The following is a 144,179-nucleotide window of genomic DNA, read 5'->3' as shown; positions in this document are numbered from 1 at the left end:
GTTGGGCTGACCCATGTGACTGATGTGTAGATCAATGTTTGGATCCCACGCCATACAAGGATATGCAACTGGGCGGCAGTTTGGAAGGTAAGTGAACAGATGGACTTAATGGGCCTAAAGCCCAATTCGAACTCACTTAATGAGATTAATTAAAAGGGGTTAGTTCTGGGATTTAGATCAGCAGATAGGATAAGGGATTGTCCCTATCCACTCAGAGAGTCCAGATCCAAATAAAAATTTGGATGAGGAAACTCCTAATTAGATTAGGAGGGTTGATCTTTATTTGTAGATAAGATAAGGGATTATCCTTATCTCTTAAAGAGAGTCTAGATCCAAATATAAGATTTAGATTAGGAAACTCCTAATGGGATTAGGAGATGCTCTTTTTAAAGGCTATAAACAGAGGAGTAGGGAGAACCTCCAACACACAATTCTCAGTTTAGAGATTAAAAGGAGAGAAGAACCTGCAGTTTGACTGCTTCTGTCTTCTGCTCTTTCCTACTCTTGCCACCATACTAGTTCGATCTCGATTTGTGGGAGCGATCAAGAAGTGTTCTTGATATTACCTTTTGGTAGAAAAGGTAATCAAAATTCATGCTCACTAACCCTCCCTCAGAGTCTTGCTGAAGAATCAGGTTTTTGCTGAAGAGCCATCCTGCTGATTCTACTTCATCCTGCATCATGTTATATTCGGTGGAAGCAGTCTTTGGATCCTTACTTGGGTGTGAACACCTTCATTGGAGGTTATTATTACTTCGTATCAGGTATAACCCTCCACTCCCTTTTGGTTTCAGATCTGGTCTGGTTTAGGTTCAAGATTGATCCTTGAAAATGCAGTTTTCTAAAATAGGGAATGTGATTCCCACGTGGAAGAGAAATTTTTTGAAATTTCGCCCAACCTTCCTATAGGATTCGACCATCCATATGATGGATCTCTCATTCCTTCACTAGTATCAGAGCCATGTTCAAATCTTGAACCAAAATTAACCAGATCTGGAACTGCGCAAATGGGCAGAAGGCGTTCTACCCGATTTGCACAGACTATCGATTTTCTAGGAAATCGGTTCCCAGATTTTGAGCAATTGGTCTGAAATTAAATATTTATAAATCTAAATTATATTTAGAATTTTTGTGCATATTTTTCTTGATTTTTTGGGTTGTTCGTACGGTGGAGATCGAAATCTTTAAATGGCGCAAGAAATCTGCGTTTCTGTTGTTCTTTTACATTCTTGGTCTGTAAATAATTTTTTATTTTTAGACAGAATGTATAAGAATTCAATTTTAATGTAATATTAATAGAAATTTGGTTTTCTATTTTATTTCGTTAGAAATTGAAGCAGAAAACGCAAGGAGGAGATTTTCGCAGATTAGGGTTCAGCCATCTGCGATTTGTGGTTTTGGGAACTGCATGCTGCGATCTAATTTTTGTTTTGCAGGGTAGCAGTCCTACAAACAGCCCACCTATTGATTCTTGAATGTCTTGTATCAGTCATTTAATTTCAGATCATGTTCTTGAATTAAATCTTGAATTAAAATTCAAACCCTAGACCCATTTCGAACCAGATTGAACCAAACTGGTTAAACCAAATCTTTGGTTCGATGGGGGTTGTTCTCAGCCCTAATTTTTCACTCATGGGTCCAGGAGTTGATGGTTAATTGCAAAATGCAATTCAGCCCATACCTGTAAAACACAATTTTAATGTGTTAAAAATGCATTAGCCCAATTTCAGCATAAAAGCTATATGGGTCGAATTGCTCTTTGCAATTCAGCCCATATACTTAGATAATATTAATCAGTAATATTATGAATCCTTATGGGCTTTAATTATGGGATTTACAGTTATTAATTGATTGGATCAATTTAAATGTTCCTGCATGTGATGTATGGATGTGTGATGTGCAACGCTCATGGGCCATAAGTGTTTGGCCCATGCTGAAGCTATAGTGGCTCTTACGCACACCATGGCTGAATGCACATCATTGCCATGATGTCCTTAAGATCATTGGATGATCTCCCTTCGTGGTGGGCTCCACACCAGCTTCCTCCCCAAGAGGAACCGTGCGGAACCCTAGCTGTTTAGGGCCCATTGAAATCTAACTTTATGAAAGTCCGTGGGATCTACTATGGTTTGACCTAAATTAAACTAAGGCGTAATATTTCGTTCCCTTCACTAAAATATGAGTACATGTGATAGGGAGATTCATATGATGAACTCTCTAAAGGCCTTCCATCATTAACATGAAGATGGATCATTCAGTAATGAGGAAACATGCCATAAAATTGGGCTATCCATTTGATGTTGGATTGTTTCATAAGATGATAGGGGCATCATAAACCAATGTGAGAGGGGCCTATCCTAAAATGGAACTTTCTCACGGTACCTTGGCGTTCACGAATATGATGGGTAAGCACTCACTGAACAAAAAGGTTTAACCTAAAATGGCAATGGACCTTGTCTAACAGAAGCCAAAGGGAAAGCTTATAAGATGAGTGGATATGATCCTTCACAGAAAGGTGGTGGGGTTATGCAATTAAAACAGTTGGCTCCATGCACCCTATGTGATTTCCCACATTTCCAGAGACAATTCGCAGTCTCCATCACTGAGATAGGAGGGAAATCTTAGAGATGAATAAATGGAAATAGAACATAGATTAAAAACCATATCTATATAGATAACATGAATCAAATAAGGTTGTGGACTAATATTTGCTTTTATTAGAAATGACAAATGGACAATTCGCTAAATTGTTGGATGACAACAAACTTAAGGGCTCAAACTATGTTGACTGGTATCGTAACCTTATGTTGGTCTTGATGTCCGAAAAATTGGACAAAGTAGCTAAAAACCCTGCTCCGGATCGTCTAGGTGATAGGGCTTCTGAGGCCCGTAGGAGGGACTATTAAGAATGGGAAGAGAAATTCCCATGCCCGCTACTACATAATAACATCCTTAGACAATCTGATACAGCGATAGTTTGATCAGATCGATTTGTCCAAGGATATCTTGAATAGTCTAAGGACGATGTATGAGGAGCATAATCATTCTACTCATCAGAAGGTCTTAAAACAGTTCATGACCGCGCATATGTCCAAGAACTAGCAAGTTCATGACCATTGTTTTAAGATGATAGGATACATCAATGAACTTGAGGCTCTTGGATCCGGGCTTGATCATGTCACCAAGGTTGACGCCATCCTAAATTTTTTGCCTTTCTTTTAATCAGTTCATCATGAACTATAACATGAATAAGCTAAATGTTAGCATCTAAGAACTCAGCAATATGTTGCAGAGGGCCGAAGAACTGATATAGAATGATAAGCCCATTGCCATGCTTATTGAAACTAGCAAATCGGGCAAGAAGAAGAGGAAGGCAAAGAAAAAGTCTCAGAATAAGGCTATCAAGTCCAAAAGGCAGAAGAAGGACATAGCATCAGATGCTTGTCACTTCTACAAGCCAGCCAGCCACTGGAAGAGGAATTGTCCTTAGTACCTGAAGTCCAAGAAGCAAGGTAATTTCGAATCCTTTGTCATAGAAACCAATTTGTTGGTAACTTCTTATTCCTGGTGTATGAACTCCGGGGCTACAACTCGTGCGTGTAACTCATTGCAGGGGTTCAGGACAAGCAGAAGACTGTGTGACGGAAATGTGATTCTTTACTTGAGGATTTCTGCAAGTGTTGCAACTACAACTATATGAACTGTAGAGTTAATTTTCAGAGAATGAATTATTGTACTGAAAGATTGTCTTTATGTACCACTTTGAGAAGAAATTTGATTTCTGTTTCAAAACTGTGCGGATGGATATTCTGTTCTCTTTAGTAATATGATTACTATCAAAAGAAATAACAAATTCCTCGCATACGGAGAATTTGAAAATAGTCAATATTCTTCATTCTTCTTTGGAAACTAACATAGCTGAAACTACGTTGAATGATATCCCCAAGAAAAGAACCCATGATACAGTTAATTCCACGTGCCTGTGGCATTATCGACTTGGCCACATCAACATAGATCGTATCACAAAGGTTGGTAAATGATGGATTTAAGCATTCTGTCTAAAAATTAAAGAAAAATAATTACAGACAATAATGAATGGAACATGTGCGCAATTTTCTTACGCCAATCAAGACTTCAGTCTCCATCGTACGAATAGCCCAAAAATCAAGATAAATACAAAGAACAATTCTTAATATAAATCAGAATTAAAAAGATTTAATTTCAGATCAATCGCCCTTAATCTGGTAACCGATTTCCCAGTTAATCGATAATCTGCGCAAATCGGGTAGAACGCCTTCTTCTCATTTGCGCAGTTCTAGATCTGGCCGATTTTGGTTCAAGATTTGAATCTAGCTCTGATACCACTGAAGGTATGAGAGATCAATCATATGGATGGCCGAACCCTACAGGTAGGTTAGACGAAATTTCAAAAATCTCTCCCATGTAGGAATCATATTCCCTATTTTAGAAAACTGCATTTTCAATGATCAATCTTGAACCCAAACCGAATCAGATCTGAAACCAAAAGGTAGGAGAGGAATATACCTGATACAGAGTAGTAGTAACCCCCAACGAAAGTGTTCATGCCCAAGGAGAATACCAAAGACTGCTCCCAAAAGATAACACAACGTAGGGTGGAGCAGAATCAACAGGATGGTTCTTCAACAAGAACCGAATTCTTCAGCAAGAACTCGAGGAAGGGCAAGTGAGCACGACTTCTGATTATCTTGTCTCCCAAAAGATAATATCAAGAACTCTTCTTGATCGCTCCTACAGGTGGAGATCGAACTAGCAGATGCAGCAAGAACAGGAAATGGTAGAAATCTGAAGTAGTCGAACTACAATATTTCTTTCTTGTGATATGCGAACCAGAAGATTTCTCTTCTTTTATAGTCTTGCTGCTCTATTTATAGCCTTTAAAGAGAGGTTCTCCTAATCCCATTAAGAGTTTCCTAATCCAAATCTTGTATTTGGATCTGGATTCTCTTTAAGAGATAAGGATAATCCCTTATCTTATCTGCAGATAAAGATTAGCCCTCGTAATCTAATTAGGAATTTCTTGATCCAAATTTTTATTTGGATCTGGACTCTTTGAGTGGATAAGGATAACCCCTTATCCTATCTGTTGATATGAATCCCAAAATCGCCCTCTTTTAATTAATCACATTAAGCTAGTCCGATTTGGGCTTTAGGCCCATTAAGTCCATTTGCTCACTTACCCTCCTATTTGCTGCCCAGTTATATAGCCTTGTGTGGCATGGAACCCAAATATTGATCTACACATCAGCCACATGGGTTCAGCCCAACCTCTGTTACAAGGCTTGGCCGAATTCAGTGAATGAGTTAGTGAACCCCTGAGTTCATCACCATGGGCTCTTAATGGGCCCAACATTTACACAAAATGGTCCCTGTGTCAAGCCACCTTATAAAAACCCAATGACTGTGGGCAGATGCAAGATTAGCCCATCAGGTATTACCCTCAATGGTTTTACATTTAACCTCTCAGCCCATAATGATCAAACCCTACCCAACAAGAAATGACCTCTCCTTCGGCTACAAGGTACAGTGCTGCACTCTCTACTCACATGGATCCCGAGAATTAAAATATTTTGCAAACATTTTGAAACCATAATATATATATGTATATCTCTATATAAATATATTTTGTAAAACAAATTTCAATGGTTGAAATCAATTGCCGGCAGTTTTGGTTTCCATCAGAGAGAGTGTATCCCCGATCATTCACTTTGTCCGACAAAGGGGTTGATCCCGTCACTATGATCACCCACTCGGATGAATTGTTAGACTATCCCAACATACCCAGGTTTTGACCCCCTCTGAGGATCTCACTGATTGGCATATCAAAGACAGCCCAATCCGACACGTAGTGCAGTATCATAATCGAGTCTAGGGGTCATGTGTAACATTCCAGTTTTGCCCATTTACCTCTAAGGTCCAGGGCAATACAGGAATTCTAGTCCGGTTCAGAGTTTCAAGAAAACCCACACTGCACGTACCTTAAGTCTTACCTTAGCAGTTGAGACAAGCCACCCCAACCAACTTGGCGGCACATCAGTGTCAGCCTTGATAGGATAAATCTCCCCAGATCTATCCAACGACTGTGAAGATTCTAAATTAACACGAGTCTCATATGTGTCCAGTTTAAGGGTATTACATAGAAACACACCATAATAACATGAATCAAATATGTACTTTATTCATTTACATTAAATGTCATAATGTACATTCTGATTGGAGCTAAGGGTATACACTGTCTAACAAATCCGTAGGAAGTATTTAAATTCACCAATGTGAGATTGGAGTTGTTCATAATCCTATGTCTCTTTACTATGACAACAAGGCTACAATAAACATCGCCAGCAACCCGGTCCTACATGAGAGGACTAAGCATATTGAGGTGGATAAGCACTTCATAAGAGAGAAACTGGAAAAAAGGGAAATTTGTATTCCTTATGTCAACTCCAAGGAACAACTTGTTGATGTCCTCACAAAAGGACTTCCGTATTCGCGGCGCAATGAGCTATGTGACAAGTTGGGCATGATAGACATCTTCAACCCAACTTGAGGGGGAGTGTTGTAAGGCTTGAGTGTTCCTTGTAACTGATGTTAGTGGGACAGTTTCAACTACTAGTCATTTCTTTCTTTCTTTTCTTATTGTTCTTATCCTAGGATATGTCGCCAGGGGCATACTTGTAATTTTTCCTTTTTTATAAAGATTAATATAAATAGAAGACTAGCGGCTGCTAGTACTGAGTTTGCTTTTATTTCTATCATCCGTACCTCGCTCTCTCTCTCTCTCTCTCAATCATCACAAGCAACAACAGAGACTATCAACTAGGCTTATGGGTCTTGTTAGAGAATATCAACCTATTCAAGGACCTCACCTAACAACCTAAGCTTTAGGTTGAATGGTTCTCAGAGATGGTCTCAGAGCCACTTTGACCAAGTGGTCTAACGTTAGATTCTTGTCACCCCCATTATAATCAATTAAGTTTCAGAACAAGGTATGGGTGGACCTGTGCTATCCACGCTTCAAGCCCAATGGGCTTTCATATGAGGGGGCATGTTAGAGAATATCAACCTATGCAAGGACCTCACCTAACAGCTTAAGCTTTTAAGTTGAATGGTTCTCTGGTTAGCTGTTGAGATAAGGAATCCATGGAAGAAAACTGAGAGCTAGCTCATTGGTGTGTTAACTGGTTTGTTCCAGGCCACCAGCATTGATGTGGAATCGAATCCCGCAATCAGCACTATGGGGAAAAAGTGGTCAAGGGGGAAGTTATTAATGCACTGAATACCAAATAAAGGTCGCGCTTAGATTAATTTACTTATGACTAAAAATATTAACATTTTTCCCCCTCACATGAAAGCCCATTGGGCTTGTATGAACAAGCACATGCCCAACTTAATTAATTATAATGGGGGTAATGAGGATCGAACACTAGACCACTTGGTCAACTTGGCTCTGATACCATCTCAAAGAAGCATTCAACTTGAAAGTTTAAGCTATTAGGTGAGGTCCTTGAATGGTTTGATATTCTCTAACAGGTCTAAAATCCATGAGTACTTTAGCTACATTTTTCTTGGGGATTAAAGCAATAAAAGTTGAATTTCCTCCTTGAGAGATTTCCCCTTCATGAAAAATCTTTCATTAGGTCATCTTTTATGATTTCCTAACATTCTTGATAAAAAGCCATGGAGAATCCATTTGGTGTCGAGGCTTTAGATTTTTCCATCGAAAACACTACCTCCTTAATCTCCCCAAGTGCTAACATACTTTCCAGGTATGCAAAGAGGTCCTCTAGCACTCTATCCCAAGCCTAGTCTAGGAGGTTTGAGCTTCGCACCCTTGAGGTGGCAAATAAAGCCTTAAAATGGTCCACCAAAACTTTGATTACCTTCTCCTCCCTTGTTACCCCTTGACCATCCACTTCAGTGCTAGCTATTAGATTCTTCTCCTTCCATTAGCTAGAGAATAAAAGAAAATTTTGTGTTACTATCTCCCTCCTCCAGCCATTTACATCTAGATTTTTGCCTCCAGGAAATTTCTTCTTGTCTCAACTTTTCCTGTTCAAACTTTAAATTTTGTCTTTCATCTCTTTCCTCCCCACTGATTTCTCTAACAGCCTCTTTACCATCCAACTCCACTATCCTTGAAGAGATTCTCTTCTTTGTTTCCTTCACCCTCCTAAATTGTTCTTTGTTCCAAGCCTTAATTTTCTTTTAACTTTTTCAAGCAACTAGAGAACCTTAACCCCTTCTTTGTACCACTACCCTTAACTTCTCCCTACCAACTCTTACCTTCTCCACAAAGGTGGGGTCCTCCAATCACAGGTTTTCGAATTTGAAGGGTGAGGGACCTTCGTAGGAAAAATTCTGAGCTAGGCTAACAGGGAGGCTACTCTAGACATGGCTCGAGAGGTTAAACTTTCTCAAATCTTTCCCAATCTACTTAAGAAAGGAACCTATCCAATTTAGAGCAAGTCGGGGACTCCTAAAATTTTGAGCAGGTGTACTAAACTCAAAGATATCCACGAAAGCATTTAACTTTCTCGTGCTTGTAGTTATTCTTTCGCTAGGTTTGTTGGTTCCTGATGTAAATCTTATGACATTAAAATCACCACCCAAATACCAAGGTCCCTCCCATAAACCTCTAATTGCCCCCAACTCTTCCCCAAAAAATCCCCATCTCTATAGGAATTTGAACCATGAACATTTGTCAAAGCCCACTCTCTGCCATCATTGGATCTCCTAATTTTTATTGAAATGGAAAATTGCCCCACCAGTTCTTCCAAGCATTCCAGTTGTCATGTACCATGGAGTAAGAGATTCTTTGAAAGCTGAATTAATAGTGTTACTGCAAGGCCTAAGAATTGCAAAGCAATTGGGCTTCCAACAATTGGAAGTGAAAGGGAACTCAAAGTTGGTCATATCTTGGACAAAGTGCAGCTGTCATGTACCTTGGACATTCAGGCATTCTTTCAAGGAAGTTGAAAGCCTGTCAATGCACTTAAATGCTAATTTCAAATGGGTGAGAAAAATAGGAAATGGGATGGCTCATGCTCTAGCAAAACAGGGGGCCATGAGACGGTAATTGTTTTGGGCATCTTTGTAAGCCTCTAATGAATTTTTGTGTTGTTGGATATTCCAGCATATTTTACTAAATTTAAATTTAAATTAATAAAATCTACTTTACTGATCAAAAAAATAAAATAAAATAAAGTTTTAAAGTAGATGAAAACATATCCTCCCACTATGATAAATAGTTATCAGAGGATCCATTCAATGTGAGTTAGCTGCTATTCAAATATCAATGCAGAAAAAGGCCTAAACAAAGGAAATTTCAGTAACTACCTTTCCCCTCTGTTTATATCCAAAGATAAGATCTATCCAATTATGCAGATTTTCTGAAACATAATCTGATTCCAAAGCTTCCCGGTGCTTCCTGATGAACTCTCTGGCACTGCCTTTGGCCCATGGTGGCAACAGAACATCACCAACCTGAGCAAATACCAAATTGCAATTTTCAGTGAAATGAAACAAGTCAAAATTTTGCAACCAATGGTACCCTTCAACAGTACAGTTCTCAGAAATATCTGTGAAAAGTCAAAATTAACTAAAGATTAGAAAGTGAAATTAACCTTCTCTCCTGATTGTTTCTCCCCTAAATCAAGATTAAACCGGTTTTCCAGGAACTCGGGCATGTAAAAGAATTCTGGAATGAGCTCTTTCACATCTGATGTATTACCCTTCCCTGCTGCACTTAACCATGTATCTCTTACATTATTGAAAAGGCGATCGGCATGGTCAAATTGGCCTCCTTGCAGCTTCTGATTCTCTGTACTGAATGGGGGAAGGCGTAAAAGATAAAATAATACAATTCCCCCACTAGAAGAATGTGAACCATAGTGAAACTTCGAAACATCTGGCTCATCCCCGCTTTCATATCTGATATAACAAGAGAAGACAAAAAATAAAATAAAATAAGAACATCAGGGTGGTTGCGTAGATCTCTTTGAAGGGAAGATGATATTAGCACCATGCCAGTGAAGCAAGTAGCAGATGATCAACTTATTTAACCATATAGAAAATTTGGTCACAGATGAGAAATAAAAGATAAAATCACCAAAAAAGAAAAAAAATGGTAACATGATAGCAATGTTTTAAAACGCGGAGGCGTGATGTGAGGCATTCCACTACTTAGAGGCGTGAGGCGTAGTTCAGAACGCAAGAGGCGTAAGCCTCCTTAAGAGGAGGGGGGTTATGAGGAGGGGGAGGAGGATGAAGAGGAATGGAGGATCTCATTTTTTCTTTATTTTTAATAAAAATCTTTTATATTAAGAAGAATAAAGATGCCATCCCCCCAACTGTGCGGATGCTATCATCAATCACGCATTGCCTACAAATGTAAATATCCCCATGAAGATGACCAACGCATGGTATACTTGAAAATAACAAAACAAGGAACTTTAATAAAAAACTAAGCACATTTTCCTGGAAGAAAAAAAAGCAAATTGCAAAAAAGTTTGTTGCCAAAGTTGAGGTCTAATAGCATACCCCCAATAGGAGAAGCAGCAGCTGACAATGGATCAACTAAACTGAGAATAGAAAGAGTCCCAGTGGCTCGAAAAGCTTCTGAGGATGTTCCATCGAATGCAAATATAAGCTTCTTTCCAGAAATCTGTAATGAAAGGTTTCCAAGTCTCTCTAAGTCCCAAACAATCCCACTACCATCAAACTTAGGGTTCCCTTGTTTAGCACCATTGTCAAGCTTTTGAATGTTCGATACCATAGGTAACTCAGCATCCAATGAATCCAAGATAGCCATGCTACCCCCACCACAAGCATGGTTAGGAACAAATTGTAAAAGATCTGTATCTTGGAAGAGCCCTCTATTCCTCTACCAAGAACATACATTAAGCAAATACTACCTGATGTCAGAACCTCATCAAAAAGATAACAGCAGCGGAGTCTCCATGACAATTCACTAACTTTTGCACAAGTAACTGGTGTCCCAATTGTTACCTGCAAGGATTTCCCCGCTGGGGATGGTGAATACCCTAATTTTCCTGTATGTCTCAGTTTTCCGTTGATATACACATATGCTACACTAGTTTGGAAAAATCCAGCTAAAGCTTTAGGTTTACTATGGACAACAGCAAGGTGATGCCACCTGCCTTCCCTCCAATTCCAATCCAAAAAAGACAAGGAACGGGAGCTGCTGGTTGGAAGAGTTAAAACACCATCATCCTGAAGATAAAATTCTGTATAGAATGTGTTGCTATCATCCACTGCACCAACAGAAAAGATCCAGAGAATATGACATCCCAGTTGCTGACCATTAGAGGTACTTCGCTTTTTAGAAGAACCAGTTTGCAAAGGATTTTCTGGGTCCTTTGTCTGTAATTTGAAGAAATTTCGATACTGAAACCAACAGACAAATGAATAACCAGCCGCAGGAGGCCATGTTCTTTCTCCCAAAGATACTTGAACAGAAGCATGGGGGAGGTAAACTCTCTTAACTCCCCCCAAAAAATATACAACATTACAATGTAGCCCAAAGTAACTGATCTCTTCCCACCCCTTGTTTAGCAAGTGCATTTGCAAATGAATGACCTTGCTTACTCAATAGTCAATACAAATCTCAACTTGCTAGAGAGAGATTAAACAATTCCACATTAAATAACTAGTATCAGGCCTTGCTTAATATAAATCTGAACTTGCTAGAGAGAGAGGGAGAGAAAGAGAGAGAGAGAGAGAGAGAGAGAGAGAGAGAGAGAGAGAGAATAAACAATTTCATATTAAACAACTAATATCAGGCCTTCAATAAAAATCTGAATTTGTGTGTGTGTGAGAGAGATAGAGAAAGGATAATCCATGAAATGTTCTTCTGTTTCATTGAGCTTAGACTTAACAATAACTTAATTCATCCTAGCATGGCTAAACCTACTTAATATCAATTCAGGTTATTTGACATTTTGTTGAGATGCTCTTTGTAGTTTGTATTGCCTTTTAGATAATATTTTAGAAAAATATGCAATAGTCTATGTTATGGAATATATCAGAAAGTCTACTTGAGCAAGAAGGTGAAACACAGATCTAATGACTAATAATGAACCATCTACTACTTGCAAATGGCAAGTCTACTTGTAGAATTAAATACACAAATAACCCTCTTAATGAAACATATCAGAAAGGTTGTCATATGGAACATAGAAGCAATCAAATAAAAAGATGACCATAATTGAGAGGGTTCTACATGCCTCTTATTGTATATAAGATGCAACCAAAACTTATTTACCAAGTGCAGGGAAGTAGCTCAGATATATAACACCTAATGAACAGTTGCTATATATATATATATATATATATATAGAGAGAGAGAGAGAGAGAGAGAGAGAGAGAGGGAGAGAGATGATGATGATGAGTGTGAGCACCTCATTTAATGGAACACCTTTCACAGACTAAATGGACTTAAACCAGAGATCTAGATCCCCACACATAATTCAACATTTGAAAATGTTAGTTATAGGAATTATAAATAATAAATGGAAGAAAAACAATTTTTTTTTTGGAAATTCACTTCTTTCAAATTAAAAAATTAATATAACACACAAATATTATCCTTATTTCACTTCCAACCAAACCACCACTTTTTATTGCAATGACATTTCATTATATCTCAGATTTGATAATGTTGTGAGAAGGTCAATGAGAAAAATCATAATGTTGCCCTTTTGTTTTAAAATATCAAAAATATAAAATGGAATTACTATTACCAATAAACCGCCACTTCTTATATAACCAACAAGTCACCATCCTTCTATGTAAACAGAGGCACTAACAGGTGCAGTTAGGTCTGCAACACATGACAGAGCTTCAATTCTATTGCTCTTTATCTTATGCAAGAACAATTACCAAAAAAACCAATGCAACAACAACAAACAACAATTACCAAAAAATCAAAACTGAAACACAAGGTGCCAACCAGCGGGTTGGTAAGGTCTCCTGCTGGCCGTAGCGGAGACTTGAGATTGAATCCCACCTCCACCTACACCTGGGTTGGGGGGGAAGGGGGGTATGGGTTGGGGGATGGGCTACCCCCTGTTGTGCAGCCCCTTCAAAAGAAATCAAAAAAGTCAAAACTGAAACCAGTAAACAGAAAGCAAAAACCTCAAATAGGAGAACCAAAACAGCGATCCCTGCAAAACAAACCAGTACAACAATCCAAAAAGTAACCAATAGCTAGCCAGAACATAACATCAATGAAAATGAACACGGAGGAAAAATTGAACCAACAAATGGCTACCCTGGTACAACCGAACCTACTGATCACCAAACAAAACAACAAATTCATACAAAAGCATCGTATCCCTACTGCTCTCCACCTAACAAGGTTTAGATGGGAAAAGGGCAAGACCGCACACAGATAAAGAGGAAGCTGAAGATCACCGAAGCCAAAGCAAACCTTTAGAGAGACAGAGAGGAGAGAAAGGATACATGACAAAGAGGTGAAAATCCACCTTATCTTCTCCTAAGTAAACCTTTACAGAGAAAGAGAGGGCAGAAAGAAAGGATACATGACAAAGAGGGAAAATCCACCATGTCATATCCCTTCTCTTTGGATTTAATAAACCTGAAAAATAGAGAGAGAAATATCTGAATAACTACATAGTCCATATGAACATCCATCTAACCGCCATATAAATTATTAATAGACTAAACTGTTGTTCAAAAATCAAGATCTTAACTTAATATACATGATCAAAGCCGCCATGATATAAAATTGAAAAGGTTAATCATGAAGTACAAAAATGAAAATAACACAAAAACCAAAATAAATTATTACAGAGACAACAAGTGGTGCTTTCTAGAAGAAATGATGATAAACTATTAACAAAAGAGATGGATGGTGTAGCAAACTTGAGAGAGGTGAGCGTCATGGAGAGAGTAAGAAATGTTGGGACTCAAAGAACCTCCTCCCACCTGCAAAAAAATTAATATTAACTCTTGCTTTTTGAGAGTGAAGTGTCCAAAGTGGACATGAGAGGTGGAAACCCTCTACACAAACCCTAGAGGGACACCAATACAACAGAGAATCCAAGAAAGAAAGCCTAACAGTGAGACCATGGTAGGTTCTTCTATTTGTGAAACCCTAACAGAAACCCTACAAAAATGAACAAATAAACCCTTGATGAACCCTTTGTTTTCCTTTCGTGAAGAAACTCTATCCAATGATGCTAACGACAGCAAAAACATAGATTCCCAAAGCCATAGACAAAGCACAGAGGTCACAAAGTAGAGAGAGAGAAAGAAAGAGAGAAAGGGAAGGCCAAGGGAGAGTGGAGGGAAAGGTTCTAGTTGAAAAACAGTCATCTTGATGTATGGAACTGCTTGAGATTAGATGCAAACCAGAAAATAAACAAACAAGAGATGATTAAGAGGAAGAAGAGAGAGAGAGAGCTGGCGGCAATGAGAGTTAGAGAGTGAGAGGTTCGAACTAAACCTCCCTCTAACACTCTAAACATTTTATTAAGTTAATCTTTGAAATATTACAAAGAGGCCCTTGAGTGGGCAAGAAATTACAAAAACAGAACATTACAGAGTATGGGCCCAGAATAAGGCCCATTACAGAGGGAAACATAACATAACATGAAATGACAGTCTATGGGCCATTCGGCCCATCTCCTCTACACTCCCCCTCAAGCTGAGCATAGATGTTAATCATGCCCAACTTGCTAGTGTCATGTTGAAGCCTTCACCGGAAGAGACTCTTTCTCGAATAAAGTGTCTATCAACCTCAATATGTTTGGTTCTATCATGTTGTACCGGGTTGTGAGAAATGTTGATGGCAACTTGATTATCACAATACAACATCATGGGTTTGTCATGATCAATCCCAAGTTCTTCCATTCAGGACCTTAGCCACAACAATTCCGAGACTCCATGTGTCATGGCTCTATACTCGGCTTCTGCGGAGGATCGGGCCACAACTAACTGTTTCTTACTCCTCCAAGAGACAACATTACCAGCCACCAGACTGCAATACCCTAAAGTATATCTTCTATCATCAATATTTCCAGCCCAATCAGCATCAGTATAGGCTTCAAGTTTCAGATGACCATGCTTGGTAAATAGAATTCCTTTTCCTGGAGAGCCTTTCAGATAGCACAAAATCCGTTCTGCTGCTGCCATATGAGTATCTCTAGGAGCATGCATGAACTGGCTAATACAACTGACAACATACGCAATATCAGGCCTAGTCATGCACAGGTACAAAAGCTTCCCAAGAAGTCTCTGAAAGACCCCTTTGTCTTCCAACAAAGTTCCATCCGAAGCTGAAAGTTTGTGACTCATATCAATGGGAGTTGTAGCTGGTCTTGCACCCATTTTCCCAGTTTCAGACAACAAATCAAGGACATATTTCCTCTGGGAAATAAGAATCCCATCCTTGGATCTAGCAACTTCTATGCCAAGGAAGTATCTCAACTCCCATAGATCCTTAATCTCAAATTCTGTATGGAGGAAAGACTTAAGGGCCAAAATGCCTAAGACATCATCACCAGTCACTATAATGTCATCAACATACACAATGAGATACACTGCTAGAGATCCACTTTTCTTCACAAAAAGAGTATGATCTGACTGTGTCTGAACATAGCCGAATTTAACAAGTGCAGCTCTAAATCTCTCAAACCAGGCTCTAGGAGATTGTTTGAGGCCATAAAGTGATTTTTTCAATTTACATACCTTTCCCTGCATATCTTTCCCATACATTCCTAGAGGGAGACACATGTAGACCTCCTCATGTAAGTCACCATTCAGAAATGCATTCTTTACATCTAACTGATAAAGAGGCCAATCAAAGTGAGCTGCCAGAGATAAAAGAACCCTCACAGATGTCATCTTGGCAACAGGGGCAAAAGTCTCCAGGTAGTCAATCCCATATGTTTGTGTGTAGCCTTTTGCAACAAGTCTAGCCTTGTACCTCTCAATAGTCCCATCAGCCCTGTATTTAATGGTAAAAACCCACTTGCACCCAACTGGATCCTTCCCTTCAGGCAAATCCACCACCTCCCAAGTACCATTTTTGTGTAGAGCATCCATTTTAAACTTCATGGCATCTCTCCATTCTAGAATCCCAAGAGCTTCTGATACAGACCTAGGAATGGGGTTAGAAGCAACTGAAGAGAAGTAGGCAAAGTATGAAGGAGAAAGTAGGTCATACGAAAGGTGTTTGGAAATGCAGTGTGCAGTGCACTTTCGCATTCCTTTCCTAACAGCAATGAGGACATCAAGATCTGGGAATGATGATTCCAAGGGGGCTGAAACAGTACCTGTTATCTCATCTGTGATTGGGAATGTATGAGCCTCATCTGTTGTAAGGGAAACTACTTGCTCATTCCTGGATCGTTGCCTTTGATACACTTTGGGATTATGGGTAGGACGAGGAGGTAAAGAAATAGGGGCACTAGGACAAGAGGAATGAAGTGGCTAATCCTCCTTTGAGACTTAACTGGGACAGGAAGAGGAAGAGCAAAAACTTGTGACAGACTCTCCCCCTGTTGACAATGTCCTTCCTAAGAGGAACCATAAAACGGAGAAAGTTCATCAAAGGTAACATTCATAGAGACATGTCGGGTGCCAGTTTTTGGATCAAAACAACAATAACCCTTTTGTGTGGGGGAGTAACCAAGGAAGATGCATTTGTGGGCTTTTGGTTCAAACTTATGTCTCTGTACACTTGGAATGTGAACATAACAAGTACAGCCAAACACACAAAGAGGAATTGGAAAGAGATCCTTGTCTAGATGAAGAAGATTGAAGGGGGATTTAAACCCTAAAACCCTGGATGGCATACGGTTTATGAGATAAGTAGCACTAAATACAACATCACCCGAAAATCTTGTGGGAACATGTGAGGCAAATAAAAGGCTCCTTGCAACTTCAACAATATGTCTATTTTTCCTCTCAGCAACTCCATTTTGTTCAAGGGTTCTAACAAAGGAGCTTTGGTAAATAACCCCCATGTTAGAGAGATACAAGGATAAACTCTTCTCAAAATACTCTTTTGCATTGTCAGATCTGAAAACCTTAATTCTGGTATCAAATTGAGTTAAAACAAGCTCATGAAATTGTCTCACAAGTCTTGGGACTTCATCCCGGGATTCCATTAAGTATATCCAAGTGAATCTAGAAAAGTCATCAATAAACAGGATAAAATATCTGTAGCCCCCCATAAAGGATAAGTGGTAAGGCCCCCACACATCAGAGTGCACAATATGAAAAGGAAAAGAAGATCTTTTATTGCTCACAGGGTAATTGTTTCTACAATGCTTTGACAACTGACATGACTCACAATTGAGACTAGACACACTGACTCCCTTAAACAGTTTGGGAAGTAAATGACTTAAAGCAGAAAAAGGTAAATGACCCAACCGACAATGACTCAACATAATTTGACTGACAAACTCTGAAGAAGTAGAACCAAAAGCAACATTCTTGGGATGATCAAAGCATTGGCCAGGGGTGTCGAGCAAGTATATTCCATTCGCTTCATGACCACTCCCAATCACCTTCCGAGACTTCAGGTCCTAAAACACACAGTGAGAAGGGAAAAAGGTTACACAACAATTCAATGACTTGGTCAAGCTACTTATAGATAATAAGTTGGTATTTAATTTAGGTACATGAAGAGTGGAAGATAAGAGTAAGGAGTCTGTAGGCTTGACAGTTCCCTTGCCAGAAATAGGGGCAAGAGAACCATCAACTAAGGTGATTTTGTCATGACCAGGAAGCAAATCATATGAAACAAATAAAGTGGAAAGGTTGGTCATGTGATCAGAAGCACCCGAGTCTATGATCCAAGGGTCTTGGGATTACCTGAGGTGGATGCATAGTTAGTAGAAGCCCTTATACCTGAGTGAGCAAATGCGGTGGTGGCTGGACTTATAGAAGAGTTGGATGATGAAGTTACACCTTTAAGCTGGCTGATCATCTTTCCAAACTTCTCATATTCAGCTTTCATGGCTGCCAATTGTGCACTGGCAGACTCAACCTCTGTATCTGTACTTGTGGCTGCATGTGAACTTCCTATCTTTCTACTATCATTCTTCTTCTGAAATTGGATAGGGACAAGACTGGGATGCAATTTCCAGCACTTGTCCTTGGTGTGTTTCGCCTTCTTGCAATATTCACATACCACCTCCTTCTTTTCTGTGCCACTGGGAGCTCCTATAACCCCTTTGGGTTTAATTCCCATATTTGCAAAACGATCATTGATACTAACTCCTTGAACCTGCACTTGCCTCCTACTCTCTTCACTGCTAACCAAAGCATATGCTTGAGACAATGAAACATCTTCCTTGGACAAAATATTTTGCTTTGTTATGTCATATTCAGAATTCAGCCCTGTCAAGAACTCAAAGACCCTGTTCCTTTCAACTAATTTCCTGTATGTTTCAACATCATTAGGGGTATCCCATGTCACAGCCTCTATCAAATCAATCTCTTGCCATAGAGATTTCAGGGTTGAGAAGTATGTTGCAAGTGACTTCTCCCCCTGCCTTAGATTCTTCACATCACTTCTCAGTTTGTAGGCTCTGGCAACATTCAACTTCTGGGAGTAAGTTTCTGCAACACTATCCCAGATTTCCTTAGCCGAGTTCATCCAAAGATGATGCTGACTAATCTGTGGCTGCATTGAATTCACAAACCACCCAATCACTGCGTAGTTTTCTTGCATCCATCTCTCATAAGATGGATCATCCTCTGGAGGAGCTTTCTTGCTCCCAAAAATAAAACCCCATTTTCCTCTACTACAAATATGGATTTTCACTGATTGTGACCAAGCCAAGTAGTTGGTCCCATCAAGTTTAACTGTAATTACAGCCAACATAGAATCGGCTGGGGTTCCCAAAGTCTGTCCATATTTAGCAGCATTCTTGTTTTCAAGGTTTGAGAAATCCATCATGCAAAGGCTCCAATTAGGATTTTAATAAGTTTTCCAAGGTACTGGGGTTCTTGATGAGCTTAGTTTGAGCTGAATAGGCAACAACAACCAGCTCACAGAATCAGTTCAATCTTGATAACTATGACAATCCAGCTCGGTGGTAGCTCTTTCTATATTGTTTCAGCCTTCAAGGGACAACCAGCAAACCCCCAATCACAAAGTATTTCAGGTCCCCAACAACCGTTGTCCCAAAGAGAAGGAAAAAAAAGTCCATAGTCCTTAAGAAACCTTTTGTCAAACACTCAGTGTGCAGTAGTTAACAGCCTACTATTAACTAGAAGAAACCACTTCAATAGTGTTCTGTATAGGTCCAAGAAGAGGCTGGGCTGAAAATGAGACTAGTACCACTTAGTCCAAATCAGTTTCAGTAGCTTGGCAGTCCAACAACAGCCGAACTGCTCTTCCAAAATAACCCAGAAATTTCTGAGTTGAATCAGTCCAGCAACAGTAGGGCAGAATGGAGGAGGGGCTTGAATGCTTTAACAGGTCCTCCCAAGCAACAAAAAATAACCCAGCAAAAAACTGAGAAAACTTACAGTAAGAGAATCTCTGATTTGAACTTCAAACCAGGCCAAACACCTTGCTCTCTGAGATAACTTCGAAATCCTTTTCTCTCAGATTTCAAATCAGGTCGAACACCTTGCTCTCTGATTCTTCCTGGTCACCGAACCCTTCTCCAAGTGTGTAGAGACTTGGGCACCCTCCAATGACCTCCAAGAACCAAGCGAATGACTGTAAACTTTCAGCCCTAGAACCTCCTCATGCAGTTGGTTGAACTAGAATCACATGAGGGTCACACCAAGCAATGGCCCGCTCTGATACCAAGTTGAAAAACAGTCCTCTTGATGTACGGAACTGCTTGAGATTAGATGCAAACTATAAAATAAACAAACAAGAGATGATTAAGAGGAAGAAGAGAGAGAGAGAGAGCTGGCGGCAATGAGAGTTAGAGAGTGAGAGGTTCGAACTAAACCTCCCTCTAACACTCTAAACATTTTATTAAGTTAATCTTTGAAATATTACAGAGAGGCCCTTGAGTGGGCAAGAAATTACAAAAAACAGAACATTACAGAGTATGAGCCCAGAATAAGGCCCATTACAGAGGGAAACATAACATAACATGAAATGACAGTCTATGGACCATTCGGCCCATCTCCTCTACAGTTCTGGAGGCATCGAACACGATGGAGGAGTTGAACATGAGTGGGAGCGGGAGGCGGAGGCAGCGACAAATGACAGTGAAAACATAGGATGTCCGAAGCCATAGACAAAGCACAGGGGTCACAGACAAGTGGTAGCGGCCAGTGGCAAACATTGAAAAGCCACAAATAGAGAGGTGAAGGAGGCAAAGGCAAGGCAATATCAAGAGAGAGAGAGAGAGGTTTATAACAAAGAGAGAAAGCAAGGAAAAGGTAGTCTAAAGTGAAATCAACACTTTAGACTAGCAGAAGAGAAGGCCTTCCATGTGTTTGTCTCCTAACCAGTGTGTACTTTGCAGGGCTAATGGTGAGGATTGCTCCCACTTACTTTTAACCTGTTCTTTTTCTGCTGCTATTTGGGGTTGGATCTTTGCCTTGTTTGGGTGCAGGTGGATTTTGACTACAGCCGTAGATCAGCTCTTTGACCCCTCCTTTGTGTGGCCCACAAAAACTGGTAAAACAATGTGGAGGTGCATTAGAGCTGCTGCTTTGTGGACAATGAAGAAAGAAATGTGAGGCTATTCCAAGAGAAGGAGAGAAATATTCAGACTGTAAAGGATTGTGTTTTGGCTAGGACAATCCACTGGCTGAGATCTTTGGACTCCTTTCACATATTCTCTTTTGATGACATTTGGAGGAATTGGATAGTTGTGGCTAGTAGCAGTACCAGGAAGAACAGGGTACCAGCTGTGTGGGTGCCTCCTTCCGAAGGTTGGACAAAGTTGAATTTTGATGGTAGCAGCCAAGGCAACCAGGTCCTTCAGGGATAGGAGGGGTGCAGAGAGATAAAGACAGCAATATTTTAGCCTTATTCTCAGGCCCCGTGGGTATAGGAGATTCTATTAGAGATGAGCTTCTAGCAGCAGTACAAGGTCAGATTGCAGACCAGTTAGGAGTTCAGAATCTGCTTATTGAAGGAGATTCCAAAGTTGTTGTGGGTTGGTTAAAAAATCTAGATTCAGTTATTTGGTGCTACAGGGGCCTTCTGGGGAAAGTTAATTGGTTTTCAAGGAACATGACTGTTACTTCTTAGTGGGTGGGTAGAACAGCTAATACCTTAGCGGATGGGTTAACTAAGCAAGGGGCATCAAGGGAACATTTATTCTGGGCAGCTCTGTAAATTTCTGTTTCCTAGTCTGATGTAATACAATGTTGTTGTTTAGGAGAGGTACCAGCTCATGTCTCTCCTTGGGCAGTCTGTATTATATTATCATATTGATCTTTTTTGAATAAAAAATCACTCATTTATCAAAAAAAAAAGAGGGTTTCAATTCTCATCATTCGAATATGGCATGTGCAGACCCACTTTTCAATTCTCACCATCCAATCCAAGGGATTGTAAATATGAAGGTCCTTTGAGGGCAAAACGGCAAACAACAACACAAGTTACTGTTAGATTCCAAATGCCAAATTCTCAGCAATTTGGCCCAACCCCTTTCGTTTTAGTATAGATACATAGATGATACGTTAAAAATGTTATATATATGGGTACACGTGTTAGAAAATAATATGTTAAAAATTGGAACCTACGTATTTAATTGATTGCCATGTAATGGACCCTACATATTTAGTATCTGAAGACCCATACATTAGGAAAACTACAAAGACAAAATAGAAGATAAAATAAGCACATATTCACCAAGGCTGAAAAACATTGGTTAGACATTACATTGTTCATAGAAAACATTTGAACAGTAGCGGAGCTAATAAAACATGTAGCATAACTTCATAAATGCAACAGATGCATATCTGACAAAAGAAGCATTGCATAAAATAGTGAATGGTCATGGCACACTGGCATCAATTCAAGCAACACCGTCTCGTACCATTTCAAAAAGCCTTTCAAAAAATATGTTCTATTTCAGCATAGAAAAAATATTCTCATTGCCACACTCTGGGTATCATTTCAATCAACCTCATATGAGGCTATAACATGGTAAGCAAGACAATAGATAACTTTTTTCAGCTAAACCACACTAGCACCATTTTAAGAAAACCCTAGGTCATTACCAATATAGAGGCATCCTCATCTCCAAGAACTACCCAAGCAAGGCAGCACCAAGTCACCAACCTTGCATCATTCAGAAAGAGAGAAATAAAAGTGAAACTTCCCTCTAACAAGACTCCAAATAAGTGCTTTTCATGTAACCACAAAGGAAAGTAACCAGTGTTAAATATTTATTTCTCCTTTCCGTGTCAGAAAAAACCCAAAAACACCCTAAGAGAAAGAAAGACAGTTTTGATGTAGGCTGTCACATCTGGCACACTGCATTAAACACTGTTCACAGTACATAATAAAAATGGAGCTTAAAACGGCCATAACAGGAAGAGTAGTCCTTTTTTTTGTTGGGTTTAGAGTAACCCAAAGCAACATAAACTTATAGAAGTATAATATCAGCATCCATATATGTGCAAGCCAAGGTTATGAAATGCTGTTATCCAATGACCCCTGCCTAGATACCCAAATATCAAAATCACTGTTTATCATGACATTTAAGATTACCCACATATTTAATCATGCCATTTCATGTCTAGTTTTCATGATGGTCCAATCCATAAATCCCATTTCCTATAAGCAAGTTAAAATTCATCCCATTTCCTATAAACCAAGAGAACCAATTTTTAAACTGGGAAAGATGGTCAAGAACATATAAACATATAAAAAATCTGAACCTAGCAATAACAAATGCTAAATGGGAGAATAGTAGGAGAGGCACTGAACCATCCCCTCTACCATAGTCAGCCACAGGTTCAGATTGCCGGCCTACCGGATATATTATAAACCCCAAGCCTCTTTCTATGCTTCTTCAACCCCCCTCTTCCCATGCCAAAAGATCAATATACTTCCCCATTATTCTCTTATTCCAATCTCTTTCTTAATGCGTTTAAAACTACTAAAATCTCTTTCACATCTACCTATTTTACATCAATCATCAGGTGTTCCTAAAATCACCCTCCTTCAACAGAGGGTTGATTAAAAGAAGATGAGGGAAGGGTATAACTCCCAACAATCTCTCTTACTAAAACGATAATTCTAAATCACACTAGCTTCTTGTACCAGTAACTTTACAAGCAAATAAAAGGTTGCCATAGGCACATGTCAAACTATAATACATATGAATTAACATAACCAAAAAGACCACATTTTTTATAATTCACCTGTATAATCCCTTGCAAATTCACAACAAAGAATAATTCATCAATTTTTTAACTTTTTTTTGAATCAGGTGAAGTATAGATACCGGAAGTTGTTTAATATTTTGCCTGATTATAAATGAATGCATTACACATCTATTAAAGGCATTATTTGTGTAATAGTTTAAGACATTTCTGGGAAAGTCTATAGAAATGCATGTGACTACTGGAAGAAAATGGATTAAAGGTATTATTTGTTTTAACTAGTAACAACACAGGGCACTACACTGTATCCGTGAAATCACACTAGTGTCTAAGAAATCATTTTATCTGATCACTTTTAACTGTAATGTTCAACCATTATCTCTGTTCAATAATCTTTGTTATCTTGATTAGAGCAATAAATGGTGTGAATCTGTATCACATCTTTGGGCTTTTAGATCATGAGTCTGAAGGAGAAGCTGAAAGAACAGAAAAGTATAGAACAAACAAAGAAAATTAATTCCTATACAAAATGCTGATACTGAAACCCAAGATTGTAAAAGAGAAACATGAGTACACGTGAATAAATGTGGAGAAAGCAACAGATCTCTAAATGATTGTTCAACATCCAGTAGATAGATCCCTATTCTAAATCACCCCCCCCCCCTTCCAAAAATAGAATAAAAATATCTGACAAAGAAGCAAAAACTGAACAGATTCATGCCTGAAAGGTTCCCCAGTAAACCTCCCTACTTACTTTTTGCCCTTATTCCCAATCCCTACTGGTGTGGCAGACAGGTTGGAAAAGTTAGAGAGGGATTTTCTCTGAAGTGGAAGAGACAGGGAGCACAAGATGCACCAAGTTCAGTTGGAGGTGTGTAGGTTGCTGGCCATGGGAGGGAGGACTAGGGGTGCGAAGTCCAAGTCAAATGAATACAGCTCTACTAGGCAGATGGTTCTGGTTATTTAACACAGCCCCAAAATCTGTGGTGGAAGTTAATAGTGGAGAAATATGGTTTCAGCAATGATGTTTGCTACCTGGGCAGCTCAAGTGCTTCTGATGGCTGCTCCATCTGAAAAGGAATAGAAAAGGCACACTCGAGTTTCTTGCATGAGGTGAAATTGAAAGTAGGTGATGGAAGGGTTCATTTTTGGCAAGACAACTGGTGTGGTAACAGGGCATTGATGGAGGAGTACCTATCCCTATATTTAATAACAGAGGAGAGGGGTGCACGAGTGGCTGATCAATGGGACTATGTTGGGAGGAAACGAATCTGCTGCCCCACTTTCAGGAGGCACCTGAATGAATGAGAAATTTCAGACCTGTCCAGATTGCTGCAGCAGTTACAGGAGCACAAATTGTTCCTGCATCAGCCTGATGAGAGAAATTGGAAGTGGACCAAGGATGGAAGATCTTCAGTCAAATCTTTCCACAAAAACCTAGCTGAGAACAGGGGGCTGACTTCCTTTTTTGGTAGTAAATAAAAAATAATTTTTTATTGGAGAAGGAAAAACAACAAGATTATAGCAGCTTACAAAATAAAATATAAAAAGGTGATGAGAGATTGCCAACACAGAAATAAAACAGATCTCTTCATTTTTTCATCATGACAATACACTCTAACCAGAGAACCTGCCCCCATTTAATTGCTTCTCAAAAGTTTGCCTCAAAGTTGGATTATTAAACTAAATTATTCAGTTTAGGTTAAAATACTAATTTCTTTTTCTCAAAGAACCATTGAACCTAAAAGCTTAAGCTGTTAAGTGAGGTCCTTGAATAGGTTTTATTCTCTAACATGCCCCCTCACATGAAAGCCCATTGGGCTTGAAGCGTGGACAGCACAGGCCCACCCATACCTTGTGCTGAAACTTACTTAATTATAATGGGGGTTACGAGAATTGAACACTAGACCACTTGGTCAAAGTGGCTCTGATACCATCTCAAAGAACCATTGAACCTAAAAGCTTAAGTTGTTAAGTGAGGTCCTTGAATAGGTTTTATCCTCGAACACTTTTTATTGCTTTTCTCATTTGTTAGGGTTCAATGAACATGTATGCTGCCTTGAACCCTTGAAGATTTAAAACTTTAATTGAGAAGCATGGAAGAACTCTAAAAAAAAAAACCCATCACCTAGCCTTGCCTTGACGCCTTGAAAACTATGCCTGTAGGGTCCATTGCCTTACTTTGACAATCAAGAAATACAAGGATAGCTTAAGATGTGGAGCAATGAGTTTGCATGGTCACAACACTTTCTTTTGATCCTCTAATAAAACATGACATACTATCAACCAAATCACCCAACAATTGCTTGCCTAGGTGATTTGGTTTTGATGTGTTCACATGGTCACAACACGACACTTACTTGGGACCCTCTAATAAAACACAGGCATGCTATTAATTAAACAAAAAAAAAAAAACAAATTATCCGATGGGTGCATCCTGTTGTTGCTTCCCCAAGTCACCAAGACATAAGTGCATCCTGCTAATTCCTCCAAGGATAAAATTCTGGATGCCCTTACAGGGCTCAAGATTGCTAGAGATTTGAGCATCTCCTCTTTATCCATTGAAGGTGACTCAGCAAACACAATCATGTGGTTAAGAAAGATTGAGGGTGGCCCCTGGAGGCTGGCTCACTACTTGGATGATGAGGCCAGAGATATCCTTGCTCCAATTAATGTAAGTCTTATTTTGACCCCTAGAGAATTAAATATGTTGGCAAATCAGCTAGCTAAATCTGGTGTGTTAAGGGAATCTCTATATAGTGACAGACCTTGTGATAGAACACATTCAACAGCACAAAAAAAAAAAAACCCAGTTTATATGCAATTTCTGTGTATAGTGAAACCCATTCTTAACAGTGAGACTGCACAGACAAATTTTTTCCTTTATCAGTAACAAGGCACAGATTAGCTGAACACCATACAAGAAACAAAATCTAAAAGTTGTCATAGTTTAATCAAAACCCTATTGATGGTAAAAAATCTTGTGTACTAGAAGCATACCAGAACTTTCTGGATAATGCTTGGCTATTCAACTTGTTCTCTTACTGAAAATGAAAACAAAAAAAAACAGGATAATAAAGCTCCGATTGATATTTCGCTAATAATTTAAACTCAAAGATCCAAATATCCCCTACAATCAAAAAACAGAAAATAAAAAGACAGTAACCCTAAAAACTAGAAAAAGAAAACCCAGAATTGAAAAAAAAAACGTTGCCATGACTTATTTAGCCCATAATAATTCTTAAAGCAGAACCCAACCATCCAACTTGCTCTCAGTTTTCTCAGGTTAGGAAAAGTACATGGAACTCAATGTGCAATTGCAGAAAGTTTCTTCCCCTTCTTTCCCTTCTGGATGCTTTTCTCTCCCATGATCATCCTTGAGAGAACATCTGCCTGCTTTGTATTTCCCTCTGCATTTAGGCTCCTGATCAAATCCTCACAACTACTTCTATCAGAGATCCCACCTTTCTGCATAATCTTACACATTATTGCATATGCATTGAGGCTCTTTCCTGCTGCTAAAAGTGCACCCAATACCTTATCATAGGTTGAAAAGCTAATGTTACAATCTCTATCCAGACCAAAATCTAACAATTTGAAAGCAGCAATTGTCTTTCCTTTTTCACAGAGAACTGACAGAAGACTATCAAAATCAGGAATGCAGTCATTAATCATCAATAGTTCAATTCGACCCAGGGCTTCCTCAACATGACCCCTCATGAGAAGGGCCTCCAAAATTTTAGGAACCAAGTCAATATTCTCCTTCACCCCTTTCTCTATCATGCTTTTCATCACCCGACTAGCAGTTTGAACCCTTCCATCATCAAATAGACTTTCCATAACTGACCTAAACAGTGATGGGTCAGGAAGATGCCCACTTTCAATCATACCATCCAAAGCAGTCTTTGCATCAGCTGGCTCACCTTTCCTCAAGAAACCCTCAACAAGCAACCTGTAGGCATCAGCAACTGATGGTACTGCACGTCTGTTCATGATTTTAAGGATCTCAAGAGCAGATTCCGGATTCCCCTCCTTTGAATGACCACAAATCAAGTTATTGAATGCAACCGGATCCTGAACACCCCTTTTCATCAGGTGTCGGAAAAAAGTTTCTGCCTTCCCTGTCTGCCCATTATTGCATAGATACTCAATAATTGGATTGTAAGCACTTGGCTCCATCTCTGATGAACTAGATGGGTTCAATAGAATCTCCTTCTCAATCACCTTATCCAGTAACTTAACAGCTCTGTCAAACGCCCCTGCCTTGCAAAAGTTTTCAATCAAAACACCATAATGTGCTGCTTCTGTTGGAATATGCAATCGAATCATCGCTTTAAGCACATCATCACCCCACTCCAAATTACCTGATTCGCACTGGGAAGATATCAACCTTAGGAAAACTGAATTGTCCTTTGGGGCAAGGTGTCTTTCCATCATCTCCTTCACAAGGTTTCGGGCTTCAGTCATTTTCTCTGCATCACAGAGTCCCGGCAACAGTGTTGAGTAAGTATTACTATTTGGCTTAATTCCGAAGGAACCCATCTCATCAAACAATCTCAAAGCATCATCAACGCGGCCCATAGAGACATAACCTTTGATCATAGTCGTATAACTAATCACATTTGGAATTAAATTCCTAGCCTTCATTTCCATGAAGAGCTTCTCAGCCTCTTCCAGCATCTTAACCCGGAAATACCCATTAATCATAGTGTTGTATGTGATCACATCAGGATCAATCCCCCGGTTCTTCATGTCATCGAAGAACCTATTTGCAGTTTCCACCCTCAACGACAGGAAGAAACCCCACAGCATAATATTGTATGTATGGCGCGTAGGCGTCACCCCTTCTCTGAGCATTGCATTGAAAACCCGTTTCGCCATCATATATCGTCCCCGGCGCATGATCACCTTGAACAAGGCATCATAAGATTTGATCGTCCGTTCAACACCCAGTTCGTTCATCTTCTGAAAAATCTTTACCGACTCCTGGACAATTCCAGCTTGCCCGTAACTATTGATAAGAACAACAAAAAAGTCTTCATCCCATTCGATGCCCTTCTTAGGCATGTCGAATAGGATGCACCGGGCATGATTGAGCTTCGAATGTCGGCCCAGGATCTCCATCATCTTCAAGGTGGTCGAACGGTCATGGCGGTAGCCAGTCTTTACAACCCACCTGAAGAATTGCAGAGCGTGTTCCCAGTTCCGGGCGCCATGCAAAACATTCCAAACAAGCGAGTGATCGAATTGAGGGACCAAATTTCTGATCGAATTCTGTAGTCTAGTCGTCCACTCTCGATTCGCCATCATTCGGCAGATTATATCTTCTAACTTTTCTGGGTTTCGAAGCTTAGCTCTAGGGGTTCTTTTAGGGATCGTTCCTTCTCCGGTCGCCGCCGTATCTAGTTCAGCCCCCACCGGCGGCGGCTCTGAAACTGCATTTGCTTCATTCAAACTTGGGCTTCCTTCGCTGGCAGAGATGGGTTCGCTTGGAGGAGGCTCCGTGAAGGAAATTGTACAAAACCCATGAAGCAAGTTGAATGATGATAAACTGAGAACTTTAGAGGCCCTAGACGAAATGGAATAACTCCATGGAGATATCATGGTAGCAGATGAGGAGGATCTGTAAGCCATTATCTTCGGGTCCTTGCAGGATCTACAAAGTGAGTTCTTAGGGATGGAAACTGAAACAGCTTTGCATCATTTGATATTTGCTGGGAGGCTACTTCTTCAGTTCTCCCAGTGTTCTAGCCTACCAGGGTTTAAGCTGATGCAGGGGAGGGGAGAGCCGGAGAGCGGAAGAGGGTTTACAATTTGCCGGGCTGGGCTCGTCATAATTGTGAAGTGTGCTGGGCTGGACCAGAATGAACTACAATGGCCTGGCTCCAAGGCCAAGATGAGTCTAGATATGGTCAATGGGCCTCCAACAGCTGGGCTGTACATCTACTGACTACATGTTACAACTTACAACGCGGGCTGCACTTATTTTATTTTTTCAACTGACTACATGTTACAACTTCAACAACGCAAGTAGATGGTTTAAGTGGCGTACAAAAAAGAAGTAAAGACGGGAGTGTCTTCCATTACTTATTTTATTTTTTCAACTTAAAAAATAGAAAAGCTTTTAAGTTTATTCATAGTTTTTGAACCGTTGTTGAATTGCACGGTATTTAGACAACCAGTTTCGTTGTACTTTAAACCCGGTTTTTGGTCTAAAATCTTTGAACGATTTTGTTTACCTGGGTGGTCAAATCATCGATCCGTTTAATGATTTTTTTGCTATTTTTTATTTTACTTAATTTTTAAAACTTTTAAGTCAAAATAAGGGCCAATCGTTTGAATCGGACGATTGAACTGTTGACTCGAAAACTGGTGGCCAGAACAGACCAAACCGGACAACCGTCCATTTTTATCCTAGAACCGTTATTTTGCCAAAATTTGTTGATTTGGTCAGCAAACCGTTGACTCGAACTTTTGAACCGTCCAATGATTTTTTCCATTTTTTATTTTTTTATTTTATTTTTGTCAAAATGGGTCATCTGTTGGAAACCTACTTGGAGACCCATTTTGACAAAAAAAATAAAAAAATAAAAATCTGGCAAAACCATTGGATGGTTCGAACGCCTGAGTTAGCGGTTTGCTGACCAAATCAGTAGTTTTTGGCAAAATAACAGTTATGGGGTAAAATTGATGATTTTTCCAGTCTAACAGTTCAGTCCGATCCATTCTAGCCACCAGTTTAACTGTCCAATTCAAATGAATGGCCCCCGTTTTGACATAAAAAATTAAAATAAAAAATGGCCATAAATCGTTTGAGTGAGTCAAGAGTTCGACTACCCAGATCAACAAGTCATTGATCGATTTAAAAGTTTTTGGCCAAGAACTGGGTTTGAGGTAAAACAAAACCCGTTGTGTAGACGGTTCTCAGGCCGAATAGTCTGACTGTCCAATTCAACAGCGGTTCAAAAATTATGAATAAACAAACTTAAAGATTTTCTTTTATTTTTTATGTTGAAAAAATGTAAAAAAAAAAAGTAACGAAAATTAACACTCCTGTCTTTACTTTTTTTGTACGTCACTTAAACTACGCAAGTGTTATAACGCGGAGTAACATGTAGATGGGTAGCCCAGCCGAACCCCAACAACCAAAGTTTTTCCCTCAAAGACTGCTTCTTGGGCCATTAACAATTATTTATTAAATTAATGGAATATTTCTATACGCATTAATTTGTATTTTAAGGTGATTTTCTTAACATGTATTCATTTTTTAATTAATGATCTAAATCAAGTTAAGAGTCTTCATTTTTCTCTTTGGAACTAAAATCCTGTTTTATAAATAATAGTAATAATAATAATAATAATAATAATTCTTTATTACTCTCTCCGGCCTTTGCTCCCTAAATGTGTAAAAGAATCCTAATTTTACATGACAAAATAATTTGTGGAAGTGTTTTAAATAACCGGTGGATGGCCTTAGGGAAAATGAGTTCAAACCATCTCATTGTTATTATGGCTCAGTTTGGAAGGAGTATAAATGCAAATATATAGACTGCAAAACCTTACATTTTGTATGTATTTATATTGTATATATTTGTACTTGTACTCCTTCCAAACTGAGCCTATGAAGTAGTAAAGAAAGAGAGAGAAGGATATAAATAAGTAGTTAATTGAATAAGTACTTATTTTAATTATGTATTCAAATAAGTGATTATTAGTGTTTGGGAGGTTCTCTCTCTCTATATATATATATTATTATTATTATTTTTAGTACTTATTCATTTTGTGATGTTTGGCGAGCTATTTATCACATAAGTACTTCTATTTGGGGAATAACAATTATACCCCTAATTTAACATAGGCATATATTTCATATGTATGTATTATATTGACACACTTTGATGAAAAAAAAACAAAGCAAAACAATACACGGTACCAGCTAGGGGTCGATTGGTCTAGATCTAAAAAACCAATGATATATATATATATATATATATATATATATATAAACTACCTCAAAGCCCAAAAACTAATTTATTTATAATAAACTACCTCAAAGCCCAAAAATATTAAAAGATCTCATCATGGATTGAGAAAAGAGAAGAAGAACAAAGAAAAGAATATAAAATATATTTTTATTTATATAAAATATTATTGGGTCGGGCTTTTTTGAGAAAATCTGATCCCAGACCAAAAAAAAGTTGGGTTTAGTCTTTTAGGCCCAAGCCTGAGCCTGAGCCCATAGACCTAAAACATGTCCATGCCTAGGAAATAATAGGTCGAACCAGCCAAGCCCGTTGGGTTACCCAACCCATGAATAAGTATATTTCTAGGTTACCTCAAATTTTATGCTGTGAGCTGAATTTTCATTCTAATGTTACTCATTTTTATCCATTATTGCCTATAAATGGAAAAAATGAAGCCTCAAATGTTGTGCAAACTATGGTCCCAACAGGTACACATGATACCTCAAATGTTGTGCAGACTATGTAAAAGGCTTGACCTACTGATAATGGACTACAAAAAAAATTCCTAGCTGCCAAATTAACATCAATAGCTTAGAGCAAACACTGCCCTCCATCCATGTGGTTGCCAGCATGGATCCCCAACACGGACGTGAATGGATCAAGCAGCAAACCCTTGGCAATTAAGTTTGAACTTTTTGGATGGTGTACACATCAATACTGACCCAAAAAACAAGTTTGAATCACTACCAATTCATTCCAGGCACAGATGATTAGGTACTTCGCACCCTTAACATCGATAGCTTTTATTTCCATTACACTTGTGCATGAGAAATTACAGACAATCCAACCCAATGCTATCCCGACACATGAAAAGCTTTGTACACTCTTTCATGCTATCCGGTTTGGATTTTGTAGGGCCCACTTTTACATGGATAAATGGTCAATAGGGAAGTACCAAACTAGTTGGATCTATTCCCAGAAGCCATGGTTTAACATGCACCTACCCATTATCTCCTCAGATCATCATGCACCAATAAAGCTTACAACTAATTGTCAAACTTCAACAAGAAGACCCCAATTTCACTTCCTCCCTATATGGAGCGAAAACCCAGAATGCCAGCAACTCATAACCCAAGTATGGAAATTGAAATATTTCTAGTTCATCAGCCTTTCAATTCAGCACCAATAAGCTCAAATTGTGTAAGCATTCTCTAAAAGAATGGAACAAGGAAACTTTTGGAATCATCCCAAACCACCTCACCAGATTACAAGCTCAAACAACCAAGATACAAATGGAACCCGCCACTAAAGGCGGAGCAAAAGAGATAAGCTCCTTACAAAGTCAGTATCACTAATGGCTGAGGAAAAAATAACAAATCTCTAGAGAACTATGGCTCAGGGATGGTGATAAAAACATAAAATTTTTTCACCAGACAACTAACAGGAAAAATAGAAAAAAAAATGGAATAGAATTGATAAAAAATGCTGATGGAATTGAAAATGGGTAACTGGCTGGCCAAAGGTAGCTGAAATACTTTAGAACCACACGGGCAGTGGAGAGAGTTAGTGAAGACTTTGACCCAACACAGCTACCTGCCCTCCTCTCCACAAATTAAATGAAGAACAAAGACAATCACTCTCACAACCACTCTCTCTTGAGGAAATTACAAGGGTGGTTAAACAAAGCACCCCCTCCACAAGGCACCGGGTCCCAACAGATTCACAACCTTCTTCTATCAACAATACTAGGATACACTCAGCAGTGATGTTTTTAATGTGGCACATCACTTCTTCGCCATTGAACACCTCCCAAAGGAAATAAGCAACACAAATCTAGTGTTTACCCAAAGCTAGTCATCCAATAAATGCAATTAGCTATAGTCCAATAAGCCTATGCAATATAAGTTACAAGATCATATCAAAGTGGCTGGTCATGAGAATGCAACCCATTATACATGATATCATCTCTCCCTTTCAAACAGGCTTTCTCAAGGACATACAGATCGCAAATAACATATTTCTTATCAAAGAAATTACTCAACAAGGTTCAAAAAATTGATATGGGCATATCGTATCATATCTTTTGGGTCCTGAAACACCTTAACCCAACCCTTTTTTAATAAAAAAAATCCATTTTTACCTCTCCAAAAACCAAATTTTGAAAAAAAAAACTAAAAGAAAAAGTATTTCTGTGTGTTTCTAAGTACCGATACACAAAGGTGTATCGATACTTTGAACCATGCACTCACATGATGAAGTGCTACACAGAACAAGCTTCTCCACTAAATGGTGTAAGCTCATTCACTAGTGAATTAACACACCCACTTTATCCATCAAATTGGGAGGTGATGCACATGGATATTTCGACCTGAAAAGATGATTTAGACAAGGTGACCCTCTCTCACCATACCTCTTTATTCTTGGAATGGAGGTTCTCACATAGATGCTAAATCAAACAATAACAAATGGAATTATAGAGGGAGTTAGACTATGTAGAGGTGGCACCCCCATTACTCATCTGATGTTTGCTGATGATTGCATTCTCTTTTGTAAAGCATACATTTCTCAAGTCAAAGATCTTAGCAAAATTCTTAAGGATTTTGAAGAGCTATTAGGCCAACAAATTAACCATGAAAAATTAAGCCTACTCCACAGTAGGAATGTCCCTAGACAACACTAAAAGTTCCTTTCAAGGATACTTAAAGTTAAAAGATCTTTATAAGATACAAAATACTTTGGATATTGAATCAAATTAAACACTAGAAACCAAGCAACAACAACATAAAACTTGTTCCGAGTCCAAAGCCGAATAAATTCATGGAACTCAAAAAATGTCCATGATCAAATGGATAAATTAAACTAGCAAGGAATTTCTGGTGGCAAGCTGAATCTCATAACATGAGGCACACCATAGCTTGGAATAAATTTTGCTTAGCAAAACTCCAAGGGAGACTAGGGTTCAGGCAGAGTAAAATGATGAATAAGGCAACGTTTAACAAGCAAATCTAGAGAATGATGTCAAAAGAAAACAGTCTATGGTGCAAAATAATCAAAGAGAAGTATTTCTCAAAGACTAGTCTTCTAAATGCAAAAGGACAACAGTTCCAAATGGTGGAAACAAGTTTTTAATCTGCTTCCCCATTTCAAACCAAACATCCTATGGTCAATAAAAGAGGGAACCTCCATCTCAGCCCTAGAAGACCCCTGGATTCACACTCTAACTGGCGGAATTCCACCATTGAACATGATAAGCCACATAAGCAAATAAATCCACAATCAGATCTTGAAAAAGATAAAATCATATGAAAGAAAACAAACTCGGGCTTGTTTTTAGTCAAGCCATCATATAAACAATGTCAAGCTACTACGCTCTCGTCCTCAGACTAACACTTCAGGTGGGAGCCTTTATGGAATCTACAAATCCCATACAGATGCCAAGTATTTATTTGGAAAGCTTTATGGGAAGGCATCTTAACAAAGGATAAATGTGCCAAATGGCTTCAATGGGAGGAACTACTTTGTAGCTTTTGTGGATAGGAAACAAAATCCATACAGTGCCTACTTTTCACATGCCCATATGCTCGAGAATATGGTGTGAAGCGTAGATTGGAATTACTCCTTTAGACTCAGTTTGGAAGGAGTACAAGTATAAATATGTACAATGCAAATACTTACAAAATAATAAAAAATACAAGACTTTGCACTCTACACTCCTTCCAAACTGAGCCTTAGTGATGGAGCAAAAGTCAATCAACTTAATCAGCTGAGCAAATAGGAAGTTTCCTGCTACTTTAGTAAAGTTTGTGTAATAGTATATTTAATTTGGAGAGCAAGGAATAAAAAGGTGTTTGAAAATCAGACTCTCCAACCATCAGAAATCATTAATAAATACAACCACATGCAAAACAAAATGATACATGCCTTTTATTGCAAAGCATATCCTTAATTATTCATATTGATGGGTCACTCAATCTTGATACAGGTTCCGCAAGATTTTCTTTTGTCATCCAACACCCCAGGGATGACTCCACACAAGCTAAAGGTCGGCCATGTTGGGTCATCAAGTGTTATGATGCTGAACTGAGAGCTCTAGCAACTAGACTTGAAGCAGCTTCACAACTTTCTGCTAGTACTATAGTAATCTACTTAGACTGTCTACAGCTAGTTCAACTTTTTATTTCCATCAGTAAGCCCACAATATGGATTGAAAAGCTCCACTGGAAAAACATCAGCAACTAACTCTGGTTATTTAGAAGTTATCATTTTGAACATGTAAATAGACAACATAACAAGTTAGCGCACCTTTTTGCTTATTTTGCATGTAAAGGTCAACTCACTATCTCATATAACTCAACCTCTCAAAAGCTGTATCCATTTGTTATGATCAATGAAGCTGCTTCTTCACTTTGAAAAAATACCCTTGTTGTATTTACACTGTACATATTTGTATTTATACTCTTCCCAAATTGAGCCTAAACAGAGAATTAAAACAAAACTTATCACTGATATTGGATGTCCTCATTAAGATTTCACTGATAAAAAGAGAAAGAAGGAAATCAGATATTCAGAGCAGTGTTTTAAAAACCGACCTAGAGGCCGAACCGTTTTGCCTCTAAGTCGTGGGTCATCGGTTCGACTAGTCGGTTCGAACGGTTCACGTGCCACATCAGCATATATATATTAAATATACATACATACATACATACATACATACATACATACATACATACATACATACATACATACATACATACATACATACATACATACATACATACATACATACATACATACATACATACATACATACATACATACATACATACATACATACATACATACATACATGCATGCATGCATGCATACATATATGTGTATATATGTATATTTTATCAATAAATAATGTATAATTATGTTTCAGATATAATATATGTATTATTTTATATTTCATTTATATTTTTTAATTCAGTTTTTAATTTTTTATTTGTAAAAAATATTAAAGATTACAATTTGAAACCAAACAAGTTTTTTTTTTCAAAAATAGCGAGGAAAGGTGCCTATGGAACCTTGGGACACATAGATCTTAAAAAGTTACTCAAAAAAAAATCACCTCAATCGGGACATCGGAGTGCAAAGTTATGGTCTTTCGAAGTTTACATACATAGTTAGTATGCAACCCACAACCCGATCACCGGGTTGACTAGATCAACAATCCAATCGTTTGGGTCAAACAATTTTTGACAAAGTCAACAGTTTTTAGCATTTCTCCGAGTGATGATTTGAACGGTTCAACTAACCTAATCAATGGTAGGTTGAAAACACTGATTCAAAGAGAGGATTCTTGTGAAGTTTTACGGGCTACTATGAGTATTTTTGTCACCCTAATGGGCCACTTGATGATAGCTGAAGTTGCTGAACTCAAAGACTTATTGTTAGTGCTTAGTCTTTTAGTGTATAAAATAATAAATAATAAAACAATAATCGTTTTTTTTATTTTTCTTAAATTTTTTATTTTTTCGTCAGAACAGGTTGTTTGTTTGGTTTGAATGGTTGGACCATTTGACCCAAGAACTGGACCCCTGACTGGTTTGTTGTCTAATTCGGTTTTAAAAACCTTGGCTGTTACTAAAGGAGTTGCTCTTGTTACTTTATCTAAATGCCTTCGTTTTGGCATTTCTTGACTTTGTGCCATTTGCAGAGATTTTCTTAAATTTCACACTCGGTTCTCGTGGTTACTACTTTGCATAGCAAGTTTAATTTGTCTTACAATGTTGTTTTCGTTTCCTCTTCTTGCTGTTTGTTCTCCTTGTAATTGTAATATGAGCATTTTATGAACGAAACTTTGCCTTTTTGGCTTCAAAAAAAAGTAAACTACCTCGCGGAGAGCGAAGCTTAAAAGCCTCTTCCTTTGGAAAATTCATGTGAGAATTTTGAAAGGAACAAAACCCTTTAAATCTTACAGAGTAACCTAGTGCGATTATCTCCTTTAATGGCTACTTCCTTTAACTTGCGTTTTTTGAATTTTGTATAAATAACACAATACTATATGAACACTTCAAAAAATTTGGAATTTGATCTGTTCCGATATGATTAAATGGATATATAAATCTGTTTGCACAGTAGAGAAAAATTAAAAGGTAGGAGTGATGTGTCCTACAGCTTAAATATATTTCACTAATGTAGAGTATAAGGGCTCATTTGGTTTACAGGAATAGGGGACTGGATTTCAATTGTTTGGTTGGGTGAAATCAGAATTTCGTTCCCATTCCTAGTGGAACGGCATTCCCTCATTTAAGGGAATGCCAGTCCCTCCCCCTTCTTTGGGAATGAAATCCTATTCCAGCTGATTCCAATTCCCATTTAGATTTCTGTCTAACCAAAAAGGCCCCCTTGAACTTTAGTTGTTAGACAAAGACCCCTCCTTTGTTAGTATTCTGTCAATTAACTTTGAAAAAGATTCTTATCTGGCGGTTTAAAAGTTTTGTAAATGCCCAAACTACCATTTTCTAATGATGTTTGACTCGATTGCAAGGAATGGGATTAGAAGAGGAACAGAGGAAAGGAAGGAAGAAGAGAGTGAGAGGTAGAGAAAAATGAGAGAGAGAGAGAGAGAGAGAGAGACCCTTGTTTATTGGTAAAAGAGTAACTCACATTTCATTTAAAAAAAAAAAGGGGTAGGGAGGATGTATAAGATGTACAGCAATGCCAAATATGGTCAATAGCCAAAAAACATAAAAAACCCTCTGGAATTTATAAAGGCATGGAAAAGTCACTATGCAAAAAAGAAGAAAAATTTTCCCACCCCTAAATTGGGCAAACCCATCTGTTACGCAATTCAATTATGGGAATCCATCTAAAATGACAGATTGGGTGTTTGGAAAAGTCACTATCGAAACCCTCTATGAACATGATGAAGGGGATGAGAGATCCATCCTATGGATGCCCAAAGATTGCGGAATAAGGGGCGAATTTCAAAAAATTTATCTCTCCCTTCAACTGGGAATCGTATTCCCTATTTAGAAAATCATATTTTCAATGATCAATCTTGAACCATAAACTGAACCAGATCTAAACCAAAAGGAGTGGGAGAGGATTATACCTGATACGGAGAAATACTATCCCCCAATGGAGGTGTTCACGCCCAAGGAATGATCCAAAATCTGCTCCCACTAAAGATGGCGCAGTGAAGGATGGAGCAGAATCAACAATGTTCTTCAAAAGAACTTGACCCTTCGCAAGAATCAACAGGACGGCTTGTGAGTACAACTCCAACCAATCTTTTCCCAAAAGATTGAGATCAAGATCAAATCTTGATTGCTCCCAAGAACTGGAGATCGAACTGAAGGAATGGCAATGGCAGGAAGGTGGCGGCAAGAGAGAATTCGCAGTATGCAGGAAATCTCTCAATCTCTCTTTCTTCAAAGAGAAGAATGTTGTTGATCATATAAAAGGCTGCCGCCCCCTTCCCCTTTTATAATCTCAAAGGGATCAGCTCCTAATCAGATTAGGAGTTGCTAATCCAAATCATATTTGGGTTAGAAGTCCCTTAGTGATAAGGGATAATCCTTATCTTATCTGCAGATCAGATCAGCTATCTCCTATCTCCTAATATAATTAGGAGATTTCCAGATCTAAATCTCATTTAGATCTTGGACTCTCTGAGTGGATAGGGTCTAAGCCCAATCCTTTTAGCTGACCCACTTCAGAATTCGCCCCCTTTAAGTGACTGATCAAATCAGCCTAGTTCGAAATGGGCTTAAGGCCCATTTAAGGTTATGTACTCAAAAAGCCTTCCAAACTACTGCCCAGTTGGGCTTCCTTGTATGGCGTGGGACCCAAGCATTGATCTACACATCAGTCACATGGGTTCAGCCCAGCCTTTGTTACAAGGCCTGGCCGAATGCACTGCTGAAGACAGTGTACCCCTTGAAACCCATCAAATGGGCTCTATGGGCCCAACACTTACACTAAGTGGTCCCTGGGCCAAGCCACCTTGTAACACCCAGGGACTGTGGGCAGATGCAAGATTAGCCCATCAGGTGTTATCCTCAATGGTCTTACACTTAACCTCTCAGCCCATAATGATCATACACTGCCCGACAAGAGAGGACCTCTCCCTCGACTGCAAGGAACAATGTTGCACTCTCCACTCATATGGATCCCGGGAATTAAAACATTCTTGCAAACATTTTAGAAACCATAATTTATATACTTTTATATCTTATATAAAATATATTTTGCAAAACAAATCTCAACGGTTGAAATCGGCTGCCGACAGTCTTGGTTTCCATCAGTGAGAGTGCATCCCCGATCATTACCTATGTCCGACAAAGGGGCTGATCCTGTCACTATGATCACCCACTCAGATGAATTCTCGGACTGTCCCAACATACCCAGGTTTTGATCCCCGCTAAGGATCTCACTGATTGGTACATCAAAGATAGCCCAATCCGACACCTAGTGCAGTATCATAATCGAGTCTAGGGGTCGGGTGTAACTTTCCAGTTTTGCCCATCAATCTCTAAGGTCCAGGGCAATACTGGAAATCTGGTCCAGTTCAAAGATTCAATTAATCCTACACTGTATGTGCCTAGGGTCTCACCCTGGCAGCTGAGACAGGCCACCCCAACCGACTTGGTAGCACCATAGTGTCAGCCTTATCAGGATAGATCTCCCCAGACCGACCCACTGGCTGTGAACATTCTAAACTAACACGAGTCTCATTTAGTGTCCAGTTTAAGGGTATTACACAGAAACATACCAATGGAACATGAATCAAATATGTATCTTTATTCATTTACAATAAACTCATAAAGTACATCATTCTGATTGAAGCTAAGGGCATACAAAACTGTCTAACACATGAAGATGCAAAATCCTCAAAATCTGAAGCTTATCTAGACAATCTCTTTCATCATAAACCCAAGCAAGTAAAAATGGACTCTGGGTCTCCTGCCCACAATACACTATCCCCCGTGCATAATACTTTGTAGGAGGATGAAATGTTCTCCATGTGTGACTGCGATGATATGTGGGTAGATGCGATCAGAGTTATCGTGGGCAAGAGATCCGGACTCATAAAAATGGAGGGAAAATATAAAGATGGATGTAAAAGAGATAGAAAGTCTTTATCATCCATTGCAAAATGCCACGTCATGTGGAGATATTCGAAGTGGTGGATCCAATGCTCACGTACGTGGCAAAAAAGTCAAAATTATAGGCAGAAAACCCAAAAACAAAGACGTGGAGAGATCTTTTGAAATTAGTCAAGGCTGTCCCCCTCCTTCTTCCCTCTCTTCTTTGCCTCTTTCCCAACGAAATGGAAGTTTTGTTTTGCTAGCAAACTATATATGAACCCCCGCCCCATGACTTACTATAGTTTCTATTTTGACATATTTTATTTGGAACTCAATATCTATATAATTTTCTATTTGATTTAAGAGATTTTTTTTATGATTAAAGGCAATACAACCTCTAAAAATAAACAGCAAAAAAGTGAAAAATACAACTTTGAAAACATACTAAACTTGTTAAGATAAAAGCATGTAACCGAGAGCACCTGGAGAAAAACAATTCGGGAAATCTTTGCAAACGGCATAAGCTCAAGAAATGCGAAATATGCCTCCAATAGAGATGAATTCAGCAAGTGTGTTGCCCACTCGTCCTACCATGTGAAACTAGACCAACAGCATATGACCACAACTCCACAAGAGGGATATAGAGAACGCAGGTGCCATGGCATCCCCCAACCCATGGAAAAACTAAATGTGAATGTAGAAGAGGGCCCAAGATGTTCTCCTGCAAATCGAACTTGCTTGAAAGAAAAGCATGACTAATCTAATAAAGGAATGAGTCCCCCCAATAAAAAAGAGTTTGAATCTGCTGGCCACAACACACTGCTAGCCATGCTCATTCAGACGCACCTTGAACAGCCTTGCATTGGGAACATCTCCATACTTCTATGCTTTATTTCATGGGAAGATATTCCCAATGCAAGGCTATAAAGACTGTTCGAATGGGACTTACACTGACTGATCCAACATCTTAAGCGTTCAAAGGTAAATTAAACAAATAGAGTCTCACGACAAACCCCAAAAGCATGTCTCACACAAAATTGACCAAGACCCAACAGACATATGTAAACGAGCAGAGTTGGAACAAATAGTGAGTATTAGAACGAGTGATATGTTGTTTTCTCCATTTGGGCCTGGATCAAAACCGACGTCATCCAAAACTTTCACAGCAACCTCTCCAACAAATACCGGTAGCAATAGAAAATTAGAAACAGAAAGAAACTCACATCCGTGGATTAATTTAAGACAAAATTCAATTACATATTTTAGTCATTGTTAATATGGGTCTCATATCATTTTATTTGAGATTCATCATTTATCTTATTATAAATTTAATCAGCTTTAATTTGTCACAAGAATTTTATTTGAATTATTAAATTATATTGGAAAAATTAAAAAAGTGAGAACTTTTTTTATATACTATTTGGGACCCGTGCGATGCATGGGATTTGTCAAGAGAAAGTGAAACAATAGAAATTGATAACTAAGGAAGGAATGTATTGTTGTTTAAAATAATTAATCTTTATTTTAGTAATCTGTTACAAAAAATAATTTAGTAATTTGGATTAATTATAATAATAATCTTTAACAAAAAAATTATTATTAATTACTTAATAAAATAATTATTTTTCCATATTATATTTTAGTGTTTTATTTTATTTTATTTTTTAATAATTCATTCTATAATTTGTTTTGTAAATATTAGTAAATATATAAAATTGGGTTGTAGTCAGAATTATAAATTAATCTAGCCAGAGCTCGAGGTTTAAGCCTTTGGGTTAGGCTTGGGTTGATCTTCAACCTGACCCAACCCACCCAAGTTACATCCTAATAACAATGTGACATTCATAATTGGACCGAGCCAAATTGAACTCAAAATATGCATGCATTATTTTTGTGTTACTGTTTTTAGATAGCATTGGAGCCAAAGAAGCTATGGGGATTGGCTACCCCCGTTACATAGCCCAATGAACCAAAAAGGTAAAAGATCTCATGCTAAATTTTGATAGTGTATTAACAGTTTTTAAGGTTGCTTGGTTCAATCCAACCCATACTACAAGTGTAATAAGATTTTTCTAGGCCTAAGACAGCGACAAACTTGTTCGTGTTAATTATAAAACTATGATTTTTTTACAAGTTAAAATTTGCATATAATTTTAATCTACTATAAAATTTTCTGTCTATATATTGATATAAGATTTGTTATCTAAATATTATATAATAATATTTACTACATATGTATATAACTTCCAGGCCAAGCTTAGGGGTTGCTTAGCTTGGGTCTGTCCATTAGGACTGTCAGTGGATTTCGAAAGACTCATATCCAATTAGACTCTATATCTGATTATCCCAAATTTGGATGTTAGAACTTTCATCCGATTAATAATTTGATTGTATGTGTTTTTAACCCCATCCGATCTTATTAAAATTTTAGCCTAATAAAAAATTATTATTTCATGTATATATGTAGTATAATTATGTATATATGTAGTATAATTATGTATATATATAGATACTTATAATTATATAAAGTTTATAATAGATAAATTTAATACTTTATATTTATATACATTTATTATACATATATACTTTAAAATAATTAGTTTTTTTTTAACTTTTTTGGTCATTTTAAACACAATAAGATGGTTGTGGATTAAATTCAAAATTCAACATAATAATGAAATGTGGATGCATGCAAATCTAGAGATTTCATAATCAGATACAGAGGATGCAGTTGAATCCAATAATAGCCTTGCTACCCGCATTATGTGTGTGTTTAGTGCAGATCCAATTTATCCCTACCTCAGAAGAAAATAGTTGCTTGAGGCCATAAATTAATATGCCTACCCGGATTAGACTAAGTTATAAATGATCATCCCTAAGTAGAAGGGGGTCTTATGACATTTCTTATTAGGTCATTATTAGTTTTATTATTAGTTATTAGGTTTCAAGTTATAATTTTCTGACAATTAACCGATTGGATCGTGGTCATAATTAAATTCATCTTTAGATTCCTATTGAAAATGGGATTATTTAAAACTCCATCTAGAGGCTTACGACAAGGAGATCCCTTCTCCCCTTACCTCTTTTTCCTTTGTAATGAAGCCCTCTCAAGTCATCTGGGGGCTTAATTCTCAAGGAGAGGACCAAGAGAGAAAGACAAAAATAGGGTTTAAAATCTCAAGGAGAGGAACAAGGGTTCCAATTCTCTAATTTGCATATGATTGTCTAATCTTTGCATCAGCTAACCTAAAAGCTTGCCAATTGGTCAATAACATTTTAAGCGACTTTGCCAAAGTATCGGGGTAGAAACCAAACTACAACAAATCAATAAACATGCTCTCAAGAAATGTACCAAATAGATTTCAAAGAATTCTAGCAAGAATGTCTAGGAGTCCAAGATTGAACAGAGAGGTAAAATACCTAGGTGCCCCCCTAATCACTGAGAGAGTGAAAAAAAAACCACCTTTATGGATCTAGAAGAGAAAGTTCAAACCAGACTAGTAGGCTAGAAGAGCAAAACTCTCTCTAGGAGGAAACGTAACTCTCCTAAAATCCATCATTGGAAATCTAGCTCAATACCAAATAAACAAGTTTGGTTTACCTAGCGTCTATACGAAACTATTGATGTTGCTCCAGAAAACAGTGCCACATCAGCGCCATGTAGGAAAAAATGGTGCTCTAGGAAACAACCTTTTGTTTGGAACCATTTTTCCATAGAAAATGGTGCTCCAAGACACACCTTAGAAATCGGGAAGGCATGGCTTGGAGTAACTATTAGACAGTGTATGCCTTTAGCTCCAATCAGATTGATGTACATTAAACATTTATTGTAAATGAATAAAAGTACATAATTGATTCATGTTATACTAGGTATATTTCTGTGTAAATATAAAACTGAACACTTATGAGACTCATGTTAGTTTATAATGTTCTCAGCCATTGGATAGACTTAGGGAAGTTTAACAGTGCATTTGGTCAAGCCTTGTAACAGAGGCTAAGCTGAACCCATATGGCTTTTATGAGGTCAATGTTAGGGTCCCATACCATACAAAGAGAGCCAAGTTAGACAGCAATTAAAAGGGGAAATGAGCATGCTAGCTTAATGGGCCAAAGGCTCATAATTAACTAGATTAATTAAGAAGTCAAATGACAACTTAAGCAGTCATGTGACTTGGGAGAATTTGGGTATGGATATGGGCTTAGATCAGCAATAGAATAAGAGGATAATTTTTATCAACTTAAAGAGTCTAGATCCAAATAAAGATTTGGATTATGAAGCTCCTAACTAGATTAGGAGAACCTGATCTTTAAGGCTTATAAATAGAGGGGGCGAACTGCTTCAGTCTTCACCTTTTCTACTCTCAGTTCTCTCCTTCTGTTCTTATCGCCCAAACCCTAATTCGATCTCTAGTTTCTTGGACTGATAGAGATCAGTTCCTACCTCTGATTTTGCAAGAAAATCATATCAGATTTCGTGCTTACACTCCCTTGGTTGATCCAAGCCATTGGATTGCAGTTCTTGCTGAAGGACTGCATTGCTGAACCTGCTTCATCTCAAGTTGCGCCTTCTTCAGTGGAAGTGGGTTTTGGTACCCACTTTGGGTGTGAACACCTACATTGGAAGCTACACGTGTGAATTCCATATTAGGTATTGCTCTCCCTCTCTTTTGGTTTCAGATCTGGTTTGGTTTGTTTCAAGAACGATCCTTGAAAAATGCAATTTTTCTAAAACTGGGAATACGATTCCCAAATGGAAGAAAAGAAATTTTTGAAATTTCGCCCAGCCACCTTGCATGGTTCGGTCATCCATATGATGGGTCTTCCTTCCCTTCAATGGTACCAGAGCCCAGGTTCAAGTCTTGAATCAAATTTAGATCAGATCTAAAGCAGGCCAAATCGGCAGAACTATTCTACCCGACTTGTGCAAATTAGTAGTTTTTTTGAGAATTCGATTCTCAGATTTGGGCGCTTGATCTGAAATTAATTATTTATTATTATACAATAATTTTGGAATGGTTCTATGATTATTTCTTGAACTTTTGGGCTGTTTGTGTGGTGGAGATTGAATTCTTTTATGGTGCCAAGAATTGCGCACCCTGTAATTTCATTCTATTCAATTTTAGTCTACAAATAATTTTTTTTACTTTTAGAAAAAAATGTATAGGATTCAATCTGATGTAATTAATAGAAAATTAGGTTTTTCTATTTTTTTACATTGGAAGATTTGTTGGAGCATGCAAAGGAGAAGAAGATTTTGCAGAAAAGAAATTTGCAATCTACGATTAACCCTTTTCTTGCAGGTTTGCAATTTGTCCGGATCAGATTCGGACCATCACGCTTGTAGCCCTAGTTCTTGTGTTTCTTGCTGTGGTTGAATGTCAATAATCAATTGTAATTAATTTCATATCATAATCTTGCAAAATTGCAACATGTTTTGGACACCAAACCCTAAGCTGAATTGACCTAGTTCGGTCCAAACTAGTTGGACCGAATTCATGGTTCGATGGGGTCTATTCTCAGCCCCATGGGTCTCATTTTAGGTGACCCAAATTTGGTAATGGGCCAAGAGTTTGATGGCCCATCACATGGTGCAATTCAGCCCACACCCATAAAACCCTGTTTTGCTAAGTTAAAGCAGCATCAACCCATTTTCAGCATAACAACTATATGGGCCGAACTGCTTTTTGTAGTTTAGCCCATATACCTAGATGATATAATTTGATGATACATGGGCCTTAATGGGCTGATAATGTGTTAACTTTAATTAATTAGGGTTTATAGATTATTTAATTGATTGGATCAATTTATGGATATGATTGTTTGTGATGTGCTGAATGTGATTTGCACATGGGCCATAAGCACTTGGCCCATGTTTAATCGTATGTGGCTCTCTATGTATATCATGGCTGAATGTAGATCACTGCCATGATGCCCATAAGATCATTGGATGATCTCCCTTCTCAATGGGCCCCAGATCAGCTTCCTCCCCAAGAGGAACCGTGCGGAACCGTAGCCCGTTTTGGGGCCATTTGAATCTAACTTTATGAAAGTCAGTGGGAGCCACTTTGGTTTGACCTAAATCAGAACTAGGGATATTTTAATTTGTTCCCCCCATTTAATATAAGTGCAAGTGATAGGGAATTTCATATGATGAATTCTCTAAAAGCCTTCCATCATTAGCATGAAGATGGGATGTGTTGGCAATGAGGAGATGCACCATAAAATTAGGCTATCCATTTACTGGTCCAGTTTGTTGGATTGCTTCATAAGATGATAGGGGCGTCATAGACTGATGTGAGAGGGGCCTATCCTAAAATGGAAATCTCTCTCACAGTACCTTGGGGTCCACGATATGATGGGTCAACACTTACTGGGCAAAAAGGTTTAACCTAAAATGACAATGAACATTGCCTAACAGAGGCCAAAGGGAAAGCTCATTTGATGAGTGGATAAGATCCTTCACAGAAAGTGGTGGGGTTTTGCAGTTGAAACATTTGGCTCCATGCACCTATGTGATTTTCCACATTTCCAGAGACATAATCGCATCTCTGTCACTGAGATAGGAGAGAAATCTCAAAGATAAAGAAATGAAAATGGAACATAGATAAAAGACCTTTCTATGTAGTTAACATGAATCAATTTTAGGTCGTAGACTAATTTATGTTGCCTTTTATCAGAAATGGTAAACAGACAATTCACCAAGTTGTTGGATGACAATAAGCTTAAGGGACCTAATTATGCTGATTGGTTTCATAACCTTATGTTGGTTTTGACATCCGAGAAATTGGACAAGGTTGTCAAAAATCCTACACTAAAATGTCTAGGTAATAGGGCTTTCAAGGCCCATAAGAAAGAGTACCAGGAATGGGAGGAGAACTCTCTTGCCCGGTGTTACATCATAGCATCCTTAGACAATCCGATACAAAGACAATTCGATAAGATTGAATTGTCCAAGGATATCATGGATAGTCTAAGAATAATGTACGAGGAGCAGAATTGTTCTACCCGACAGAAGGTCCTCAAACTATTGATGACCACATAGATGACTGAGATCCAACATGTCCATGATCATTGTTTAAAAATGATGGGCAACATTAATAAACTAGAGACTCTTGGTTCTAGGCTAAATGACGACACTGAAACTGATGCAATCTTAAACTCTTTGCCTCCCTCCTTCAATCAGTTTATCATGAACCATAACATGAATAAGCTAAAAGTTTGCCTTCAGGAACTCAACAATATGTTGCAAAGGGCCAAAGAACTGATAAAGAAGGATAAGGCAATAGCCATGCTTATTGAAGGTGGCAAGTCAGGCAAAAAAAAGAGGAAGGATAAGAAGAAACCTCAGAAGAAAATAAGTAAGCCTAAAAAGCAGAAAAGGGCAAGGCATTACATGCATGCCACTTCTGTAAGCAGATCGAACACTAGAAGAGGAAATGCCCTCAGTATCTGGAGACCAAGAAGAAAGAAGGTAATTTTGAATCTCTTGTCATAGAGACCAATATGTTGATCACTTCTACATCCTGGTGTATTGACTCTGGGCTTCTACTCATGCATGTAATACATTGCAGGGGTTCAAAATAAGCAAAAGACTGAGTGACGATAAAGTAACACTTTACTTGGGGACTTCTACGATAGTTACAACTACAACTATAGGAACTGTAGATTTAATTTTCAGAGGAGTTGTTAGGCTTAAAGATTGTCTTTATGTACCTACTTTGAGAAGAAATCTAATTTCTATTTCAAAATTGTGCAATGATGGTTATTCTATTTTGTTTAGTAATACGATTACTATTAAACTAAATAACAAGTTCCTCCCTTACGAAGAACTTGAGAATGGTCTCTTTGTCCTCTGTCCTTCTTTAGAAACAAATATAACCGAAACTATGTCGGAAATTGTCCCTAAAAAATGAACACGTGATACGGTTAATTCCACGTACCTGTGCCATTACCGACTTGGCCACATTAATATAGATCATATCACAAGGTTGGTAAAGGATGACCCTTTGGATTTTCTAACTGTAAAAGATCTTCAAATTTGTGAACCTTGCCTTCAAGGCAAGATGATGAAATGGCCATTTATGGGAAAGTTTGAAAGATCTATGGGCACACTTAACCTGATACATACTGATGTATGTGGGATCATGAATGTTAGGACATGTAACCAACATGTTTATTTTATAACCTTTACCGACAATTTCTCTCGATATGGTTATGTGAACCTAATGAGACACAAGTCTGAATCCTTTGAAAAGTTCAAGGAGTTCAGACAAGAGGTCGAGAAACAGTTGGGGAGACTGATTAAGGCCTTTCGATCAGATTAAAGAGGCAATTATCTCTCTGACAAATTCAATGACTACTTAAAAGGACAACATGATTGTATCACAGTTAGCTCCTCCTACGAAACCATAATTAAACGGTGTATCGGAGAGGAGAAATTGAACTCTATTAGATATGGTCTGTTCACTTCTCGTCCACTCAGAACTACCTATACCTTTTGGGGATATGCATTGGAGATTACGACATACGTGTTGAACCGAGTTCCAACCAAATCCGTTCCTAAGACTCCTTATGAGCTTTGGACCAATAAGGGTGTAAGACACTTGAAGATTTAGGGTTGTTCGGCACATGTTACAAGAACAAGTGCTGACAAATTGGAATCCAAGATCAGTTGTTACCTATTTGTAGGCTACCCCAAAAGCTCTGTAGGATACTTATTCTATGACCCAATATAGCAAAATGTGTTTTGCAATCAAAATGCCTATTTTTTTGGAACAAGATTACAACTTGGATAATCATCATTAGAAAATTGTTCTTGATGAGGAGAACCCAGAAGTAGTGGGAGACGTCCCACAAGTTCCAGATAACACCCAACCTAGAAGATCTACCTGGGCTTCTAGACCTCCAGTTCATTACGGCTATGATTAAGAAAATTAATTGATAGAAGCCACGACTAGTGAGGAAGATCCCATGACTTATACGAAAGCTATGTTGGACATAGATTCTTTGAAATGGGTAGATGCCATGAAAGACGATATGAACTTGATGGAAACCAACAAGGTCTAGACTCTTGTAGACCCACCCCCTGGGGTGAAAGCAATTTGTTGCAAATGGATCTACAAGAGGAAGAAGGGCCCTAATGGGAAGATTGAGACCTATAAAGCTCATTTTGTAGCGAAGGGGTACACTCAGAAAGAGGGAATCAATTATAAAGAAACATTTTCGCCAGTGGCCATACTTAAATCCATATGAATCCTACTAGATGTAGCAACAAACTATGACTATGAGATTTGACAAATGGATGTCAAAACTATGTTCCTGAATGGAGATCTTACTGAAGATATCTATAGGCAGCAACTGCAATTTTTCATTGCTGCAAGTCAGGAACACATGGTGTGTAAACTTAACCGATCCATCTATAGACTTAAGCAAGCTTCTAGAAGTTGGAACATCCGATTTGACTCTATCATCAAATAGTTTGACTTTGAGCAGAATCCGGATAAGCCCTGTGTTTACAAGAAGGCATTGAGAGATAAGGTTACGTTCTTGGTTTTGTATGTAGATGATATTCTACTCATTGAGAATGATGTAGGAATGTTAACTATGACGAAGGTATGACTTTTGCAGTAATTCCCCATGAAAAATCTTGGAGAAGCCTCTTATATCTTGGGACTTTGACTCTATAGAGATAGATCAAAAGGATAATAGGATTATCCAATATACTTACATTGACAAGACTGTCAAAATATACAACAGGGAGAACCCAAAGAAGGGATTTGTCCCTTTCAGACACGGAGTCACTCTCTCCAAGGGTATGTCTCCCAAGACTCCCGAGAAAATTAAGGGCATAACAGAGGTTTCCTATGCCTCAGTCGTAGGGAGCATCATGTATGCCATGTTGTACACTCGGCCAGATATTGCTCAGGTTGTGAATGTGGTAAGTGAATATCAATCAAACCCAGAACAGGAGCACTGGACAGATGTGAAGAACATACTTAAATACCTTCGAAAGACAAAAGATTTTGTCTAGTATTCGATGGTAGTTCACTACAGATCCTAGGGTATATCGATGCCGACTTCCAGTCATACCCAGATGATAGAAAGTCTACATTTGGTTACATATTTATGATGAGGTCCTGTGCAGTTAGTTGGAAAAGCAGCAAACAAGGGTCCACAATAGATTCCACGACCGAGACCAAATACATTGCCGCAAGTGAAACTACCAAGGAAGTAGTATGGATGAAGAAGTTCATTCAAGGATTAGGAGTAGTTCGATCCAGCACATCACCCATTCCACTATTGTGTGACAACACTAGAGCCTTTGCTCATGCTAAGGAGCCCCGAGCCCACTCAAAGTCAAAGCATATCGAGAGGAAGTACCATGTACTACGGGAGATTATTGGTAGAGGAGACGTCCAAATTCAGAAGGTAGCATCAGTGGAGAATGTGACAGGCCCATTGACAAAGCCACTAACACAAAAAGTGTTTGAGAAACACGTGGACAATATGGTACTCCAGCTTGTACCCGATTGGACCTAAGTGCAAGTGGGAGTTGTTAGACAGTGTATGCCCTTAGCTCAATCAGATTGATGTACATTAAACATTTATTGTAAATGAATAAAAGTATATAATTGATTCATGTTATACATGGTATGTTTTTGTGTAATTACCCTTAAACTAGACATTTATGAGACTTGTGTTAGTTTAGAATGTTTTTAGCCGTTGGATAGACTTGGGGAAGTTTATCCTGCCAAGGCTGTCACTAATGTGTTACCAAGTTGGTTGGGGTGGCTTGTCTTAACTGACAGGATGAGACCTAAAGCACATGTAGTGTGTGTTTGTTTGAAACACTGAACCCAGACCATTTTCCAATTATGCCTTGGACCTTTGAGACTGATGGGCAAAACTGGAAAGTTACACCTAACCCCTAAACTCGATTATGGTATTGCATTGAGTGTCGGATTAGGTTGTCTTTGATATGTCAATTAGTGAGATCCTTAGAGGGGATCAAAACTTGGGCATGTTGGGGAAATCATAGAATTCACTTGAGTGGGTGATCATAGTGACAAGATCAGCCCTTTTGTCAAACAAAGTGAATGATCGGGGGGACTACACTCTCTTTGATGGAAACCAAAACTGTCGGTAGTCGATTTTAATCGTGTTTGAGATTTGTTTTTGCAAAATATATTTATATGAATATATATAAATTCCTGCGATCTATCCGAGTAGAGAGTGTAAAACTATACTTTGCAGTCGAGGGAGAGGTCCTTTTTTGTCGGGCAGTGTTTGATTATTAAGGGCTGAGAAGTTAAGTGTAAGACCATTTAAGGCTTTTATACCTGATGGGCTATATCTCACTTAAGACCATAGTCTTTGGGCCTTCATAAGATGGTTGGAAACTCAATGACCATTTAGTGTAAATATTGAGCCCATTAAGAGCCCATACTGATAGAATCAGTGGTTCACTGTGTTTAATAGTGCATTTGGCCAAGACTTGTAAGAGGCTAAGCTGAACCCATATGAATTTTGTGAGGTCAATGTTAAGGTCACATGCCATACAAAGAGAGCCAAGTTAGATAGCAATTAAAAGGGGAAGTGAATCTACTAGCTTAATGGGCCAAAGGCTCATAATTAACTGGATTAATTAACAATAGGATAAGATGATAACTCTTATTGGATTAGGAGAAGCTAATCTTTAAGGCTTATAAATAGAGGGGGCGAATTGCTTCAGTCTTCACCTTTTATGCTCTCAGTTCTCTCCCTCTGTTCTTGTCACCCAAACCCTAATTCAATCCTCAGTTTCTTGGACTGATAGAGATCAGTTCCTACCTCTGATTTTGCAAAAAAATCATATCAGATTTTGTGCCCATACTCCCTTGCTTGATCTAAGCCGTTGGATTGCAGTTCTTGCTGAAAGACTGCATTGCTAAACCTGCTTCATCTCAAGTTGCGCCTTGTTCGGTGGAAGAGGGTTTTGGTACCCTCTTCGAGCGTGAACACCTATGTTGGGAGCTACACATGTGGATTCCATATTAGGTATTGCTCTTCCTCTCTTTTTGAAATTTCGCCCATCCACCCTGCATGGTTTAGCCATCCATATGATGGATCTCCCTTCCTTTCAACAATGACAAATTTGGTGTTTCTTGGAGCTATAGCTTATTGCTGCCAACAGGGCAGTGATGTGGCAGTGGATAATGGGTAGAAGTGCAGAAAACGTTTCCTGGAGCATTGGTACCAAACAGAAAAAGTTGCTATTACTCCAAGAAATGTCTTACCTGACAACAGAAAACAATGTTGCAACTGCATCATCGATGCCAAACATATACCTAAGGAGCTAACTAAGGAATTGGATAATGTGAGGAACAAAACAAAACAATAGGTACTTTGCTCTCACAAACTGGGATACAATAATATACCGACAAGAAGCTTGGGGTTGGGAATAAAAAAATTAAACAAAATAAACCAAACTAATCTAATGAAGCTATGATGGAAAGTCATAATGGTTTGTAACAACCTTTGGGTGCAAGTGGTAACCAAGAATTACTTGAGAAATGAAGAATTCCTAAATCATAAACCCCCAAAAGCAAATTTTGAGAGGATAATTGGGTCGAGGACAATCTCTAAAAGAAATTTGTGCTGAAAGGGCTCAGGTTCAAGTTAACTCAGACTTAAAAGTGGGAGACTTTATAGATAGGAACAACAATAGCTTAGACCTTGAAAAATTAAAAGCAACAGTTCATGGGGATTGTGTAACAAAGATAACGACAATTCATATCCCACTCAAGAACGGAGATGATGTGAAAGTATGGGGATCATGCCCAAGTGGTAAGATCTTTGTGAAGTCGGCCTATAATTTGTTGGGACACAATATTAACTCGAATGCTAAAATGATTAAGCTAATAAAGAGTTTCTCTATATCCTGTGTTGAAAAAATAAAAATATTCCTTTGGCTCCTAAGATTCCAACCAAGAAAATGTTGGTAGGAAGAGGGCTATCCATTGAGAAAAGCTGTCCTTTCTGTGACCAGGTGGAAGATAGAGACATATAGACAAATGCCAAGTAGAAGATCAAGTTTGGAGCCTAATCTATCAAACTAATGAAATCCTCATGAAGGAGGCTAACTGGAACCTAAATGATTTGGTGGAGCAAGATTTTGGAGTCAAACTGGTACAAGTCCAGGCTCTGGATTCTAGAAAGGGTAATGACCTTGTTCTGGTTCCTGTGGAAGAACAAGAATAATAAAATATTCAAAAATGAATCTCTCCCTTCCCAAGAGATAGTCTTGAGAGGAGATCGAATCTGCTCTTTACACCTGGCACCTTACAGGTGCTGTCACACACATCCTATCATGCATTGAGAACATTTTCCGTACTTATTAGTTATTATTCACCGGAAATGTTTCTAATGCATAGAGGATGTGCCTTGTGAGGTGTCCATTTGTGAGGAACAGATCCGGCTCACCTTGAAAGCTAGTTTTTAAATCACTTATCAATTCTTGGAGGCCCCACCAATAGAGAATATTCCATTGTGAATTCATTGGCATCCCTTGGTTCTTTTCTTTTTATTTCCCCAATGTATCAAAAAAAAAAAGTCTGTCCCATCTTCTTTGGACTCCTAGGATCTGCAAGTAGAAAGAATATAATGAATTAAGCACTACCCATTCAACACAGTAAACAATGTTGTATCTAAACAAAAGATGAGACAAATAACGAGTGAACATGCAGGCCCATCTGTATTGAACATTAGTGTGTTTACTCGTTATAGATAGCCAAATCCGTTGTACATGATTTTGTGTCCACCTAATCCACTCCCTCTTGAAACACTATTATGATCAAATGGTGAGGTTGTAGTCATAGTAGGTCCGTAGTTGAGATGGAGAAGTCTTCTTTTCTCTGTTACTATTTCCTTGAGAGTCTAGAAAGCATTAAGAATGGAGAATTAGGAATTTGTATTTTGTGATATTTTGAAAAGAAAAAAATAAAGTAAATTTATCAAAATCTAACGGAGAGTAATAGTAATGGAGAGAAATCTATGGGTGTTATAATAGGGAAAGCCTGCAACATGTCTCTATACGTTTGCATGGAGAGAACATGATGGACCAAAAATGGAAAGAATCTCATAGGTAATCTATTAAGCTCAGTTTGGAAGAGTACAAATACAAATATTATATATTTTATATATTTACATTATACATATTTATACTCATCTCAAATTAAGCCTTAGGCTCCTAAAATATTGAACTAGTTTTCACATGAATTAAAATAAATGGGTGGGGATTTTGAGGGAAATTTTAGCTGCCCAGCCATGTGGTTTAACGGTAGGTATTGAATGGTGGGAATGAGAGAGAGAGTTAAGGAGAATAAAAGAAGTGGGGTTTGGAAAAAGAAGAGGTCATGTGACATGAACAACCTTATTTTATATATATAGTATAGATATATATAAATAGCCACATGTATGCTGTTAGCACTTTTTCTGGGAGTGGAGTTGACTGTTCTCACTTTTCTTGGCTTTTATGCGAGGTACTCTTACATCAAAAATAGGTTGCCATTTGTCTAAATTGCATTAACCGTTATTAGAGGCTGTTTTTTAACATAATTTAATTTATACATCAAAATATCACATATATCGTCGAAAATATAAAATAAAAATAAAACAAAAAAAGAAAAAAAGAGTAGCTGGAAAGAAGAAGAACGAAGAAAAATAAAGGACAAAACAACCGAACACCAAAATTCAGATCTTTCTGCTCTAAAATCCTTGATCCATTTCGATCGATCACTTCAATTGTTCGATCTGTTGTTTTACGACTCCTATTAATTTAATTAACTGTATACATTTGGATTTTTTAGGTGAAGAAATTAAGAAAATATTTTTGAAGTTTGAAAACCTTGTGGATCGTGGTGAAAGGCCAGGATCTGAGGGGTTTTCTTCAAGTATTGATGGATCGTTGGAGGAGTAACTTCTTCAGATGACAACTTCGCACGTTTCAGTCATCTCGGAAAACAATGAAATGGGTTACATTGCTTAAGGACTTCAAAGAGAAGGTCGGGCTATCTCAACATTCTTCCACATCTTCGTCTCCATCCGCTGTCGCCGGTAGAGAAGCTGTATCGTTGGCGAAACATGATCTCGCTGCATCGTCGTCGTCCTCTTCCTCCTTGTCCTCTCATTCAAGGTTCTATCTTTTTTTGGTATTTTGTCTTTCATCTCAATCTCTGTAGAGAATAGAGACTTTAGTTTTCTTAACCAAAATTCACATTTTTCAGTGCATTGTTCCTCAGAGAATCTAAGCAATGGGAAGGTCGGTCTACGGGTCAGACTGACCATTGACATATTATCTCACCAGCGTTGAAATAAAAAATGCAACTATGTCTTTTGTATTTAGATTCCGCAGTAAAAGAAATAATGATCGGAGATTTCAAGTCTCCCAAGTTTAACTTGAAAGAAATAATGGCGGTTTATTAGTTTGAGAAGAGAATAAAATCGAAGGTAATTATAAAAAAAAAAAGAAAAAAATCAAAGATAGGATGCAGTTCTTAAGGGCTACAGTTGCGATGTTGAAGTAAATTGACCCTTACTTTCTTTATTAGAATAGGGTTCTTTGGAACTTACTAAAGTACAGAAGTGGTTTCTGGAAAGTCATTGCAAATATGTCTTTATAACTTGTGATACTCCTTCCTTGAATTACAGATAGTAATTTGAGGACAAAATCAGGATGGATTGGAAACCCCCAGAAGGAAACAAAGTAAAACTGAATTTTGGTGGGAGCTCTCTTGGAAACCCGGGTGTGGCTGGAATGGGGGGTTATTAGAAAATCAGAGAGGAGGATATTGACTATCTTCTCAGGACCAATTGGCTTTGGAAATTCTTTGAAGGCCGACGTGATGGCTTTATTGCAAGGCCTCAGATTAGCTACACAGTTGGGATTTAGGATGATTAAGGTGGAAGGAGATTCATAAGCAGTCATATCCTAGGCTAAATCCAATAGGAGTATTCCTTGGTCCCTAAAGTATACTCTAAGGGAAGTGGAAACAATTGCAGAAGAAATAGTGGCTGAATTTAAATGGGTTAGAAGGAGGGCAAATGGTTTAGCTGACACCTTAGCTAAACAAGGGGCTATGAGGCAAGGACTGTGTTGGGCATCATTCTAATCTGGAATAGTAAAGTGGGCTAAAAAGTTGTACTTATCATTTCTTCTTTCCAAATTTTAATAAAATCATTTTTCTACTGATAACAAAAAAGAAAAAAAAAGTAGATAGTAATTTGAGGATTTTTAATCAATAAGTAGTTTCTTGAAATCAATTACAAAGAACAGAAAGAAAATATAATATGTGAATAAATCTATTCAAAGAAACATGACATATATGAGTGTGTCAAATATAGATTCAATTTTTTTTTTTGTACTTACAACACAAAGGATTAATAATTTTGAATGCTTGAACTTATTGAAGTGAACTAGATAGATCTTTTTCGGCTTCTCATAATCTGCATAGGCCCTTTACAAGTTCCTATAAATCCTGTTAATTTTTGGTATACAAATTACATTATTTAATTGAACAAGTAGTACTTATGTTACAAATATTTGATACTTCTATCTATTTGCTTCTTTGGCCTTTCTCTTCCTTCTGTCAGTTAATGTTTACACTGTCATTTTTTTCTTACTTTGTAAGTCAGGAGCAAGATCAAAATGGTCTTGGTTTGTCACATTTGACTCATTGATTCTTCTACAACATGTAAACCCATGCTTTCCTTCAGTTTCCTGCCCTGAAACTGATGATGCTTTGCTATATTTGTTATTTTTTCCATTCTCATAGAGATGATGGTTCTTTTATTGGTGAGCTCCATGGTGTTTTCTTAATACCTGACAAAGGAGAACCTTAGGTTTGCTATTCTCATAGAAGTGATAACCTAGAGTTCTAGTAATCAACCTAACATCCTTTTTTTTTTTTGATAAATGAAGGGTAATTTATTCAAAGATAATAAAGTGATGTTACAAAACAGACTGCCCGAGGAGAGGCACGAGCTAGTTCCTCTCCTCAACAACAACAAAGTATTACGTTAGGCTCGGAAAAAAAATTACAGAGCTGCCCAGAATGAAGTTCCCTTGATACCCCTTGCTTAGCTAACCCATCCGCTATGGCATTAGCTGTTCTACCCATCCACTGAGAATTAACAATCATGTTCCTTGAAAACCACTTAACTTTTCTCATAATGTCCCTGTAGCACCAAATAACTGAATCTAGATTTTTTAACCAACCCACAACAACTTTGGAATCTCCTTCAATAAGCAAATTCTGAATTCCTAACTGATCTGCAATCTGAATACCTTGTACCGCCGCTAGAAGCTCAGCTCTAATAGAGTCTCCTATACCCATGGAGCCGGAGAATAAAGCTAAGATATTGCTGTCTTTATCTCTCAGCACTCCTATTCCTGAAGGGCCTGGATTACCTTGGCCGCTACCATAAAAATTCATCTTTGTCCAGCCTTCAGAAGGAGGCACCCACACTGCTGGTACCCTGCTCTTCCTTGTACTGCTACTAGCCACAACTATCCAATTCCTCCATATGTCATCAAAGGAGTATATTTTAAAGGATTCCAAAGATCTGAGCCAATGGATTGTCCTGGTCAGAATGTAGTCCTTTATGTTCTGAATATTTCTCTCATTCTCTTGGAAAATCCTCACATTTCTTTCTTCCCAAATTGTCCACAGAGCAGCAGCTCTAATGGATCTCCACATTGTTTTACCAATTTTTGTGGGCAACACAAAGAAGGAGGGGTCAAAGAGCTGATCTACAGTTGTAGCCAAATTCCACCTGCACCCAAACAAGGCAAAGATTCAGCTCCAAATAGCAATAGAAAAGGAACAGGTTAAAAGTAAGTGAGAGCAATCCTCACCATTAACCCTGCAAAGTACACACCAGTTAGGAGACAAGCACATGGAAGGCCTTCTCTTATGCAGTAGGTCTGAAGTGTTGATTTTCCTATAGAACACCTCCCAGCAGAAAATTATTATTTCAGGAGGTACAGGTCTAGACCAGATCTCCTTAACTGGAAAATCCAAATGTCCCAAGGAAGAGCAAATGGACTTAAAAAAGGAGGCACACGTGAAGTAACCTTTTGGATTAGGGGACCAAATTCCTACATCAGATCTGAGAGGGCAATTCAGAGAGGAAGGAGAAATAAAAGTTGGAAGAAAGTGTGAGGTTGCTTTATTCTTGTAACAAGAAAGGGAATAAAGAGAAGGGAAACTGTCCTTAAGGGCAGAATTGCCCACCTAGATGTCTTCCCAAAATAAAACAGAAGAACCAAAATTGACATCATACCTGATAAAGTTGAGGAAAAAAAGGGAGGATACTTTGAATTGCCTTCCACGGAGTTGCCAAAGTGGCTCGACGCGATACACCAGCATCCCATCTATTTCCCGAACTACCTTGTATACTCTCTATCACCTCATGCCACTGTCTCTCCTGTTCTAAGGGCCACCTCCACAACCATTTGCCTAAGAGAGCTTTATTCTTCAAAACTAAATTCCCTAACTCCAGCCCACCCTCCTCTTTCCTCCTGCATACTATTGCCCAATTTATTAAATGATCCTTTTTATCCTCCCCTGGCTCCCAAAGAAAATTTCTCATTAATATCTCCAACTGAACACAGAGAAGTAGTATACCGGTAGATTTGCTAAGGAAGCTTTCAATAAGGTTACTCTACCCCCTAATGAGATGTAGTTCCTTTTCCACGAGGCAAACCTTTTTCTCAAAATTTTCTAAAACCAGGGCCCGAAAGTTGCTCTCCTTAGGGTTGGCTCCTAGAGGGAGATCTAAATACTATAAGGGTCAAGAGGAAATGGAACAACCTAGACACTCAGCCACAGACTCAATAGTCCTCTCATCCAAATTCACACCCACCACACAACTCTTATCCAAGTTTATTTTCAGATTTGAAACTCTCTCAAAGTGTTTTATCAGAGACTTAAGATTCCTGACTGTTCTCCTATCACCCCCTTCACAAAAGTTATTAGGTCATCAGCAAACTGTAAGTGGGTCACCTTGATTCCACTTCTTATCTTCCAACCTCTCACTATTCCTTCCAAGTGTGCCTTAGAAATCAAACCGTTGAACACATCTGCAACTAGGGTGAAAAGGAAAGAGGAAAGGGGGTCACCTTGCCTTAATCCTCTAACAGCTGGGAAGAACTCCTTAACTACCCCATTAACCAAGACCGAAAAATGGCAAGAACTTATGCAGCCCTTTATCCAATTACACCATCTTGCTCCAAACCCACAACACCCTATGTTCTCTAATAAAAAACTCCAATCCACCAAATCATAGGCCTTTTCTAAATCCAACTTGCAAACAAAACCTTGATTTCCAGACTTTCTCATATATTCCACACACTCGTTAGCTATTAGGATCTGATCTGTTATTTGTCTCTGTTAGTGGTGTTAGTGAAGGGGTATTTCAGTCTTTGTACTTGTTGAGAATGCTGATGTGTACTATTATATTAGTTCGAGTGCCCCTTACTTAAAGAAGGGCACTCAAGTCTTTTCCAATAAGTTAATAATATAATAACAGGTCTGGCCGAATCAAGGGATTAACTTTTTTCCCTAATTCGAACCAGCCTTTCTCTCTTCTCTCTTTTCTTCTTTCCTCTCCTACTTCTTGCTGTCTACTTTACTCTACAGTCAACGAACAAGACAGAATTCTATGGCAGGTCAAACTTCAACATGGTATCAGAGCTAGGTTCACCAAATCAGACTTGCTAGAATTCTGCCTTCTGCGCATTCGAATTAGGGTTTCACTTGGGGTTCTCAGTTGTGAGTTGGAGACTGGGAAAAGGGCTGAAAAGGAGTGATCGCCCTCTTCCCTAGGAGGTCTCTATGCCTCCGATTGTGTCGTTGGTGATTGGTTGCTGTGGTTTCTAAGCCCTAGTTAGGGCTGGTACGTGTGGTGCAGTGGTGTCTCAGCCCTTCGTATGGTTGGCCTTCAGGCGATGAGGTAAAGTTTTTTTTTTATATATTTTTTTTGGAATACATGAGAGGTGTAGTACAGTTTGCATGATGGGTTTTCAGATTGCAGTATGCTAGGGTTTATTCTGGTTTGTGTGTGATTCGAATGGCAATAGTGTCTACTGAATGGTGAAGCTTCCTATAGTTGTGGATTAATGTTGGTGGTGTTACTAGTGTGGTTTTCAGCTTTTGATATCGCTGAAATCAGTGTGTAGACCTCGGTGAGTAGGGGTTGTGGTGTTGTAGTTTTCAGCATTTAATACTGCTGAAATCAGTGTACAGATTTCGGTGAGTAGGGTTTGTGGTGTTGCAGTTCTCAGCTGTTGAAATCAGTGTGCAGATTTCGGTGAAGTGTCTGTGTGTAGTGTGCAGTGTGTAGTGCTCCTAACTCAGTGCTCAGAATTAAGGGAGTTCGGCAATGGCAGATAACAGTGATAGTAAACCTAGTGTCATGATATCTATTGACTACCTGAATGTCCAAATGACCTCCATTAAACTGAATGGAGAGAATTATGTCCCTTGGGCCAAGTCTGTAGAGGTTTTTCTGAAGGTGAAGAAGAAAGTGAAGCATATAAGAGAGGAGAAACCCCCCGCTAATTCTCAGGAGTATGAAGACTGGGAACAGGAAGATGCACAGATCATTACATGGTTGTGGAACAGTATGGAACCCAAAATCAGTGTGAACTTCATGTTTCTTGACACAGCCAAAGAGGTGTGGGATCATGCTAAGAAACTGTATTCAGGTCAGGATAATACCACTAGGGTATATCAACTGTATCAGGAATACTTCAATCTGCAACAAGGAAATCAGAGCCTTGAGGAGTACTATGCCAATGTGAGGAATATCCGTAATGAGTTAAATGTCTATCATCCTCTCACTTCAGATGTCAAAGTTCAACAGCAACAGCGAGAGCAGCTTGATGTGACACGGTTTCTGGTGGGGCTGAAGTCTGAGTATGAACCTGTACGAGCCCAGATACTAGGGGGATCTGCTCTTCCATCTTTAGAGGAGGTGTTTGCTCGTCTTCGGAGGGCTTCCATTGGATCTATGGACTCTAATGTCTCCGATAAATCAGCATTTGTAGTGTCAAGAGGCCGAGGTGGCAGAAGTGGGACTCGAGGAACCCAGCCTGGCAGGAGTGGTAGTGGTGGATCTACACATATCCGTGGTGGTGGTCGTACTGGAGGCAGAGATTCAGGGGGAGCTCGTGGTAGAGGACGTGGCTCGGGTCCATGGAAGTGTACTCACTGTGGTTTGGATGGACATACCATTAACTACTGCTATGACTTACATGGTCCTCCCTCGACGTGGGCCAACCATGCCATGACTAGTGACACCAGTTTCAGCTCTACACAGGAGAAACGGTCAGCTGACCCGATGCCCTCTACTCCCTCAGATGGTCCAGGCAAGGAGATGGTGAGTGTTCCTCGTGATGAGTATGAGAGGTTTGTTCAATCCAAGTCGCAGCAGAACACAGCTTCCTTTGCACACTCAGGTATGGCTTGTTTGGCATCCACACCCAACCCCTGGATTATTGACTCTGGAGCCTCCGATCACATGACGGGAACTCCAGGTGTGTTTTCATCTCTCATTCATTGCTCAACATCACAATCTGTTACCCTTGCTAATGGCTCCACGTCATCTATCTGTGGTGTTGGTAATGTTGACCTAGACCCTGTATCCCTATCCTCTGTTTTATATGTACCTAAGCTTCCATTTAATCTTATGTCTGTTAGTAAGCTGACCAAGTCCCTTAAGTGCTCCATCACTTTTTACCCTTCTATGTGTGTTTTTCAGGATCTCAAGACGGGGATGAAGATTGGTGGAGGGCATGAAGCCGGTGGACTGTATTATCTTGGTGGTGGTGGACGAACGTCAACAGCTCTTCAGTCATCCATTTCTCCTCTCCAGTGGCACTGTAGATTTGGTTATCCTTCGCTGAAAGTGTTGTAGTCCTTAGTCCCTTCATTGAGTCAACTTTCTGTTTTAGATTGTGAGTCTTGTCAATTTGGGAAACACCATCGTGTTCCCTTTCGTTCTAGGGTCGATAACCGTGTGTCGAGTCTTTTTTTCTTAATTCATTCAGATGTTTGGGGTCCTTATAAAGTGATGTCATATAATGGATACCGATATTTTGTTATTTTTGTTGATGACTGTTCAAGAATGACGTGGCTCTATTTAATGAAAGAAAGAAGTGAATTATTTTCCATCTTCCAGAAATTTTATGCTGAGATCCGCAATCAATTTGGTGTTCACATCAAAATTTTCCGTTCTGATAATGGTCGTGAATACTTGTCTTCATCTTTTCGAGAATACTTGGATCAACATGGCATTATACACCAAACTTCATGTACCTATACTCCGAAACAAAATGGGGTTGCCGAGAGAAAAACCGCCATGTTGTAGAAACGGCACGCTCCCTCATGCACCACATGAATGTTCCCAAAACTTTTTGGAGCGATGCAATGCTCACCTCTTGTTTCTTAATTAATCGGATGCCCACATCTATCCTTGATGGTCGTTCTCCTTTTAGTGTCTTATTCCCCAACATGTCTCCGTTTCCGCTTTCTCCTCGGGTATTTGGGTGTGTCTGCTTCGTTCATAATCTGAGTCCCGGGACTGACAAGTTAGATGCACGTTCCGTGAAGTGTATCTTCCTTGGTTATTCCCGAACTCAGAAAGGGTACAAGTGTTATCATCCTAGTTCTCGTCGTTCCTTGGTATGTGCTGATGTTACATTCTTCGAGTCTACTCCGTTCTTTGTGGGGTCCGGTGCTGCTGCTTCCCCCACATCACCACCTCCTCTTCCTCTTCCTCTTCCTGTGGCTGATCCACCTCCTCTGGTTCCAGTCATGCCTACGTCCTTGCCTCCGGTGCCACCATTGGTTGACCGTCCACCCATCCGTCACGTGTATACACATCACCCACATGTACCGGCTGCAGCTCCTCCAGCTTCATCACCGTCGACAGATCCAGCTCCAGCTCTGACACCAGCCTCCGACCTAGATCTTCCTGTTGCCTTACGGAAAGGTAAGCGTACTTGCACCCTTCACCCTATTTCCAATTTTGTTTCACTTACCCACCTCTCCGCTTCCCATCGCCAGTTCATATCTTTGTTATCCTCCGTGGTTGTTCCTAAGGATGTCCAGGAAGCCCTTACCTCTCCAGAGTGGTGCCGTGCTATGGAAGAAGACCTCTCTGCTTTGCATCATAATCACACTTGGGATCTCACCGCTCTTCCTCCTGGGAAGCAGGCTGTCGGTTGTAAGTGGGTGTATAGTGTTAAGTACTTGCCAGATGGTCGTGTTGAGCGCCTGAAGGCGCGGCTGGTTGCCAAAGGGTACTCCCAAACCTATGGCATTGACTACACGGAGACGTTCTCCCCGGTTGCTAAGATAGGGTCAGTTCGTGTCGTCATCTCTCTTGCAGCTATGTCTGGTTGGCCTCTCCATCAGCTCGATATCAAAAATGCCTTTTTGCATGGGGATTTGCTCGAGGAGGTCTACATGGAGCAACCACCTGGGTTTGTTGCTCAGGGGGAGGATGGTAAGGTATGCAGACTTAAGAAGGCTATTTATGGACTTAAACAGTCCCCTCGAGCATGGTTTGGTAGGTTCAGTGAGGTGGTCAAGAAGTTTGGTATGAAACAGTGCTAAGTTGATCACTCTGTCTTCAGTCTTGACTCTTCGGCAGGTAAAATAATATTGGTGGTGTATGTGGATGATATCGTTGTGACTGGGAATCATAAAATGGGCATTGACAGATTGAAGGCATTCCTACAGGAACACTTTCAGACAAAGGACCTTGGCAAGTTGAAATACTTTTTGGGCATAGAGGTAGCAAGATCTAAGCATGGCATTAATTTGTGCCAGAGGAAATATGTGCTTGATTTACTGGAAGAAACAGGATTGTTGGGTACTAAACCGGCTGAGACACCTATGGAAACAAATACGAGGCTGAGCAGTGATATAGGTGAAGTGTTTGAAGAGCCTGGCAGATACCGACGACTTGTAGGCAAACTAAACTATCTAACCATTACTCGGCCAGATATTTCATTTGCGGTTAGTGTGGTGAGTCAGTTCATGCATAAACCTTTGGTCCCACATTGGAATGCAGTGCTAAGGATTGTGAGGTATCTGAAAGGAGCTCCTGGTCGTGGTTTGCTGTACAGAAGTGGTGGAAAACTGGTAGTAGAAGGATACACCGATGCTGATTGGGCAGGTTCTATGTCTGATAGACGATCTACCACAGGCTATTGCACCTTTCTGGGGGGTAACCTGGTAACATGGAAAAGTAAGAAGCAAACAGTTGTGGCAAGAAGCAGTGCAGAAGCAGAATATAGGGCCATGGCACATACTGCTTGTGAACTAGTGTGGCTGAGGAACCTTCTACAGGAGATAGGATATGACATCAGTACTCCAATGAAGCTCTATTGTGACAATCAGGCAGCGGTTCATATCTCTTCCAATCCAGTGTTTCATGAAAGAACCAAGCACATCGAAGTTGACTGTCATTTTGTGAGAGAGAAGGTGCTGAATGGGGTGATAGAAACTGCATATGTTAGTACGGGAAACCAGTGGGCAGACTTGTTTACAAAAGGCTTGAGTCGGGGGAGAGTGGACTACATATGTAACAAGCTGGGATTATATGATATATACTCACCAGCTTGAGGGGGAGTGTTAGTGGTGTTAGTGAAGGGGTATTTCAGTCTTTGTACTTGTTGAGAATGCTGATGTGTACTGTTATATTAGTTCGAGTGCCCCTTACTTAAAGAAGGGCACTCAAGTCTTTTCCAATAAGTTAATAATATAATAACAGGTCTGGCCGAATCAAGGGATTAACTTTTTTCCCTAATTCGAACCAGCCTTTCTCTCTTCTCTCTTTTCTTCTTTCCTCTCCTACTTCTTGCTGTCTACTTTACTCTACAGTCAACGAACAAGACAGAATTCTATGGCAGGTCAAACTTCAACAGTCTCCCTTGCACAAATGCTCCTTGGGCTTGACTAATGATGGAGGGTAACACTACTTTAATCCTCAAAGATAACACTTCAGCCAGGATTTTGTAAATGCTAGTCAGCAAGCTGATTGGCCTAAAATCTTTAGGATTTTTTGCTTCTTTCTTCTTAGGGATTAGAGCTATGAAAGTAGCATCGACTCCCGGGCTTACTTTGTTGTTGTCCTCAAATTCATTAAACACAACACAAAGATCTTCTCCTACCACTTTCCAACAGTCTTGATAAAAAGCCATGGTGAATCAATCTGGCCAGGAGCTTTGGATCTATCCATAGAAAAAACTGCTTGCCTAATTTCCTCTTCTTCAAAGCTCTTCTCTAACCAGATTGCTTTCTTGGTCTATTATTCAATGGCTTCCCTACAATTGATTTAAAGTGATCCACCAACACTTTGGCTATCTCATCTTGGTTTGTTACTTCCTCTCTGTCCACTTCTAATTTGGTCACAGTTTTTTCTTCTCCTCCCATTAGCCAATGCATGGAAAAATTTTGTATTGCCATCCCCTTCTTTGATCCATTTATGCCTTGACTTTTGCCTCCAGGAAATCTCCTCCCTAAGAAGAACTTCTTTCAATTCCTTTTTTAAGCTTCTTCTCAAATTCCTTTCTTGTTCATTCATGATTCGTTGAGATTCTTTGGAATCTAGATCCTCAATCCTGGACAACAGGTTATTCTTTTGATCCTCTATCCTTCCAAACTGCTCCTGATTCCACTCTTTAATCTTGGCTCTCAATCTCTTCAACGTTTTGTGAAACCTTACACCTTTCCACTTTACCCCTCTCAAATCTTCATTCCACCATTCACTCACCAATCATACAAAATCCGGATGAATCAGCCACATATTCTCGAATCTAAAGGGTCGAGGTCCAAAGCCTAGAGTTTCTTGACCTAATAGGATAGGGCAGTGATCAGATGTAACTCTAGGAAGAGATCTAGCCCCCAAATTCTCTCAATGATCCTCCCACTCTACATTAAAAAGGAACCTATCAAGTTTGGAGCACAAGGGGTTTTCTTGGAAATTAGACAATGTAAAATTAGCTTGTAGGAAGGGTAATTCCTTTAAACCACAGGTGTTAATTAAGTCATTAAAATTTCTCATGCTTGTAGTAATCGTTCTTTGGGGATTATTTGATTCATTACAAAACCTGATTACATTGAAACACCCCTCCCTCCCCAGGCACCACGGACTGTCCCACAAGCCTTGTATTCCATACAACTCCTCTCACATTTCTTTTCTTTCTCTATAACTATTTGGCCCGTAGACATTAGTTAACACCCAAGTGAATCAGTCTTCCACATTTTTGAATTTTAAAGACATAGAGAATCTCCCTATAAGTTCTTCTGCTGATTCTACAACATCCTCCCTCCACAAGGTAACTATCCCTCTCGAGGCTCCCCAAGAAGGAGCTAAAGTCCAGCAAACTCCTCTTGATTTCCACACACTTCTGACCCATCTTCTATCCAAATCTGCCAACTTGGTTTCCTGTAACATGACAATGTCAGGTTTCTCTCTTCTAAGCAGGTCTTTAATTGCCCTTCTTTTTCTTGCACTCCCTAACCCTCTCACATTCCAATTACTGATTTTCATTATAAAACTCCTTTCTGACACCCCTATCTGAGATTAGTCTCTCCACTTCTGATCTCTTTTTCTTTTTCCTTTGGACAATCCCTTCTATCTTTTTAGCTGGCCCACTGATTCCACCCACTTGGGCCACCTCCCCCCCAACCTAGGGCTTTTGTAGCACTCCTTAATCTGAGGGTTTGCTTCATGTTCCCCGCCTTCTAGTCCCTCCTCCTTTGCTTTATAATCCTCCAATAATGCACAGATCTGCTCCCATATTATTTCTAACTCTTCCTCCCGCTTTCTCTTAACCTCCAACTCTCCCTCACTCTTCTCACCTTCACCCGTATTCATCTCTCTGCTTTCCTTCCTGCCTAATAAATCCTCTCGGGATGCTGGAGTATCTGTTTCAACCACAGGAAGAGTATCAGTAACTAAATCCGAATGAACAAAAATACCTGCAATGTTGGGAACCAGGTGAGCTTCTTCCAAGGGAGTGAGACCAGCATAGGAAAGCAAGTCTAAACCTGTTTCCCATGGTTTGAACTGCATAGGAGATTTTTCGTAGGAGATCAACACCTTGCCACCTTCCGCAGTTGAGTTGGGCTTCCACTGCTGTCTGGATTCAGGCAAGACATTACAGACTATTTCGGTAGAGCCTTTCCTTTCCAAACCAAAAACCTGTTCGTCCTGGGCTACCGGGCTGGCCTCCCTTGCGGGTAACGACAGAACCTGGGTCCCATCCGTAGTATCCTTCTGCTGATCCATCATAAACTTTGGTTCTCCCTCAAAACGTTGAGAACCATCTCCCTCCTCCTCCAGAAATAAAACTTTTGTTCCGAAGTTGTCTTCCTCAGAGATGTCCTTTGATCTGCTTAGGTCGATGCTACCCAGACTCACAGAATCGTCTGATTCTGAATCACTAAGATCTTCAAACTCAGAGAAGTCCTTCCTTCTTATCTCTGGATCACTTCGTCTAACACACCTTGGGTTACGCTTTTTGGGCGACGATTTTCTTAATCTTGTTGTCGCAGTTCACTGCTTCGAACCTCTAGCATGCGCAGAAGTCGAACTTCCTGCTATTCGGTCTACTGAGCTCAAAGAGGAAGAAAATAGATGGTTATTACCATCTATCAGACGTGCACCCTTAGTCACGTGCCTCTTTAACACTTCCTCTTTTAAGTTGGGCCCCTGAAATGGGCTCCTTATGTCCGCCTGACCCACCTTATATGGGCTTAAAGTTTGAGGTCCACTGAATACTTCCGCCCCTTTTCTTTTATAAGGGCCTCCTCTATAAAGCCCATTACTCCCCACTCCCAACTTAGTCAGCCCAGATTTTTGAGTTCTGGTTCCCCAAATCTGGATTTGTCTTTTCCCCCTGACCCACCTGTTTAATCTTTCTAACTTCAGCATGTTTTCCTAACCCTTTCTGGTCTTCTCGCAGAACAGCAAGTGTAATCGAAGGTTTAGGACTGAAGCCAGTTGTCACTGCATGGACATAAGATTTGTCAGAGGCCCAGCAGCTACCTTGTAGAGCACGTTTCAAACTTTCCTCCTGCAAATCTTTTGAACTTCTCAAATTATGTTCGCCCTTTTTTGTGTAACTTTCTTTTCCTTGCAGAAACCCCAATCCTTTGCTGCCACCAACCAATCCTTTATTGCCACGCAGTTCTTCTTCAACCTTCTCGTCTTCCTCCCCAACGAGCCTCTTTCCAGAGCCCAGCTTCAATGGATGAAGCCAGCCTCTTTCCAGAGCCCATCTTCAACCTTCTCATGGATGCCCTGACATGGGAGACGGAATTTTAGATGGTGGCGCATAGCTGGGTTGGCACTAAGAAAGCACACAAAGACCTGGGTAAGATATCCGATTTGGCACCAAGTTTCCTTGTGCATTTCCTGTAACCACTATGTTGACCCTGGCATAACTAACTAAGATGCTTTTCTGATAAAGGATATTCTTGTGCTAATCAGACCCTCACCTTTCTCGTGACACCCAAGGACATGCAGAAAGGCAGAATGACTTAAAAAAAATGGTTGATCAAGAACCTTCCAAGGCACTAATATGTAATAATACGGATAAGAGTCTATCTCCCATTTGGTAATCAGAGACATCTCAATCATCTTCATTCTCTCCATTCCAGATGTTCCAGAATATTCAGACATCCAGAGAGGCCTTAGAGCTCTCCACCGCCTTACACACTCAGAGGAAGGACACAACTTCCTCTCTATCTTTTAGAGTTTTAGAAACCCCAACTACGTTACTCTGCAGATTGGGAATTCCTTCCCATTCTCCAGGCACCAATTCCATTGCTACCTCCAACTTTTAGAAATGCCACAGGCCATTGCCTATCCATTGCCCCACAGTTGGAGTAGATGATCTTAATATAATTGTACGAGGCATGCTCAAGTTATGGGTAGCTGTCCATAATTGGGGCTAGATGATTAGGTATTGTGGACAATGATGAATTACTGGAAAATGATGGAAATGGAATATATGGTTGGATGCCGTTGCTTTTGGAATGTTCCTTCCACTATTAGGCATTGAGCCTCAATATAAATAATAAAGCTTTCTCTAGCCAGATGAACAAGTTGATATATTTCTCCATCGCGCTGCTAAGAGACACAAAATCACTTTTTTCTCCTCTAACCTTGAAGCTTGGTTGAAACTGAGGATGCCAAGTTGATCCCCACAATTCTCTACCTGTTCTATGTTAGGGAAGCTTTTGAACTAAGGATAGTTGTGGAAGGCTGTGATTCCACTTGACTTTGATTTTCCTTCTACTAAGAGAATGAAAAAGAGATTAAAGGATAGGGCTAGAGTTCTGCAGGGGGAAGGGGAAGATGAAAAGGCAAGGAAAGAGGTTGAAGATGAAGTTGAAGGGTTAGGGGTGAATGGGGGTAAAAAAGTAACTACGAGAAATTAGAGGGGTGAAGTTTTAAAAGGAATTTTGGTAATGGGCTGAAAAGGTGTACTAACTTACTTGGGTCCACTAGAGGGGATAAGTGGGTTGGCCCAAGTAATGCCCAAGTTCAAAGTCTTAATGAGGAACCAAACAGAAAGGATTCTCTCAATCAAAAGGAAGTCAAGAAATATTATCTGGAGTGATGGTTTTAGCTAGCAAGGAGATTGAGGTAAGAGAGAAAGGTGACTTCCTATGGTATACTATAAGATACAAATACAAGGAAGTTGATGCACTTCAAGGAAATAGCGATGATAGGTCTGTCGGTGGTTTAAACCCAGAGAATGTAAAGGTGAATTTGATCAAGGATTTCAAGAAAGTTAGCGATACAATGGTGGTTAGAGGGTTCGATCAAAAGGAAGATTCTATCGAGACAGAATCAGATGGCCTTAATTGTTTTTGTATAGCGGGCTTCTAGCCTCTCTTTCACTTATTATATTAGTAAAATCTTCCTTCCTTCCTTCTTACCATGTATCAGGTATGTTTTGTGCTCTAGTAATTGGGTAAGGTTTTGGGAACATGTGTGGGTGGGGGATCTTGCTTTGAAAGATCAATTTCCTTTTTTGTTTGCCCTCTCAAGTTACAAAGATGAGCCTATTTCCATTTTTCTTGTTCCTTCTAGTTCAAACACTGACTTTGATTGGGATTTGGGCTTGAGAAGGGGTCTAAGGTCTGAAACTAAACAAATATCTCGGCTTTGCTTCAAATACTTGAGGGGGCTTTCCTGGATCCTTCCAAACCTGATAGTCGAATCTGGACTCAATCCCCCATTGGTATCTATTTGCTAAAGTGGAGAAGTAGAAGAGGAAGAAGAGAAGAGAAGAGGAGAGATCAGTGAATGGGCGACAATCTATTCTCAGCTGGCTTTAGAAGCTAGTATATGTATTAACATTAAGATATTACAATAAAAGACTAGAATGCTCCTAATTAGTGATGGGACACTAGACACCTAGACAGTACAAAATAAAACAAGCTTAGGCCCAATAACTAAAGGCCCATAACAGACCATAGAACTAAAACATAGAATGATAAATAAGCCACCAACACTCCCCCTCAAGCTAAGCATGGATGTTAGTCATGTTTAGCTTGCCAAATAAGCCTAGGAACTTCATTGAAGACAGTCCTTTTGTCAAAACATCAGCAATCTGCATCTCTGAGGGTGTATAAGGAATGCAAAGTTCGCCCGAGACAATTCTCTCTCTTACAAAGTGTTGGTCAATCTCAATATGCTTAGTTCTATCATGTTGTACTGGGTTATTTGCAATGTTGATGGCAACCTTGTTGTCACAATACAACTTGAGAGGACCATCAACTTTCACCCCGAGCTCACCTAGGAGGTTCCTATGCCATAATAATTCGGAAATAGACAAATGAATAGCATATTTCTTTTTACTTTTCCATGTAACCAAATTCCCCCCAACAAATGTGCAATATCTAGAATTAGACTTCCTATATCCAATCGATCCAGCCCAATCAACATTAGTATATGCCTTTATTTCAAGTTTATTGTGCCTCTTGAATAGAATTCCTTTCCCCGAACATGTCTTCAAATACCTAAGGATCATTTCAATTGCTTTCATGTGAGGAATCTTGGGAGAATGCATGAACTGACTGACAACATGCATTGCATAAGCTATATCAGGTCAGGTAAGACATAGGTATCTTAGTTTTCCCATTAGCTTTTGGTACCTTTCTTTATCGGAGTAGTCCTCACCAACCGATTCCTAGAGACAATGATTTTGCTCTGTTGGAGTATGTATTGGTCTACTCCCCATCATACCAGTCTCTTCTAAAAGATTAAAAGATCGAGAACATACTTCCTTTGATATATATATATATGTATGTATGTATGTGTATATGTATATATATGCCTTCTTGTGACCTCACAACTTCAATTCCAAGGAACTACCTTAGATGGTCTAAATTTTTAATCTCAAATTTAGATGCCAAGAGATATTTTAATCTCTTTCAGATCATTCTCTGTTCCCTATAATTACCATATCATCCACATAGACTATGAGGACTGTAAGCATATTACCTTGTTTCCTTAGGAACAAGGTATGATCTTCACCATTTTGAATGTATTCCACTTTCTTCATGGCCCCACAAAGCAAGCTCAAGGAGATTGCTTAAGCCCATATAATGCTTTCCTAGTTTCCTTAGCCTACATACCTTCCCATGAAAATCATAGCCAGGTGGAGGATTCATAAATACCTCCTCATGTAGTCAATACCCTCCTTCTGAGTAAACCCTTTTGCCACCAGCCCAGCCTTGTATCTTTGAATGGAGCCGTCCTCCTTGTGCTTCATAGTGAACACCCACTTACACCCTACAGTGCTCTTCCCTTTTGGGTTAAATACTACCTTTGAGTATCTAGTAGGAACATGGGCAGAAGAAAGAGTAGACACAAAGGAATAGTAACAAGGAGATAACAAATTGATTTGAGTCCGGTTGGTTGTTGCCACAAGTTGGATGACCTCTTTTCCTTTTTCTGTAGACAATTCTCATATCTCTCTGCTATTTATTAATGGCATCAGTTCCATCCTCAACATCTAGAGTAGTAACAGGTTCAACAGGAGTCTCACTAGATTCACCTGGACAGCTAGAACTAGGGGGATCAGGAGGAAAAGATGGAAGACCCGAAGCTGAAAGTGGCACAAATAAGGAAGGAGAGGAAGGATCCTCTTCCATCCTATTAGTCTCCCCTTGAAGAGGATTCCTACAGGACTGAAAATAAGGTTGAGATTCGAAAAACACCACATCCTTGGTGACATACTTTTTCTTGGTAACCAGATCATAGCATTTGTAACCTTTTTGTGTGGGACAATACCCTAGGAAGACCCCCCTTATAGCCCTAGGGTCCAACTTTGTCTTCTTAGGATCCTTGACATGGATGAAGCACACACAACCAAAAACTCTAGGGGGAAGAGGGAAATCTAGGAGGTTAGGACAAATGATAGAAAATGGAGTTCTCATACCCAATACCCTAGATGGCATTCTATTTATTAAATACGATGCAATAAGGACTGCTTGAGACCAATAGTTCTTGGAAACCTTTGCTGAAATAGTAGGGTCAATCTATCTCCAATAAGTGTCTATTCTTGTGCTTAGCAATCCTGTTTTGTTGAGGGGTACTGGCATAAGATGATTGATGCAAAATACCTAAATCCTTCATGAATAGATTCAAGGAGCTTTCAAAATACTCAACAACATTGTCTGAGCGAAACTACCTAATTTTCTCGCTAAATTGAGTTTTAGTCATTTTATAAAATACCATGGTTATTCGTGGAACTTCATCACACTCTTTTAACAAGTGGATCCATGTAAATCGTGAATAGTGATCAATAAAGCTGATAAAATAACGAAAACCATCTATAGAAACAAGAGGTGTAGGGCCCACACATCAGAATGAACTAAATCAAAAGGAGATTGAATTTCATTACTAGAAATTGGATAAAGAATTCTACATTGTTTTGACAATTGACACACTTCACAGACCAAACTCTGACTCGAAACATACTTAAACAACTCAGGAAACAATCATTGCATCAAAGAAAAAGGCAAATGACTTAGCCTAGCTTGCCACAAATGTAACCTAGCTATTGGCTCCTCATTATCTCAACCACTGAAAGTAGATGACTGTAAAGCTAAATTGATGTCTGCATCAAAATAATAAGGACCTCTTGACTCATGACTGCTCCCAATCATTCTCTTTGTCAATCTGTCCTGAAAGACGCAATGAATAGGAAAGAATGTTATGCTACAATTTAAGTTTTTTGTAAGATTAGAAACAGATAATAGGTTTGAAGCAAGATTGGGAACATGCAAAACAAATTTAAGAGAGAGATCCTTGCCTAGGTTAACTCCCCCCCGCCCCCCCGTTCTAGAGATGGTGGAGAGGGAATCATCAGCAACTCTCATCTTATCTTGTCCAAACATCAAACGACAAGAAGAAAATAAAGAAGATGTGTGTCATATGGTTGGTAGCACCGGAATTAATAACTCTAAGAGTTAGATACTATAGGATCAGTCACATTGTGAGCAGAGACAATACTTGATTTGGCAAGAGAGGTGGATGCAAGTGGATTGTTCTTTAGTTGATGGCTCGGCTAAGGATTTCTACCTCATCAGCTGTGAAATCAAAAAAGGATCCTGATGTGTGGGAACTAGTGGTCTGTCCCGTTGGAGGAGGTACAACTGTGGGTGTGTTTTTTGGGATTTCAACACTGTTACTTATGACAACATTTCCACTTGCTGTTTGGCTTTTTAGGTGAGGATAAAGAATCCAACAGATCTCTTTCAAATGTCCGTCTCCTCCACAATGAGAGCACTTGAGGTACCTCTTGTCTGAACCCTTGCCCCCTTTTTGGCTTGAAGAAATCAAGGCTGAATGCTCAATAGGTTGCACGTGGGTGTCTACTTGCATCTCTTTCCTTCTAACCTCTTCATTCCTTACAAGATAGCAAATATGATGTAAATTGGAAGCTCATCACTTCCCAAAGTTTGGGATCTTACACTTTCATATATCGGGTCTAGGCTAGCCAAGAACTTAAAAGCTCTGCCTTCTTCTATTTGTTTATCATACCTCTCCTCATCTCTTGCATTTTCCCAATCAAGTACAAGATGGTGGTCCATTTCTTCCTATAGCCATTCTAAGGTTGCAAAATAAGTTGCAATAGACATATCCCCTTGCCTCAATGCAACAATATTTTGGGTTAGTCTATAAATTCTTGCATTGTTCTTCTGTTGTCCTTAGGTTTTAGACACCTTCTCCCCAATCTTAGAGGCTCTAGGGAAGTGTTGAACAGTCTTTGCTACCCTTGGAGTCATTGAAGCAAACAACCAGGACATAACAATAGCATTCTCCTTGCGCCAGTTTTAGTATTCAGCATCGTCCTCTTTAGGTTCATTCTTTGTCCATCTATAGAACCCATAATCTCCCAGGAAGTAATCAAAAGCTTGGCTGAAACAGACCATTCTCTGAAGTTGTATTTATCTAACAACACACTGGTGATTTGCAGACTACGTAGATTTGGGTTTTCCAGGATTGAGGATCTCCCACCAGTCCTATTGTCCTTAGAGGACACTTCTCCTGATATTGTAGACATGTTCTACTTCTAATAGCAACCTACAGCTGTAGTCTCAAAGAGAAAGACAAGGTTTAAGACCTGCTGGAGCTGTTACTGGATTGAAAACAGTCAATACCCTGCTAAGATTTATTTTTTGTAATTCCTGAGTCCTTCCCACACCCACTGGATGTTAGAAGAAGCTTTACAACTGGAAAAATTTTCCACTGAACTAAAAGCAACCTCTGCAATCAAACTTTTTGGGAAACAAAAGCGAAGCTAGAAAACATTCAGAACTTAACCTGTACAATCCTTGCTTGTCTGCATTGAATAAGAAGATGATCCAGGTCCTCAGAAACTTCCGCACACATAACACACCTGCTGGGCTCCACCCTCAGTGCTCTTCTAGCCAACTTATCTACTGTTGAGCACTTCCCTAGAGTTGCAGTCTACATAAAAAGGTCACTTTGAGAGGAGCAACAGTATTCCATACACTGCCCTCTGGAAAATTTACCATCTCAACCAGTGATTTAAAAGGTGTGCCTGAGGTGCATAGGCGAGGCGCATTTTGGGGTATGCGCCTCGCCTAGGTCCTAGGCGCACCCTTTCAAAAGGCGCATGCCTGGTGCGCCTAGGCGTGCGACTGATGCGCCTTGCGCCTCAGTGCAGGTGTGCACCTTGCTTTTTTTTGAGTCTAATGGTTGGGCTGGGGACTCTGCCCCTGGACCCCTGACCACGCCCCTCGAGGCAAGCTCGAACAAGTCTATGTTAGGGTCTGAAATTCTTATGTCTCACATAAAAAATAATGATTTTATAACTTTCATTGCCTTTTAAGAAGATATTTTATTGCAATGAATGAATGAACAACATTAGCAAATAGGGGGTTCTCGGAGTTCGGGCTTGCCTCGAGGGGTGTGGTACAAAGGCGACTCATAGAATCAAGAATGCAATATATTTTACATGACATTAGCTACTTGAAGCAATGCAATTAAGGAAAAAAAGAGATTGTGGGTTTTACATGCTTGAAAATGCTTTATATGTTTGCTTTTATTTTTAAATTTTCATTTAAATACGCTTTACATGTTATGTTTATGTATTTTAATTTTAGATAATAGGTTTTTTAAAACATTTATTTTAAAATTTAAGTTTATATTTTTTATTAACATTATGTTTAATATTTTTTGCATTTTTTTAAAATTTTTTGGCATTATTTTGAATTTTCTGACTTTTTTTTTTGATTTTTTAGCCTTTTATTTTGTAATTTTGCGCCTTTCTTAAAAAGGCACGTGCCTTGCCTTGCGCCTTGCGCCTCAGGCGCAAATTGGCCCTTGCGCTTTTAAAACACTGATCTCAATCTCATTTAATTTGTTGTAGAAGGATCTAACTGACTATCAGGATCTTCTTAACACCAGTACAATTTCCCTAACATTTGCTAATAAGGAATTTTAATTTAGAAAATGTGTGTTGTGATTTGTGGTGGCACTGAAATATCAACCATGTATAAGGGATACACCCTTGGTATTGATCTTGTGGATTCCACAGCTTGAATCTCTAAAATGGGAAAATATTGGCTTTATTGCAAATACTTGGTCATAGTAAACCATTTTTTGTGTGAGATAAAGTGCTGAAAGATTTTTGCTGGTGCAAGGCTGTGATGTGGTGGGATGGATGAAGGATAACACTATAGGTTCCTGGAAATATAGGCACACTATGAGGAAAGTAAAAGTTCTGACTGGATTCATAGATCAACCAATAGTATAGCTGATGCATTAGCAAGGCAAGGGGATGTTAGAAATCAGATGTATTGGGGGATTGTCAATCAGGGTGATGATTGTATTACAATAAAATAAGAGAAAAGAAAGAGATTGAGGAGCAGGTACAGAGCAAGCACTAGTCTATTAAAAAGGGCTGCTTTGCACAATCTAATTTTTGGACCTTATTCTTTTATCACAACTTAATAAATAAAAATATATTTATTGGTACAAACTGCCAAGTATTTCTTTTTTTCCTTACATTTTCACTTCTTCCTCAGGGTCATATATTTGTGCATTTCTTGTTTCTTTATAGCCTAAACTTGGAGCTCCATGGAAGAATGCCACTATTTTCCATTACTTGTACTCAGTCAATTCATACATAAATACTTCCTTGCTTTCTTATGGTCTCCTATATCTTTGAAATGAAAGCTTAAAAAATATCTTTCGGTTGCTTATTTCCTTTTCTTTATATCTCTGTCAAACTTTTATATTCTTTTACTTTGTTGTATGCAAATAGCCATGAATAGATCCAATATTGTTTTGCTTGTCATTCTTTTCAAATGCCTAATGTTGCGGGGCTCTTGTCTGATGTATTTGTGAAAGCAGAAATAAACATGAACTGGAGTTGGATTTCAGGAGATTTTGGGAGGAATTCCGATTGTCCAGCTCCGAAAAGGTTACCTTTTACAGTGATACATTGAAATTTATTCAATCGTTGCTGTAATTAGTGCTAACAGCTTGTAAATCTTCCATGCAGGAGAAAGAAGCGGCCTTGAACATGGCTGTAGATGTTTTTTGTAGACTAGTGAAGCAGTACACAAACATATCTCAGTTAGTTAGCATGTATGCATTTCTCTTTTCTTCCTCAATTGACTTAACCCATTGTTCCATGCATACCAAATTTGCAAGAACTATTCCTTGTCATAAGTGGGGACTTTTTTATGCTTCATGTTGTAAAGGTGCTGATGTTTGCAAGATTTATTGCTGAAAGTTCAACAAAAAAGGAATTAGATATAGAGCTTTTCTGGTTTCGATATGCTTATAACCTTATAGTATGTGAACAGGGAATCTAATCTAATTTTTCTTATTATACCTCTTTTTATTCTGCTTGTGAAATGACCATTCTGTAAGTGTCAAAGTTGTCAATACAGCAATCTGCCAGCATGGTGCATACATAGGCAGGTTCCTTGTGACAAGTGGCAAGCTAAACCCCAAAACAACATTTTCTATGTATACCTGGAAGTGTTCCTATTATGGTAGGTCAGAATAATAATGAAAAGAATAATACATGGAATTATAATCTTATCTTTGCACATATAAGCATGTGTTTCCATATGGAGAAGGCGAGGAGATTTCATAAAGGCAGCATGAACATTAATAATGATCTTCAACACTTTGTATGGGAAACCAAATCACAACTATTAACTGTTCTAGTAATCAGTTGCATAAGTAGTTAAATATTATGCTTAAAACATGGTTATAAAAGTCAAGGTCTAGAGAGAAAGAGGTATTGCCTTGTCCTTTGCATATCCAGGGGTCAGGAAGGTGCCTAGTTGGGCAACATCTTGACCTGCGTAATGACTATTTGTGTCACACACTTCATTGTACCATGCCAGATCTGTCTCTCTGCCCAAGAACATATGAATTCATGGGTAAAGAAATGGTAGAGGTAGGGAAAGACATCAATATTTATATTTAATAACTTGAGTTTCTGATCAGCAAATTGACATATAAACTCCGAGTACCATTTGCATCATGCTTAGTAAAACCTATGCAAACAAGCAATTCTAGTTTCTATGTATGTAGTATCTTCATCAACCAATCAACAATTATGTCAAAGACATGATAGGTTGCATGAACTTCTAGTAGAAAACCTGTTAAGAAAATATATGCTTCTAATTCATTTGGATTTATCTGTTACTTTTCCTGTCTTTTGAATTTTTTCTTCTTCGTCTGAGAGAAATGATTGAGAAATAATTTGGCCTTGTTGGATAGAATATGCTTATCAGTTATCATGTAATATGAGGTATTTCAGAAAACATGTTTTGTATTTGTGTATAGCTTGTTTTGTTGCTTCTTGAGTGCAGGTGAGATATGCCACAAGAAAAAAAAAACATTGTCTTTTCTCAATCTTTATGGTTGGTTTTTTGAGTGAATACCATTAATCAATCTTTGAATTTCTGACAACCTACAGGTTAGTTGAAGCGCACATTTTCTCTTTTGTTGTGGGAAGAGCATTTGTAACAGATATTGAGAAGTTGAAAATCAGTAGCAAAACAAGATCATTAGACGCTCTAAAAGTCTTGAGGTTCTTTTCAAAAGTCACAAAGGTTTGCATTTTAGATGCTTTTATCTGGTTGTCCCCAATTTCCTGTAATATAAAAGTGTTCCCTGAATTTAGTTAATGGATGTTTTTATGCAGGGTGACATTTGTCCTGGTTCAAATTTATTGCATGCAGTTGAAGTCCTTGTATCTGAGGTATCTCTATGAGCTTTGTCAAATTTGCATATCTAACTTTATATAGTGATTTTGGAAGAACTTAACCGTTTCTTCTTCTTATCTTTTTATATAGTGGTTTTGGAAGAACTTAACTGTTTCTTTTCTCCTTGTAAAAATGAGACCAAGACAACTTGTATAATCAATACAGTTTTCTTGATTTTGCCCAGTATTTAGAAAACTAGATGGGCTGGCCGGTCGGACTGGTTGAACCATGACCTGGGGCATTGGCCAGTTCGATCATACACTGGAAACCAGATCTGATATAAAACCCACCAAAACCGGATGATCAGCCAGTTTAACTAGATAACCGGTAAACCAGTTTCATAAAACCATCCGAGTCACTAACAGAGATGAAATTTCAAAATGGCAATGGCAAGACTTGAACCCATGACCTCTTGTTTATGTGTATTGGTCAATTACCTTTAATTCATTCCTTTATTTGTGTCAATTAATGACTCTTTATTGTATATATTACTTTATCATACACATATTTTAAAGAAAATATGAGTTAAGAGGCTTGAACCATGGTCATTTACTTTAAAAAGTAAGAAACTTGCCATCTGTCCACCACATTCAAGCATGATATACATTGTTAAATATATAATATATAGTGTCTATATGACCCACGGTATATATACATATATGCCACGTCATCATGGCTTGACCCCGGTTGAACCTCTGACCTGTTAACCTCTCCCTTTTCCGGTTCTATGCCTGGTCCAGTTCTCTGAACATTGATTTTGCCTTTATCCATCCAACCCTAACACTTGATGTGATGATTATGATGTTTTGTCATAGTATGAACTTTGGAAGATTCTGGACATTTTAAACCGAGTAGTCTTCAATTAAAATTGGAATGTTTCAATAGTAGACATGCTCTTCTAAGGCATGAGAATTGTAGAAAAAATTGAAAATGCCTTTTTGGGTAGTTAAAGTGGGGTTAGGCAGGTCCTGATTAGACCTTAGAACCAATGATTAATTACATTGATTTGTTGTTTGACCCTTTAACTGAAGCCAACTAATTTGAACAGGTGAATGTCTTTTACCTACTTATCCTGAGGTTGAAGTAATGCCCGTCAGGAAGCTCAATTTGAATGAGGCTATCATAATCTGAAATTGAATTCTGGGAGCATGCCAGTATCTCTCCCATGTTGCTGGCAATATATACATACATATACATACATATATATATATATATATTAAATATTAAATATTCTGAACTCTGTTAGCAATAATTTTTTCTGATACTATTTATCAAAATAAAAAAAAATGCTGATACTCTGTCTTGACAATGATCACTTATATTCTGTTCTCCATTATTTTTAGGTTTAATATGCAATTCAGATGCTTTCTAAGAAAAGGCTGAAAAGCAATTCAGATAAAAAGAGACTTTTTAAGTTATTAAAGGCAATATATTTAAGTAACTATGACCTTTTGAATTTATGACTGTTCTTTTGTATTGTTCTGTTATTGGTGGAAGTTGAGAATACACATACATGTAATAAGTAGTCTTTATTCACACTTTTGAAATCTTTTATTCCTTCATGTTTGCAGCCGGTTGACAAACAATCTCTCATTGATTCTGGGATTTTGTGCTGTCTTATTCATATTCTCAATGCTCTTCTTAGTCCCAATGAGGTCAGCCTAAGGAAAACACCAGCCAACTCAGAAGAATCAGGTCTGGTTGAAAAAGGCCATGATGGGGAGGATGTTGAACAAGTTCGTCGGCTTGAGGTAGTTTTCTTTCTATTTCATCTTCTACTATGATGCTGGGTTATACAATATGCATTATGCTAAATTTTTTAGGTGTTTAATTTTGGATTTTTAATTTTTTTCTAACATTTTTATGACACAAACATATGGCATTGACACCTTGTCTAAACCTGGTTATGGTAATTTACATTCTACTCAGCACAACTAGACTCGAGAGCTAGGCAGTTTCAGTCCACAGTCTTCTCCACATATTCATGTTTCCTTCTTGAGTTCTAACTCATGTCTCAATGTGAGTTGGTGGTAAGAAAGGGAAGTATGCCAAAATGGTCTAAACCTACCCTGGCCGGTTTGTCAGCAATAGTTTTGAAACAAGGAGCTTTTTATTGTTTTTTCTGAATAGTTATGCAAAGTTCATACTCATTATTTCTTTCTGAAGACAAGTATGATCTTTTGTTAATCTTGATGTGAACTCTGCGTCCAAATTATGGAAAGCTCCATTTTGGTGTGTATGCACCAAAACGAAGTTGCCACCTGGTGACAAATCTAGAGGCAATTTTAGATGGTCAAACCGTCACAGGATGGTTTAAGCAAAATAGCAGTTTGAAAGCAAACCTATAACACAGTCCTACATTCTGAAACAGTCTATATCTTGATTGCTTTCTTGCTTGGCATTTCCTGAAGACATAAATAGGGGAATTATATCAGATGCTTATAGTGATGATTTTGCTACATGGTTTTTGGCCCTTGATATTTTAACAATTTCTTGAAGGGGCTAGAATGGCTAGGAGTAGACCAAAAGGGATATGTGTTGAAGTAGTTAGAAATGAGTTCCCATAATATAACAATGGATATGGTATTAAAATAGAATGACGAAAACGATTCATGTGGTTGACCCCATATAGTTGGGATAAGGCTTGGATGATGATGATGGTATTTTAACAATTCTGATATATGTGAAGAAAGGAATAACAGAATATTCTTGGACAAGAGTAGAACAATGGAGGAGGTAATTAACACAATCAAAGTTAAAGTAGCTCATTGGGTAAGTTCTTTGCATATTTTCCAAGAGTTCTCAGTCACAAACATTATAAGATCCTGGACAGAAGTAGCACAATCTTCAAGAGTGAAAGAGAGAGTAAGGACAGAATGGAAACCTCCAGATGGTAACAGAATTAAACTGAATTTTGATGGAAGTTCATTTGGAAATCTGGGATTGTCAGGTATTGGGGGAGTAATCAGAAATTCTGAAGGGAGAATATTAGCATTATTCTCTGGACCTATTGGCATGGGCAACTCTGTAAAAGCTGAGGTAATGGCATTGCTACAAGGATTGAAGATAGCCAAGCAACTATGAGTGAGGCATATTGATGTTGAAGGGGATTCCAAGGTGATCATCTCTTGGGTTAAAAACAATAGAACTACTCCGTGGACTTTCAAACAAGTAATAAGGGAAGTGGAAAAGGTTGCAAGGGAGGTAGAGGCAGAATTCAAATGGGTTAGAAGGAGTGCAAATGGGCTAGTTGATTATCTTGCTAAACAAGGGGTTTTGATGCAACGATTGTTTTGGGTTGCATTGTAAAAAGGGACAGAAATATGTAATAGTGTGGGACTTCTAGCCCCCTACACAAAGTTGTAAAACATTTAACTTTAATTTCAAATAAATTCTCCTTTGATGATCAAACAATTCTGATGTATGTGAATCTGTCTTTGCACCCTAAATTTGCATACTTTTGTTCTTGCATCTAATACAACCTTTCACCAATTTTGGTTAGATAGTGCATCTTTGCCAACCAAGAGGTGATAGGCAACACCCATATGTTTGACCATTTCTCCATAATGCTAACATTGCCAAGGAGCTTTACTTTTCCAACTGTTGATGGAAAACTTTTTATTTTTTTTTGAGCATGGTAAGTTCAGTGATTTAAGCACGCCTTAGGTGCACAAGTGAGGCACATTTTAGGGTATGCACCTCACCTAGGTCCTAGGCGCATGCCTGGTGCACCTAGGTGTGTGCTTGATGCACCTTGTACCTCAGCCTAGGCGTGTTGAGAGTGTGGGACTGTTTAGAATAGATGCAGAAATCAAAAGAAATCGAAAAGAACAGCAGAAAATACTTCTTCTATGGAGTAGAGGGTGAAGAAGGAGATGGTGGAGCCTATGGGCCATTCGGCCCATCTTCTCTACACTCCCCCTCAAGTTGAGCATAGATGTCAATCATGCCAAGCTTGCCAGTATCATGCTGAAGTTTTGCCTTGGCAATGCCCTTGGTGAGAAAATCTGCTAACTGTCCTTCAGATGTGATGAAAGGAAGACATACTTCACCCGAAGAGACCCTTTCTCGAATAAAGTGTCTATCGATTTCAATATGCTTAGTTCTATCATGTTGCACTGGGTTGTGAGCAATGTTGATGGCGGCCTAATTATCACAGTACAACATCATTGGCTTGTCATGCTCAACCCCTAGTTCCTCCATCAATGATTTTAGCCACAATAGTTCAGAAACTCCATGTGCCATGGCCCTGTATTCTGCTTCTACTAAAGATCGAGCAACAACTGATTGTTTTTTGCTTCTCCAAGAAACAACATTACCAGCCACCAAGTTGCAATACCCAGAAGTAGATCTTCTGTCATCAATGTTTCCAGCTCAGTCAGCATCAGTATAGGCTTCAAGTTTCATATGACCATGCTTGGCAAACAAAATTCCCTTTCCTGGGGAGCCCTTCAAATAACACAGGATTCGCTCTGTTGTTGCCATATGAGTGTCTCGGGGAGCATGCATGAATTGGCTAATGCAACTGACAGCATATGCAATATCTGACCGAGTCATGCATAGGTACAGAAGTTTCCCAAGAAGTCTCTAGAAGACTCCTTTGTCTTCTAACAATGTTCCATTTGAAGCAGAGAGCTTATGACTCATATCAATAGGAGTAGCAATTGGTCTAGCATCCATCTTCCCAGTTTCAGAGAGCAAATCAAGAACATACTTCCTTTGGGAGATAAGAATCCCATCCCTGGATCTAGCAACTTCTATGCCAAGGAAGTATCTCAATTCCCCCAAATCTTTAATCTCAAACTCTGTATGGAGGAAAGATTTGGGATCATGAATTCCTGAAACATCATTACCAGTCACAACAATATCATCTACATACACAATGAGGTATACTGCCAGAGGTCCACTCCTCTTCACAAAAAGAGTATGATCAGACTATGTCTGTACATAGCCAAAGTTAACAAGTGCTGTTCTAAATCTCTCAAACCATGCTCTAGGGGACTGTTTTAGTCCATAAAGAGATTTCTTCAGCCTGCATACCTTTCCTTTCATATCTGTTCCATACATCCCTGGAGGAAGAGACATATAAACCTCCTCATGTAATTCACCATTCAGAAATGCATTCTTTACGTCCAATTGATAAAGGGGCCAGTCAGAGTGAGCAACTAGAGATAGAAGAACCCTCACAGATGTCATATTGGCAACAGGTGCAAAGGTCTCCAGATAATCAATCCCATATGTCTGTGTATAGCCTTTTGCAACCAGCCTGGCCTTGTACCTCTCAATGGTGCCATCAACCTGATATTTGATGGTAAAGACCCACTTGCAACCAACTGGATCATTCCCTTCAGGCAAATCAACCACTTTCCAAGTGTCATTCTTGTGTAGGGCATCGATTTTAGATCTCATAGCATCCCTCCATTCTGGAATATTAAGAGCTTCGGACACAGACCTGGGAATATGGTTAGAGGCAACAAAAGGGAGATAGGCAAAGTATGAAGGGGAAAGCAGACTGTAAGAAAGGTGTTTGGAAATGCAATGTGCAGTACACTTCCGTTTTCCTTTCCTAACAGCAATGGGAATATCAAGGTCAGGGAAAGATGGCTCCAAGGGGGCTGAAACAGTACTTGTTGTCTCATCTGTGACTGGAAGTGCATGAGGCTCATGTGTTGTAAGGGAAACAACCTGCTCATTTCTGGATCTTTGCCTTTGATACACCTTGGGATTGAGGATAGGACGAGGAGGTAAAGGAGGAAGAACAATGGGATAGGGAGAATGGAACGACTGATCCTTCCTTGATTCATTTGAAGTAGAAGCAGACTCATCAAAAGACTCAACTGGGACAAGAAGAGGAAGAGCAAACACCTGTGACAAATCCTCCCCCTGTGGACAATGTCTTTCCAGAGAGGAACCATAAAAGGGAGAAAGCTCATCAAATGTGACATCCATTGAGACATACCGAGTGCCAGTCTTTGGATCAAAACAACAGTAACCCTTCTGTGTGGGGGAATAACCAAGGAAGATACACTTGTGGGCTTTTGGTTCAAATTTATGCCGTTGGACACTTGGAACATGTACATAACAGGTGCAGCCAAAGACACAAAGAGGAATAGGAAAAAGGTCATTGTCCGGATGAAGGAGATTGAAGGGAGACTTAAACCCTAAAACCCTGGATGGCATACGGTTCATAAGGTAGGTAGCAGTGAGAACAACATCACTTCAAAACCTTGTAGGAACATGTGAGGCAAACAAAATACTTCTTGCAACTTTAACAATATGCCTATTTTTTCTTTCAGCAACTCCATTCTGTTCTGGGGTCCTAACATAGGAACTTTGATGAATAACCCCCATGTCAGAGAGATAGCAGGATAATTTATTCTCAAAATATTCTTTTGCATTGTCAGATCTGAAAATTTTAATCCTGGTATCAAACTAGGTTAGAACAAATTCATGGAATTGTCTTACTAGTCTTGGAACTTCATCACGGGATTTCATCAAGAATATCCAAGTGAACCGAGAAAAGTCATCAATAAACAAGATAAAATATTTGTAGCCACCCATAAATGGTAAGTGGTAAGGCCCCCACACATCAAAGTGCACAATATTAAAAGGAAAAGAAGATCTTTTATTGGTCAAAGGATAATTGTTTCTATAATGCTTTGACAACTCACAAGATTCACAATGAAGACTGGACAAACTAATTCCCTTGAACAGTTCAGGGAATAAATGACTCAAAGTAGAAAAAGAAAGATGACCCAAACGAAGATGACACAACATAATTCGACTAATAGACTCTGAAGAAACAAACCCAAAAGCAACATTCCCAGGATGATCAGGGCATTGTCCCGGAGTATCAAGTAGGTATATTCCGTTTGCCTCATGGCCACTCTCAATCACCTTCTGAGACTCCAGATCCTGAAAAACACAGTAGGAAGGAATGAAGGTTACACAACAGTTTAATGACTTGGTTAGACTACTTACAGATAAGAAATTTGTATTTAGTCTAGGTACATGAAGGGCAGAAGGTAGGAACAAGGAATCTGTAGCCTTGATGGTTCCCTTGCCAGAATTAGGAGCATGAGAACCATCGGCTAAGGTGATTTTATCACGTCCAGGAAGCAAATCATACGAAACAAACAAGGTAGAAAGGTTGGTCATATGATCAGAAGCACCTAAATCAATAATCCAAGGGATCTTAAGATTACTTGAAGTGGTTGCATGATTGGCAGAAGTCCTTATACCTGAATGAGCAAATGCAGAAGAAGCTGAATTTCCTGAAGGGTTGGAAGAAGAAGTCACACCCTCTAGATGACTGATCATCTTCCCAAACTTTTCATATTCTGCTTTCATGGCTGCCAACTGTGCACAAGCAAACATCTCTTCAGTATAGTACTTGTCACTATCTGGACCAGTAGGCACATTTGCACTCCCTGTCCTTTTACTATCATGCTTTTTCTGAAACCGAATGGGAACAAGATCAGGATGTAATTTCCAACACTTGTCTTTGGTGTGCTTTGGCTTCTTGCAGTACTCACATACAACCTCTTTCTTCCCAGAGCCACTAGAAGTCCCTGCAACTCCTTTGGGTTTAACCCCCATATTCGCAAAGTGATCACTAATACCAGCTCCTTGAACCTGGACAATCCTTTTGCTCTCTTCACTACTCACCAATGCATATGCTTGTGACAATGAGACACTCTCCTTGGATAAAATATTCTGTTTTGTGATATCATATTTTGGGTTTAGTTCGGTTAAGAACTCAACACCCTGTTTCTTTCAACCAGTTTCCTGTAGGTCTTTGCATCATTGGTGGTGTCCCAAGTTACAACTTCTATTAGTTCTATTTCTTGCCACAGAGACTTCAGGGTTGAGAAGTATACAGCTAAAGGTTTCTCCCCCTGCCTTAAATTCTTCACATCATTTCTCAATTTATAGGCTCTAGCCACATTTAGTTTTTGGGAATAGGTTTCTGCAACACTGTCCTAGATTTCCTTTGCTGAATTCATCCATAGATAGTGTTGGCTAATCTGTGGCTGCATTGAGTTCACAAGCCACCCAATAACAGTGTAATTCTCTTGCATCCACTTCTCATAGGATGGATCATCCTCTGGGGGAGCCTTCTTGCTCCCGGAGATAAAGCCCCACTTTCCTCTACTACATATATAAATCTTTACTGATTGTGACCATGCCAGATAATTAGTTCCATCTAGCTTGACTGTGGTCACAGTCAATAAAGAATCAACTGGAGTCCCCTGAACTTGTCCAAATTCAGCAACATTCTTGTTTTCAGTCTCTGAGGAGTCCATCATGTAAACACTTCAAATAGGATTTCAGCCGACTTCTACAAGTGTACTGAATGAGGATGGAGCAAGGACTGTGTTAAACCAGCCTCAAAACAGCAATACACAAAGCCAAACCACACCCGGAAGCTATGAGAACCAAGTCTGAAGCAGCACCTTGTTGTCTACACGAGACACTAAACAGCTTGGTTCGGCCTTCAAGAAGTAATAAAAAAACCTCCAAGCACTGTGCACCCAGCCGAAGCTCCTTTTCTAATCAGAAATTATAGGTACTCACCAAAAAGTACCCCAAAAAGAGCAAAGACGAGTCCGTATTGATGAAGAGGCCTTTTAACAAACATAGTGTGGGCAGCAGAGAAGACCCCACTGTCAAAGGTGAGAAACACCTCAGGAACAGTCCGTCCAAGGTCCAAAAAACAACCAAATAGAAGCAACAACTCGCAGCACTGAATCCAAAGATGTTTCGGCAGTTTGATAGTCCAGGAAAGGAATGAAAACAACCCAGAAATCTCTGGGTTAAACCAGATTAAAAATAGCCGAATAGCTGTACAGTTTTCAAAGAAACTTCAGACACTTCAACAGTCCAAAAACAGAAAAATAACCCAGAAATAACTGAGCACAACTTACAATCTCTGACTTAAGCTCCAAATCAGAAACCAAACTGTTCTTTTTCTCTGATTCTTCCTAGTCACCGAACCACTCTCCAAGAGATTTGAGTCTTGGGCACCCTCCAATGACCTCCAAGAATCAGGCAACACAAGCTGAAGCTTCCAGCCCTAGAGCACTCTCAAGTAGTCGGCTGGACTACACCCACATGAGAGCCCAAGCCAAGTTTAGGCCTGCTTTGATACCAAGAAGAAAAACAGTCCTTGAGAGTGTGGGACTGTTTAGAATAGATGCAGAAATCAAAAGAAATCGAAAAGAACAGCAGAAAATACTTCTTCTGTGGAGTATAGGGTGAAGAAGGAGATGGTGGCTGTTAGAGTTAGCCGAATAAGGGTAGATTAGTCAACTCACCTTGGTTAAGTTATGAGCTTATGTGGCAGTCTTATTAGAGGTTCTCTGTCCCATACTTAAGTAGGGGCAGTTTAGTCCTTGTACATTTAATTAGAAGCCTAATCACTATTAAGAGGTCGACTGATAGGGTTTAGCTATCAGGTTCGACAGTTCTTTCATCTTCTTCTTCTTCTCTTCTTCTTCTTCTTCTCCTTCTCTTTCTTCTTCTCCTTACTGGTTCGGACTACTGTAGCTACAGTAGAAACATGGTATCAGAGCGTGACAACTTCAGTTCGTGCTTCAGTTCTCTCCTTTTCTTCTCTGGGCTGTCAATGGAGAAAAGTGGTTCGTCCCAAGCCTGAAACATCACAACTCTTCTTTTTTCTGGTGCACAGAACCTCCTTTCCTAAGAAAACAACTTCAGCAGTGAATGGTTGGCTGAAGCTCTCAAACGAAGGTTGGTTATCTCTCCTCTGTGTGCTGTTGGTATTTCTGGGTTGAAAATCTTCAAGAACTTGAGAGGACTGATCAGAACCTAGAGAACTAGGTTGGTTGTTGCCCTGGTTCTTGGAAAAATTCCAAGAACAGGCTGTGTTTACAGTGACCAAATGGTGTAAGGGCTGCTACTGTAGGTGGCCGAATGGTGCAAGGTGTAATGCAATGGTACTAGTTGAGTTTTTGTTGGTCTTGTGGTGCCCTCTTAAAAGCGTTAAAGCAGGTCTGTATTGTGTGTGACAGCTATGGCTGTGTGGTGGTGCTTGTGATGCACAAACTCTGTTGAGTAGTTGTAAGAGAGCTTGCATGTGATTAGTAAGTGCTGAATTAATGTCGGTGTAGTCTGTGTTTTTTTTTGTGAAATCAGTAGTGGTGTGGATAAGAACAAAGGCGTGTGTATCTATCATTGTGTTTAGGGACTACTGTAGGTTCTGGAACATCAAACTCTTGACAACAGCACTTAGTTGGTGATTGGGAATTCAGATTAGAGGCAGCATTGAAAGAGTATCATGGCAGCAATGGGAGATGACTGTAGTGATCAGAAACCTAGTGTGGTGGTTTCCTCTGACTATCTAGGTGTACAGATGACCTCAATTAAACTGAATGGTGAGAACTATGTTCCATGGGCCAAGTTGGTGGAAGTTTTTCTCAAGGCAAAGAGAAAAGTGAAGCATGTGAAAGAAGATAAACCACCGGCTGACTCTCTAGGGTTTGATGATTGGGAACATGAAGATGCTCAAATCATGACATGGCTATGGAACAGTATGGAACCCAAAATAAGTGCCAACTTCATGTTCTTAGATACAGCTAAGGACATCCTGGGCAAGATAATACTACAAGGGTATATCAGCTCTATCAGGAGTATTTTGGTCTACAACAAGGAAATAAAACCCTAGAAGAGTACTATGCCAGTATGAAGAACCTCAGAAATGAACTCAATGTCTATCATCCTCTCACTCCAAATGTTAAGGTTCAGCAACAATAGAGGGAACAACTAGATGTCACAAGGTTCTTAGTGGGGTTGAAATCAGAGTATGAACCAGTTAGGGCCCAAATATTGGGGGGCTCTACCCTTCCTACACTTGAGGAAGTGTTTGCTCGGCTTCGCAGGATTTCTTTGGGACAGATAGAGAATCCCACACAGTCTGATAGATCAGCTTTTGTGACAGCCAGAGGAGGTGGACATGGTACGAAAGGGGGAGGACATGCCTCCCGAGGAGGTCGTGGTGGTTCCATATTTGGCCGTGGTGGTGGTTGTGACTCAGGGGGAGGCTGTGGCAAAGAAAAAGGCAACTCTACAAGGAAGTGTACCCACTGTGGCAGGGAAGGACATTCCGTAAATTTCTGTTATGATCTTCATGGCCGCCCTCCCTCTAAATGGGCCAATCATGCTGTTGCTGGTGGGGTTGATGTCAGTGATAATCAATAGGTAGACCTAACTCCTTCCACATCTACATCTGTTTCCGGAAGGGAGATGGTGAGTGTACCACATGATGAGTATGAGCGGTTCCTTCAGTCCACTTCACAGCACACTACTGCTACTCTTGCCCACTCAGGTATAGCTTGCCTGTCATCTAAAACCTCTCCTTGGATTATTGACTCTGGAGCCTCTGATCATATGACCGGGACTCCAAGTGTGTTCTCTTCTCTCTCTAAAACTTCCACATCTCAAACTGTTACCCTTGCCAATGGTTCCTCCTCTCCCATCTGTGGTGTTGGCAATGTTGACATGGCTTCTCTTTCTTTATCATTTGTTCTATATGTTCCTAAGTTTCCATTCAATCTTATGTCTGTTAGTAAATTAACCAAGACTCTTAACTGTTCTGTTACTTTTTTCCCTTCCTCTTGTGTTTTTTAGGATCTCAGGACGGGGAAGAAGATTGATGGGGGGCATGAAGCTGGTGGATTGTATTACCTTGACAGTGGTGGATCGTCAGTTGCACTTCAGACTTCACTCACTCCTCTACAGTGGCATTGTCGACTGGGACATCCTTTTCTCAAGGCACTCAAGATACTAGTTTTGTCTTTGAGTCATTTGTCAGTGTTATAGTGTGAGTCGTGTCAGTTTGGGAAACATCGTCGTGTTTCCTTCAGTCCTAGAGTTGAAAGTCGTATGTTGAGTCCTTTTGCTTTGGTTCATTCAGATGTTTGGGGCCCGATCAAAATAGTCTTATAATGGTTACAAGTATTTTGTCACTTTTATTGATGATTGTTCAAGAATGACATGGATTTATTTAATGAAAGAAAGAAGTGAATTATTTTCCATTTTTCAAAAATTCCATGCTGAAATACGTACACAATTTGGTGTTCCAATCAAAGTTCTTCGTTCAGATAATGGTCGTGAATATTTTCTAACTTCCTTTCAACAGTATTTAGAACAACATGGCATCATTCATCAAACTTCTTGTATATCCACTCCTCAACAAAATGGGGTGGCTGAATGGAAGAACCGTCATCTCCTTGAAACAGCTCGGTCTATTCTTCATCATATGAGTGTTCCTAAATGGTTTTGGAGTGATGCTGTACTTACTGCGTGTTTCCTCATTAATCGGATGCCCTCCTTTATTCTTCATGGTCGGTCTCCCTTATCTACCTTGTTCCCCACCTTGTTAACACCTCGTATCTTTGGCTGTGTGTGCTTTGTTCACAATCTGAGTCCTAGAATAGACAAGTTGGATGCACGCTCCATTAAGTGTGTCTTTCTTGGCTACTCTCGGACTCAAAAAGGGTACAAGTGTTACAATCCCATTACTCGGAAGTGCTATGTCTGTCCTGATGTCACCTTTTTTGAGTCTGTTCCCTTCTTCTCAGGAACTGAAGCATCTTCGTCTCCACCTTTACTTCCTCTTCCTCTTCCGGTCAGTGATCCCGTTTTGGGTGTTCCTGTTGGAGTTGACTCGTCACCTCATCCAGTGCAGATCCCTATTGAACGATCACCAATTCGGCAAGTGTATACACGTCGAACGACACCGGCCCCTCCTCTAGCTTCTACCTTGTCCGCGGATCCTGTCGTTGCTTCTGTTGCTGAACCTTCAGGACTTGACCTACCCATTGCCATATGGAAAGGTAAACGTAGTTCTACTCTCCATCCCATTTCCAATTTTGTTTCAGTATCTCGCCTTTCCGCTTCACATCACCAGTTTGTTTCACTATTGTCATCTATTTCCATACCTAACAATGTCCAAGAGGCTCTTAGTTCACCTGGGTGGAGGCAGGCAATGGAGGAGGAACTCTCTGCTCTTCAGCATACTCACACGTGGGAGCTCACTACTCTTCTTCCTGGTAAGCATGTTGTGGGTTGTAAATGGGTGTATACCGTTAAATACTTGCCAGATGGTAGTGTGGAGCGTCTGAAAGCCAGACTTGTTGCTAAAGGTTTTTCACAGTTGTATGGAGTGGACTATATGGAGACCTTCTCTCCAGTGGCTAAGATTAGCTCTGTTCGTGTGTTAATTTCCCTGGCAGTTATGTATGATTGGCCCTTATTTCAACTTGACATAAAAAATGCCTTCCTTCATGGTGACCTTATAGAGGAGGTATATATGGAGCAACCACCTGGGTTTGTTGCTCAGGGGGAGGCTGGTAAGGTGTGCAGACTGAAAAAGGCAATTTATAGGTTGAAACAATCGCCTCGTGCTTGGTTTGGGAAGTTTAGTGAAGTGGTGAAGAATTTTGGAATGAAACAATGCCAGGTTGATCACTCAGTGTTCAGCTATGACTCAGAAGCTGGAAAGATTTTATTAGTGGTCTATGTGGATGATATTGTCATAACTGGTAGTGACAAATTGGGGATCGACAAACTCAAGGTCTTTCTGCAAAATCATTTTCAAACAAAAGACCTTGGGACATTGAAGTATTTCTTGGGTATAGAAGTTGCTAGATCAAGACAAGGTGTAAACCTGTGCCAAAGAAAATATGTTCTCGATCTATTGGACGAAACAAGACTGTTAGGTGCAAAACCGGCTGAGACTCCTATGGAACCAAATGTTAAGTTGAGCAGTGATACAGGGGAAATATTTGATGATCCTGGAAGGTATAGACGACTAGTGGGGAAGCTGAACTATTTGACTATCACGAGACCAGACATCTCCTTTGCGGTCAGTGTGGTGAGCCAATTTATGCAGAACCCTCGTATATCTCACTGGGATGCAGTTCTTAGAATTGTAAGATATTTGAAGGGAGCTCTGGGCCGTGGGCTATTGTATAAACCAGGAGGAAAACATGAAGTAGTTGGGTACACGGATGCAGATTGGGCGGGCTCTGTGTCTGATAGAAGATCTACTACAGGTTATTGCACATTTCTTGGAGGAAATCTTGTGACGTGGAAGAGTAAAAAGCAGACAGTTGTGGCTAGAAGCAGTGCTGAAGCCGAGTACAGAGCCCTGGCACACACTACATGTGAATTAGTGTGGTTGAGGAATCTCCTACAAGAAATCGGGTTCCACATGGATAAACCTATGAAGTTGTACTGTGACAATCAAGCTGCGCTCCATATCTCATCCAACCCTGTTTTTCATGAGAGAACAAAGCACATAGCGATTGATTGCCACTTTGTGAGGGAGAAGGTTCTTACTGGAGAGATAAGCACAGAACATGTAAGCTCAGGTGATCAGTGGGCAGATTTGTTTACAAAGGCCTTAAGCTCAGGGAGAGTGAACTATATATGTAACAAGCTGGGATTATATGACATATATTCTCCAGCTTGAGGAGGAGTGTTAGAGTTAGCCGAATAAGGGTAGATTAATCAACTCACCTTGGTTAAGTTATGAGCTTATGTGGCAGTCTTATTAGAGGTTCTCTGTCCCATACTTAAGTAGGGGCAGTTTAGTCCTTGTACATTTAATTAGAAGCCTAATCACTATTAAGAGGTCGACTGATAGGGTTTAGCTATCAGGTTCGACAGTTCTTTCATCTTCTTCTTCTTCTCTTCTTCTTCTTCTTCTCCTTCTCTTTCTTCTTCTCCTTACTGGTTCGGACTACTGTAGCTACAGTAGAAACAGTGGCAATAAGGGTTTAGTGTATGAGAATTTCGAACCTTACTCTCTCTCTAACACTATTTTATTAAGTTAAATTTGAATAATTACAAGGAGGCCCTTAGTTGGGCAAGAAATTACAAAGAACATAACATAGAAAGGATGGGCCCAGAATAAGGCCCATTACAGAAAGGAACATAAACAGTAAGAAAGGATAAACAGCCTATGGGCCATTCGGCCCATCTTCTCTACAAAAATTTTGTGCTTTTTGCTTTTTTTTGAGCCTAACGGCTGGGCCGGGGCCCTGTCCCCAGACCCCTTGCCCACGTCCCTCGAGGCAAGCCCAAACAAGTCCATGTTAGGGTCTTAAATTCTTATTTCTCACATAAAAAATCATGATTTTATAATTTTAATTGCCTTTTAAGAAGATATTTTATTGGAACGAATGAATGAACAATATTAGCAAATAGGGGCGGTGGTACAAAGATGACTCATAGAATCAAGAATGCAATATGCTTTACATCACATTAGCTACTTGAAGTAATGCAATTGAGGAAAAAAAGAGATTGTGGGTTTTACATGCTTGAAAATGCTTTATATGTTTGCTTTTATTTTTAAATTTTCATTTTTATATGCTTTACATGTTATGTTTATGTATTTTAATTTTAGATAATAGGTTTTTTAAAACATTTATTTTAAAATTTAAGTTTATATTTTTCATTAACATTGTTTAATATTTTTTGATTTGTTTGCATTTTTTAAAAATTTTTGGCATTTTTTGAATTTTCTGACTTTTTTTTTTATTTTTTAACATTTTTTTTATAATTTTGTGCCTTGCTTCAAAAAGGCGCATGCCTCGTCTTGCGCCTTCCGCCTTCCGCCTCAGGCGCAAATTGGCCCTTGTGCCTTTTATTTTTTGCGCTTTGCGCTTTTAAAACACTGGGTAAGTTGGCATTATTCTTCAGATGGCAGATTTCTTCTACACAAAAATTGGATCCTTTTGGAATAGGATTTCTTAATGAAAATTCTATTTTGTGATTAATTTGGTGAGGTATTCTGCATCAAACATTAGGCTTCATTGGAACTGAGTGGTCTGTAGAGGGGGATATGTATAACCTTGATTTATTGTATTTCTTCTTTTGGTCATTCTTTACAAAGAAAAAACATCAACATATACATCTAAGCTAATCGGAGAGCAACCTATAAAACTGACTCTGGAGGTTACCATCATTAAGCAATGCAGCTAATCAGGTCCTAGTTGTCTTTGATGCCCAGATACAGATACCAACATGGTTATGGTATAGGAAATGGTGATATGACTCTCCATTTCCTAATATCCCAGACATGGATATGAGTAGAGGTATCCCATTTAATATTATGTTTATTTATCTATTTTTGAAGCTAAGAGTCATTTCTCAGGACTTGTATCTTGAAGAATTAGTTAAAATTTTAACATTATGGATTTAAATAAATACCATTTTACATTTTACATATTATCAAAGTTCTAATTGTTATAAAGCATACTATAGAAGCATCCATGTTTTTTTATCAACAAAAAGTTGAGTTAATGGATTAAAAAGGTACTTAATACAACACGATCATTGGACATTTATTCCTATGTTCAAAACCCCATTACAAACCAGCCCAGAACAGCTGATGTCTTGTTACACCCTGTTTAGCCAAAAAACCAGCAAACCCATTCGCACTCCTTTTGACCTTCTTAAACTCACCCCTTATGTCTTTCACAATCTCAACCACTTCCCTCATCACATGTCTTAAAATCCAAGGGATATGTCTGCTGGTGTTTGCCCATGAAATGATTACTTTTTAATCCCCTTCTACCTCAATCAACCTGTAACCCAGTTGTCTGGCTAATCTGAGGCCAACGATTCAGCCTTCATTGAGTTTCCTAAGCCAACCGGTCCTAAAAATAATACCAGAATCCTTCCCTTAGAATATCTTATTATCCCTCCTATTCCTGCCATTCCCGGATTTCCACTGGAGCTCCCATCAAAGTTCAGATTAACTTTATTGCCTTCTGGAGGTTTCCAAATCACTCATACTCTATCTAAACTTCTTGAAGAATGAGCTACTTCAGTCCAAGCTCTTAAGATGCCAGATATAGAAAAAGTTTGAAAGCAATCCAAGGTCTGCTTACTATCTATCACTTCCTCCAGAGTTCTGCTTTTTTCAGAGAAAATCCTGTTAATTCTTTCTTCCCAAGCCGTCCAACAGATTGCAGCTTTAGTGACTCTCCATAGCATTGTGTCCAATGCCATTATGCTAGGTATGTAGTAGTATTCAGTATTATAGGTCATAGTTGGCCTCCATGGAATGAAGAGATTATAAATTTACTTTTCATAAAGGATTGAGTCGATTGACATTGACCATGAAGAAAGTGCTAAGATAATTGTGGATTTGGTTGCTTACTGGATGATGCAATTGTGCAGATAGAGGGAAGTGTTGTGCATATTATGAAAGCATTGGGCAACCATCCTTCAGCTGCACAGAGTTTGATTGAGGATGATTCACTTCAATTACTGTTTCAGATGGTTACTAATGGCTCTTTGACTGTTTTTTCTCGATTTAAAGAGGGGCTTGTACCCTTGCACACCATTCAGCTTCATCGACATGCCATGCAGGTATTCACATCAATGGCCATTTTTATGTGCGGTGATTTGAGGCCCTAGAGGCCCTAGTAACTTTCTTTTTTTTTCAGTTTGGTATGCTTAATATTCAACATTTTATTTCCCTATGTTTTTGTGTTTCTTTACAGATATTAGGTCTTCTTTTGGTCAATGACAATGGAAGCACTGCAAAGTACATGCACAAACATCATCTGGTATGTCATGTATACATTTATTTCCAGGTTTAGATGCCAACTTCTAACTTTTTTATCAGTTCAATTCCTAATTTTCTTATTCCTCATTCTGGGGTCGTTTGCTTTTGAACTTTGTTTTTAAAAATCACTTATAATTTCTCTTCTTATTTCAAATACATCTCATCTGTTGATTTATTGGTATTATGATCAGATAAATGTTCTTTTAATGGCTGTCAAGGATTTTGACCCTGAAAGTGGTGACTCTGCTTATACCATGGGGATTGTAGACTTGTTGCTTGAATGTGTCGAACTGTCATTCAGACCTGGTAAGTGTTAATTACTTCTCGTGCTTTTCATGACCAATGATATCTTTCGGCAATATTCACTTTCCCATGTTCTACACCATAACTAGTTGATCATCAATATAGATGCCATGTATTTGTCTGTTGATCAATATTTTGAAAACCTGACTGGAATGCTGGTTGAACTGTGGAACCAGATCTGGTGGCATTTCTGGTCCAAAATATGGACTACCCAGATTCTACCTTAAATCTGATAACCTTGGTAAAAATGAGGTTCCACCATGAATAGTTCGACTTGTTTATATATTTTTCTACCTTTCCTTTCTCTTGATCTTTAATTAGTCACAGTTGAACCAGTGAACTGCAGTTCAACTGATTAATCTTGGACTATGGCCCCTTCTGGTTTGATGTCCATCTGATTTTTGTAATTTTTATGTTGATATAAAGTACTTAGTGAGTGCTGCAACATCTTGTTAATCGCATTGCTTTTTAGTAGTTGTACAGCCATGGACTAGTACTAACTTGGCAACATTTGTTTTGTCTTTTGCAGAGGCTGGTGGTATCAGGCTCAGAGAGGATATTCATAATGCTCATGGCTACCAGATTCTTGTTCAGTTTGCTTTAAGTCTTTCAAACTTGCATAAAAATCAGGAAACTGTATCTAATTATTCCAAGTTTTCTTCCGAGGAAAATTCTGCTTCAGATGGTAATATATCTTACAGTGTAGGAACTCAAGATTCAAAAAACAAATCTAGGGATCCTTCATCTCTACAAATTTCTCCATCACTTTCCAGGTTGCTTGATGTTCTTGTTAATTTAGCACAAACTGGTCCGACTGAACCAACTGGATCAGTTGGAGGAAAAGGCTCTAAATATTCCCATAGCAAGGCAGGTGGCCATGGAAGAAATACATTATCTTCTGATGGGAATGGTGAAGAAACTTGGGAAAAGGGCAATGCAAAAGTAAAAGATCTCGAAGCAATTCAAATGTTGCAGGATATTTTCCTCAAATCAGATAATGTAGCACTGCAAGCAGAGGTTTTGAATAGAATGTTTAAAATATTTTCTAGTCACCTTGAGAACTACAAGTTGTGCCAGCAGTTACGTACAGTGCCTCTTTTCATCCTAAACATGGCAAGCTTTCCTTCATCATTGCAAGAGATAATTTTGAAAATTCTAGAATATGCTGTAACTGTTGTGAATTGTGTTCCTGAACAAGAACTGCTTTCACTTTGCTGCTTATTGCAGCAGCCAACATCATCTGAATTAAAGCACACAATTCTTTCTTTCTTTGTGAAACTTTTGTCATTTGATCAACAATACAAGAAAATTCTGCGAGAAGTTGGTGTTTTGGAAGTTCTTATAGACGGCTTGAAGCAATACAATTTTTTTTCTGGCTCAGATCAGAATAATGGAAGCCCTAATAAACTGGAGAATTCAAGCAACTTCAAGAAGCACATGGACAATAAGGATACTATCATTTCCTCTCCCAAACTAATTGAATCCAGATCAGGGAAGATCCCCCTTTTTGAAACTGTGGATACGATAGCTGTTGCTTGGGATTGTATGGTCTCATTATTGAAGAACTCTGAAGCCAATCAATCATCATTCCGATCATCTAATGGTGTGAACATTGTTCTCCCATTTTTAATTTCTGATATTCACCGTCCAGGGGTTCTTCGGATACTATCCTGTTTGATTACTGAAGATGTTAAGCAGGTTTGTTATCATGTTACACTGATTGCAACTCCATAACTTTAATCAGATAAATTATGTTCATTGAGTTTTTGCATTCTCATCTCGTCTTATTCAAGCCTATGGCCCTATGAGTCTGACTGCTAGTTTTCAAAGATGAGCTTTTTATCTTTTTGCAGAAGTCATGCATATATGCATATATACATGTACATCTGCGTTTATATAAAAGTGTATGTGTATGATCCAAATTTTTTGATGAGAAAATCCACTATACATCACCATTAACAATATGAAGAGTATCTAAAAAATTGAAGGTTCCAGTCGCTTCAGCTGGTAAAGTCAGTGGATGCAGTTCCCACTAACCTGGCATCAAATTCCACTCCCCTCAAATTAAAGTTTTATTTTTTTTTTTGCTAAACCATTTTCTGTCAATAATCAATCTATTTTCATTTTACCAGGCTCATCCAGAAGAATTGGGTTTGCTGGTTGAAGTATTAAAAAGTGGAATGGTGACAACTGTTTCTGGATCCCAGTTTAAGCTTCAAAATAATGCAAGATGTGATACTTTGGGAGCGTTATGGCGCATTTTAGGAGTAAACAATTCTGCTCAGAGGGTCTTTGGTGAAGCCATTGGATTTTCTCTTCTACTAACAATACTCCATAGTTTCCAGAGTGAAGGTGAACAGATGGATGGCCAATCATCTTTACTTGTTCACATGAAGGTGTTTACATTTCTATTGCGGGCTGTGACAGCTGGAGTGTGTGGCAATGCCATCAACAGGACAAGGCTACATACAGTTATATCGTCTCCAACCTTAATTGATCTTCTGTCTGAATCTGGTTTGCTCTGTGTGGATTATGAAAACCAGATCATCCAGTTGCTGCTGGAACTTGCTCTAGAGATTGTGCTTCCACCATTCTCTGGCTTAATGCCAGAGGTTGCTCCATCATCTGATATGATTGAATCTGGGTCAGCTAGTTTTCTTTTTAGTGCTTCACCTTGTTTTCTTAATCCTCAGAGGGAACGAGTCTATAATGCTGGTGCCATAGGAGTGCTGATTAGGTCTTTGTTACTGTTTACCCCAAAGGCACAGCTAGAAGTTCTAAGCTTCATCGAGAAGCTTGCTCATGCTGGGCCATTTAATCAGGAAACTCTAACTTCTGTGGGTGAGTATGGTGTTTGTTTTTCTATTTTACTTTGCTTAGTTTGTAAATTCTGTTCTCATTTTTTTCATGTAGGTTGTGTGGGACTTCTTCTGGAGACAGTGAGACCATTTCTTATGGGGTCATCCCCATTGCTTACCCATGCTTTGCAGATTGTGGGAGTTCTTGGGGCATACAGGTAGTTACCTTGCTCGATGTAACTGGTATATTTTGCATAATCTATTTTAGAATGATGAATTTATGGCTACAAAATTTAAAACTGAATATCCTTCTTGTAATAGGTTGTCTTCATCAGAGCTCCGAGTACTTGTTAGATATATTCTGCAAATGAGGCTGATAAATTCGGGTAATATTCTTGTTGAAATGATGGAGAAGTTAGTTCAAATGGAAGATATGGCCTCTGAAAATGTTTCTCTAGCACCATTTTTAGAGATGAACATGAGCAAGATTGGACATGCTTCTGTTCAAGTATCTTTGGGAGAAAGAACATGGCCTCCTGCTGCTGGTTATTCATTTGTCTGTTGGTTTCAGTATCGAAATTTCTTCAAATTACAGACAAAGGATCCAGAAAATCCTTTGCCAACTGGTTCTTCTAAAAAGCAAAGTACCTCTAATGGGCAGCAACTGGGATGCCATATTCTCCGGATCTTTTCTGTTGGTGCAGTGGATGATAGCAACACATTCTATGCAGAATTTTATCTTCAGGATGATGGTGTTTTAACTCTTGCTACCAGCAGCTCCTGTTCCTTGTCTTTTTCTGGATTGGAATTGGAGGAAGGCAGGTGGCATCACCTTGCTGTTGTCCATAGTAAACCCAAAGCTTTAGCTGGACTTTTCCAAGCTAGTGTAGCATATGTGTATATCAATGGAAAACTGAGACATGCAGGAAAATTAGGGTATTCACCATCCCCATCTGGGAAATCATTGCAGGTAACAATTGGGACACCAGTTACTTGTGCAAAAGTTAGTGAATTGTCATGGAGACTCCGCTGCTGTTATCTTTTTGATGAGGTTCTGACATCAGGTAGTATTTGCTTAATGTATGTTCTTGGTAGAGGATATAGAGGACTCTTCCAAGATACAGATCTTTTACAATTTGTTCCTAACCATGCTTGTGGTGGGGGTAGCATGGCTATCTTGGATTCATTGGATGCTGAGTTACCTATGACATCAAACATTCAAAAACTTGACAATGGTGCTAAACAAGGGAACCCTAAGTCTGATGGTAGTGGGATTGTTTGGGACTTAGAGAGACTTGGAAACCTTTCATTACAGCTTTCTGGAAAGAAGCTTATATTTGCATTCGATGGAACATCCTCAGAAGCTTTTCGAGCCACCGGGACTCTTTCTATTCTCAATTTAGTTGATCCATTGTCAGCTGCTGCTTCTCCTATTGGGGGTATGCTATTAGGCCTCAACTTTGGCAACAAACTTATTTGTAATTTGATCTTTCTTTCAGGAAAATGTGCCAAGTTTTTATTTAAAGTTCCTTGTTTTGTAATTTTCAGGTATACCACGCTTTGGTCGTCTTCATGGGGATATTTACATATGTAGGCAATGCGTGATTGGTGATAGCATCCGCACAGTTGGGGGGATGGCTGTTGTCCTGGCTCTTGTTGAAGCTGCTGAAACCAGGGACATGTTACACATGTCCCTGAAACTACTTGACTGTGCACTTCGTCAGAATCCTCAGAATGTGAGAGACATGCAAGCCTACAGAGGATATCACTTACTTGCTCTCTTTCTACGCCGTAGGTTGTCATTGTTTGACATGCAGTGTCTTGAGATCTTTTTTCAGATTGCTGCTTGTGAGGCTTCATTCTCTGAACCACAGAAGTTGCAAGGCAATCAACCTGTTGCCTCTCCTATTGGAGCTAATCAGGATGTTGTCTATGATGACCTTACTTTGTTAAAGTTTTCTGATGAAATTTCCTCATTTGGATCTCATGTAGATTTGGATGATTTTTCTGGGCAGAAAGATTATTCATTTAGCCACATTTCAGAGCTTGAAAATGCTGATATGCCTACAGAAACATCAAACTGTATTGTTCTGTCAAATACAGATATGGTTGAGCATGTCTTATTGGATTGGACTTTGTGGGTGATGGCCTCAATTCCAATTCAAATTGCCCTAATTGGATTTTTTGAACATTTGGTATCCATGCATTGGTACAGAAATCATAATCTTACAGTCTTGCGCCGAATCAACCTTGTCCAACATTTACTAGTAACTTTGCAAAGGGGCGATGTGGAAGTTCCTGTTTTGGAAAAATTGGTTGTATTGCTTGGAGTCATTTTAGAGGATGGCTTTTTAGCCTCTGAACTGGAATATGTTGTGAAGTTTGTGATTATGACATTTGATCCCCCTGAACTAAGACCACAACAACAAATTGTTCGAGAGCCAATGGGGAAGCATGTTATTGTACGGAATATGTTACTGGAGATGCTTATTGATTTACAAGTGACTATAAATTCTGAAGATTTGGCTGAGCAGTGGCATAAGATTGTTTCCTCCAAGTTGATCTTTTATTTTCTTGATGAAGCTGTTCATCCAACCAGTATGAGATGGATCATGACTCTTCTTGGTGTTTGTCTTGCTTCTCCTACATTTTCACTTAAGTATCGTAGCAATACAGGTTATAATGGATTGGCACATGTGCTTCCAAGCTTCTATGATTCCCCAGAAATATACTACATCCTCTTTTGTCTAATATTTGGGAGGCCTGTTTATCCAAGATTACCAGAAGTCCGGATGTTAGATTTCCATGCCCTTATGCCAAATGATGGAAGTTCTGTAGAACTTAAGTTTGTGGAGCTGTTGGAATCTGTGATTTCTATGGCAAAATCTACATTTGATAGGTTAAGCATGCATGCAATGCTTGCCCACCAAACAGGTAATATTTCACAGGTCAGTGCTAGCCTTGTGGCTGAACTTGTAGAGGGAACAACAGACATGTCAGGAGATCTTCAAGGTGAAGCTCTGATGCATAAGACATATGCGGCACGTCTAATGGGTGGAGAGGTAGCAGCTCCTGCAGCAGCGACTTCAATCTTAAGATTCATGGTTGATCTGGCAAAAATGTGCCCCCCTTTTTCTTCTGTATGTAGAAGAGCAGAATTTCTTGAAGGTTGCACAGATCTGTACTTTTCTTGTGTAAGGTGTGTCTTTTATTTCTTTTTTCTTTTCTTTTTTTTTTTTTTTTGCATAAGGTGTATCTTGTGATGCCCTATTTTTATAGATATGCAGCATGGCTTTCTTCTAGAATTTGTTAGGGCACTCAGGGGCCATTTTATAATGGCTGAAGTTGCTAAACTGAAAGACTTATTGCCTTTTCTTTTAGTGATAAAATTAAACAATAAAATTTTTAAGGGTGTAGTGATCTAGTGATCCACCCAACTTCAGCTTCACCCATTAAGGAGCCCACAACCTCCTTGAAAACTTATTCAATAAAAGACAAAGCAACAAGCTTTTCAGTTCAGCCACTTCCAGCTATTATCAAAGATATCACTTTACTCTCAAGGTTTAGTTTTTTGCAGTTTCCAGTTGCTTGTATTTCTGAATAGATATCCATGCCTTGCAGGGCTGCTTGTGCAGTGAAGATGGCAAAAGACCTCTCAGTAGGAACAGAGGAGAAAAACTTGAATGGTTCTGATGAAACCCACAGTTCTCGGAATACAATCTCCAGCTTGCCTCATGAACAGGAACAATCGGCCAAAACATCCATAAGTGTTGGTAATTTTCCTCAGGGACAGCAATCCAGAGGTTCTGAAGATGTGCCTGGGCCTCAAAGTTATTTGGTCAGTGATAAGGTAGATGAAAAGGAAGCTTTACCTCACGAGGAATCAAGCAAACCCCTTCTGGAAGAAGATGGTGAGGCTGTGCAGAATTTTGATGTTGAAAGTCTTGATCAGATATCTTTAGTCACTTCAGGCAATAAGGAGTTTAATTTCCCCAATATTAATGGGATGTCTGGTTCTGTTCATCCAACATATTCACTTTCTGTCCCTGATTCTCCCACTTTATCTGAGAAGTCTAATCCTAGAGTTTCATTCTTGCCCTCTTCATCACCATCCACAGTGGTTGCTCTGACATCTTGGCTTGGAAGCACTAGCAATAGTGAAGTAAAAGCTCAACCAGTTGCTACTCCATCCATTGTGTCTTCTATGCCCATCAATGAATTTGATGCATCTCAAGATTTAAAGTCAAGCTCTCAATTGTCATCTGCTGCCTACACTGTTTTAGCTGTTAATCCAAGGCTTTTACTTGAAATGGATGAATCTGGTTATGGTGGTGGACCATGTTCTGCTGGAGCTACTGCCATTTTAGATTTCATGGCTGAAGTTCTTGCTGATATTGTGTTGGAGCAAATAAAAGCAACACAATTCATTGAGAGCATTTTGGAAACTGTTCCTTTGTATGTGGATGCAGAGTCTATGTTGGTTTTCCAGGGTCTATGCTTAAGTAGACTGGTGAACTTTCTCGAAAGGCGCCTTTTGCGTGATGACGAGGAAAATGAGAAAAAACTAGATAGAAGTCGGTGGACCGCAAATTTGGATACATTATGCTGGATGATTGTAGATCGTGTATACATGGGTGCATTTCCTCATCCACGTGGTGTACTAGCAATTCTGGAATTCTTATTATCCATGTTACAACTAGCCAACAGGGATGGTCGAATTGAAGAGGCAGCTCCAGGAAAAGTTCTTCTATCCATCACAAGAACAAGCAGACAACTTGACACATACATCCATGCACTTCTGAAAAATACAAATCGTATGATAATGTACTGTTTCCTGCCATCTTTCTTAATGATCATCAAGGAAGATGACCTTCTTTCATCTCTAGGCTTGCATCTTAAACCTAAGAAAAGTCTAGCTTCATTTTCTTCACAAGAGGAGTCAAGGGTTGACATCTGTACAGTCTTACAGTTATTAGTTGCTCATAAGAGAATAGTGTTCTGCCCTAGCAATCTTGATACAGATCTAAATTGTTGTCTTTGTATATATTTAATCTCTCTTCTCTGTGACCATAGACGCAGTGCACAGAACATGGCAATAGATATTTTTAAATATATGCTGGTGCATCGTCGGGCTGCATTAGAGGATTTACTTGTATCTAGATCAAACCAAGGGCAGAATTTTGATGTTCTTCGTGGTGGTTTTGACAAACTATTGACTGGAACTTCCTCCATGTTCTTTGAATGGCTCTATAGTTCTGAGCAAGTGATCACTAAGGTTCTGGAGCAATGTGCGGCTATTATGTGGGGGCAGTATATTGTTGGATCAGCAAAGTTTCCTGGGGTAAGAATAAAAGGCATGGAGGATCATCGTAAGAGAGAAATGGCAAGAAGATCAAAGGATGCATCAAAGTTAGATATAAAACGCTGGGAGCAAATAAATGAGCGGCGTGAGTCTCTTGAATCGGTTCGCGATGCAATGTCAACTGAATTGAGAGTTGTTCGCCAAGACAAATATGGCTGGATTCTCCATGCTGAGAGTGAATGGAAAACTCATCTCCAACAACTAGTGCATGAGAGAGGAATATTTCCAATGCATACCTCAACTGAAGAACCTGAATGGCAGCTTTGTCCCATTGAAGGGCCTTACCGGATGCGCAAAAAGCTTGAACGTTGCAAATTAAAACTTGATATAATTCAGAATGTTCTTGCTGCACAGTTTGAATTGGGAGAAGTGGAGCTATCTCAGGGGAAGACTGAGAATGGTCTAGATGAAACTGATTCTGCCTCATTTTTTCACCACATATCCACTGGTGCCAAAGGGAAGCTATTTGATGGTGCTGAGTATGATCAGTCATTTTTTAAGGAAACAGATGGTGTTAAAGAAGGAGATGTTGCATATGGTTTCATTGGGTTGAATGATGACCGAGGTAGCAGTATAAATGAAGCTAGTCTTTACTCTGCACTTGAGTTTGGTGTCAAGTCCAGTGTTGTTTCTATCCCAATGACTGAAAGCATTTATGGAAAATCTGACCTAGGTTCTCCAAGGCTCTTCTCATCTGCAAAAGTTGACGAGATGAAAGTTACAGATGATAAGTTGGATAAAGAATTGCATGACAATGGTGAATATCTAATTAGGCCTTACCTTGAACCTCTTGAAAAGATAAGGTTCAGATATAATTGTGAGCGTGTTGTAGGTCTTGACAAGCATGATGGTATATTTCTCATAGGGGAGCTCTGTCTGTATGTTATCGAGAATTTCTACATTGATGACTCTGGGTGCATATGTGAAAAGGAATTTGAAGATGAGCTCTCTGTGATAGATCAGGCTTTGGGTGTAAAGAAGGATTTTACAGGTGCAGATTTCCAGTCAAAATCACCTTCTTCATGGGGTTCAACTTCTAAGGCATGGGTTGGGGGAAGGGCATGGGCATACAATGGTGGTGCATGGGGGAAGGAGAAAGTTTGTACTAGTGGTAATCTGCCCCATGCTTGGCGCATGTGGAAGCTTGATAGTGTTCATGAGCTTTTGAAACGAGATTATCAATTGCGTCCTGTTGCTGTGGAGATATTCAGCATGGATGGTTGTAATGACCTTCTAGTCTTTCATAAAAGGGAGAGAGAGGAAGTGTTCAAAAATTTGGTTTCCTTGAATCTTCCAAGGAATAGCATGTATGTATCTTAACCTCCTCTTCTGAAGGGCTCAGTTGTTTCTTTTTGTATTTTTCTTTGTTTTACTGCCATGCTGTCTTGGTCCATATTTTTGTTCTTATGGTTTATAAAGTCTGAGAATATTTTGTTCTATGTAATAGTAGGTCTGCCATGCCTTTTGTTTCTTTAATGAGAGTACATTATCTCTATATTAGTTTATTCATTCCACAACATCTTCTCTGGGAAATATGTTAAACAATACATATGCTCAATAGAGCAGCGTATGGTAGACTGATTGTAACACATGCAGCTTGTCTTTCTGAGTCTGACTTTAAATTATTCTGATTTATCTGTGTTCATTGTCTTCTTTCTTTGACTTGCTTCTAGCAAACCCTTTTGATTGTGGAACTCAAGATCATAACAAATTCATAATATCCATTCATGCAACAGGTTAGACACAACTATTTCAGGAACACTGAAACAAGAAGGGAATGAAGGAAGTCGTCTTTTCAAGATTATGGCCAATTCCTTCTCAAAGAGGTGGCAGAATGGCGAGATTAGCAATTTCCAATACCTCATGCATCTCAACACCCTAGCAGGACGTGGATATAGTGATCTTACTCAGTATCCAGTGTTCCCATGGATTCTTGCAGACTATGAGAGTAAAACTCTGAACTTGGATGATCCCAACACATTCCGTAAGCTTGACAAGCCAATGGGATGCCAAACAACAGAGGGGGAAGAAGAATTTAAGAAAAGGTTGCTATAACATATATCTATCATGTTACCATTTTTTTTTCTTTTTATGTGATTTTATTTTTTATTTCTCATCTGTGACCAAATTTTCTATATGGTTAAATAAATTGATCATCTGCTACTTGCTTCACTGGCATGGTGCTAATATCATCTTCCCTGCAAAGAGATCTATGCAACCACCCTGATGTTCTTATTTTATTTTATTTTTTTGTCTTCTCTTGTTATATCAGATATGAGAGCTGGGATGACCCAGATGTTCCGAAGTTTCACTATGGTTCACATTATTCTAGTGCGGGAATTGTACTATTTTATCTTTTACGCCTTCCACCATTCAGTACAGAGAATCAGAAGCTGCAAGGAGGCCAATTTGACCATGCCGATCGCCTTTTCAATAGTGTAAGAGATACATGGTCAAGTGCAGCAGGGAAGGGTAATACATCAGATGTGAAAGAGCTCATTCCAGAATTCTTTTACATGCCCGAGTTCCTGGAAAACCGGTTTAATCTTGATTTGGGGGAGAAACAATCAGGAGAGAAGGTTAATTTTGACTTCTAATCTTTAGTTAATTTTGACTTCTAACAGATATTTCTGAGAACTGTACTGTTGAAGGGTACCATTGGTTGCAAAATTTTGACATGTTTCATTTTGCTGAAAATTGTAATTTGGTATTTGCTCAGGTTGGTGATGTTCTGTTGCCACCATGGGCCAAAAGTAGTGCCAGAGAGTTCATCAGGAAGCACCGGGAAGCTTTGGAATCAGATTATGTTTCAGAAAATCTGCATCATTGGATAGATCTTATCTTTGGATATAAACAGAGGGGAAAGGTAGTTATTGAAATTTCCTTTGTTTAAGCCTTTTTCTGCATTGATATTTGATTAGCAGCCAACTCACATTGAATGGATCCTCTGATAACTATTTATCATAGTGGGAGGATATGCTTTCATCTACTTTAAGACTTTATTTTATTTTGTTTTTTTTATCAGGAAAGTAGATTTTATTATTGAAATTTAAATTTAGTAAAATATGCTGGAATATCCAACAACACAAAAATTCATAAGAGGTTTACAAAGATGCCCAAAACAGTTACCATCTCATGGGCCCCTGCTTTGCTTGAGCATGAGCCATCCCATTTCCTGTTTTTCTCACCCATTTGAAATTAGCATTTAAGTGCATTGTCAGGTTTTCAACTTCCTTGAAAGCATGCCTGAATGTCCGAGGTACATGACCGATGCACTTTGTCCAAGATATGACTAACTTTGAGTTCCATTCCACTTCCAATTGTTGGAAGCCCAATTGCTTTGCAATTCTTAGGCCTTGCAGTAATGCCACTAATTCAGCTTTCAAAGAATCTCTTACTCCATGGTACATGACAACTGGAATGCTTGGAAGAACTGGTGGGGCAATTTTCCATTTCAATAAAAATTAGGAGATCCAATGATGGCAGAGAGTGGGCTTTGACACATGTTTATGGTTCAAATTCCTATAGAGACAGGGATTTTTTTGGGAAGAGTTGGGGGCAATTAAAGGTTTATGGGAGGGGCCTTGGTATTTGGGAGGTGATTTTAATGTCGAAAGATTTACATCAGGAATCAACAAAACAAACCAAAGAATAACTACAAGCACGAGAAAGTTAAATGCTTTCAGGGATATCTTTGAGTTGAAGGAGGAGCTCCCACTGCTACAAGTAGAGTACACCTGGTCAAATTTATAGGAGTCCTCGACTTGCTCTAAATTGGATAGATTCCTTTTTTTAGTAGATTGGAAAAGATTTGAGAAAGTTTAGCCTCTCGAGCCTTGCCTAGAGTAGCCTCCCTATTAGCCTAGCTCAGAATTTTTCCTATGAAGGTCCCTCACCCTTCAAATGCGAAAACATGTGATTGGAGGACCCCACCTTTGTGGAGAAGGTAAGAGTTGGTAGGGAAAAGTTAAGGGTAGTGGTACAAAGAAGGGGTTAAGGTTCTCTAGATGCTTGAAAAAGTTGAAAGAGAAAATTAAGGCTTGGAACAAAGAACAATTTAGGAGGGTGAAGGAAACAAAGAAGACAATCTCTTCAAGGATAGTGGAGTTGGATGGTAAAGAAGCTGTTAGAGAATCAGTGAGAGGAAAGAGATGAAAGGCAGAATTTAAAGTTTGAACAGGAAAAGTTGTTGAGACAAGAGGAAATTTCCTGGAGGCAAAAATCTAGATGTAAATGGCTGGAGGAGGGAGATAGTAACACAAATTTTTCTTTTATTCTCTAGCTAGTGGAAGGAGGAAGAATCTATTAGCTAGCATTGAAGTGGATGGTCAAGGGGTAACAAGGGAGGAGGAGGTGATCAAAGTTTTTGTGGACCATTTTAAGGCTTGCTTTGCCACCTCAATGGTGCGAAGCTCAAACCTCCCAGACTTGGCTTGGGATAGAGTGTCAGAGGACCTCTTTGCAAGCCTGGAAAGTATGTTAACACTTGGGGAGATTAAGGAGGTAGTGTTTTTGATGGAAAGATCTAAAGCCTCGAGACTGAATGGATTCTCCATGGATTTTTATCAAGAATGTTAGGAAATCATAAAAGATGGCCTAGTGGAAGTTTTTAATGAGCTTTTTCATAAAGGGGAAAGCTCTCAAGGAGCAAATTCAACTTTTATTGCTTTGATCCCCAAGAAAAATGTAGCTAAAGTACCTAAGGATTTTAGACCCATAAGCCTAGTGGATAGTCTCTACAAGATAATAGCAAAGGTCATGTCTGAAGATTTAAAAAGATATTGCCTTTGGTGATCTCACAATTTCAAGGAGCTTTCATCGAAGGGAGATAGATCATTGATCAAATCTTGGTGGCAAATGCATGTGCAACAGAGAAGAGATTGAGGGGAAAGGGTTTAGTTTGCAAATTGGATTTAGAGAACGCATATGACCAGGTGAATTGGTCTTTCTTTCTTGAAATCTTAGCGAAAATTGAGTTCGGTGACAGGTGGAGGATGTGGGTCAGAGGGTGTTTAAGTTTAGTTCATTATTCAATTTTGATAAATGGAGAGGTGATAGTCACCCTTTTGCAGTTTGCATATGATATAATCTTGTTGTGTGAAGGAGGCAATAAAAATGACTTAAGGAATTTAAAGGAACTCATTGCACTCTGGATTTTTGGAGGTGAGGAATTGGCCTTTGGATTATCTTGGTCTTCCGTTAGGGGGAAACCCGAGAATAGAAGATTTTTGGAAACCAATAGTAGAGAGATATACTAAAGGACTAGCACTCTGGATAAGAAGTTACATCTTAGTGGGTGGAAGAATAACTTTAATTGAGGCAACTTTAGCTAACCTACCTATTTACTACCTTTCCACCTTTAGGATTCCAGCTAGAGTTGCGGGTCAACTAGAGAAGATCATGAGGGATTTCCTTTGGGAACCACGGGATGAGAAGAGGGACCATTTGGTGATGTGGGAGCAAATTTGCAAACCCAAGGCACAGGGTGGGCTTGGAATAGACAATCTAATTTGCAGGAATACAACACTGTTAGGGAAATGGTTATGGGGGTTTCCTTTGGAGAGTGATAGGCTTTGGCATAAGGTAATTGCAAGCATTCACGGGACGTTGAATAATAGATGGGATGCAAAATTAGCCTCTTCTTCAACGTCATTCTCTCCTTGGAAATCAATACAGTGGTATACCCAACTTCTATTAAGTTCACTAGATATTATGTGGATGTGGGACTCAAGTATTGTTCTGGGATGAAACCCCCCTTTAGTTTGCTTTTCCTAGCCTTTACTCATTCTCTAACTTAAAAAGTAGCCTGTCTCGAAATTTGTTACCTTCTCTCCCTTAGGGGTAAATTGGGACTTCGAGTTTAGAAGGGGTTAAGGGACAACGAGTCTGAGGCACTTAATCAATGTTGGACAAACTTTTTTTTATCAGCAAAATAAATCTTATTAATTATATTAATTGGTGAAAACTGAATACAGATTGGTTTCAGTCCCCCCAATAAGATATTAGCTAACCTCAACCAAGGTTACAATAGTTCCCCAAAACAACTGCTGTCTAGTTAATGAGAGATAGTAAACAGCCCTGGAAAGACCACTGGAGTGAGACTAAGAGATGGAAGAAGGCTTCGAGGAGACTAAGAGATGGAGAAAAAAATTGAAGATAGAAGCAACAGATCTTCTGTTCAATGAAATAAGGATTAAAGGCTCTTGTAGTGTGAAGGTAAGGGATGCTAAGAAGGCAACAGTCATGGTAGAAGGTATAGAGCAATGTTTTAAAACGCGGAGGCGGGATGCGAGGCATTCCACTACCTAGAGGCGTGAGGCGTAGTTCAAACCGCAAGAGGTGTAAGCCTCCCGAACACAAGGAGGCATAAGCCTCCTTAAGAGGAGGAGGGGGGTTAGGAGGAGGATGAAGAGGAAGGGGGGATCTCATTTTTTTCTTTATTTTTTAATAAAAATCTTTTATATTAAGAGGAAGGGGGCAAGGGGCAAACCACTTTCTTTCCCCTTATCTTTTCTTCCCTTACCTTACCTTTCCTTTCCTTTTTTCTTTTTTTTTTCTTCTCTTTCTTTTTCTTTCCCTTCCCTTTCTTTTCCTTTCCTTTTTTTTTTCTTTTTTCTTTTTTTTCTGTCTTTTTATATCAGATGTGCATGAGGCGCATGAGGTGTACGTCTCTAGCACGCCTCATGAAAAAAACGCAAGAGGCGTACGCCTCTTGCACTTGAGGTGTACACCTCAGAGGTGTCAGCGCCTCTGGCATACGCCTCAGGGCGTTTTGGGAGCGCCTCACCTGGAGATGCCTCCCACACCTTTTAAAACACTGGTATAGAGACAGTAAAATGGCTCACTACGTTTGTGTCTAAGGCAGCTTCCAAGGGCAAGCAGACTTATTGGTAGGGGTGAACCGAATCGAACTGAACCGGACCAATATATGTATTTATATGTATATTATATATATATATATATATATTTCACATATTATCTATATATTATACCTTAATATATATGTATTATATATAAATGTATACATATATTATATATATTTATAACATTTATAATATAAATATACATATTTATAATATACTATATGTCATTTATTATTTATAATATAATATTATATACATTTATAATATATGTTATAAAATAAAAAACCAAAAAACCGAAGAACTGAACTGGTTAGAAACCAAAACCAACCAACTGGTTAACAGGTAGTATCGGTTCGGTTTTGGTTTGGGGATATGGGAAAAATGGTAGGACTGGTTCGGTTTAAAAAAAAAAAAAAAACATTATGGTTCGGTTAACCGAACCGTGAGTACCCCTAGTTACTGGAAGGATAGACTGGAAGAATTAGGGAGAAGATACGTGGTCGAATGTAGGAAGAATGCCAAAGGATGTTTTATTGCATTCTCGGAATACTTTACAAAGGGAAGGAAGCAACTGGTAGGTTTCCCTGAGGGAAGAAAGGGTCAAGGATGTAAGCAGTAGCTGGTGTGCTTATGAACATTTTGGATCAACGGAGTATTAAAACAACAGAGGTTCCAGTAGAAGAGGTTGGTTATACTGCTCCTGAAGGCAGTGCACAACCTTCAAACTGGGATTTCTTGGTGTTGGCACACAATAAAGATTAGTCTTCCTTGGCTGTGAACTTGGGAGGAGGAAAGTGGACAGGTAAATTAGTGGTTGAAGCAAACAACCTTGTCACTGACTGGAGGAAGGTTGCTGAGTTCTTGATGGTAAAGTTGAAGTTAAGAGACACTTTCATCCTCACCCCCTTTAGCAGTTGCAAAGCTGTTTTAGATCTTCTAAAAAACTCAGCACAAGTAGAAGCTGTCTGCTTTCATGATGTTCTGGGGACCTTCACAATTTCTAAGTGTTCTCCGAGTTCCAACTCCAAGGAGTTTCATGTAGTAGATGAGGTAGTGGTGCACTTAATAGGGCTGCTTTTCCATATCTGGAACTATGAAGTAGCAGCCACTATTGCAGAACTGTGTGGAGCTCGTTTGGAAGGTATTTCTGGGGAGATCTACGATCAGAAGCTATCCTGTTTTGGGAGAGTTGGACCGGAGGACATTCCAAGGAGATTGGATATCAAATTGGGAGGTATATTCGTACCAGTCTGGTTAGCCTCATTCATAGAAGCTGCTCTGTGGAAGGAGGCTCGTAAGGAGGAAGATGAATGGGTACAAGATAAGGTGTTACGTGGCAAGCTGAGATTGGATTCAGCAGGTGATATCAGAAGTTTCTCACTTTTGGACAGACAAAATGGAAAGGCCATGGAAGAATTGGAGAAAATGGAAAGTCCAAAATGTGAAGAACAAGGTAAAACTCTGGAGGCTGGCAGAACCTTTGCTTAGGTAGTTGGAGATGGTGCCAAGTCCAGCAGTTTGAATTCTTGGAACCATTCTTTGGCTTTGAAGGAAGGGTTTGGTTTAAGAAAGGAAAGGTTTAAACCGGCAGGTCAAACCGGGGAAGTGGCACCCTTAAATGGTCACGTGAGAGCTCAACATGATTTGGATGGGCCTCAGCTTTTAGTTGGGCCAGAGGGGATGATTGCTAAAGTGGTTCAAGTTAACCCAAGTCCTCTTCGAAGCTTCCTCGTCATGCGGTAGAAGACTTGAACTCCGCTTTAAGTAGAAGCTCATTTCAATGGGTTCCAACGTCGGGATTGCGGCGTTTATCTTAGGTCAGACGTAACCCAAGATGTGTTAGGCGTAGTGATCTAGAAAAGAGTAGGGTTGGAGAATTGGAGGGAGGAGAAAGAGATTAGTGATTCAGATTCAAATACAGAAGATACAACAAGTATTGGTAGTTTGGTACCGTTGACCTACCGGCCTCCAAGAACTTCATCGATAGTGAGGAAAGCTTCTGCATTGAGTTCTTGTTCTTGGAATAAGATGTGATTGCTCGAGATCTCTGCGAGGTGGACAAAAGCCTGGATCAGAGGGTAGGCTCTATGAATGTTGTACAGGGGATCTCTCGACTGGCAAAGAGTATCCATCTAAGGATGCAACATCTCCAGGAGGGGCAGGTTAAACCTATGAAGTTTTTTACTGAAGCATCAGAAAAGGAAAGTCCTCTAAAAGATGCATTAATTGTCAGGGACGACAAAGGATCTCATCTTCATGAATCTCCTTCCTTGCAAGAGCAAAGTGTGGGTGGGTTTTCAGACCCTCTTCCTGGTTATAAGCCTCATCCCCCTGTTGTTGGTCCTTCCCTTCATGTCCCAGGTAAGTTTGTCCTTTCCGGTTTTTGTACTAATGGGTGTGTTGTGCCTGTTACAGAGACTCCAACTTCCCAGTTGAGAATAACAGAGGAAAGGGAGGTGTCTATAAGTTGTGATAAGGAGGAGGTCAGAATTCTTAAAAGGAAACAAGAGGAGGAGCTTGAATACATTTGGGAGCGTATCTGTACTCTTATAGAGGAGTATAAATAGGAGGAAATCTGTCAGTCTACAGATTGGGGAATAGAGAAAGGAGTAGATTTAGATACCAATTTGACTGACCTTATCCCAGGTAAACCTCTAAGGGGCTGTCCCAACACTGATGAAGAAGCAGTAGTCAGTGGGACTGTAAAAAGGAATGTGGAAAAGGAGAGAAAGAGAAAAAAAATCAGTAGTGGAAAGATTAATCTCTAGCATTGAAGGAGACCTTGAATTCAGTGCGGGGTGGGGGGGGGAGAGGAAGAAGGCTCTAAAGAAGTAGGGTTGGAGGAATTACATGTGGGTCATTTACTTGACTGGTAATAATGAAAATAATCAGCTGAAATGTGAGGGGTCTAGGAAGTGCTAGGAAGAGAAGGATTATCAAGGATTTACTCAGAAGAGAAAGGCCAGGCATAGTGATGCTGTAGGAAACTAAGCTAGCAAAGTTAGAAAGGAGATGGGTTAGAAGTGTGTGGAGAGCTAGAGGAGTGAATTGGACCTTGCCTCCCTCTTGGGGTGCCTCGGGGGGCTTGGTTACTCTTTGGAGGGATGATGCGGTAGAACCAGTGGAAGAGCTAATAGGTAGTTTTTCAGTTTCCTTAAAGCTCAAAAATTGTGAGGATGGATTCACTTGGGTTCTAACTAATGTGTACAGACCTAAGAGTTGCAGAGAAAGAAATGAGATGCGGGAAGAACTGTTTGGGAGGAGATTTTAATGTGATCAGATTTTGTAATGAGTCAAATAACCGTACTCATTCTATAACAACCACTATGTGGAGATTCAATGAATTCATTAATATCTGCCATTTAAAGGAAATCCCCTTGTTGTAGGCCAACTTCACTTGGTGCAACTTTCAGGAACATCCAATCTGTTCAAAGTTGGATAGGTTCCTTTTCAATGAAGGTCATGAGACTCATTTGGGGGGTTTAGTTGCTAGAGCCTTGATTAGGTTAACCTCTGACCACTACCCAATTAAGTTAGGCCCGAAACCCCTAAGCAGCAGACGTAGACCCTTCAGATATGAGAATATCTGGTTGATTCATTCTGATTTTGTTCGCAAGATCAAGGAATGAGGAGCTAACAAGGATAAAGTGGAAATGAGTCATTTTATAAAAAACTGAAAGACTCTGTTCCAAAATCAAAGAGTTGAATAGGATCCATTTTGGGTAGATAGAGGAGCAAAAATCTTCCCTGTTTTCTTGGATCGAGGCTTTGAATGAGAAGGAATATTTAAGGCTCATTAATGAACAAGAAAGGGAGCTGAGATGGAAGTTGAAGAAAGAGCTAGATGAGGTTCTCTATAGAGAGGAAATATCTTGGAGACAAAAGTCAAGACACAAATGGATTAAGGAAGGTGATGGGAACACCAAATTTTTTCATGCTATTGCAAATGAGAAAAGAAGGAAAAACTCAATGAATAAATTAAAGGTCAATGGGCAGGAAATCCTCTCTCAGGATGAAATAGCAAGGACTTTTGTGGAGCATTTTAAGTCAATTTTTAGAAGGCCTTTGAGTTCTAGGTTGAGCGTGGAAGGTGTGAATTGGCCACTATTGACTCAAGATAACCTATGTTGGTTAGAAAGGAATTTCAAAGAAGATGAAATAGAACAGGGAGTTTTCTTAATGGATGGATCAAAGGCCCCAGGCCCGGATGGTTCAACAGGCCCAGATGGTTCAACTATGGTGTTTTATTAGGATTGTTTGGATATAATGAAATAAGATCCTGTTGTGGTTTTTAGAGAGTTTGAGGACAAGCATATAATCAGTCGCGGAGTTGCTGCAACTTTCATAGCCCTAATTCCTAAAAAATCAGGGGCTTGTCAACCTAGGGATTTTAGACCTAGCTTGGTGACTAGCATTTACAAAATTAGGGCCAAAGTTCTTTCCCTTAGAATTAGAGAAAAGTCCTCTCCTCTCTCATCAGCCAACCTCAAGGGGCCTTTGTGTAGACAAATAACTGACCAGATTTTAATAGCCAACGGGTGTGTAGAGGAAATGAGGAGGTCTGGCCGTCAAGGGTTTGCATGTAAATTGGATATTGAAAAGTCCTATGATTTGGTGGATTGGGATTTTCTTCTTGAGGTGCTCCACAATTGTGGTTTTGGAGATAGATGGTGCAAGTGGATAAATGGATGTCTGAGTTCTTGTGACTACTCGCTTTTAGTTAACAGGGTAGTAAAGGATTTTTTTCCAGCCTGTAGAGGCCTTAGACAAGGTGATCCACTCGCCCCCTTCTTATTCACACTCGTGGCTGATGTCTTCAGCAGGTTGATTACAAAAGCCAAATAGGGTTGAGGCAATAAGTGGTTGGAGGATGGGTAGAAATGGTGTGCTAGTGACCCACTTGTAGTGTGCTTATGATATCATAATTTTTTGTTAAGGAAGCAACCCACGAAAGGTGAGAAACCTTAAATATCTAATTGTTTATTTTCAAAACGTTTCTAATTTGAAGATTAATTTGGACAAAAGTTGCAAGGTGGGTCTCAAGTTGGAAGATGGGGTTATCGAGTCTGTTGTAAGTTGCTTAGGTTGTTCCATTTCTTCTTGGCCGCTGAAGTACTTTAGGAGCAAATCCAAGGGAGAGTAGGCTTTGGGATCCAGTGGTTGATAATTTTGAAAAGAGATTGGCATCGTGGAAAAGGAATTACATTTCCATAGGGGGTAGGGTTACCTTGATCATAGCCACCTTATCCAATCTATTTGTTTACTACCTATCGGTTTGCAGGATTCCCTCAAGGTAGGCCAAGAAGCTAGAAAAACTTATGAGGGACTTTTTGTGGGAACAAGGGGAGTAAAAAAAGGACCATCTAGTCAGCTAGGAGATAGTGTATTAGAGTAAGGAAGAAAGGGAATTTACGGGTTAGGAACTCTGCTTTGCTAGGAAAGTGGTTATGGGATGGCCTTTTGAGAGAGATAGGTTGTGGCATGAGGTAGCTGTGAGTATTCACGATGTTTTGTAAAATGGCTGGGATGCTGATGTCTCTTGTCAAGCTACTGTGGCTACACCTTGGAAAGCGATTCATAGTATCCTTCCTCTTTTTCTCAACTGTCAGGTATGACGTTTGGGTGGGTAATCAGTCTCTAAAGGATCTTTTCCCATTTCTTTATTCCATTTCGTTGATTAGGAAAGTGGTTGTTTCCAACTTGCTCTCCTCATCTATTCTTCCTTTGTCTCTGACTTGGGATTTTAGCTTCAAGAGGGGGTTGAGGGATGCTAAGGCTTCTTGTGTTTCTGAACTCTTGCTTCTTGTTGATAGTGTTTGTTTGGACCCTTCCAAGTCTGATAGAAGGCTTTGGTCACCTAGCCCAAAAGGTACCTTTTCTTGTGCCTCCTTTTTTAAGGCCCTTTGCTCCCACCCTATTCCTAGGGTTTTCCTAGTTAAGGAACTTTGGTTTAAGCCATTGCCACCCAGAAATTTTACTTTTTGTTGGGAAGTGTTTCATGGAAAGATTAATACTTTGGATAACCTGCAAGAGAGAAGACCTTTCTTGTGTATGTCCCCTAACAGGTGCTTTTTGTGCAAAGATAGTGGGGAGACTTGCTCTCACTTATTCCTATCTTGTCCTTTGGTTGCAGCTATTTGGAGTTGGATTTTCTCTTTGTTTGGGTGCAGATGGAGCCTACATACAGAAGTAAGCCTACTTTTTGAGCTGGCTCTTTTTGTTTGGCCCACAAAGAGGGGGAGAATTATGTGGAAGAGTGTTAGAGCAGCCACCTTATGGACAATTTGGGAAGAAGGGAACAGAAGAATTTCCTGTGAGAAAGAAAGAAGTCTCTCAGAACTAAAGGAGTGCATCTTAACAAGGGAAATACATTGGTTGATAACCCTTAACTCATTTCATTCTTATACCTTTCATGATTTATGGAGAGACTGGTTGGCAGTGGCTAATAGCTCCACAAGAAGCACCAGAAGTATTGCAAATTGGTCTCCACCTGTGGATGGGTTCATAAAATTGAACTTTGATGGAAACAATCAAGGAAATCCGGGGCACTCAGGTGTGGGTGAGGGGTTTTGAAGAATGAGGCGGGCCCAGTGGGATCAGGGCATTCTACTAGAGCTGAACTACTAGCTGCTGTACAAGGAATTCAGATTGCAAGTCAACCAGGTGTCAACAAATTATGTATTGAAGAAACTCTAAGGTGGTGGTAGGGTGGTGACAGGATCCAGATTCTTCTATTTGGAAATACAGGGATGTATTAAGGAAAGTTAAGTGACTGACAAGAAATATGTTAATCAGAATACAATGGGTGAGCAGGTCTGCCAATGCTATGGCTAATGTCTTGGCTAAACAAGGGACTGTTAGGGAGATTCCTTTTGTGGTTGAGTTGTAATACCTAATATTTCAGTTTCTTGGGCTCAAGGGTGTGGCTGTATCTTGTGCCCCCCAAGGGGAGCTTATAACAGTAGGGGTGCAAGTCAGGCGGGTTGGGCCAGGTTTATGGTCAACCCAGGCCCGACCCTAAAATTTGGGCTTAAGGCCTGATCTCGAGATCAAGCCCGATTATCTCAACCCGAGCCCAATATGCAACATTTACAATACATATATGTATAAATGTATATAATTGGGCCGGGTTCGGGCTATCTAAGGGCTAGGCCTAAGCCCGGCCTGAAAAATACAAAAACCCGACTTCTTGGGCCCGAGCCCAGATCGTGTAAAATTCCGGGTTGAGTTGGTTCGGGCTCGGGCTGGGCCCGCCCAAGTTGCACCCCTATATAACAGTTTTAATCTTTTGTCAATGTAATCTGAGGAGCTATACTCGAAGTAGCAAAGAAGAGAAGAGAACCACTGAAATGAAGAGAATGTCGAACTGTACTAGCCAGTCGACTAGTCTTTTATTTATAGATAAATGTAGTACAAGGTACAAGAAATTACTGGGATGCCCCTGATTAGTGATGGGACACCCAGATGACTTAAATCATTAAACAGGATTAGGCCCATTAACACAGGCCCAGTTACAAGATAAGTTAAACATAAGAATGGGCTAATAAGAACTCTTATTAGCCGAACATCACTCTAACATTCTAACACTCCCCCTCAAGCTAAGCATGGATATCAATCATGTTTAGCTTGCCAAGTATGTCCCTAAACTTTGTTGTTGCCAGCCCTTTTGTTAATACATCTGCAATCTGCATCTCTGATGGAGTATAAGGCACACAGAGTTCTCCTGAAATAATTCTCTCTCTGACAAAGTGTCGATCAATTTCAATATGTTTTGTCCTGTCATGCTGTACAGGATTGTTGGCAATGTTGATAGCAGCTTTATTATCACAATACAGCTTGAGAGGACCCTCAGTCTTGATACCAAGCTCATTAAGGAGAGTTCTGAGCCATAAGAGTTCAACAACCCCGTGTGCCATAGCTCGGTTTTCTGCTTCTGCACTTGATCTAGCCACAACATTCTGTTTCTTACTGCGCCATGTGACTAGGTTTCCTCCCAAGAATGTACAGTAACCTGAGGTAGATTTTCTGTCACCAACAGACCTAGCCCAATCAGCATCAATGTAGGCTTCAATTTCAAGTCTGCTGTTTTTCCTGAATAGAATTCCTTTCCCTGGGCAAGTCTTCAAGTATCTGGTGAGTGCATGAATTGACTGACAACATGCACTGCATAGGCAATGTCTGGCCAAGTAAGGGATAAGTATATCAGTTTTCCTACCAATTTTTGGTACCTTTCCTTATCACAGTATTCCTCACCCATTGATTCTTGTAATCCATGGTTTGGTTCTATTGGAGTGTCTGCTGGCCTGCACCCCCTCATGCATGTTTCCTCTAGGAGATCTAGCACATATTTTCTTTGACATATGTAGATTCCTTCTCTTGATCTAGCAACTTCAATCCCAAGAAAGTATCTCAGATTTCCCAGGTCTTTGATCTCAAATTCTGAAGCTAAGAACTCCTTCAGCCTCTTCATCTCTTTCACATCATTTCCAGTAATCACCATATCATCCACATACACAATGAGTGTTGTAAGTTTGTCATCTTGTTTCCTTGTAAACAATGTATGATCTGCACTGCTCTGAGTGTACCCCACTTTCTTCATGGCCAAACAAAGTCTCTCAAACCATGCCCGGGGAGATTGCTTCAAACCATATAATGCTTTCCTTAGTTTACATACCTTCTTTCCAACATCATATCCAGGTGGGGGTTCCATGAATACCTCTTCATGAAGATCACCATTTAGGAAGGCATTCTTCACATCCAGCTGATGAAGTTCCTAAGAGAATTTTGCTGCTAGTGATAGTAGATCCCTGATTGTGTTGAGCTTTGCTACTGGGGCAAAGGTTTCCTTGTAGTCAATTCCTTCCTTTTGTGTAAATCCCTTTGCCACAAGTCTGGACTTGTACCTCTCAATTGACCCATCTTCCCTGTGCTTTACTGTGAATACCCATTTGCACCCAACAGTGCCTTTCCTCTCTGGCAGGTCCACCAATTCCCACGTTCCTGCTTTCATTAGGGCTTTCATCTCCTCATTCATGGCTTCTTTCCACCTTGGATCAGATGCCGCCTCTGAATACCTAGAAGGGACACATACAGAGGAAAGAGCAGACACAAAGGAATGATAGGCAGGGGATAAGTGTGAGTAAGAAACATAATCAGCTATGGGATGCCGAGTGGTACAAGAACGAACAGGCTTACGGAGAGCAATAGGAAGATTCAAATCTGAATTGAGTGAGTCAAAATTACCTTGGATTGCAGAGACAGATTGATCTGAGTTCAACTGGTTGCAATCATGAGGCTGAGGGCCCTTCTTTCTTCTACTGTATGTAAGTATCTCTTTCTCTTGTTTACTGGAACCTTCAGAAGCATCAGCTGAATCTGGAGAAGTAACTGGCATAGTGGGAGTCTCACTAGGTTGACCCGGAATGTTACAGCTAGGAGTAGTGGAGGGTGATGAAAGGGGAACAAAAAAGAAGGGAGAATGAGAATCCTCTTCCAACCCACTACTCTCCCCCTGAAGAGGATTCTGAGAAGACTGGAAATAGGGTTGAGACTCAAAAAAGACTACATCTCTGGTGACATTTTTTCTTGGAGACAGGATCATAACACTTATACCCCTTTTGCGTAGGAGAGTACCCCAAAAATATTCCCTTTGTAGCCTTAGGATCCAACTTGGTTTTCTTTGGATCTTTCACATGTATGAAGCATGTACAGCCAAAAACCCGTGGAGGAAGAGGAAATTCTGGAAGAGGGGGGCACAAAACAGAGAAAGGAGTTTTCATACCCAGTACCTTAGATGGCATCTGATTTATCAGGTATGATGCAGTGAGAACAGCTTGAGACCAATATTGCTTGGGCACATTGTGCTGGAAAAGAAGGGCTCGAGCTGTCTCCAATAGGTGCCTGTTCTTGCGCTCAACAACCCCATTTTGTTGAGGGGTGTAAGCACATGATGATTAATGTAACATGCCTGCATCTTCCATGAATGAGTTCAGGGATCTTTCAAAGTATTCAGCTGCATTGTCTGAATGGAATTGCTTGATCTTTTTATCAAATTGTGTTTCAACCATCTTGCAAAACATCATAGTTATCCGGGGAACTTCATCACGTCCTTTCAATAGATAAATCCAAGTGCACCGAGAATAATGGTCAATAAAACTGATAAAGTAACGGAAGCCATCAATGGAAACAATGGGTGAAGGACCCCAAACATCAGAATGAACCAAATCAAAAGGGGCTTGAATTTCATTACTAGAAATTGGATACATTGATATACATTGTTTTGACATTTGACACACATCACAAATTAAACTCTGACTCGGAATGCCCTTACATAGTTCGGGAAACAACATTGCTAAAGAAGAAAAAGACAAATGACCTAGCCTAGCATGCCACAAGTGCAGCCTAGCTATTGACTCCACACTTTCCGGACTAGTAGTAGCAGAAGCTTGCAAGGCTGAGCTGACATCCTCATCAAAATAGTAGAGGCCCCCATACTCATGACCACTCCCAATCGTTCTCCTCGTCAATCTGTCCTGGAAGACACAATGAGAAGGAAAGAAAGTTATACTGCAGTTCAAATTTTTTGTACTTTGAAACAGACAACAGATTTGAGGTAAGACTAGGAACATGTAGGACTGATTTAAGAGAGAGATCCTTGCTTAGGTCAACCACCCCCTTTCCAGAGATGGTGGAGAGGGACCCATCAGCTACTCTCATCTTATCCTGGCTAGACAACAAATGATATGTAGAGAATAAGGAGGACATATGTGTCATATGGTCAGTGGCTCCGGAATCAATCACCCAAGAGGTAGAATTAATGGAACTAGTTGCACTAAATGCAGAGGCTGTACCTGATTTGGCAAGAGAGGTGGAAGCTAAAGAATTGTTCTTCAGACGGGCTAATGCCCAGCTGAGAACCTCTACCTCACTAGCTGTGAAGCCCAAAGTACTTGGTCCAGAGGAGTCGGCAGCCTGCCTTGCGGTGGAAGAGGACACTGTCTGAGTACTCTGTGAGTTGTCACTACTGTTGTTGGTGGCAAGATTCCCACTTGTTGTGTGGCCCTTATGTTGCCTTTTGTCCTTTCTCAGAGCAGCTGGCTTCAGATGAGGGTACAAGACCCAACATTTCTCCTTTGTGTGTTTCTCACCACCACAATGGGTACACTTGAGGGACTTCTTGTCTGAAAATCTATTCCCCTTAGTGGAGACTAAGGCTGAATGTTCTCCAGGTACTTCTGTTGATTGTGTCTGAGAGTCAACTTGCATCTCCTTTCTCCTTACTTCTTCATTCCTCACCAGGTAGTAGACATGGTGAAGCTCAGGTAATTCATCTCTCCCTAGATTCTGTGACCTTATACCTTCATATACAGGTCAAGGCCCGCCAGAAACTTGAAGGCTCTGCCCTCCTCAATCTACTTGTCATGCCTCTCCTTATCCTTGGCATTTTCCCAATCCAAAATCAAGTGGTGGTCAAGCTCTTCCCAGAGGCTTTCCAGTGTTGCAAAGTATGTTTCCACGGACATGTCTCCTTGCCTTAGGGCTGCAATGTCTTGGTTCAGCCTGTAGATTCTAGCATTGTTCTTTTTCTGGCCGTATGTCTAGATACTTTCTCCCAAATTTTAGCGGCTGTAGGGAAGTGATGAACAGTTCTGGCCACCCGAGGAGTCATGGAGGCCAGCAACCAAGACATGACTGTGGCATTTTCCTTGCGCCACGGTGTATTCAGGACTGCCAATTTCTGGTTGTTTCTTGTCTCCATCCAAATAGCCTATGAGATCACGAGAGGTAATGAACAGCATTGCTGAGACGGACCACTCTTTGAAGTTATACTCATCCAGCAGCACACTTGTAATATGCAAGCTGTGCAGATTAGGGTTTTCCAGGTTTGAGGACCTTGTGACAGGTCTGTTATCTCTAGAGGAAACTTCACCGGATAGTGAGGACATCCTGACTTCAGTCCAAGAGTTGTTCACAGTGCTGTAGGTGGTTCTGTTTAGGACTGGCCGAAGTGTTCACAGTGCTGGTAGAAGTGTTCACAGTGCTGGGTACAGTAGCAAGTAAAGGTCTGTAACTAAACCAATTCACAGTGCTGGTAAAAGTTCAAGGCTGCAACTGTGCAGTGCTGAAGTAGGGCTGGTAACCGACCTGAAAAAAAAAATCTGTAACTGAAGTTGCTACAGTTCTGTAAGAGTCTTGCTGATGCACCGAAGCTGCAACTGTAGAAGAGGCTAAGTCTTTACCACTGTTCTGCGCAAGTCTTGCTGGAGCACCGAAGCTGCAACTGTAAAGGAAGCTCTCCCCCTTTCGGCTAGTGCTAGGACTGCTGAAATCAGTCCTCAACTAGGTCTGTCCTATACAGACCTCTCTTAGTAGCCCAATAGCTACTACTTGCTGAAAATAACCTAGTAGGACATCTACTTCTGGGTCTTACTTCCCTTGAGTCCTACAACCAAGAGAAACCCTAGGTTCGAACTTGCTTTACTCTCTTACACTCCTAGGTCTTTACTGCAGCAACCCAGAAAAGGAAGAGAGAAGATGAAAAGACAGCAAGAGAAGAGAGTGCGCCTGCTGAAACCAGGAAGGAGCTAATGCTCTGATACCATGTAATCTGAGGAGCTATACTCAAAGTAGCAAAGAAGAGAAGAGAACCACTGAAATGAAGAGAATGTCGAACTGTACTAGCCAGTCGACCAGTCTTTTATTTATAGATGAATGTAGTACAAGGTACAAGAAATTACTGGGATGCTCCTGATTAGTGATGGGACACCCAGATGACTTAAATCATTAAACAGGATTAGGCCCATTAACACAGGCCTAGTTACAAGATAAGTTAAACATAAGAATGGGCTAATAAGAACTCTTATCAGCCGAACATCACTCTAACATTCTAACAGTCAATATTCATTTATCAAAAAAAAAAAAAAAAAAGAACAACTGCTGTCTAGTTTTCTAGAACAAAGTTACAGTAGTGCCCAAAACTGTTGTCTAGTTTTCTAGAACAAGGTTACAGTAGTGCCGAGAACAACTGCTGTCTATAGACCCCTTGTTTTGCTAAAGTGCTGGCCAGCCCATTTTCTTTCCTTCTTACCCAATTGAAGATAACATCCAACTCCTGTGACAGGCTCTCTATTTCTCTAAAAGTGTGGCTATAGGTCCATGGCACTTGAAACTTACTCCTGGCTCAAGAAACAACCAGTTTTGAGTCTACTTCTACTTCCAAGTGTTGGACAAACTTCAATTAACCTTTTTGGATCAGTCAGTGGAGGACACTAGAGTGTGGTCCTGCACTCCTAATGGGGCTTTTACTTGTGCTTCTTTTCTCAATGCCCTCTTGTCACGGGGGTAATCGTTGGGGCCTCGTGCGGCACTCGAAATGGGCGAGTAAGCCTACGAAACAAAGCAAATACACACACAAAGGCAACACGAATGCACACGAATTAGCAAAAGGCTACTTGTATTGCATTAATCAGTGGTAAGCACAAGCACACAGTACAGTGTCGAGGGGATCTCGTGCTTAACCTTTACACGCTTATGAGCTCACTCGACTACCTACCTCCCCTCAAAGAGTACGTTAAGCTTTTGGGGGAGTGACAATAAGAAACGTCAAAAAGATGAAAAAGCATACTACAATATTACAATATTGCCATTGGCAGCCCCCCATACAAAAGTACATGTTTAGCCCACCCATGGCACACACTTGGACGTTGGAGTTGCGGCTGAAGGCACAGTGGATGGCACTTGATGGTGCGACGAAGAGAACCTTGTTACAGTCTCCCCCACTCAATTCAGTCTTCGTCCTCGAAGACTAGCTTCTGCTTGAGGCTTCAACTTGTTGTTGGTGAAAGAAGGTTCTTCGACTGCTCCCCGAACCGGGTTTCTTCCAACTTCTGCTTGAGGCTTCAACTTCTTGTTGGTGAAAGAAGGTTCTTCGACTGCTCCACGAACCGGGTTTCTTCCAAGGCCCAGATAGTAGGTTGGGTAGATTGCTAGTGGATGTTCTCGATGGTGGGGAAAACCTATGGCTAGCCCCTAAGTTAAGTCCCTGCTTGGCTGCTTCAAGGTAGGATTTTGACTTGTTCCTGATGGTGGTAGGAAGGTTGGTGGCCAAGGCTAAGTCAAAATGATATTTTGGATTGTTTGGGTGTTGGTTCCCATGCATTCTTCCCCAAGGGTGACTCGCAAGGCTACTACGGGATTTATCTTGAGGGATAATGTGAATGTGGCCCCTAAATGGCTCAGGTGGCACTCGCTCTCCCCGATGGTTGTGGCAGTAGGTGTGGGCAAAGTTTGTCACGGCCTTGGGTCTTCTGCTTTGCTTGGTGGTTGTTGACACGCACGAACCCTGTTGCTGGAGAGGTGTAGACGGCTGGATGGCCTGCTGCTTCCTGCTGCTGTTGTAGTTGTTGGCTTGAGGGGCGGCTTCTTCCGCCAGTGGAGTGGGGAACTTCTCTGCTTCCTTCAGGTTGGTGTTGAACAAGGCTTCTTCGTGAAAAAGTTGTAGTGCAAAAACTTGCTTCCCATGAACCTTAGTAGAAGTCGTAACTGGTACCATGCAAGGGGAGCGCTCGTCCAAGATGCATAAAGAGTTGATGTGAGGTAGGAGTGCTGCTTCTGCTTGTCTCATGAAGTCCATTCCCAAGACAACTCGGAAGTCATCCAGGGGTACCACTGAAAGATTAATCTTGCTTGTCCACGGCCCAACTTGGAGGTCAACCCCACGAGCCATGCCTTCAATCGCCTTTGCCCCGGAGTTCACGGCCTTGATCCACCCTGTCTCTTTCATAGTGTTCAGCTTGAGTCGCTTGGCCTCGGCAACTGAGATGAAGTTGTGGGAGGCCCCTGTATCAACAAGGGCTTGAGTCTGCTTCCCGCCGAGGAGGATGTCTACATACTTCAGCCCCCTTTGGGCTTTCTTCGGCCTTTCATGATTGGGCCCTTTCTTCACCATGGCGTTGAAGAGTTGAAGGGCGCCCACTCTAGGCGCCCGTACCGACTTTTCCTCGTCACTTTGCTCGTCATCACTGAGCTTGGCGACGAGGGCATTGATCTTCTTCTTGGTTGGGCAGTTGCGAACCAAGTGATTTCCCCCACAAAGGAAGCAAGAAATTGGGGACCCAGCAGTTCTGGGCTTGTAACGGTGCTGAGGGCCTTGCTCTCCTTGTGGCTTCTTCCCATAGTCTTGTCTTGCTGGCTTGTTGAAGCTGGAGTTGTCGTACGGAGGGCGTGAAGGACTTGCTCCCCCACTCGATTTAGGGGAACGCGGGTTTTCTGGCTTAGGGGTTTCTTCATCTGACAAGCTGGTCTCATTGAGTTGCTCCGCCACTGCCATTGCCGTGGCGAGGTCCTGTACGTTGCGGCGTTGGAGTTCCAGTTCGGCCCATGGCTTCAGTCCGTCCATGAAGTTGAACAGTAGATCCTTGTCGGACATGTCCGTGATCTCCAAGGAAAGGGCTGAAAACTCTTTAACATAATCGTGGAGTGAGTCCTCATGCTTGAGTGATTTCAACTTCTTCCGTGCCAGGTACTCTACGTTCTCTGGGTAGAATTGCCGCTTTAGTTCTCGTTTGAAATCAGCCCATGTCTCGATGGTGCACGTACCCCGTTCAATGTCTTGGCATCGCCTGCGCCACCATAGCATAGCAATGTCAGTCAAATACATAATCACCGTACGAATTTGCGTTAGGTGATCATCAATGCCAGCGGCATGGAAATATTGTTCCATTTGCCACAAGAAGTTGTCAAGTTCTCTAGCATCTCGGGAGCCGGCATAAGGTGTAGGCTCCCGAATCTTCACACGAGCAGGAGCCAGTGTTGTGGAGGGGCTTGGAGTGCTGGCCACTAGTTTCTTGAGGAGCGTCATGTCTCCTCTAAGATCATCCAATTGAGTCTGGAGGTCGGCGGGAGAGGCCATGGCCACTTTCATGGCCACCCATTCAGCTCTCATCTCATCCATCTGGTCTTGGATGTCGGATCGAGATGAGCTCCCTTCTTGTCGGGATTTTGTTCCAAGGACTTCCTTGAGGGTTCTTATCAGGACGTCTTGGACCTCGTTCATAATGCCATTTAAACGGGCTTCTAGCTCCACCACGGAGCTCTCAATTGTTTCCACATTCAAGTGGATTTCTTCTACTCGGTCACGCATCTCCCCAACAGTCACTTCACAGCGAAGGATGCGTGTGTCGAAGGCAGCAAGCGCGTCAACTGACTTGTCAAGCTTGCTTGTCTTGGATGTGCGACCCCCTGGGGTCTTCTCTGTAGTGGCTTCAACGCCGAGAGACTCATCAGTCTCCCTCGCATGGGCAAGGCCATGCCTAATCTCGTCGGTGAGTTCCTTGTTGTGCTTCATTGTGCCACCACTAGTGTTGCTATGCAAGGGTCACGAGCGTTGAGGAGCAACCCGCTCTGATACCAACTGTCACGGGGGTAATCGTTGGGGCCCCGTGCGGCACTCGAAATGGGCGAGTAAGCCTACGAAACAAAGCAAACACACACACAAAGGCAACACGAATGCACACGAATTAGCAAAAGGCTACTTGTATTGCATTAATCAGTGGTAAGCACAAGCACACAGTACAGTGTCGAGGGGATCTCGTGCTTAACCTTTACACGCTTATGAGCTCACTCGACTACCTACCTCCCCTCAAAGAGTACGTTAAGCTTTTGGGGGAGTGACAATAAGAAACGTCAAAAAGATGAAAAAGCATACTACAATATTACAATATTGCCATTGGCAGCCCCCCATACAAAAGTACATGTTTAGCCCACCCATGGCACACACTTGGACGTTGGAGTTGCGGCTGAAGGCACAGTGGATGGCACTTGATGGTGCGACGAAGAGAACCTTGTTACACTCTTGCAGTCCAACACCTTGGGAGAGGGCCAAATTCAGGCTTTGTGTTGGGATGTATTTCTTGGAAAGTAAACACTTGTGATATGCTTCAAAACAGAAGGCCAAATAAATATGTCTATCGCCTCACATGTGCTTCCTTTGCCTTGAAAGTTACAATAGTGTTTGGGACTTTTGTTGTTATCTTTTTGGTTATAGGTGGAATTCTCCGCATGATATTGTGAGCCTTTTCAGCCCAAGTTTCCTAAGACAATCAAGAAAGAGAGAGAATTATGTGGAAAGCAATTTGGGCTGCAGTAGCATGGACTATTTGGGAAGAAAGGAATGAGAGGATCTTTAATGAGAAAAGTAGATCAAAAGAGGAAACTTTTGAAGCTATAAAAATCAGAGCAGCATATTGGTTAAAGACACTTGATCTTTTCAAAGACTGTTCAGTGAATGATATCTTAAGGGCATGGACTGAAGTGGCATTTTCTTCTAAAGAAAAGGAAAAGTTATTTATGGAGTGGTTATGCCCAACAGCTAATAAAGTAAAACTAAACTTTGATGGAAACTTCATGGGAAGCACGGGAATGGCAGGTATTGGAGGAGTATTTAGAGATTCTACAGGGAAAGTGTTGGCTATGTTTTCAGGACCTTTGGGATTGGGAGATTCACTAAAGGCTGAGCTGATGGAACTGCTGCAAGGCTTAAGACTTGCTAAGCAATCAAGCTTTCAGCACTTGGAAGTAGAGGGAGACTTAAAGCTGATCATTTCTTGGGCCAGGATTAAAGAGCTTGTACCATGAATCTATAGGCATGAGTTTAGGGAAATAGAGAGCATCACACAGGAGCTGAATATTACTTTCAATTGGGAAAGGACTGCAAATGGGATGGCAAATTCTCTAGCAAAACAAGGGTTACATAGTCAAAAGTTGTTTTGGGCGTTATTATAACTTTTGTAACTTTGTTGGGGATTTGAATTGACTCTTACTAGCAAGGGGGACTCATGCTAAGCACGGGCAATTACCCAAAACAGATTACTATAGAATCATGTACCGAGAAAAATTACTTAATGTTAAAGGTAATATTACTTAATGTAATTAAATGGAAGCGCTTAATTAATTAACTTCACAGAATGTAAATTTTTAAATAGTTATTATTAATTAATGCTAGTAAAACTATTAAAAGCATAAAATGTAAAAGCAAAACAAAATACAAAAAATAAAAACTAAAATCCAATATAAAAATATTATTTTGTAAATAAAAGAAACATTTAAATTTGAAATTACATGACTAAGTAAGAAAAATAGTTATGCAACACAAAAAAAGAGGGATGAGATAGAATTTGAAGAACGAAAATGTTTGGAAGAAAGAAATTAGGGGTCTCAAGAAAAAAATAAACTTAAGAAGGCAAAACACAAAGAAAAAAGTGGAGAGGGAAGTGTGAATTTAATTTTACATAAATATATATAAAAAACTATATTCCATGATATAATATAATATATAATAAAGATATTATTGATGCACATTTCCAACTATTGAAATAAACTTTGGGCTTCAAAATAAAGATTAAAATAACCTTGGCACAAGGATTAAAATTAAAAAAAAAAATGCCAACTTCCAAGGTTCGATGCTGATATGATTAACAGCAAAAATGGAATAGTTTTAGTGTAAAAAAACTTAAAACAAGGGGTGGAAAGGGATCAGCTATCTCCCCCCACCTTTGTCGGGGTGGGGGGTTAAGAGGGTTTATCTCGCCCCACCTTTGTAATTTTAAACATCCCCCTCAAATTTACTAAGACCTCCCCTCTTTTTAAAATGGATTAATGCCTCCCCTAGTGGGTGATATCATGGAACAAAAACATCCCCCCACCTTTGTATGGGACCTCACCTACAGATAAATGTTTCCAAAAACCCATTTTTGCTCCTAGGTTGCTTTAGCCACCTGTACGAGTGTTCAGTTGACCAATCAGCTCTCCTCTCTCTCCATTTTCTCATTTGTGATTCTGATAATGTACACTTGTACATAATGTAGTCGGGTGAGAGCATAATCCAGCCCACCTCTCCCAAGAGGCACCCCCAATCTGCAAGGGGCTGTGAGGACCAAATCCAATTTCTCCCCGGTGGCAGTGATTCGATGAAGGACCCACCATCCTGAGATTCCCAAATCTATTTCATCTTCACTCCTTCGTTGTAACAATAACCTTCTGTTGCTAAGTTGAGTAAAATCAAACACCTAACTATCCAATTGTGCTCACATCAAAACTAGCAGCCAAGGCTTCCATGAACTCCTTGGTTCCAGACCTTGCAATGGTACCGGGATTGTTTCACCAGATCAGATGTTGTCATGCCAATGCCACTTTCAACGGTCTTGTCATGAACGATATGGATGAAGAGCTTGGGTTGTGCATCCAGCTTGTTCTTGCCTGTTAAAGAGCATTGGAATTTGGAAGCAGTTTGCATCCTTCATTATCTAAAAGGAAGGTACACTATCCAACAAATTCACCCAGCATTGAACCTATAAACCCATCAGGGCATATTTGTCTTTTAAATCATTCCATTGGACATAACAGCTAAAATGTGTCATGGGAGGTATTAGTCCATTTTGAAAAGGTGAGGGAGGTCTTAGTATTTAGCATAAACTTGAGGGGAGGTTTAAGTCTTTTACTTAGTTTTGCTATGTCTCCAAATTTGAAGTATTTAACATTTTGAAGTCCATGCAGCAAAAGAAAATAAAACGTTAAGCATCATTACATCAATCTGAAGTCTAACTTTAACATAAATCTTATCATGTTCCAGTCATACTGGGGTAAGATATGGAAGGACAACCAGCTTAAATAATTTATCAAAAAAAAAACAAAAAAAGGTAACCAGCTTGAACAAATCTTAATTGAAAATAGAAATTATTTAAAATAACCTTGCTAAAATAAAATACAACAAGATGACATGATTACGGAGGAGCATCTGGAGGAATTAGGTGCGCCTGCATTTTCTGTAGAGGAACATATGGTGGATTGTCATATGTGGCCTGTATGTTAGAGTTTTTTCATATAGGAAGCCATTATATCTGCTGGTTCAACAGCTCACTGCTCACCTAGGAACATAACAAAAAGAAATAGATATATTGTTTAAAACTTTATAAATACCAAGAGGGTGCCAAAATAGATTAACCAAAAAAAAAAAAAAAAACTATTGATAGCTTTGACAGCTGTTTGAGAATCAGAAAAAAATGCTACATAATTCCATGTTTTATCTCTAACCTGTTGAACAACCACCAAAATCACCTTTAGCCTATATTTTCTGACTTCTAATCTCACTCCAACCTGCAGCACCCATGAAATATATCGGTATTTGAGTACCCTACCAGATCTGCAACTTCAATATTAGGAGACCAGATGCAAACTGAGTCAATATTTGGGTGACTACTGCATAAAAAATGTAAGCTAGTGTTATAGACCTGATGCAGAAGAGACTTTGAAGTTAACAGCAAATATCACCTGGAGCTTGGCTACTAGTGATCTGTTAGTTTGAGTTAGCACCCATTGAGTTGAGGTTTGACACTGCTGAAACACCATATAATTTCTCACTGCCAAATATAATAGCAAGTTACAGAAATCCAACTTAAAGCTTCCAGTGACAATTTCCTTGTCATCAATTCTATCCATCAAGAAAATAGTAGGTTGTCTCCAGTTCTGATGGTTGCTCACCCTGAACCTGAAACCAGAAGAAGCAAACCATATAAGCATAGGTACATGAACAATTGGGAAAAAAAAGATGAATAGATTGTTTAGCCTCTTTGTTTGGCACAATAAATTAGGGGTGATCATTTGAGCCAGGCCCGCACAAGTCCGACCCGGAAATTCCGGGCTAAGGCATGTGTTTTGTGTTCAGGCCCGGCCTGGGCCCACATCGGGCCCGCAAATTTTATGTCTGGGCCTGGGCCTAATACTTTGAGCCCGGCATGGCCTGCATATATTTAAACATACACATTTTGTGTATAATGTATATATATGTAGTATGTACACATGTTATTTTACATTATATTATATATTTTATATATAAATGTTATAATATGACATGTATAATTTATATCATATAATATTTTATATTATATAATGTATAAAATAATTTTACATAAATGTTATATGTCATTTAGTATAAAATATTATATATATATATATATATATATGTGTGTGTGTGTGTGTGTGTGTGTGTCTGTGTGTGTAATGTTTTATATATGAAAGACATAGGCCCCAAATCAGGCCTGGCCCAGCCAAGGACCATATAGACCTGGGCTAGGGCTTATGTTTCAGGACGGGGCTGACGGGCCAGGCCCAGGCTTAGGCTATAGCCCTTATCATAAGTGCAAAGCCTGGCCCGGCCCATGACCACCCTTAATTCAATAAATCCAACAAATAATCAACCAAAGAACACATAGTGGAATTCGATTGAAGTTTAAAAATCATACTTTAGCTTCATTATTCTCTTCCGCACCATCTTCTTTGTTGTGCTCATGGCCAACTGTTGTTTCTTTATCAGGACCAGAGATAACAATCACTCTTATCATCACACCCAGGAATGCCTTCTCAATTCTAACATTTGCTGATAGAATGGTACCACCTTTGCCCATCACATCACCAGTCTTGGAAGTAGGACATAGCATATGAAAAAACCTATGTTTTGATAAATAAAATTAAATAATAAACAAAAACATGAAAAACCCGGACTAAATAATGAATAAATTAACAGAAAATTCAATTGGTTGACAAGGAATATGTTGGTCTCTTTACAGTGGGTGGGGAGATCAGCAAATCTTTGTCCAATGTGTTAGCTAAGCAAGGGGTAAATCGGGAAGAATTGTTTTCGGCTCAGCTGTGATTCTTGTATTTCTTTCCTAGTTTACTTGTAAGATTCAAGGAGGGGCTGCAGCTCGCGCCTCTCCCTGGTATGTTGTATGAATTCACAACTCTAAATCAGCTTTTGAACTAATAAAATTTACTATTATTCATAAAAAAAATACTATCTTGGTTCAAAGAGGCTATAAAAACATAAAACAATCAAGAAACAGGAGAAATAAGTAACAGTGAAACCTGCAGAAAAAGAACCAGCGAGCTTTTGCAGGGAGAGAAGAAGCCACTTGGGAACTAATCCCAATTCCAAAAAAACAATATTGTGCAAAACATTGAGAAGAATGAAAGGAATTGGGACCTCCAGCAATGAACATGCGGCCAGAAAAGAAGGTGGAGTGTCTAATTGCAAAAAAAAATAAAGAAATAGAATGAACTCAATGAAGAAGCCACAATAGAACCAAACCTGCAAAACATTGACAAGAACAAAAGGAATGAAGACATTCAACAAATGAATATGCACAGGCCTACAAACATAATAAATACAAAGAGAAGAACATCCACAAACCTGCAAACAAGAGAAGAAGCACAACGGAGAAGTGGAAGCCAATAGGAGGGAAAAATCAAAATATGTTCATTGTGAAGGAACAAGATAAATATAAATGTATACATATTATATGCATATGCATATGATGTATATGTACATGCACATAATACCATATACATGTCTATTGATCCATGTATATCCTACAAAAGTAGTAGCTTATCATTTGTATCAACATGATCAGTTAATAAAAGCATGTGAGCATTTGCACATTAATGTGTCACATTTTTTAAATAAAATACCATTAGCAAGCCCTGGATTCAAATTTGTTAGCTCAAATTATAAATATAAAAAGAAAGAGATAGAGGTGGTTTGAATTTTATGTTACTCAGATGCAGCAAGGACATTGCTAGACACAGTGTTGGATATGATATGCAACATGGTACAGAACCATTGTACAGGTATCAGGGTATCATAGATCATGATGACACACCTATAAGAAAAAAAAAGGAAAATAGAAGAAGAATATCATCATTAATGGAATGATCTGACCTCAATAATCTGATGAACTAAATTGGAGAGGAATTGAAGGAATGGACATCCTTCCATAATGGTGATTGAGATTGGAGTGGGATGGCTTAACTATTAGTTTTTTTTATTTCTGTTAGACCATTAATGATGAAATGCAACATTTCAGAAAGATGAGGTTGATTGGGAGCCTGGAAATTTTGATGGGCTCAGGTGTTAAACTAGGATATGTTCTCCTAGGTGGAATTCATGAATTGGTGGGTTCTTTCATCTGCATATGTTACACAAGCACTTAATAATTTTAAGTTCATCTTTGGGCATTTTGGAGTTTTTGTCTTTTATCCTTATGCATATAATGATATAACACTTATCCTTGCTAGCAGCTTTCATCTTAACTTGGTATTCCTTTGTTATTTTCATTTTTCTTACAATGTTTTATTTTCTTTCAATAATTCACAGGCGGCTGAAGAAGCTGTGAATGTTTTCTACCATTATACATACGAAGGCAATGTGGACATTGACTCTATCACAGACCCTAGTATGAAGGCCTCCATACTTGCACAGATTAATCACTTTGGGCAGACACCAAAGCAGTTATTCCTGAAACCCCATGTCAAGCGGCGGTGTGACAAGAAGCTTCCTCCTCATCCACTTCGAAACTGTAACTATCTTATTCCATATGAAATCCGTAAGAGTTCATCTTCAATAACTCAGATCATCATGTTTCATGATAAGATCCTTGTAGCTGGGGCAAATAAGTTGCTTAAACCCCGGACTTTCACCAAATATGTTGCCTGGGGTTTCCCAGATCGTAGCTTGAGATTCATTAGTTATGATCAAGACAAACTCCTCTCTACACATGAAAGTCTTCATGGGGGCAACCAGATTCAGTGTATTGGAGTTAGCCATGATGGCAAAATTTTGGTCACTGGTGCTGATGATGGGTTGGTTTGTGTCTGGAGAATCAGTATCGGTGGGCCCCGTAGTCTGCAACACTTGCATTTGGAGCGGGCTCTTTGTGCTCACACAGCAAAAATCACATGTCTCTATGTCAGCCAACCTTACATGTTGATAGTGAGTGGTTCAGATGATTGCACCATTATTTTATGGGACCTTAGCTCCTTGGTTTTCATAAAGCAGCTACCTGAGTTTCCTGCACCAATTTCAGCTATTTATGTAAATGATCTTACAGGAGAGATTATGACAGCAGCAGGAGTTTTGTTTTCAGTCTGGAGCATTAACGGTGACTGCCTTGCGGTGGTCAACGCCTCCCAACTTCCGTCTGATTTCATTCTCTCAGTAACTAGTGCAGTATTCTCTGATTGGATGGATACAAATTGGTATGTTACTGGCCATCAAAGTGGTGCTATCAAGGTATGGCACATGGTGCATTCCTCTGATGAGGCTAGCAGCCTGAACAAGATGGCCACTAATTGGATGGGAAGAGTGGGGCTGAGTGGTAAGGTGCCAGAGTACAGGTTGGTCCTTTACAAGGTACTCAAATCCCATAAGTATCCAGTTACTGCTCTTCGTCTTACAAGTGATCTCAAGCAGTTGTTGAGTGGGGATTCTGGTGGGCATCTATTGTCTTGGACTCTTCAAGATGAGAACCTCAGAGCTTCATTTAATCAGGGGTGATATTGATATTGATGAAACACAGTTGATTATTCTGGCTTGTCTTATTCAGGCAATATTTGATACTCTATCCATAAACCCTGACCTGGAAATTAGTCATTGTCGAGTAAGGAATTGTATACATCCAAGATTCCAAGGAAAGAGCAAGACACCAGGGCTGGCCTCAAGAACTGAGGGAGCGGGTTGTGAAGAATGAAAAAGCTTCAATAAGGTGCACACTTGAAGAAAATAGACAAGTTTACAGATGCAGGTGGTGAAAGCAATGATTCATTTGGATTTTGAATGAGATAAGATGGGGGCACTTTGGTGCATGTGTTAATTGGCGACAATCGTGGTTTTTATCTGCTGACACATTGGTCTATAGGTATTGATGATTTGATGTAAATATGTGGCGACTAACATGTCTAGTAAAGTTGTATAGTGGAAGAGTGCTTCTCGGGAGGGCTGATCTGGCACAATTATCTGGCGGGTACATGTAAGATGATGGCTGGTCGAGTGGTTTCATCTAAATTCGTTTTGTATGGTGCGATTGGTACCTGTAATACATTTTTTTGCTGTGTAATGAGCAATGGCTTCATCTCTCACACAGACTCTGCACAAATGGAACTTGGTCCAGGCCACTGTCCTGCCTTTCTAGTCGTGCTTCATCTGTCACTGTCAGACTTAAAAAACTGGTCCGTCCGCCAAATAGTGGGATGAGCTTTCCTTTTTTTAAGGAAAAACTAGCGAGGGTGGCCCCTGCGATGTAAAGGGAAAGGCAAGATTAATATGATTTTTCTTTTAAATAACATCATTTTCTAATCTCTCTCTCTCTCTCGACTGTTCTTCAAATTTTATTTTCGAAACATGCACTTGACTTATCTTCATGACAGAACAACAAATGAAAAAAAAAGTATATTCTTAGTTGTAAAATATGAAGTCCACACTATAAAATCTTAGGCCCTGCTCGCTTTTTGGTGAATTACTGAGGTAAATGCACATACCTAGGAGAAAACAGTTACCTGGATGTGCATTTACCCATGTTCTTTTATTTTTTCATATAAACAAAGCAATGACCATTTTAACCATAAAAATTTATTATTAAAAGGAGCATTTTTTCTATTTAAGGCCTCGTTCGTTTCGCAGATTTTGAAAGCGGGGAAAGTCGGTTAATGGGATTTTGATTTCTATTGACCAGCTCTCCCATATTCTTTTTCAAGATTTAGGTGGGACTCACAGTAAATGCCTTTCCCTTCGGTATCACTCACTTGGGAAAGTGTTACCTTTCTCCCACTTGGTCCCAAGTGGAGAGTAAATGTTCAAAATATAATATGTCAAAAATGCTCATTAAAAAAATATAATTCAAAAAGCATGGACTTTGACCCAAGGGTAAAAATGATAAAACATAGAAAAATTAACCTCTTACCTGGGAAAGTGGGTAAGGCAAAAGAACATGGGGAAGTTGAAAAATCTCATTTACCCAGGTAAATTTAACAAAAAAAAAACATGGGTAAATACATTTATTCGAGTAAATGTTTTCTAGGAAACACTTGCCTAGGTAAGTGCACTTATATGGGTAAATGGCCTCTTTCTAGACGAACAAGGCCTAAGTGTTGGCAACTTTCTCCCCAGGTGAGAAAATTATCTACCCACCTAGGAGATGAGTATCATTTACAAGTGATACCCAGGAAAACTTTTCCTTATCCTCAAATAAATCTAAAAAAAGAACGTGGGCTTCTTGATCAATGGGAATCAAAACCCCATTGACCAACTTTTCCCTCTCTCAAAATCTAAAAAAGAACACCACCTTGGCTGTAAAATTTGAAGTTCAGGTTATATAAAAATTCTAATGAAAACTAAAAATTCAATTGATGCCCAAAATGATATCTATATAATCTAATGTTATTTGAGAGCAAAAGTAAAACCATTTTTGAAAAACATATTACCTAATTATTTTGTGGATATATGGAGCCATCGTGGAAGTATCCTACAAATAAATCAACTAAAAATAGGTTATCCAAAATAAAAAATAACAAAATAAAAATGTCAATATCCCTATTATAGCCTTTTATAGGGATAAGCAACATTTTCCTTAAAAAAACTACTAAATCCCATTAAACCCCTACTTCCCCCCTCCCAACCCCCTTCCCCTCTCCCTTTTCCCCTCCCTCCAACAATGTAGACTTGGTAAAAAAAGTCTTACAGTGCACATCATACTTTATTTAATTTCACATAATGTAATTTTTCAAAATCTTTATTAATTATTTTAATGTAGACTTATTCATGGATCAGGTAGCCCAGCGGGTTGGCCCTGGTCAGACCCACTCTTGAGCTAGGTTGAATAAAATTTCAAGCCCCCAAACTAGGGCTTTCTCAAATAAGCCCAGCTTGAGCCCAACTTGATAATATTACATATGTAATATATTAATTATTAAATTATTACTAAATACTAATTTACTAAAAGTATATATTATAACTAAATTAATATAATATTAACTTATTAATTGCACCATAGGTAAGATTATTTATGCTTAGATCAAGTTTTGGACCTTATATAAAGGTTGGGCATGGGCTCAAGCTTAGACACTTTATGTTAATATAGAGGCAAAACCTGGCTTGTAAAGTGTTCGGATGAGCCAGAGACAAGTTTGTATGCACTGGGCTGGGCTACCTATCACGAGTGAACACACAAGTGTTCAGTACAAATGGGCCCATATGGGATCCACAGTGAACACTGACATGTTCAATCATGATAGGTAGCCCAGCCTGGGGCATGCAATCTTGTCTCCATCTAATCCGGGCTCGCTTGTGAACTGGGCTACTACTTTAAAGTTTTTAGTTATAATTGTAAAATTATTATTTAAATTTCTTGAGTAATTAATGTAATTTAAGTATGTAGTTAAATTAATAATTTAATTAATCTACTATGTTACTTTAATCAATTAGGTTAAATTAAATAAATTAACCAAAATAAAAGTATATTAAATTAATTTGGTTAATTTACCTAATTGAATTATTTAGAAAATTTTCAAAGTTATGCTTGGGCGAAATATATAGTGCACTCTATTAAAATAGCCACAACATGGATTTTGCTTTATAATAATTATTACAATTGCAATCAGCAGCTAGCTCTCTCTCTCTCTCTCTAGCCATCAATTGAAATTATGAATTTTTATTTTATTTCATTCAAATATATGCAAAAAAAACGTATTTATTGTTTGAAAAAGAGGCACATGGCATGAGATTGGTGGATTACATGCATGCATTCATACCATTAAAATACATTCCAACACCCTACCAACAATGTTTCCAAGATTGGCAAAGATTGAGACCCACTGTACGGTTGGACAAAAACCTTACTTTGGCTCAAAAATTCATGTTAACAAAACAGCCTGAACCACGATTACATAATAAAGGAAGACAATGAAGAAACGGTATTTCAAGAGTGTGAAATTGTAAATCAACAATCATACCAAACAAAGCAAAAGAAGCAGTCGAACCCCCTTTTCTGCATTGGAAAGAAGAATAAGTAGGGGGAGGAAAAGAAAGATAAGGAAGAAAAGTGAGAGACAAAGAGACAGGAGAACAAAAAGAGTGGGGAGGTTAGTCCAAAGAAGAGAAACAGTGGAGGCATGAGATAGATGAAGAATAGAGGCTAGGATTTTGCCTAGAAGTTGAGAAGAATGAGAGAAACAGAGAATGGTCAAGAGAGAGGTTAGGTCTAGAGGTTTGAGTTTATACTTCGCAGGAAACGTAACCAAAAAAGATTCCGATTTCTGAAAGCTATACTATCGACATTGAGATGAACAGCTCCCTTGGAGACGGAAAGAGTAACCACTCAACCACTATTGGGAAGGAACCTATCAAGTTTCTTGATAAGACAATGGTTCACAGTTCACACGTGCCACACGAGTGAAAAACACCCGTTAGCCAGCACACCCTTTTATATGGTGAGATTTCATTTGCTGAATGTAGAAGGTGGTCCCGAATTTTATTTCTTAACCCTGGCAGTGCAAATGATTTGAGTGTAATTTCTGACCTATTTTTGTTTTAAAATTTAGCTTATTTTATTTGATTTCAGTGCAAATGAAGTAAATTAAGACATGGAGCAGAATAAAGTAAAATCCAAGACAAAATTCAATAAGAATTTGCATTTTTTTTACATTTATACTCCCATGCATTTGTACTAGTGCGAATAAATTTGCACTGCAACCAAACACAGCCTAAGGCTCCGTTTGGAAGGAGTACAAATACAAATATGTAGAGTACAATACTTTGTATTTTGTATGAATTTGCACTGTACATAGTTGTATTTGTACTCCTTCCAAACTGAGCCTAAGGTTGTGTTCGGTTGCAATGCAAATAAATTTGCACTGATACAAAATCATGGCAGTGCAAATGATTTGAGTGTAAATTCTGACCTATTTTTGTTTCAAATTTTAGCTTATTTTGTTTGATTGCAGTACCAATGAAGTAAATTAAGACATGAAGCATAATAAAATAAAATCTAAAACAAAATTAAACAAGAATTTGCATTTTTTACATTTGCACTCACATGCATTTGTACTAGGTAATTAAACAAGAATTTACTTGGACATTCTTTAAACTCTTATCTATGCTTTCTTACATTTAGGCTATGTTAGGTTTGATAGAAAATAAGAGAAATAAAAAGTTGAGGTAAAGTTCTTAACAAAATTTGTAATTCCTTGAAAATTTCCCCTCACTCTTTATTTTCTATCACCACTAGTTATATGAGTATATCATATGATTATAGGCACCTCTACTCTGTTCAAGAGATTACTAGTTCTCTGGAAAAAAAAATTAATAGTTTGTCACCCAAGCAAAATATTTTAGGGATGGTCAAAATTTAGATCTTTGTGCAGCCATCAAGGTTATGTTTGATTTGTAGTAAGATTTTGGTGGGATGATCTTTGTTCCATTGTTTAGTCATAAAAGGAAATGAAAAATTAGCCCAAACAACAAAGAAATAGTGTTTTCAGCACATGGTTTAACCAGTTGGGTTATGGTTGAGTTGGCCCTGGGTGCCACGTGGCACCTCCCTGGCCATCTTATCTTTTCGGCCACACCAGCACCACATAGGATGGATGAGTGTGACCAAGAAGAGGATTCTCGTACGGATAAGGAGGACAACTCTATCGGGGATTAGGACTTATCCCGAAGACTTCGACGAACAACCTCATCCCGACAACCCCGGAATCCTCATCCGAATTGAACACGGATCTTCGGCTACAAATAGGTAACCTCCACTCAAGGTAAAGGACTTTAGACTCTTCAGACTCCATATTGTTATTTTGCTTCTGCTCGGACAGGAATTCTTCTCAACTACTCCGCCCGACCACCCATCTCTTCTATTACTGACTTGAGCGTCAGAGTGTCTACCCAGGGAACAACTCCTCAGGCCTCTGATCTCTTTCTTGGTTTCAAATCATGATCTTGGTGCACGGCTTCGTCTTTCCACCTTGGTTTCACCAGTTGGCAAGACTATCTAACCATGACCTTGATTCGGAACACCTCGGATCGAACAGCATCAGATTGGCGCCATATATGGGAAATGTACGAAAAGTCATTCCCAAAACTCTTTTTGTGCAATCAAGAACCATGCCAAGAAACACATCCGATCGCTCCGTAGCCCAATCCCCATCTCGGAGATCTCATTCTTGAAGGGATGAGAGATCCATCATATGGATAGCCGGACCCTATAGGAGGGTTGGGCGAAATTTCAAAAATTTCTTTACTCCCATCCAGGAATCCTATTCCCAATTTAAAAAACTACATTTTAAAGGTTCGTTCTTGTAACCAAACCAGACCAAATCTGAAACCAAATCAATGAAGGGATATACCTGATATGGAATCCACGCAAGAATGCTCCTCCCAACATAGGTGTTCCCGCCCAAAGAGAGTACCAAATCCTCCATCCACTGAAGATGACCAAGAACTAGTAATTCTTCAGCAAGAATCGAATGGGACAATGAGCAGAGCTTCTAAATTGTTTCTTCTGGCAAGAAACAATATTAAGATCAAATCTTAATCCAATCCAAGAACTGGAGATCGAATAGGGTGGGGCGGCAAGAGTAAGAAGAAAAAAAGCAAAAGGCAAGAGTAGTCTAACTGTGTTGTCTTCTCTCTGTATTCAACGAATGTGTCTTTTGAGGTTTGCCCTGCTCTCTTATTTATAGCCTTAAAGAGAAAATTTCCTAATCCCATTAGGAGTTTCCTAATCCAAATCTTTTATTTGGATTTGGACTCTTTAAGTGATAAGGATAATCCCTTATCTTATCTGCAGATAAAGATCAGCCTTCCTAATCAAATTAGGAGTTCCTTTGATCCAAATCTTTCTTTGGATTTGGACTCTTTAAGTGGATAAGGATAATCCCTTATCTTATCTACAGATAAAGATCAGCCTTCCTAATCAAATTAGGAGTTCCTTTGATCCAAATCTTTCTTTGGATTTGGACTCTTTAAGTGGATAAGGATAATCCCTTATCTTATCTGCTGATCCAAATCTCATATCTGTCCATATTTAATCTAATTAACACAATTCAAAATGAGCTTTTAGGCCCATTAAGCTTTCGGGCTCACTTCCACTTTAATGCTGGCTATCTTGGCTCTCTTTGTATGGAATGAGACCCTATCATTGATCTATACATCAAACACATGGGTTCAGCCTATCCTCTGTTACAAAGCCTGGCCGAATTCACTACTAAATGTAGTGAACCCCTGAGTCCATCACTATGGGCTCTTAATGGGCCTAACATTTACACTAAATGGTCCTTGGGTCCAGCCATCTTATGAAGGCCCAAGGACTATGGGCAGATGTAAAATTAGCCCATCAGGTATAATCCTCAATGGTCTTACACTTAACCTCTCAGCCCATAATGATCAAACACTGCCTGACAAGAGAGGACCTCTCCCTCAGTTGGAAGGTGTAGTGCTGCACTCTCTACTCACATGGATCCCGGGAATTGAAACCTTTTGCAAACATTTTGAAATCATAATATATATATGTTCTATATAAATATATTTTGCAAAACAAATTTCAACGGTTGAAATCAACTACCACCAGTTTAGGTTTCCATCAGAGAGAGTGCATCCCCGATCATTCACTTTGTTTGACAAAGGGGTTGATCTTGTCACTATGATCACCCACTCAGATCAATTCTCGGATTGTCCCAACATACTCAGGTTTTGACCCCCTCTAAGGGTTTCACTGATTGGCATATCAAAGACAACTCAATCTAACACCTAGTCTAGGGGTGAAGGGATGAGAGATCCATCATATGGATAGCCGAACCCTGCAAGTAGGTAGGGTGAAATTTCAAAAATTTCTCCCTCTCCCATGTGGGAATCACATTCCCTATTTTACAAAACTGCATTTTCAAAGATCAATCTTGAACCAAAACCGGACCAGATCTGAAACCAGAAGGTAGGAGAGGGATGTACCTGATATGGAGTAGAAGTAACTCCCAACGAAGGTGTTCACTTCCAAGGAAAATGCCAAAGATTGCTCCCACTGAAGATGACACAGCGTAGGGTGGAGCAGAATCAGTAGGTGGTTCTTCGGCAAGAACCGAACTCTTCAGCAAGAATTCGATGGAGGGTGTATGAGCACGACTTCATATCAGCTTTTCACCAA

The 144,179-nt window shown here is 39.5% G+C and overlaps 1 protein-coding gene and 1 pseudogene across 5 annotated transcripts; one reads left to right on the top strand and one right to left on the bottom strand.

Annotated features, from left to right (window-relative positions):
- Positions 1–26,423: 26,423 nt before the first annotated feature.
- On the bottom strand, positions 26,424–29,223 carry LOC104610353 (large ribosomal subunit protein mL102 (rPPR5) pseudogene; annotated as a pseudogene). Its single transcript, XR_016081001.1, has one exon. The product of XR_016081001.1 is annotated as a large ribosomal subunit protein mL102 (rPPR5) pseudogene (transcript).
- Positions 29,224–55,077: 25,854 nt separating this feature from the next.
- Positions 55,078–137,479, top strand: LOC104610354 (protein SPIRRIG-like). Of its 4 annotated transcripts, XR_016081000.1 has the most exons (20): positions 55,078–55,565; positions 77,357–77,426; positions 77,508–77,593; positions 78,945–79,080; positions 79,173–79,229; positions 80,805–80,984; positions 96,448–96,639; positions 96,774–96,839; positions 97,030–97,144; positions 97,671–98,839; positions 99,274–99,982; positions 100,055–100,157; positions 100,261–101,378; positions 101,488–103,138; positions 103,561–106,608; positions 107,038–107,346; positions 107,574–107,880; positions 108,021–108,167; positions 133,532–133,605; positions 135,371–135,507. XR_016081000.1 is itself a non-coding variant. In XM_010276916.3 (19 exons), exons 1-19 carry the CDS (start codon positions 55,396–55,398, stop codon positions 136,547–136,549), a joined length of 10,812 nt encoding a protein of 3,603 aa, XP_010275218.1. In that variant the 5' UTR covers positions 55,082–55,395; the 3' UTR covers positions 136,550–137,479. The 4 variants fall into 4 exon arrangements, 3 of the variants coding, with proteins under 3 accessions (XP_010275218.1, XP_010275219.1, XP_088752141.1); XM_010276916.3 differs by lacking the exon at positions 133,532–133,605 and having other exon boundaries at positions 55,082–55,565; positions 135,371–137,479; XM_010276917.3 differs by lacking the exon at positions 133,532–133,605 and having other exon boundaries at positions 55,524–55,581; positions 135,371–137,479.
- Positions 137,480–144,179: the final 6,700 nt, after the last annotated feature.

The sequence above is a fragment of the Nelumbo nucifera genome, chromosome 1 (assembly GCF_055504915.1).
Source record: "Nelumbo nucifera cultivar China Antique chromosome 1, China Antique-T2T, whole genome shotgun sequence".
NCBI classification, from domain to species: Eukaryota; Viridiplantae; Streptophyta; class Magnoliopsida; order Proteales; family Nelumbonaceae; genus Nelumbo; species Nelumbo nucifera.
This window is presented reverse-complemented; position numbering and strand designations above follow the sequence as displayed.

Bases quoted from the DNA above. Each gene is read 5' to 3' on its own strand.
- LOC104610354 (XM_010276916.3), top strand. From the start codon at position 55,396: ATGAAATGGGTTACATTGCTTAAGGACTTCAAAGAGAAGGTCGGGCTA. The intron at 77,594-78,944 runs GTATGCATTTCT...GACAACCTACAG, and splicing joins ATATCTCAGTTAGTTAGCAT to GTTAGTTGAAGCGCACATTT. The intron at 79,081-79,172 runs GTTTGCATTTTA...GTTTTTATGCAG, and splicing joins TCTTTTCAAAAGTCACAAAG to GGTGACATTTGTCCTGGTTC.